Genomic DNA, 144,179 nt, shown 5'->3' with positions numbered 1-144,179 from the left:
CTTATTCAGAAATATTGTTTTGTTAAAACAAAATTTCGAAATAAGGGAAGACCGATATGGACGGCAATATAAAGCAATAAAATTTCAGGCTACCAATAGAAATTATTTTTGGTAAATAATATTTTTGATTCCGTTCGGCAATTTAGTTTTCAAGTTTCCTATACGCTAAGAAGACGCAAAAAAGGACATTGGAAATTTGCCAATATAAAATGTAAGGGTATTTTTTTAAAACACATTTTAAAGACATTCAAAATGTGTTTCATGAATTGAAAATTAATTACTGACATTTTTTTAAATTTTTGTTTCATGTTTAAACTTTTTATTTTAATGTAATGCGAAAGTTCGAATTGTTTCCTTTGTAAAAGTTAAATACATTTTTTACTAGGTAGAAGAGTTACTTATCTTGCCTTTGATAACATTTATTCGTTTTGTATTGATTTTTTCTCCTCTTTTTTGCTTTCTTAGATAGTCTGGAAAATCATCCATTAGGCGAGAAGAAATAAACAAAAAAATAAATTAAAGAATTTAGTGTGAGAGGTCATTTTTACATATAAATTGAATGTACAATAAACTTCCATATTCGATATATTCTAGCATTTTAGGGCAGTTAAGCAAAAAGTGATTTTCTTGAAATATTTTTGTTGATTTTTCTATGGAGAAGTTTTTCTGGAAGTTTAATTTTTTACCCTCATCCCCCCACCCTCCCACAAAAATTAAAATTATTTTCAAAATTTCAATCTTCAGTGGCCACAATACAAATCGTACTAGATTTAAAGAAAATATAATAAAAAAGTTTTACCATTCGATTTTTTATACTACATGAACCTAAACTTTTGTGAGGGGTTGGGTGTGTCGTTAAAAAAGCATATAAATTATTTTTTTTCTATAAAAAATCTTAAGCCATCCATTCCTTGGGCAACATGTGACTAGAGTTGTATGCAAGATGGCGGTCACGAATGGATGTTAAAAATGGAACGGAACGCAAATTTTAACGAAACGAAATTAATAACTCGACTGTCCTCATTTAAATTTATAAAAAAAAAAATTTTCTAAAATGTGTGACTCTCCATTTTTTTAATTTCGCGCTTAAACCGGACAATTACACACACTGATTTCAAACAGCACTGATACAAAATATTTTTTTCTCTTCGAGAGGCTCGACTTCTTAATAAGAACAATATGAAGAAAAAGAAAAAAAAACTACATTGGACTATCCTCCCCTTGATAATGTTTTTGATAAAAATTGGACTTTAACAACAACAAAATCTAAATAAAAAGGTTTTCAAATGTTCTCATTTAAATTTATTATTATATTTGCTTGTGTAGCTAATTTAATTTTAAAATACTTGGTTTACTATGTTTGTGTATCCAGTCTTTATTTACTTATTTACGTGGCCCGTTCATTTAATTTAACAAATTTTTTTCAATAATTTTAATAATGCATCTTTGTTTTGCAAAAATCTTCTTTTTTTAGGACAACTGCATATATATAGGAGTACTGTAATAAGATAAAGGTCTATGACTAATAGCAGCAGTCTAAATTAGACCTTTCATTTTAGTTCCATGAAAATAAATATTTTGAGAGCTTTTTTGGAATTTTGAAAGTTAAGAGGTTATCAAATGCCAGCAAGGAGATGTAGCAAATATTACGACCGCCCCTGGTGGCAAAAAAACAGTTGCTACACGACTGATAAGCAGCCTTTGAAAAAAACAAAACTTTATTCATTTCAAGAAGAGTATCATATCACATTACAGCTCATATTTTTAATATTTGCATACTCCCAGTTGTACTCTATGGAGTGCATAAATTGGACTGCTTCATTGCTGTTAAAAATAGAAGCTTTTGAAAATCATGAAATTCATGATTAACAGCAGACTCATAGTTCACATCCCAATTAAAGAATTTCATCAGATCGCAACTCTTATACCAATCACTCCAATAATCAAGATTTACTAGAACATTTGGTAGCATATCAAAAGGTCTGAAACTAGATTATCTAAGATATACCGAGAAGGGTTAATAAAAGAAAGACTCAAGCAAAGATGAAAGATTTGTTGTAGAGAAGAGTATATATGCATGTTAGTATAGTGAACGAAAATCTGGGAAAAATGGGTAAGAAATCACCTCAGTGATTTTACAATAATCCTTCCCATAATGCACCTTGTCTTCAGACAAATTAAAATGTTATTTAAAATTACACTTTGACAGATCAACTAAAATAATATTTACATCTTCAGCGCTAGAGACCAATGAAAATGTTATTTCGAACTTCAGTGGGACAGACTAACAAAAATGTATTTACAACCTCAGATGGAAAATTGCTATTTCAAACGTAAACATGACAGACTGATGAAAATGTTATTTCAACTTGAGGCTTACAACCCAAGAAAATGCTATTTAAAACTTCAGCAGGACCAACGAAAATGCTATTTCAAAGATCAACAGAAAAAATATACTCCCAAAAATGCTATTTACGTATAAATACAACGAGATAGACCATAAAAAATGCTATTTTAAACTTACAGCGTGACAGACTGACAAAACTGCTATATACACCATTAATTGAGATTGACCTATGAAGATGTTGTTTCAAACTTCCTTAGGACAGACAAAGGAAAATGGTATTTCAAACTACATTTTCACAGACCTACAAAAATACACTACCAAATGTGTCAGACTGGCAGAAAGGACTTTTAATAAAGACACTAGACCATATCTAAAACATTGATATTGAGTGGAACTCAAGCAAAACAATTATTTCTATGAGAAAAGTAGGCTTTTAATATCAATGTCAGAGAAAGAAAAAAATCAACTTTATACGTATAGAGAAAGATGTACAATATATTCATCGATAGAGAATTGTCTCTATAATAAATACAAAATCTGCATGAATTAAAATATAATATTTAAGTGTATTTTATGACCGGACAATGCTGGGTAGCCTACAAGTCTATATATAAATGTGACCTTGTTGCTGTGTGTGTAAAAAGTCTCTACCAAACTCCTCTCTGAATATTTGGTTTACAAACTTGAAATTTAATATACAGAGCATGTGGACCTATAACACACTTTCAATTTGGTCTTTATTCAGCAAAAATTGCTGCTAAGGGGTCAAAATTGAAAACAAAACAGTTGACTTGGCAGATTAAGTCAAATAAAACATTACTCCTGCTGTTACTTTTGCGCATGTGCAAAATTAAACATTCATAGCTCAAAGTAGCTTAATTTTTAACCTTTCGTACCCATATGTCGGTAGCTCACATGGTAACAAGACTGAAGAAATAAGTAATGACTAATGCTGTAGTGCTAACAGTCCTAGTTTCAAATCTAGTGGATGGCACCTAAGTTATTTTTTTATAAGTTTTGAAATCATTAATTATATTGGATAATAATCAATAGAGAATTGGCTCTATAAAAATAAATAATTTTAAGCTCATGTTCTATAATTATATAAAAAATATTAAATATATCAATTTATATGTTTATTAATAAACAGATCCACCGGACCTACATATAAAAAACTTTTTTACCGAACCCATTATATAAACAAAGGAAAATTGCTCCAGGAAAATGCCTAATTCGGATTCGGATCATTACATTGTGATGTGGAAACTCAAAATAGAGTTTGGATCATTTTACCACACTGTTTTCAAAGACATTCACTTCAGATTTTTCCATGCAATTTGGATGTTAATTTTTATATCCTTTTCTTTAACTTCCCTTACTCTATGACTTTTAATTATTTAATCAATTTTTAATTGTGATTTTCCATGTCTCACTGACTTTAGCAAATAAGGTGTAAACCATTATAACTATTTGCTAATATTTTCTCCTCTGAAGAGACGGTAGACATCGAATCCTATAGGATAAGGAGTTAGAATATTTCAAATGTATTCTTTGTCTTACATAGAATAATAAAAATCTTTTGATTTGAAATTTAATCATTTCACGTCATAAATTTTTAAATTCATTGAATGACTAAAATTTGATTTATTTGCTCTATCTTGTATATCGAGCAATTCTTATTTAGATGGGATAATACTTATTGAATATTACTGCCAGTAATATCTTGTAAAACTTATAATCACAGGTTTCCATACCAGCTGATTATTGGATAATTTTATTCTGAAGTATATATATATATATATATATATATATATATATATATATATAGTAGTTTAGTAGAGATTGCTTTGCAGACATATACACAGACAAGGTCAGTTATATATATATATATATGTATATATATAACTGACCTTGTCTGTGTATATGTCTGTATATATATATATATATATATATATATATATATATATATATATATATATAACTGACCTTGTCTGTGTATATGTCTGCAGAACACTCTACTCCTAATCAGTTATATATATATATATATATATATATATATATATATATATATATATATATATATATATATATATATATATATATATAACTGACCTTGTCTGTGTATATGTCTGCGGAACAGTCTCTACTAAACTACTTTGTCAATTTTTGGTTTACAGACTTGAAATTTGATATGTAGAGATTCAGATCTGGAAAAAATTCAATTTGTTTTTTAGCTGGTAAAAATAAATATTTAGGGGTCAAAATTGAAATATTGGAACCTGGCAGGCGTAAGTCAATTTAAAATGCATGTGCAAATATACACTTATATGTTAAACTGTGTTAACTTTTAAAGTTTTGATATCCATCTGTTCTTAGCAGATAACGCTTTTAGCTTGGATTCTAACTGATGGCACCCAAGTTATATTTTTTTTTCCAACTTTTGAACTCACTACTATATTGCCTATGATATAATAATCTATCTGGAATGCTTTCATCAAACTAAACTGAAGCAGATTCTGAAAATTCCCTGGGAGAGCCACACTACCTAGAACGAGCCTCAGTGATCAGCATTGAAACCACCATCATCCTCCTGGGTAGGACACGTCCACAGGATGAATAATTCAATTCTCCCCAAGAAATTGCTATATGGAGAACTGCCCCAGGGTATGAGGCCATGAGGAGTCCCAAAAATGAGGTAGAAAGACCAAGTCAAGTGCACACTGGCTCTAACAAACACTGACCCATCCTCATGGGAGGAAACTGTCAAGGACAGGAAGACGTGGAGAGGTGCAGCAGATCATGGCTCTATGGATTTTGAAGAGAAGAGGAGAGAGAATGAAGAGATTAGGAGGAAAAGAAGAAAAAAGCAACAAGAACAACCCTGTCCCCCTACCCTCCCTTGCGAACACTCTCCATGACTCTTACACCATTAACTCGGACTTAACAGCCATATCGTGTATAAACATCCACCACAAGGATGATAGCTTCTTTCAGTCTCAACAGACGATGGATACCCAGTTTTTTTTGTGTGGCAAGAGTTGCACAATCTCTAACCATGCCTCTCCTGGGTCGGCGTTGTTAAATACCAGTGGCAAATGGAGGTTCCGGACGACTGGAAACAATGCAGAGATAAGCGGAGAGCACATATAGCACCTAGAATTCCCAAATGGTCACCCATTTGATACTAGCCAGGCTTAACATTGCTTAACTTCGGTGATCTGACGAGAAACCAGTGTGTCAACATGATTATGCGATATATAACCCCAAAGATAGGAGACTAGTGACAAATAATGGGACCCAATACTTGGACTCGATATTCTGACATGAGTGGGAGCCACCGCTGTTGCCGCAAAATGAGCTCTAAAGAATTGGTTCTATAATAATAAAAACAAAATCCGTATAAATTAAAATATCATATTTAAGCATATTTTATGACTGGGCTATGGCAGTGGGGGGGAGACTATTATATATATATATATATATATATATATATATATATATATATATATATATATATATATATATATATATATACTAGCAAAAGTACCCGTCATTGACTGGGTTCAAAAACAGCCTACAGAAAATGGACTCTGATTTATGAAAGTATGATAGGTTATGAAAAGGAAGGGTTGTAAAGAGATAGCTTTGAATTTGGGGGTATCAAAACCAAAGCAAAATATGATGAAAGTAAAAATAAAATAGATAAACCCCATAATTTATTATACCATACCTGTTCACACTGAAACACTTATCACAATATTCTGTGGATCTATATTAAAAAACCTTGTTAAACTTTGTGACATATTTCCATTCTATGGAGGTCAGGCGCAAACGAACACCTCATAATTTTATTATACAATATTTCTTCAAACTGAAACATAATTATCAAAGTATACTTACGCAGATAGATATGAAAAGTCTTTATTAAAGTTTGTGCCTATTTTCATTCTATGGAGGCCAGGTGCGAACGCAGACCCCACAATTTTATTATACCATTCCTATTTAAGTTAAAGCATACTTATGAAAGTATTCTTATGTACATCTATATCAAAAACACTTGTAAACGTTTATTTTTTATTTTTTTATTTTTATTTCCATACTTTGTGGACCAGGCGCATACGCAGACCCCACAATTTTAATGAATCATCATCATGCCAGATCAAACATACCCATTCCTGTGTCTCAATATATCTTCTATCATTATATGTGATCAGTTTTCTATAATAGTCAACCATATAGGAGCCTATTCGTGACCAGACACACACACACACAGACGCTCAGCTTTATATTATACTAGCAGAAGTACCCGTCATTGACTGGGTTCAAAAACAGCCTACAGAAAATGGATTGTGATTGATGAAAGTATAAGTTATGAAAAGGAGGGGGTTATAAAGAGATAGGTTTTGATACTCAAAAATTTTACCCTAAGCAAAGTATGATGAAAGTAAAGATAATTTTTGCGAAAATATATTTTTTTATATCAACTTTGTTTCCATTCGTAGCCAAGAGTGACCAACCAAATAATGTTTCCTTACAAAGAGAAAATGTTATATATATAATAATATAAATATACAAGAAATTAATGTTTCCATAGTCAATAAAAGTTACTTTTATGGTAGAAAAGTTCATTGGTTTGTATTTTTAAGTAGTTTGTAAAAAAAATTTTTTTTTTAATTCATGAACCGGCTTAAAAAGAAATCAAAATGGCAGCTACTTTGAAATAGAGAGCCCTGTTTTCAATTTGAAGGAAGGGGACCTGAGCAATCTGTGTTAACAATTTAAGAGAGTTCCGTCAACGTAAGGAATATTTATAAAAATATTTTAATGTTTTCCGTTATTTTGTGCTTGTGAAATATTCGATTATGACATATGTAGTTTATATAAAAATTCATTTAAGTAGTTATCGCCTCAAATTTCGTTTTAATTTCGGTTCGCTGAAATTATTTCAAATAAAGAGCATTAAAACCTATTTCAAAACAAAGAAAAACATGAACTGAACTTTTATTGACTATGGTAACATTTATTTCTTGTATATTTATTTTTTCAGGTAGTCGTTTGTTGGCTTTTCTGCTAAATACTCTTACTAAATAATATCGACGAAATAGCGAAAAACAAAGAAACAAAAACAGTTTTGAAAAATAATGAAGCTTTACTTACTTTGGTAAAATAATCCGAAACAGCAAAATAGGATATTAAAAAAGTAAACACGTAATTACTTTAGTTTTTTAAAGCAAAGAATCGATATAAATATGAATAAGAAGAAAATGGCGCCCTTTTCAAGCAGAACAGCTTAGTTTCAGTTTTACAGTATTGAACGGTGTAGTATTGTGCCGTCTGATTCAGGGTTGTACTATTGTAATGTAAAGAACACGCAGAAAGGGTTGTAATCAGCTGATTTCCTTCTAGTACACTGACAAAAAAAAGCTTAAACAGGTATATAAATAAAAATAAAAAGGTTATGCAAATGTTTTTTAAAAGACACGTAATCACATGAGACGGATTTTTTCCTTCTTTTGCCACGATAACAAGTAACGTTCTTATTTTTTATTATTTATCTATTTATCTATTTTCGAAAGAGTGCCACGTGCAAGTGGAGAAGGAAAAAATAGAGTTATGCAAAATTTGTGTTGAGAACTGTCTAAAGTTCTGAGGTTTTTTGGGTTTTTTTTGGCTTTCACTTTAATGAGAATGTGAATTTATGAGGTGAATTTATTCATCTCAGAAAAATAAATAAATAAATAAAAGCTAACGTGAATTAAGATTAAAGTTAAAGGGTTATTTAAAAAACCTTGTTAAACTTTGTGACATATTTGCATTCTATGAAGGTCAGGCGCGAACGAACACCCTATAATTATAATTTTATTATACCATATTTCTTCAAACTGAAACATAATTATCAAAGTATACTTACACAAATAGATACAAAAAGTCTTTGTTAAAGTTTGTGCCATGTTTCCATGGAGTACAGGCGCGAACGCAAACCCCACAATTTTATTATACCATCCCTATTTAAGTTGAAACATACTTATCAAAGTATTCTTATGTACATTTATATCAAAAACCTTGTAAACGTTTTTTTTTCATTTTTTATTTTCATACTTTGTGGGCCAGGCGCGAATGCAGACCCCACAATTTTTATGAACCCACGTTCTGCCAGATCAAACATACTCATTCCTGATCCTCGATACATCTTCTATCATTATATGTAATCAGTTTTTTAAAATAGTCAACCATATAGGAGCCTATTTGTGACCAGACACACACACATTCAGCTTTATATATATATATATATATATATATATATATATATATATATATATATATATATACCTTATCATATTTAAGCATATTTTATGCCCAGGCAACACTAGGCGTCCTGCTAGTATACAAACGAGTATGAATATATACTTATGGCAAGTAAGATACACAGAAACGTTGTGTTTCATTATCCGAGAAAAGCATCAGGCAAATTACCACAGGATAGTGTCTGTGTAACTTACTTGCCATAAGTATCTTTTCATATTACTACTAAGTTTCACTCACATATTGATCACTGTTAAAATAAATACTGAAAATATTCTTTGCAGGGTTTTCTGTATGTGGAACCCATTACCACGAGACTGCTTTCCTGTTGATTACAACTTCGTTATCGAATGTAAACCAATTCTTGTCATGAACCACCCTATGCAATTAAATGCAGTGTTAGTACTTCCATAGTGTTGGTCATCTTTTAACTGGTTATCATTAAGTCTTATACTCAGGTGGCTGTTCATGTTAATATGCGGTGATCCTGATAGTAATAAGGAAAAATTATCATCATTCACCCTACTCCAAACCTACACATGTACTTCAACTAGTTTTATATGCACAAATGTTCTATTTTTAAACTGGTCGTCTTACACATTTTACATTCATCGATTACCATGACAAATAACACCTTACCTGAGAGCTCATCATTCAAACTCGTTGACTTAACATTCACAGGAAATATTGATTGGAACAAATACATTGAAGACATTGCCAAGACTGCTGCATGAAAGATGGGCTACCTTTATCATGTTAGAAACTTACTCGCACTTGAGAGTATCATATATATATGTTTAAGATCTCTCCACCTCAAGTCTGCTGCAAAGAAAGTGGGCTCTCTCTACCATGCTAGAAAACTACTCACCCGTGACAGCATTCTATATCCCTACAAAGTTATCGTTTGATATGCATGGACTATTGCATCTACCATTTTTAGACAGGGTCCAAAAAAGTCTTCAATCTGAGAGGTGCTGAACTATCAACCAAGCTTCGACCTCTGCCCCATCACCGTAATGTTGCATCCATGAGCCTTTTTTACAAGTACTTTGACGGAATGTGCACTGATGAACTCGACTAACCCGACGAGCAGTAAAATCCCACCCCTTCACTGTTGAGGTCCCTAGATGCTGGAAAGCCTTCTATGCTAATAGTTTCTTCCCTCTGACTGCTAAGTTTTTTAATTCCCTCCATGTTTCCTGTTTCTCTGATTGTATTAACAGGCATAACTTTAAACGTAATGTGAACAGATATCTCGCTGCTCAATCTCCCAATTGTCCCCTGCAGACAAGATTCCAGACAGTAAATCCTTACGTCCAAATGGAAATACGCCTTGTTTAATAAGAGTGAAAAAAAATTATTCTACTTTTAAACTGTTCGTCTAACATACTTTTTTCTACCGGATGGAATACGTTATCCACTTAAACAACTTGAAATTAACTTAATAGTAATTTTTTTTTTTTTTTAGGTTATTTTAATTGCATTTATTTGCATTTCATTAAAAACTGCAGCGTCTGAGGTTGTATTTTAAAGCGAGGTTAGGCAGACCTATTCACAGAGTTGAAACTACCTACCATCTATTACTCCCACCACCACCACTCTATGAGATCTATTACCCCCCCCCCTTTAAACTGATTGGGAGGAGGGACCGAGGCCAGCACAAGAGGGATGGTATCAGCAGAACATTATATGCCTTTTTAGTTTTTGACCCTCTTAAAAATGTTCTAGAAAAAGTTATATTCAGTCGTTTTCAACAGTAAGTCCTTATGGTTGTTAACAGCAACACAATATTGTTTAACAATTTTGACTCCAAAAAAAAAAAATGTTACCGCGAATCTGTGTTTAATTTGGTGAAAACTCAACTGCTCTTTTGAATATAGCTATGATGTAAAATTTGAAAACCTGTGTTTCTTATTAAAATATATTAATTTATTGAATAATTTTTGAAAATTTCATAAAACTAGAAAATTGTCCTATTTTTTAGCAAATTGGATCCGCCATATTATCTTTTGAGGAAAGCGGCCCAGGAACCCTTCCTTGCGTCGGTATTGCTTATTTAAATACACTTTTCTAAAAAGAAAAGAGATAGTTTCCATTTATAATGTAAAAATCCACTTTTTTTAAATAATAATAAGAATAAATATTTTTTAACCATTATCTAGATACATACTTATTTCATCCTTTTAGGGAATCATCAGTGTGGAGGTAACTATTCTGCCGGTCTCACGTTTTGAACAACTAATATCAAATAAAAAAAAAAACGGTGTTGAGATATAAAACCAATAGGATATCTTAAGGAATGTTGAAATTTAAATCCCATAAATAAGTTCGAATTTTCTTGTCTTTGACATCGTTAGCTTATTTATTTATTTATTTATTTTAGAAAATGAACCTTAGGTTTCCTTTCAGCAGCCTTGTAACTCTTGCTTTCCTTATTTTGTCCTTTAGTCCTCACGTTCCATGAGCAATGCTTCTGACAAAGGAGGAAGAATTGTTGTTTTCTGGATCGGAATCTATCCATCTAACGCTAAATGTTGGCTAGGTTTTGCTCTTCAATAGTATTTTTTTAGCTCCTTACGTTGAATGGCTTCATGCCTTGCCTTCAGCGATTTCCATTTGAAAAAGTGTTTCATTTCTGTACATTTTTTAGAACAAGAGAGAGGCCTTAAAATTAATAATTGCAGATTAAATACGCTTGGGAGGTGACAGGTATGGGTCAATATAACAACAGCTGTAAGACTTCCGATGCCGCCTTCTAAAGGAAGAAGATGTTAATTAACTGAATTCCAACTGAAAGACACTATGTATTAGGGTGCGGCTTAGGTAAGTATTGCTTCAGCTGCATGAATCCATCTTTAAAAATCAACTTATATCTTGGAAATGCTGGATATGATGTTCCAACAAAATAAGCCAAGTTTTGCAGCACACATATTTTTACACATGCATGGACAGACGCACACACACATATTACATTGAAAAATTTTTAAATCAAAAGTGGCGTAAATATCATAAAACACAATTACAACTATTCTTCCGATTTATTCGGATTTATGTAGACATGCCCATATTCCTATTATTTTCTTCTAAATTTATTATTTTTCTGATAAGTCAGGGTGGAAAATATTCAAAAATTGACATAATAATTATATGATTGTTTCTGTGCTACGAAACAGGTACTGTCAAGAAATGAGCATTTTAACACGCTGAAAGAAAGAAATGGTAAGATGAACAATATCTGGGTATATTTCATTTATTTGTGGACTATTATTCTCATCTTTATAATTGTTGTTTTATGATGTTTCGGCCATCTATTCCTCTGGCCTCCTTCAGCTGGTTAACCGCAACGGGATACGAATGCTGAATCTCTTAACTGTATCTTCAGTAATTACTGCCTTCCATAGTTGTGGTCATCTCACCACGTTTTGGCCAACTAATCCTCTGGTCAACTTTCGGTAGGATTGAAATCGCTATCTGCAGACAATGCTCACCTGGAACTGTAGAGATACAAAGTCTCTATCCACTGTGCCACAAAGAGCGGTTAAGTTTGGATTTTTTGGTCTAATAAATCCAATTTTTTTTTTTTTTTTTTATCTAACGTTGGGAAACGATAACTATGACGATGAGGATAATAGTCCACAAATAAATAAAATATACAAATTACTCATCTCAGAGTATTCCAATAAATAATATCTTGGAATTTGGATTATAGACTTTTGTCATTTATATATATATATATATATATATATATATATTTGTAGTCATCGACATACAGTCCTCTTTCGTTGTATCACAACTCATCAGTGCCACTAGACTAGCATCTCTCCTAAGCCAAGGATTGAACCTAGGACTGTCGTGTTGACAGTCGGCAGTTCTCCCACTCGACCGTGGAATCGGAGCCTGTAAATAACTCGTCGGAATGTCTATTTAAATAGACACCCACCACCACTTTTATAGTGCTCATATATATATATATATATATATATATATATATATGTATATATATATATATATATATATATAGTACTAGAAGGGAGACCCGACTTTGTCCGGGATTGAATGAGGCTCAACCAATGTTCGACGCTTTTAATACTTTTATTGTCATTGAAATCATTGAAATCCCCAATTTTTTATTCAAATCGATAGATTTCCTTCTCTAGTCGGGGACCCACAAAAGAGCACCAGAAGAAAACTTCACATGCTTCCCTTCATAAACTTATACTACAATACATTGTAGTCTACATTGCACTGTAGAGAGTCTACTGTTGATTTTATAAATCATTTTTATATAATGGCTTGAATTTAAGTTTAAAATGCAAAAGTCAAGTATCATGCTTCCAGTGTGCTCTACACAGAAATATTCATTTTGAACGTGCCTCTGTCCTATGAAAGAATCTACTGTTGATATTATATGTCCGACAACGACCTATCGAAGAACACTCCCAAACTGATAAAGTTTATTTGTGTGAAATTTAAAAAAAAAACTCAACTCAGCCGTTTCGGAGTTCAAACTCACACATGCAGATATACACACGCACACATGCAAAGTACCTTTAACACACACACGCACCCCCCCACACACACACATATATATATAGAGAGAGAGAGAAAGGGAAGTAGAGAGAGAAAGAGTGAGAAGAATAGGAAGAAAATGCGAGAATTAAAATGAAAGGACAATCGTCAAAGAAATTTGTTTGTGTGTGAATTTATACCCTAATGACTCTGAAATGGCTGGACCGATTTTTTTTTGTTGTTGTGTTGAAATTTTACACAAATTCACTATGAATGCAATGAAGGCTATGTGTGTATGTGTGTTCGTCAATCGGAGTCGATTATGACCATAGACAACTAGTTGTGTGTCCGCAAGTGGCTGATCAGTCCAATCCAGGCACGGAAGCCCCTGCCACATGTTGAACTCCAGTGCCTGAAAACGGCCACTTCAGCATCTCGGGCTTTTCGCGCAGCGCGCTTCTCTTTTGCAGATTCAGATCATCTTGCCTCCGCGAGTAGAGAGCCTTCGTGTACCAAGCGGCGCCAGGTTGGCCTGTCGGAAGCACTGCTTTCCCATGAATTCACGTCAATGTTGAAGTCTTTAATATAGGACATCAGAGTGTCTTTGAACCGTTTGCGCTGTCCACCAGCTCTTCTCATTCCGCACCGGAGTTCACCATAGAGCAATTGTTTTGGTATGCGCGAGTCTATCATCTGATACACGTGGCCTACCCAGCGGGTTTGCGCTTTGCAGATCGTAGTGATGACGATTGGGAGCTTGGACCTCTCGAGAACATCAGTGTCTGGGATCTTGTCTTGTCAGCGAATGTTCAAGATGTTCCGAAGACATCGAAGATGGAAGTGGTTTAGTTGTTTTTCGTGACGTCTGTAGAGGACCCACGTTTCACAACCATATAGAAGAGATGCCAGGACCACAGCTTTGTACACTTTGACCTTTGTGTACTGCTGAATTCTCTTCGTTCCCAGACTGTTTTCCTTAGTCTGCCAAAGGAGCTACTGGCCTTGGCAATGCGGTTGGTGATTTCGATGTCGATGTTGGCAGCACGAGAGAGTGTACTGCCAAGGTAGGTGAAATGATCTACTGCTTTCAAGCTCTGATCCCTGCTCACTGAGTCGAAAGCCTTCGTGAGATCAACGAAAGTCATGTAGAGGTCTTGATATTGTTCTTTGCACTTCTCTTGGAGTTGGCGAGCGGCAAATATCATATCGAAAAAAAAATATCATGTCCGAAAACCACAGGCGGTTTAGAAGAACACGGGCTAGTATTTTGCCTGCGATTGAGAGGAGAGAGATACCTCGGTGATTATCACAAAACTGTTTGTTGCCCTTCCTTTTGTAGATGTGAACAATTGTTGCATCTTTGAAGTCTTGAGGTAGAGTTTCGTTTTGCCACAACTCTTGGAACAGTTCTGTTTGTTTGAGGATGAGATAGCGGCCACCAGACTTGAATACTTCGGCTATGATGGCGTCGGAGCCAGGTGCTTTGCCAGTCGACATTTGCCTGGTAGCTGTTACAATCTCCTCCTCTGTGGGTGGGGTGTCGAGGGCATGGTTGATTGGCACTTGAGGTAGTCGTTGAATGGCTTCATCATTGATGTCTGAAGGACGATTCAGGACACTGTCAAAGTGTTCAGCCCATCTCTCGAGGATTTCATTTTTCTTAGTGATGAGTGAACCATCTGCACCGAGCAGGGGAGATGTGTCTGATGTCGTTAGTCCATAGACACACTTCAAGGACTCGTAGAAACGCTTCATGTCGTGCCTATCAGCGTAGCCTTGGATCTCGTCGGCTTTGTTACTGAGCCAGGTGCCAGGTATCTTGCATGATGCACAGTTTTTTCTGGACTTCACTTCGCTTACCACAGTAGGCGTCTTTTCTTGAAGTGGAGTCTGGGTCATTTTGGTGGATCTTGAAGAGCCAGTGCTTCTCTGTTAGCAGATTCTGTATCTCCGCATTATTCTCATCAAACCAGTCTTGATGGTTTCTGGTTTTTGGACCCAGTACCTGGAGAGCAGCGGCGTGGATTGTCTTGCTGAGAGACTCCCAATTGTTGGACTCGAGTTCAGAGAGTTGCCTTGTTAGGCTGGTTTGGAGTTCTTCCTAAACTTCGGGGAGTTTCAGCTTCTTGACATTCATTCGTTTGGCAACTTTTTGAGCTTGTGGTCTTCTTTTGGGCTTTATTTGCAGTCTGATTTTGGCGGTGGTCTGTCCAGCAGTCGGCACCGCACAAAACTTTCGTCACGAGCACATCTTGCTTGTCTTTAATCCTGACAATGAGGTAGCCAATCATGTGCCAATGCTTGGAGCGAGGATGCCTCCATGAAGTTTTGTTTCTGGTTGGAAGACGGAACATTGTGTTGGTTAAGGTCAGTCCATAGGTGGCACAGGTCCTGAGCAGCAGAAGACCATTGCTGTTGCACTTTCCTTTCCCATGATGTCCGATAATACCTGACCACGCTTGGTGATCCTTGCCAACACGGGCATTGAAGTCATCGAGGAGAAGGAGCTTGTCGGTCTGTGGTACAGAGGAGAGGATGGCTTCGAGGTCTTCATAGAATTTGTCTTTGGTTTCTTCGGGGTTGGTCATGGTTGGAGTGTAGGCACTGATGATGGTTGCAAATGTTTTCTTACTCAGCTGGAGCTGTAGCTTGAGAGCCATGAGGCGATCGTTCACGTCTACAGGAATGCTGTTGAGTTTGCCCATAAGATGATTTTTGATGGCGAATCCAACGCCGGCCTCGCGGCGCTCTTCATTGCTACATCCGCTCCAGAAGAATGTGTAACCACTGCCATATTCTATGAGCTGACCAGTGCCGGGCTGCCGCGTCTCGTTGAGAGCAGCTATATCTACCCCATATCGTCCGAGTTCTCTGGCAACTAAGGCCGTTCTCCTTTCTGGCCTTCTGGTCTTCGTCGTGGTTGAAGTTGGATCGAGTAGTGTTCTGACATAATGCCAGAATGAGTTTTTGTTTGTTCTTTTGATTTCGACCGCAAAGAGGGAAGCCCACCAGCCGTGGTAAGCTGGCCAGGTTGCAGTGGAACAGGCCATATTTGGAGCACCTTTTCTAGCTCCGTCCAGGCTAGGAGGCAAGCAGAGCTGATCCTAAAAAGGACTGCTTGGTCGCTCAGGTGGCTGCCGGACTTCGCTGCTGTCCCGAATTCAGAGAAGAACGACCATATGGCCTGAGCCGCCTATGTGCAGGTTCGCAGCTAGCAACTTCCAGTGTTTCCGCACCTGCTACCACTGCTGCTCGCCCATCACCACAGGACTTTTGTAGTTGTCAATGACTAGCGCTAGAAGGAGATTTAAGTGAAGGAGGCTTGCGCAGGACCAACCTCACTCTCACTTCCGAAATAAGCCTCGCCCAGTGGCAGGGCGGAGTTGAGACAGCTGGAGACCTATCCGGATGCAGGAGCTGCCGGAGGGATGCGCACTGCGCTGGCCAACCGCCTGAGGGGCCCCACTCCTGATATTCTGTCTGGGTTTACTCTCGTAGGTGGACTGTCGTCCAGGACTGATGAGCTCCACCTGCCCAGCTGTAACCCAGTGAAGGGGGCTTATGGATACTGCACCTTGCCCAGAGGTGGCCCAGCACAGCAGCAATCAAGAGGTAGTGACATTCTCATCAGACACCAGATCTCCTGATCTGAGTCTTGCTGCTGCATGTAGTTTAGTGTCATACCCAGGAGGCTATAGTGTATTGTGGACTAAGTAATATAAAGCTTTCTTCTGATGCCCCTCGGTAGGTCCCCGACTAGGGCAGGTAATTAATCAATTTGATTGAAAAATGGTCGATTTCACCGATTTCGATTTTGATAATAAAAGCATCGGAAATGTCGAACATTCGTCTCCTCGCTAGTTTGAAAGTGAGTTTATGTTTTGGAAACATGAGGTTCAAGTTATGATCTTTTGTTCTATTTTTTTCACTCAGCTTCAACAAATGTTCTTCAGCATGTTTGGTGTGCTAAATCTACACTTGGTCTAAATTAACTCTTTTATGACTTCATCTTAATACACGCTACTCACAATAATCGAACTTACAACGCAAGCGTATTGGTTGTTTAGCATTCGTCTTATTTTATAATCTATCATTAGGTTCTTTAATGCCAAAAACATTGTAGTTAAATGATATAATTCTATATGATGATGCAGTAAAGTGAAGACTAGGCACTTTACCAGTTAAGTAAAAGAAATAATGCGGGTCTTCACTCGATAGACAAGTAGATTCACTTGTCAACTCTCTATTTCCTCCTCAGAAATGAATCATGCAACTATTTATTTTTTTTATAAATTAACTAACGAATTAATGTTTTATAAGAATAAAGCACTTAATAATATAGTGTACCTTTGACATTTTTTATCTGGTTATCATATTTGTGAAGCTATGTCAGATAGTGATTCCATTAACCAGTATTACTCTTGACAAGGATCGAACTAAGTACAGATTGAAGTGACAGGAAGTTTAGCAAATAAATCAGTTCTTACAAAAATAGCAGGAAAAGACAACCTGAAAGTTAGGGATGAGGTTAAATCACAGATGGTACATTTTCAACCCGTTTCCCAGCCCAGCAAGAACAACACGCATCACTTCTTGATCTGTTTTTGACCACAGTTCCCGATGACTGTGTAACGAATGCCCACAGTCCTCTAGGGAATGCCGATCATGCAGAGGTAATGGTTGAAATCGCCCTAAACTCTAGAGTCAAAACTGAAGAGCCACTGCTCAAAATAACGAGATGTTATAAAAAGGCTGACTGGGAGGTCATCAGGGATCTCATCAGGGATGCTCCATGGCAGAATATTTTTTCACTTCCTGCTGAACATTGCGCAAATGACCACAGGATGGTTCAAAACGGCAATTGAAGCACATGTTCCCACGCTCAAATTTTATAGCAAGCCCCACTCTCCCCAAAAAGGCAGCATGCATACCACAAATTTAACCGACATGTCCAGATCAAACAGACAGAAGTATATAGAAGCCAGAAATAGCTGTAAGAAAGAAATAGCGACAGCTAAGAGAGAATTTACTGAAACCACCAAAAAACGCATCGAAGCACAGAAACTAGGAACCTGTGACTTCTGGAAAATCTACAACAGCGTAGTAAATAATGGGCAATCAACAATTCCCCCACTATCCAACAATCATGAGGTTGTTTGCTCTGCAACTGAGAAGGCTAACATGCTTGCCAGACGGTTTGCCTCCAACTCCACACTGGACCCTGCTAACCACCCCCTCCCTTACTTTCCTTTGCGGATAGACGCCACACTAGACGATCTGAAAATCACCCCTTCTCAGATGCATACTATCATAAGAAATCTTGACACTGCAAAAGCATGTGGACCTGATCTCATCCTGGCTGTGCTATTAAAAAAGTGCGCCGCCGAAGTAGCTCCAGTTCTCTCAAAACTTTACAACAAATGCCTTAATGAATTTTGCTTCCCTGCCTGCTGGAAAACTGCTTCTGTAGTACCAGTTTTCAAGAATTCTGGCAAAAGAACTGACCCAGTAAATTATCGCCCCATTAGCCTCCTCCCACTTTTCGTCAAAATATTTGAGACCATAATTAACCATAATTAACATCACCTTTTTTTTTTTTTTTTACATAGGCATCACCACATTATCAAGGCCAAGAGGCCACTCAAGGATAAGGGTTAAAGAGTGTACAGTAGAAATTGGACAATATAGTAATCATTAGTAATGAAAATTCGGTAAATTTGATAACTTATATGGAACGGCTCATCAAGAACTTATTTACATTAGACTTGAACACAACCATATTGTAGTCAGCCAGAAAGCAGGAAAACGGAGGATAATTCCATAGGCGTGCAGTTCTAAGAAAGAAGCTTTGTTCATGGAATCTATGTTTAGGTTTAGGCACAGATAAAGAGTGAAGGGAATTATTGATAGTGTTTTCAGCTAGACGAGTGTTTCTTGTGAAAGTTTTGCAAGGGGGGACCATAGATTGAAGCTCAGTCGAACACTTTCCATGAAAATAACGATACATCAGAGACAAACTCGCAACATCTCTTCTGTGAGATAGAGGTTGCAGGGAAGAGAAAAGGACATCTCCTACGAGGCTACGAAGTCTATTTTGAACTCTATCAAGGCAGGACAAGTCCTTTCTAGCAGCTCCTGCCCAGATGTGGCAACAGTATTCCATCCTTGGACGTACCTGGCTCTTATATAGATAGAGAATAGCATCAGCAGTGAGATATCTACCGGATCGATAGAAAGATCCCACCATTTTTCCAGCGGCCTTGGCAACAGATTTGATGTACATGTTCCATTTAAGATCAGGAGTAACGGTCAAGCCCAGAAGCTTGTCAAAACTTGAGGCCTCCTGAAGACGAGAGCCATTCATTTCAATTGATGCCAGATGCTTACAGATGCTAAATTTCTTACTGACCAACAATATGGATTTAGGCAAGCCCGTTCCACAGCAGACATCCCAACTGTAATCTCAGAACGTATATACTAGTCACTGGACAAAGCGGGGGAGGGTAGAACGGTAGCTCTAGATATATCTAAGGCTTTTGACAGAGTATGGCATGAGGGTCTTCTCAAGAAATCAGATCATATGGTATCACTGGAAGCATACATAACATAAATCCTTCTTAGATAAGAGAAAAATCCAGGTTGTCTTTGACGGTCATACATCTAAACAATATGATATAAATGTGGGAGGGCCTCAGGGGTCTATCCTTGGACCTCTGTTATTCCTAATATTCAGAAATTACCTCCCTGACAAAATTATTTGTGAGATGGGTATTGTTGTGGAGACGCCCACTAATTAACATAGGTGGGTGAGTGAGATATATAAATGTATCAATCACCAATACCGGGGTAGTTCTGCAACGGCCGCCAAATAGGCAAGACGCCTATGTTGCCTCCAGTAAGACATGCAACACACCACCTGCCGGAATATCTCCAATTGAAGTATATCTGAAGACATGTAAATATGTATATAACTTTTCTGCCTAATATATTATTGTTATATCTTTATTTTCCGTGTTCTTGTTAATTATTTGTGCAGACACAACAGGTATATATGCTGACGACACCACGCTCTATAACTGACACAACAGGAAAACAAATGAACACATATCTAAAGAAATGGCAGAAACACTAGAGGATGACCTCTGATCTGTAGTGGAATGGGAACAAAAATGGATGATCGCATTCAATGCTGTCAAGACTAAACTTGTTTCCTTCAATAATTACAAGAAACCTTCTCTACCACCAATAGCAAAGGTCAAAGACTCTTTATCTGAAAGTACATCTTTTAAACTCCTTGGCGTAACGTTCACAGGAAACATGAGTTGGAACAATTATATTGATAACATTGCCAGAACCGCTGCAAAGAAGGTGGGTTCTCTCTTCCATGCTAGAAAGCTATTAACGCCCGAAAGTATCCTATACCTCTATAAGGCCACCATTCGCCCATGTATGGAGTATTGTTGTCATATTTGGGCTGGTGCATCTGCCACTAGTCTCTCGCTCCTAGACAAGTTTCAAAAGAGAGTCGTCAATCTGATAGGTCCTGAACTGTCATCTAAACTTCAGTCTCTGTCCCATCGACGAAATGTTGCATCCCTCTGTCTGTTCTACAAGTACTTTAACGGTGAATGCTCTGACGAACTGCAAACACTTGTGCCCCCCTCGACGTAAATACCCCCGACAAACATGACAAGCAGCAAAATCTCACTCCTTCACGGTAGAGATCCCTAGATGTAAGAGAGCCTTTTACTCCAGTAGTTTCTTCCCCAGAACCGCTAGACTTTGGAATTCCCTTCCAGGTCCCTGCTTCCCCAACTGTACTGACATGCAGAAGTTCAAGTGTAACATGAACCGACATCTTGCTACCCAACTCCCTACACAGTACCCCTGATGCTTATGTCCCTGATAGTAGTCCCTTATAACAAAGTGGCACTGTGCCTTGTTTGGGGTGAAAATGCAATTAAAAAAAAAAAAAGAAGTCAAAGTAGAGTCAAAACAAAGATATCAGTTAACATGACGCATGACGTCACAGATATCAAAGGTTGACAGAGAAACGAAGGTTTTAGATCAGTGCGTCTATAAACACTGCGTGGGACACATTGCCAATAATGCTGTAATAACTGAGAGGAAAACTTTGATAACCACCAAGAGCGAAATGCGCACCCCATGATCTCTGCTTGCTGTGTCTACCAATTTATTCCTAAATAGTTAACTGCTATTAAATTATTAATTTATTTTTGTGCTTTTTTTCAGTAATTTAATTTTGTCTTTAAACCTTCCGCAAATTACTTTTTTGGGCACTTATTCAGAATACGGACCATACTAAAATAAAAACATTAATATTTAGAAACCGATTCTTATCCCATTTCAAACCAACCTTGTATCTCATTTGTCCCTTGCGTAGAGGCAAGTAAGTGCAAATAATTATATTGTTTCCAACGTGTGGGTCCCGAGTGTTGACATGTAACGACTATGCTACCTTTCTAGAATATATTTAAACTAAAACCTCTGTAAAAATATCACGTATAAAAACATTTAAGAAATAAAAATATTACATTTGTATCCGTTCATTGTGTAACTCAGACAACATTTTCATGTTATTTTAGGAACTTATTTCGTTACGTTTTTTTTTTTTTGTCTTGTTGTCGAGTTATCGTTCCTGATTTCTCATTCCCGATTCTTTATCGTAACGTCACAAAACATAAAGAGCGGTTCTGTTATAATCGACACATTGCGCCACAATGCAATACTTCATTGTAATTTGTAGCAGTCACAGAGAACTATTTTCTCTTGTGAATCAATACCCCCTCTTCTGAGTTCTCCAGCCACAGACTGATCAATCAGCTAACAGGGCGCATTGATTCACCTGCTCCCTAAAAGTCTAGAGGGAACGTCAGCAGTCAGATCCGAACCGCCAGCCTAACAAGATCTATCCTCTTTCATCCCCTGTCCACCGGACATCTCGCTATAGCATTGACAGTCTCAATTTGAGACAACTGCTATCCAGCCAGAGACGACACGGCACTGATTGACCGAATACGACCTTAAAAGAACTTTCTTTTCCTTCTTCCCTTTTAGCAGCCTTACCTGCCAGTTCCTGCTACAAATAAAATACTCTTCATTGTTATTGCTTAAAAGGAAGTTAACTTTAGTCATTGTATGTAATTCACTGTCAGATCTAAGGGATTAGTTCATAAATTGTGCATATGAACTTAATAGATTTCGCAACATGGCTTTCCTCTTACATGGTCTGTTTCACTATTAGAAAATTGGTTTGCAGTACGAGTGAGTCGACCATTAAGCACCATATCTATATTATATTTTCTTAGTTTCTCTGTTCAACTTTTTCTTAACCGATTTGGTTGAAATTTTGTATGGACCTTTGCTATGATAAGGTGCAGCGAACCAAGCATTATAGTATTCTTTCGATAGTTAATAGATATTAGTCACCACAATATCACATTTACTCGAGAATTTTTCTTGGAAAACTGGCTGAAATTTTGTATGGGTTTTGTTATGACAGGGTGCAGCAAACTAAGTATTATGGCATCTTTTCGATGCACAGTTAAGGATTAGTAGGAATTATTATAGATTTAGTATTTAATGCAAAAAATAAGCACAAATCTAACCATATTCACACATCAATTGGCCATAAACCACTAATTCTAAGTCAACGGGTTATAATATTTTCCTGTTTTTAATGGGCAAAACTTGTAGTTTATAACAAATTCTAAACTGTCTAAAAAAAAAACGTAAAAGCTTTTTAGTGTGAATAGATTTTATGATAATGATAATCTTTAGGCGAATTTATTTGAAATGCTTTCACAGATGTTAAAGAGAAATAAGCGGAAATATGTGATTGGCGTGTTTAAAACTGCTTCAAACTGTTTCAAAGTGTTTGCATATGTTGAGAGAAATGTTCCATAACTGATATCATCACGCTCGATCTTCCAAATTGCTTCGTAGAATAAATGGATCTGTCTTCCATGTAATACCTTCTCTCGTCTCAAGTCGTCTTCTATATCTACTATATAAAGTAGAGTAAGTCTGTTTCGTTAGAACTTTATCATTAATATTTTTTATACACACTGCATACTTAATTCTGATTGGCTAGTTATTTTTTGACAAATATCAATCCGTATTCTTTAAAGCTACATTGCTAATCTTTTACAATTTTTGAGATGAGGGTTGATAATTTGTATTATTTGGGTCATTCGAACTGCTGTTCTCATCTTGAGTTTTATTTGCATAACATTTCAGGCGATGTAACTACCGACATATTTTGGATGTATAATATTAATCATCACCTAAAAAAAAAAAAACAATTAGAAACATAATATCAAACTAATACAGAACCGAATTAATACAAAAATAGAAAAGTCCGCAACAACCTATGGCATAATGGATAAAGTACTAAGTATAATTCAGTTCTAAGTGACACTTTTCGAGAGGTTGAAGGTTCTATACTCAGTCCAGATGATATTAAGAATGCAACTGCAAATTACTTAAGACTTCTGCTCGGTCATGGCTGATGAAACAAGAACATACTACCTTTGGGGTTCAAATACCTTATATATGAAGTTTCATGTCTGTAGACCAAAAACTGACAGAGGAGTTTGACAGGCAAATTTTTTAAACAAAACTATAGATGCATAATAAATATATATGGAAAGTGTTTTGTGCCTACTATAAACTTTTAGATCATGTAGAATATCTGCAGAAATATAATTAAACGTAATAATTAACTAAAGATGATCATCCTATAAGAAAACCGAAAAAAAAACTAATAGAGAATTAATTAAAATGAATGTTTATAAGAATATGCAAATTAGCTAGATCTTTTGCTAGCGAATGCAATTCCACGATCCATATATAACAAAGTTGTATTTTCTTTTTAAATAAACAGAAAAAAGGTTCGCCTTTTTTTTGCTTGGCCTTTGGGCCAAGATCTTTTTTTCTGCTATCAAAGTGTAGTATCTGTTCCAGCAGATACTGCAATCAAAGCAATATGTGGGGGTAACCCCACATATCAGACCATTGCTCTTGTGCAATCAGTTTTGGTCAATGTAGGGGATAACCCTTCATACTAATTGTCACTATCCAGTTCCCTCTCAGGGGGAATTGATCCCCCTCCCCTTCACTCTCCACATTAAAAAAACGCATTGTGCCTAATTTGCTCAGTGGGGAAGCAAATAAATAACTAAATAAATAGAAAAAAGGGGGTTTAAATATGAATATGTATACACAAAAAAAAACAACAAAAAAAAACAAATTTATAGATAGATAGATAGATAGATAGATAGATAATATATAAGCATTTTCTGATAAATTTCTATTTTTTTCATACATAAAACTTTGTGTTTTAGGTAGTCGTTGCGATTTGGTGATCCTTCTATTATTTCAATGTTTTATTTTATATTATTTTATTATGCATACTTGATCACATATACGTTATATCAGTTTATTTTATTCCTTCGTTAAACAATAACAGAAGTGACGTGGCGAGCCTGGCAAGTGTTCGACTGAGCTTTAATCTATGACCCCCCTTGCCAAACTTTCACAAAAACACTCGACTAGCTACAACCATTATATACGATTTCTCCCACTCCCCATCTGTGCCTAAATCTAAACGCATGAACACGGGCAAAGCAAACAAAGCTTATCTTCCAGAACTGCCCGCCTGTGGAACACTATTCCGCTGATCTGCTTCTCAGTTGAATACAACATGGTCGCCTTCAAATCCTATGTAAACAAGTTCATGCTGAGTCGCCCCATAAATAATCAAATTCTACCCAATTTACACTATTAAAGATTACTATACTACCACCTTATAGTCATTAACCCTTATCCTCGAGTGGCCTTTAGACCTTGATAAGTGATGACTCCCAAGTAAAAATTTTTTAATTCTTCAATTCATATTAAATGTCGTATGGTCCTTGGCTATAATACACAAAGACGCCCAAAGATGGTCTCTATCAAGGTCAACAACCACGCCACGAAACATCTGGTTCAGTTAACTGGAGTCGACACGATTAAAGCGAAGATATTCAAGAATCAAAGATCCGGGTTTTTTAGGAGAGTCGAGTAATAAAGACACAGATTCGTGCATGGAAAATTGATTCCACACTTTCTCTGACTTTAGATAAACAATAGACGAAATATTCGAGAACCATATAACGTGATTTTTGTTTATCACAACACAATAAAACCAACCAACCAACCACGTAGAAGACAAAACGAATAAACAACATGCTTTCAAAAAAGAAAAAGGAAAAGAGAAAGATGGAAATAAGTTCTCTTGGAACTTATGCAGAATATGGACCATGTTATCGTCGACATATTCCGGGCAGGTTACGTAAACCGCCGGAAGGTGCTGAAACGTTCAGCTATGAAATCACAGCCACCGACAATTGGCAAGCATTATCTTTTATTAATAATTGTTTTACGGTACGAATTTTACTGTAATCAAAAGTTTAATTTAACGAATAAACTAACGGGAGGGGAGCGCCCGGCTTTGCCCGGGTTTTAAATACGCTTCAATATGATATTTTGGGTTTGTATTACTGTACACATAGATTCGAAAAAGTTGTCAAAAAACAAATATAGAACAAATAAATGTTATCAAAGGAAAGATAAGTTACTTTTCTACCTAACTGGATATATTTTTTGTGTTTTTATTCAGTGTAACATGTTTATTCAGCTCGAAAAACATGCAATGTTTACCGATGTATTGGAAAATTCAAAATGGCAGCCGACTGTCTCTCGGAGAGGGTACGTTTGGGAAAAGGTATTATAAATAATAAACTAGACAAAATACTGTTAGAAATTCGCTCAATATATGTTACCGTGACATAAGTTGACATGTATTCGGTTGTTTTCTAACAGTATTTTGTCTAGTTTATTATTTATAATACCTTTTCCCAAACGTACCCTCTCCGAGAGACAGTCGGCTGCCATTTTGAATTTTCCAATACATCGGTAAACATTGCATGTTTTTCGAGCTGAATAAACATGTTACACTGAATAAAAACACGTGAATTATATCCAGTTAGGTAGAAAAGTAACTTATCTTTCCTTTGATAACATTTATTTGTTCTTTATTTGTTTTTTGACAACTTTTTCGAATCTATGTGTACAGTAATACAAACCCGATATTTTAATTTGTCCAGAGTTTGTATATATCATTATAGAGTCGTGATTTCAAAAGTATTAAAAAAAAAAGTATTTGGGTGCGATCAGCTAGAATCGAAACTGTAGCATTCATAGCTGGTGACGTTACCACTGTACCAACGTGACACGCATATAAACCGATTAAAAATTAAAAATAAACTAAGAAAAATGTATAAAATGTATAACGATTTTTACCATTTGACCCGTTTTCGACCCCTTAAAACTATTTTAACTGGCTAAGATCCGTAAAAGAACGGTCTATTTAAACAAAAAAAGAATCCAATCATTAGACGTTCATAGCGCTGCTCTGCGACTTTTAGTTTCGGGGGAGATAGAGTTTGAAAATATGGAGACAAACAGACATATAGCTTTTTATATATTAGATTTATTAATTTAAACAAAAGAAATTTAACTACAAATAACTTTCTTTCTTTATCGAAAATGGTTGAAACAACTTATAGGGAACCGCGAACAATCAAAATATGTCGACTTTTTCGACGACAAGTCTGTATTTCAACCGATCGCCATGGAGACAAGTGGGGTGATAGGCCTGTTGGTACGGGTTTAGGTTCTTCTAAACTACCGACCAGCTTTAATAATTACTAAACGTACAACAAGTATAAACGACAAGAATTTATTAACAAACATGAAAACATGACAACACTGCAATTCAGAACATTAAGGTAAAAAGATTACTCACTTCAATAGTGGGGTTTACGGGAGGAGTGAGGACTGTATTCTAGAGTTGTACTCTGCCTGTCTAACATTGTCTTTTAGGAGAAGAACTTTTTGCGTCCGTGCTTCATGTGTACGGACTCTCCTCTTCTTTTTTCAAGGGACCTCTCTCCTTACCCTACACCGGTAATCCGGTGCTCTTATTTATTCCCCTACAGGCCCATCAACGCACAACTTTCTTAACAGCCTGGAACAGTTAATGTCTCGCCACACCGAGAACCAACTTGAATTGACTCGGCTTTATGAGCGTTTCTCCATTACCACTGTGGAAACGCCTCGAACCTTCTTTCGGTCTGCCAAGACATCAGGCGAAACTTTCTAACACTTGCATGATGGTTTCGAAAAGGGTCGTTTTTATTAATAAATTATTATTCGCCTCCCGATTTCCTTCTCAATTTTATTTTAGTTAACCATTATTTAATATTTTTAGTTAACCATTATTTAATATTTATTGTTACATTTTTGAAATGCAATTGACGTTGGATATTTTCCCATTTTGGATTAATAGTTCTTGCTATTGTTTGTTATTTATTTTTTAGTGTATAAATTTTTTTTTACTGTAATCGAAAGCTTAATTCGTTCAATAAATTACATTTTTAAGGCATAATCTTTAAAAAAAAAAAAAAAAAAAGAATGGCACTTATGCAGAATATGCACCGCATTATTGTCGGTATATACCGGGCAGATTACATAAACCGCCGAAAGGTGTCGAACGAATACTGGCTCTCCTAGACCCAAGAAGGCCAGACAGAGCAAATCCACCAGAAACATGATGATCGCTTTCTTTTGACAGCACGGGCATAATTGAAATGCACGAGGTTCCCACTAGATGGACAAGGAATATTCTGTTGAGGTTTTAAGGGAGTTCATGAAGAGATTCCATTGGAAGAGGTCAGCATTCTTCAAATCAGGTCAATGGCATTCCACCAAGACAATGTACCAGTCCACAACTTCATTCTTATCACAGACTATTTGATCAAGATGGGCATCAAGACAGTTCCTCGCCCTCCCTATCCTCCAAATCTTGTTCCCTGTGACTTTTGGTTATTCCCTAAGCCCAAGGAAAACCTTAGAGTCTGTCGTTATGAGACAATTGAGAGATGAAAGAAGCTGTGACGAGGGTCATAGACATGCTCACACAAGAGAACTTTCATGAGGTCTTCTAGAAATTGTTGGAACGGTACAACAAGTGTGTTGCAGCCAGAGGAGATTACTTTTACAGGCGACTAGAGTTTCATGTGTGCACTATCAATACGAATAAAGTCTGGAAACTTATTTAAGGTACCTTGTACAACTAATTAAAACAGATTGGTTCTTATTTAGAATTCAACCTAATGAAAAACAAAAATTAAAACTACAGAAAAACCTCATGATTACGTACCCGTCACAGAACGACAATTACATAAATTGATCAAGTAGTTTCATTTTTATTAAGAAAATCATTTTTGAACGATTTAAAACGATTAATGTGAAATTAGTAGCATTTACAGGGCTTATCTCACAAGTTTGACTATTATTGTGGACTTATCTGCGCTTGTTTGCTTTCTTTCAAGATGGCGATGCCAGATGGTTCTTTTTTGCTTACTCATAACATTTTAGTTAAGGATAAAATTACTTGATCAATTTACGTGATTTTTGGAATATGACATCTTCGTATTGTGACGGTTACGTACATCATAAAGATATATATATATATATATATATATATATATATATATATATATATATATATATAAGAGCAAACAGTTAATAAAACATGTTAAAATAACACTTTGAAATGAGTTAAAAACATATTTAATCTGAAAAGGAAACACTAGATAAGTGGATAGTCCTTAATCCACGGAGTTTCGAAGAAATACTTTCCTTCTCATCAGTCCTTAATCCGCGGAGTTTCGAAGAAATACTTTCCTTTCTACACATTTTTGTGAATTATTCCATGGATTTCTACCTTTGGATTATTATGGACCATCTTCTTCTAATTACGGGATCTCCTTGGATTTTACAAATGGAAATTCTTTTAACTTTTTTGAAGTTTTACATTTGGATTTTACCGTCACTGGATTTTTTATCTTCCACCAGACTATCCATTCGTGTGTAATCACCTTTTTCTTTACCATATTCTCTCTGCTTCACTCTTTTTTTTTGTTTTCAAGTAAGATCTTTGACTTACTTGTTGTTTCATCAAATACTTCTGCATGCAAAATCCAATCCCGCATTTTGCTAATTCCTACCCTCTGATGAGAAGGAAAGTATTTCTTCGAAACTCCGCGGATTAAGGACTATCCATTTATCTAGTGTTTCCTTTTCAGATTAAATATGTTTTTAACTCATTTCAAAGTGTTATTTTAACATATTTTATTAACTGTTTGCTCATATTATAAGCTCTATTTCCTATTTGGTTTTATCGAGCTTTTTTATTTGGCTGAGATAATTTTATAAATATTAATTCTTTAATATTTATAATTTACTTTAATTTTACCATCTTGGATCATTTTGGTAAATTCAATTGTAATTTTCATTTTATATATATATATATATATATATATATATATATATATATATATATATATATATATATATATATATATATATATATATATATTAGGTTGAATTCGAAATAAGAACCAATTGCGTTTATTCATCTTCAAGAATACATACAACTCATTAAGGATGTTTTCTTGTTTTATGACTCAATAAAAAAAACAAAAAAAACAGATTGATTGTACGAATGAGGTGTGAAAAAAAAAAGCTTGCCAGAAACTGATAGAAACATTTAGTTTTTGTAGAACAACTAAATGAACACAAGGTATTTTGAAATCAGTGCTTTGGGCTCTTTGAAGTGACTGACATCGGGTGGAGGGTGGATCTAATGAAGTTGTCCAGCGGCAAAAAAAAAAAAAATAAAAAAAAACGTGCGGTTTGATCTTTTCTGCAGACGGTAGACTAAGCGAGTAGGTGTGGGCGGTTAACGAGTTTACTGTAAGAAGATGGAATAAAAATTATCACTATTATTTACAAGGTAACTCTAATCAATTTGCTTGGCGAAACAGGTGCAGGTTTAAAAAATAAAATGGCAGACTCGAAGTAAGGCATACTCTTTAAAAAAAAAAGAGAATGGTACTTATGCAGAATACGGACCGTGTTATTGTCGGAATATTCCGGGCAGGTTACGTAACCCGACGGAAAATGCCGTACGAAAACTTTTTTTTTTTTTTTTTTTTTTTTTTTAATTATTATTATTATTATTATTATTATTATTATTATTATTATTAAATAATAATAATAATAATAATAATAATAATAATAATAATAATAATAATAATAATAATAATAATAATAATAATCATCACCATCATCATTATCTTTGTTTCTTTTCCGCGAAAACGCTCGCAAATTTTTAATTTGATCTTCCAGATACTTGCATGTTGATCTTGAGAAGGGTCATTTTATTAAATGGTTGTCCTCGAAATTGCCCCTACCTCTAAATTCCACGTTATACTTTTTTAAAACTTTTTTTCACGTTAATGTCATCGATTATAAACTTAACTTTCAGATTAAAAAAAAAAAATGAAAAATACATTATGACTTTTATCGTCGGGGATTAGTTTTCACTTATAACGTTCTACTAAATTGAACACCCACTTTGTGGCCTTTAAAAAGTAAATTAATAATTTTCTTTTAGTGATCCCAACATTACTAATATGCCATTAAATAGGAAATGCTTTGAAGAATCGATACCAAAAAAAGAAGAAATCGATAAATAACTGCGCATTTTACTAAAAATACGATAATTTCTTTCGGCAATTTCTTGTTAATTCACCTATGGTAGACCAAGCGTGAAATAATTTACTTCTGGTCTGTCACGCCGCCTCTCCTATGCTGAAAAAGCGCTATTTGGTTGGCCAATCAACAGGCACTTATTTTAGCGGGCTGAATATAAAATATCTTATTCTTCCTTTTATTTATTTTTTTAATTTTCTTATCACTTTATTCAAGCTGGGGATGGGGCATCCTACCAGACGCCGAACATTCACCTGCTATCTCATATATTCCAACCGAGATATCTTTTTAAGATTCTAGCCGTCCATTTAAGTGCAGTTGTTTGAATATCTCTTGCACTCGGTTCACCGGATATATTCAACAGTTGGTTTTTGAAATTCCTTTTCATGAGTCCAGTTGAAGATCTTGGCATTTTGTTATCTTTCCCTTTAAGCTTTGTTTAACTTGGCATCATTGAGGATGCTAACTTTTACTAAGGTTGCTTCTTCTTGTCCCATATCACCAAGTCAGGTTTAATAACTGAATGGGATCCCTGGTCAACAAGTAAGGAAATTTCTCCTTAATTTGAAGATGACGACTTAAACCTGAACAATTCAGGCAGTCGTCTACTTTTTGCTGACATTAAAGAATATTTTTTATTATTGTTGGATTTAAGCTGCAAATACAATTAGTTTTGCAAAGACTTTTCTGGTGCAACTACATTATAATAGCGAAATCTTTAATATTGAATTTTAAGGTAAACTAATAGTCTCTACTTAATTGTCATATTATAGTAATGAATATATCCAAAAATTATGAAAAACGATAAAATAGAAAAATTATTAAAGAAAATATTTTTGGATGAAAATTAGCAAATGTTTGGTTAAAAAAAAAACACTAGAGAGTTTCAAGGGAAGTAAATAGGGTGTTATTTTTTACTAAATTGTGCGTTAACAATGATAAATATGAGTTACTTGCCTTGTTTTTAGCATAACTGAGTTACTTCCCTTGTAACTATATATCACGTGTTCTCCCCAGAATATGACGAGAGTTTTTTACAATAAAGTTTGAAAACTTGTGTTTTTTAAATAATGCGGTAATATTTAAGTGCTTCTGACATGCACATTATTGACACAAAAAGTTAGTAGATAGCATTGTTTTTTTTTTTTAATCATGTTTTTCGAATTTTGCTATTATAGGACAGTTGCATCGAATTTTCTGTATTATTGTTTAATTTAATAATTTTAATGCACATATTATTTTTCATCTCTTTTCTACGAAACCCCCGTTTTTTTCACACACCTCTTCAATAAGTTCTGCCCTCATCTAGGAACTGACTCACTTATTTCCGGCAGTGGAAAGACCCTGAAAAACAACGAGAAGCTCATTTCTAGCTTGATCGATTTGAGAGGGTCTAACTAATCACCTAAGTTTTTTTTTATCTTTTTTTACTGTAAATACTACCTGTTTTTTTTTGTGGACATCCCCACACCCCTAAATGATGAAACTGAGTATTTATTCCTATCCCACCTCAAAAACTGTGACATAAGGGTCGGAAAGTTGGATTGAAAAAGTCAGTGCTCCAAAGGAAGAGGCCTCTGACTCTGCAACCCTGTTGGCATTCCCAGCAGGGCGCCTCAGGCGATTAGCACAAATAAAAAACATCAAAATCCAATGATAATGATAAGTAGGAATGCTTAGTGCGAATACGATATTGTGATAATTTGAACATGTTTAAAAGAATAGACCAAAAACATGACGCACGACCTCCATCTTAACCCCACACAATTTGACATTGTGCCACATTCATTGTGTATTTTTTTCCGTAATTTTTGTAAAATTTATTGTAATTATTTATGCACAAATATGATCATCCTTTAGCTCTGTCTTGTGTCTTTTGTACATTTTCTTTCATCATTTTCCGACTTCTGCAAACGACAAATAAACTTGTGGCGTGGTGCCTGCCTTTGTAAGAGGCCATTTTGCACACTTTTAGGTATTGCCAAGAACTACAGCAACATTTAATATAATTTGGGTGACAACTTGTTATGTTTTAGCGAAGGAATAGAATAAAAGATATATATGGCATCAATTGAAATGAATGGCTCTCGTCTTCAGGAGGCCTCAAGTTTTGACAAGCTTCTGGGCTTGACCTTTACTCCTAATCTTAAATGGAATACGTACATCAAATCTGTTGCCAAAGCCGCTGGAAAAATGGTTGGATCCTTCTATCGATCTAGTAGATATCTCACTGCTGATGCAATTCTCTATCTATATAAGAGCCAGATACGTCCAAGGATGGAATACTGTTGCCATATCTGGGCAGGAGCTGCTAGAAAGGACTTGTCCTACCTTGATAGGGTTCAAAATAGACTTCGTGGCCTCGTGGGAGATGTCCTTTTCTTTTCGCTGCAACCTCTATCTCACAGAAGAGATGTTGCAAGTTTGTCTCTGCTTTATCGTTATTTTCATGGAAAGTGTTCGACTGAGCTTCAATTTATGGTCACCCCTCGCCAAACTTTCATAAGAAACACCCATCTAGCAGAAATCACTATCAATAATTTTCTCCCACTCTTTATCTGTGCCTGAACCTAAACGTAGATTCCATGAACAAAGCTTCTTTCTTAGAACTGCACGCCCGTGGAATTGTCTACCATTTTCCTGCTTTCCAGCTGTCTATAATATGGTTGTCTTCAAGTCCAATGTAACAAATTTCTGATGAGCCGTTCCATTTAAGTTAACAAATTTACCGAACTTCCATTACTATCGATTTCTATATTGCCTTTTGACTACTGTACACTCTTTAACCCTTATCCTTGAGTGGCCTATCGGCATTGATAAGAGGTGACGCCTATGTAAAAAAAAAAAATGCACATGGGCATGCATATAAAAATGGAAATAAAACATCGAGAGAATAGAAAGGGTCACCAATTAGCAAGTGCTAATTATAACATAAGTAGAGTTATGTGAATGAAAAATTTTTAAAAATTAAATTTTATAACAAAACATTTTTATACAAGAGATAAGAATATAAAAATTACTTTCAATCATGAAAATGTTCATTTATGTAAACACATGTTTAGTAAAAAGAGTTTAGAAAGTCAAAATGTTCATAGGGTGAATAACATGTGCATGTAAGTAATATATATATACGAGTATTTGTCAGAGTGGCATTGTGTGAGTATGTGCGTTGGTTTACCTTGTTTTTTGTTACTGTGAGTATATCTGTAAATAGCAATTCTTTTCTGTTTACCTGACTCTTGTTAGTGCGTAAGAATACATGTGCAAGATGAAGAAAGCTGATATGTGAGTCATTGAGTCCTTTTCTTTGCGACTTGCCTACCCTGGCCAAAGACACAGAGAGAGGGGTAGCAATGTTATTCGGTGCTTTCAGGTGTAGGTGGATGATATTATCTGTTTCTCGTGACTGTTTATTTTAGTGAACTGAACAAAGAAGGTAACTAATTCAAGCCATTTGCTTTTTTGCATTCATCGGAATCACTTTGTGATTCCACTATAAACCACTTTCTTGCCAAATCACTTTTAAAACTAGAAAATACATGTTGCATATTTTGCTTGTATATGTTATGGCCGAACATATACTATACTACTTTCCAAAAGAGGACCATATACTTCCATATATTTTTGCAACTACAATTGATTCTTTATAACAGAGGTCTCCAAACTATGGTCCACGGACCAGATCCAGACCCTCAAAGTCTTTAATCTGGCTTGTGGAGTTCTTATGAATCTGTAAAAATAATTAGGAAAAACAATGTTCAGAAAATGATTTAAAAAAAATGAGGTTTTTGAGAACCAGTTTCACTAAAAGGCAAAGCTAATACGCAAAACAGTATAAAACATGTCCAGATCATTATTTTTTTATTTTAGCCCGTGTAGCTCTAAAAAGCTAGCAATATGATCCCCACTCTTATTCAAAAACTTTGGAGATTTATGACAAATTTCATTCATGGTGGCACTTTTTGCTTCTAGAAATTCCAGTAATCCTTTATGAAGTCATACTGCTTTTGAGAACCAATAAATGGAAAGATGATATCATAACAAACGAACACATACTACACAAGTTCTACGAAGGAGAAGGTAATGCCTGGGCGAGTGGTAGTTTATTTACTTCCTTCCCACCAAAGGAAGACGTGACACAAGGTCGGAAAGTGGAGAAGAGTCAAGCCAGCACCTGTAAAAAAGGAGCACTCTTGCTTAGCAAAAATTCCTAGGGCATCTCGTGTCAGCATTCTTTAGTCAGTGTGCCTCAGGCAACAAACAATGAACTTACCCCTCCTGAAAGCCAGGAGACATGGCCTGCGAAGGTAGACCTCCTAGGTACTACTCGGGACTGATACCTCAGTCCAACAGATAAAAGACCACAGAACTGACACAGAACCTGTTAGGTCGATTGCTGAGAATGAATTTTCTACCAGTATTTAATGAATGAATTACAATCTGAGACGTTATATATTAACTATCATATACTATATACTACTATATATATTACGTCATATATTAACTATCATATACTATATACTACTATATACATTACGTTATATATTTACTATCATATACTATATACTACTATATATTACGTTATATATTTACTATCATATACTATATACTACTATATATATTACGTTATATATTAACTATCATATACTATATACTACTATATATATTACGTCATATATTAACTATCATATACTATATACTACTATATATATTACGTTATATATTAACTATCATATACTATATACTACTATATATATTACGTTATATATTAACTATCATATACTATATACTACTATATATATTACGTCATATATTAACTATCATATACTATATACTACTATATATATTACGTCATATATTAACTATCATATGCTATATACTACTATATATATTACGTCATATATTAACTATCATATACTATATATTACGTTATATTTTTACTATTTGCCTGTTTAAATTCTTTAAAAGTTATTGCAAATTTAGAATGTTCACAAAGTAATTTATTAATTTATTTTTCAGCTATTAAAAAATCAACGAAATGGCAATCCTGTTTACGAGGACAAATGAATGATTTAAATTCGTAAATAAACTATATTTAAGTAGGATTTGTGAAAAACATTTAAACCAAGAAAAAACTTTTAAACCAAAAAAAAAACTTTTAAACCAAAAAAAAAACTTTTAAACCAAGAAAAAAGTCATAGTATGGTAATTTTCGTAAAAAATATTTTTTATACAAAGAAAAGATATTGAAAGAACTTGTTAGGTAATTGCCGGGCAACGCCGGGTAGAAAGCGTTTATTCAGTTAACTATCTATCTATCTATCTATCTAATTGTTTATCTATCTAGCAAATCAAATAATAGTTGAATCGTGGGAAATGATAAGTTGAGTAAGCATTGCAGGTGCACAAAGGGTCAAAGGGTCAAAGGGTAATGATGTGACAGGTATCAAACTGGGTGACCCTTGAGTATGCAAACGGGGACCGGATTTGACATCTCAAGGGTTTTGGTTTGAAGAAGCCAGGCTAATTTTAGTGAGTTGATTTTTTAAGACACCAAAGAGAAAAGATTGGTTCAAACAATTCTCCCCATAAGGGGGCGACGGTTTCCAAACCACAAGCCAAAGATCGCCATTCACTCCAGTTCTGCTGTGACAAAATCCCTGGGAGTATAATAAAAAATATATAAAAAACACTCATTTGCCTTGGGTTCCTGTTTTGAGAGCGTCATTGTTACAACAGGTTCCAGGTTCCAGCTCTCTCAACGATGATCGACGAATCTCCCAGAGGTACCAGCAGAAGACAGGTATGTCGTCAATGTTTCATTGTATTACATACGTTCTCTCTCTCTCACTCTCTCTCTCTCTCTCTCTCTCTCTCTCTCACACACACACACACACACACACACACACACACACACACACACACACACACACACACACACTCAGAGACTAGACGAATCACAGCCCATAAAAAAGAGTTAAAGAAGACCGTTAAATGAACCGTTAACTAAAAGATATAAATGTTAGATGATTTAAACTCCTTGGCCTAACGTTCACAGGAAACATGAGTTGGAACAATTACATTGAAAACATTGCCAGGACAGCTGCGAGGAAGGTAGGTTCTCTCTACCGTGCTAGAAAGCTATTAACACCTGAAAGTATCCTATACCTCTATAAGGCCACCATTCGCCCATGTGTGGAGTATTGTTGTCATATTTGGGCTGGTGCATCTACCACTAGTCTCAAGGTTCGAAACAGAGTCGCCAATCTGATAGGTCCTGAACTGTCAGCTAAACTTCAGCCTCTGTCACATCGACGAAATGTTGCATTCCTCTGCCTGTTCTACAAGTACTTTGACGGTGAGTGCTCTGACGAATTGCAAGAACTTGTGCCCCCTCGACGTAAATACCCCCGACAAACCCGACAAGCAGCTAAATCCCACCCCTTCTACTCCAGTAGTTTCTTCCCCAGAACCGCTAGACTTTGGAATTCCCTTCCGGGTCCCTGCTTCCCCGACTGTACTGACATGCAGAAGTTCAAGTGCAACGTGAATCGACATCTTACTGCTCAACTTCCTACACAGTACCCCTGATGTTTATGTCCCTGATAGTAGCCCCCTTCAACAAAGTGGCAATGTGCCTTGTCTGGGGTGAAAATATAAAAAAAATTTTTTTTTTTAAATTGTTAAAAATTTAATTAATTATTATCGATCTATCTGTCTATCTGTCTATCTATCTATTTATCTATCTATTCAATGATATTCTTAAAATAGTTTATATTGAGAGTTATTTACTGTTTATTTTTAATTGGTTACATCACCAGAACTGAGGTCAAGAAGTCGAAAGGTTTAGTCAGTCGAGAGTTGGTGTTTGTTTGTTTTTTTGTTTGTTTTTTGATAAAATTCAATGATTGTCATTGGAAATTGAAATGTCTGTCCTAACTCAATGAAATTTCTGATCGCTTTAACCAATTTCCTTGACTTGTTTAATTTTACGCAATATTTAATTTGCAATTGCTAGTTGTCATCTGCTGCTATCTGATTGGCTAAATGTTTCAACATCTTCCAGTTGCTTTTTTTTTTTACAACAGATTTACCACTTATCAAGGCCCAGAGGCCACTCGAGGATAAGGGTTAAAGATTGTACAGTAGTCAATGGGACGATATCGTAGTAATCGTTAGTAGTGGAAATTTGGTAAATTGGATTACTTAAGGGAAACGGCTCATCAAGAATTTGTTTACGTTGGACTTGAAGACGACCATATTGTAGTCAGATGGAAAGCATGCAAACAAAAGAGAGTTGTTTATAGAAGATGCCGATGAAACATTGGTTCCAGCATGAGCTATAAACTGCAGAAATACCAATTTTTAAGCTACCCTCTTCACGCAAGCAAGGAAGTACTACCTGGGAGGTTTCACATCCTAGAACCGAATTGGATCATACCTCATTCTAACATAAACGGGTCTGAATTTTTATTTTTAGGTGATAGCTTAATATGTTTCATAGTAGAAGTCGTCAGAGATGACCTAAGTCATTTTTTTAAATGAATTGTGGCTAAGGACATTACTGTATTGCGAATAACACAGCACATTAACAAATGAAACTTGACTAGTCAGAAATAAGACATTTGCTTTGTCAACTTAAACACTATTTGATTCTTACTGTGAAAATTCGACCAGGTAATTTTATATGCTAGTTGTGTGTATATGTATTTTAACTTGTGTTTCTTCATTTAAATTGATTGATAGTTCCACCTGTCAAGGTACGCATCTCATACAATAATGAGCACAATAATGAGCATATCAGCCTGAGAAAGCAAAGCAAATGAAGCAGGAGGCAGAGCATGCATATTGAAAAGGTCAGAACATAAGCCTATCCTTTTTTTCCTCAGGAAACTGTAACTGCTGCATTAGTAACTGAAAGTATGGAAGCCTATAATGGCTATGTTCTATCTGATTCTGTTAAAGAAAGAAACAATCATATCCTAATTAGTCGTTTTTTTTTTGCTGATCAGTCAAAATTTTTTCAGATATAGAAGGCCGTCTGGCATTGCCCGGTTGTAAGATATGCTTAAATATATTTTAATGCATGCAGATTTTGTATTTATTATAATAGAACCAATTCTCTTTGGATTATTATGTTGTACCCAATATACAGTAGTAATCCTACCCCTGACATGATCCAGTCATAAAATATGCTCAAACGTATTTCAATTCATGCAGATTTTGTATTTATTGTATTAGAGCCAATACTCCATTAATTATTATGTTGTACCCAATATATAGTAGTGCTCACCCAGTATGACCTGGTTGTAAAATACGCTTAAAAATTTTAATTTATGCAGGATTCATATTTATTATTATAGAGCCAATTCTCTATTGATGTGTACCCAATATATAGTAGTGATTTCAAAAGTTTAAAAAATATGACAAGGGTTCCATCAGCTAGATTCAAAACCAAAACACATTGAGTTCCAGCCTTAATCATAAAGTTTTAAACGTTTGCTATGTTAAAATTGGAGACGGTGACAAACAAATTAAGGATTAGTATAATAATAGATTTTATTTACTATTTTGAAAGAGGTTTGGGGGTTTCTTTCAAGGGTTCTAGTTTGGGGGTAAAGTTTTTTGGGGAGAGCCAGTTTTAGAGAAATATTTTTTATGAAAACTCTTTTTAATATTTATCCTTATCTTCATAGTTATTGTTTCGGGGCCCATGGCGTAGTAGATAGAAGAATTGAATCTCTACAGTTCCAGGTGAGCATTGTCTGAAGATAGTGGTTTCAATCCTACCCAAAGCAGGCCAAAGGATTAGTTGGCCAAAACATGGTGAGACAACAACTATGGAAGGCAGTAATTTTTGAAGATACAGTTAAAAGATTCAGCATTCCTATTCTATTGCGGTTTACCACCCAATGAAGGAATAGTTGGCTGAAACGTTGTGAAATAAAAACTATGAAGATGAGGATAACAGTCCACAAGTAAATAGACAAATATAAAAATGACTCATCTCAAGGGATTCCAATAATAAAATAATTCTTTTTAAGTTTATACTTAAATGTGAGAGAGCGAGAGAAATATCATATTATTGTTGTAAGTATTAGGGTTTATTGTTTATTGAATCCCTGAAACAGAAAATACTTAACAAATACAAATAGCACACAATGACTGACTAGGCTGAACCCAATTACATAAATACATATTGATTACAATGTTGACAAACGTGAAAGCAAGCAGCAACACTAAAAAAGCGGTACTCACTTTCATAGTGGCTCTACCGTGAGCAATAAGTAATATCGTTCATTCTAGAGTCTTGAAATGGGCCGTTCATTTGACATGTTTACTTGACCGCAGTTGGCTGCCACATCACCACTGCAACTTCTGAGAGATGAACAGCTGGTTGTGTTAATGGAATAAACTATGAACGAATTGTGTGAATTGAAGAACATTCCACACTATGTTTAAATGATGCCATAGTTGTTACAGGATAAACACTAAAATTCATGGGGTGAAGATCAAAATTCACAGGTTGAAGATCAAAATTGACAGGGTGAAGATCAAAATTCACAGGATGAAGTTCAAAATTCATGGGGAGTAGATCAAAATTCATGGGTTGAAGATCAAGAAGACAGAAAAATAAAGCAAATACACAGAACTTTCCAAAGAAATTAAAGGAATAAGAAAAAAGTTTGTCTGTGAAACGGATATATTAGTTTGAAACACTTGAGTGGTTTTGGTTACATAATCCAGTGATATTATCTTGTAAGTTGCATTAATGAACAGTTCTTCATAGTCTGGTAATATACTTGTGGGGATTTATGAATAAAATAATAAAACGCGCAACTGATGCGAAGTCGTTGTTACATACAAAGTGTGCAAAAGCGTCTGTAAATATCGGCTCCATGCATCCTTCTGGTCAGAAAAAGATAGTCAAAAATTAATCTGGCTAATAAGAATAAAATAAGATATGGACAACCAACATGTTGTTCAAACCAGTGGGGAGAGATAAATAGCCAAGGTTTTGTAAACCAAACTGGAGAGAAGAAAAAAAAGACGAAAAGGAAGCAAGAGAAAGATACAGCTTCAAGGGAGAAAATAAATCTGCCTTCAAAGCTAAAAGCCAACAACCATTTTTCTGCTAACGACTGCAACAATACTACTAAAAACAGAAGAGAAGATATCCCCCCTGCAAAAAAAGAAGGAATAACTACATTCATAAATATTTGTTTTTCAATACCTTCCTTTTTTTCCCCCTTCCAAGTGTTGACAGGTAACGACTACATTACAATATCTCAGAAGTTGCAGTGGTGATGTGGCAGCCAAAGATTCTTCTCTTGATAAGTGGTGACTCATTAGTACATAGCAAGAAAAAAAGAATGAAAAATCTGCTTTTCAATAAGTTAACTGGATGAAGATCAAAGTTTATGGGATGAAGATCAAAGTTTATGGGATGAAGATCAAAGTTTATGGGATGAAGATCAAAGTTTATGGGGTGAAGATCAAAGTTTATGGGATGAAGATCAAAGTTTATGGGGTGAAGATCAAAGTTCATGGGATGAAGATAAAGGTTTATAGAATGAAGCTCAAAGTTTATGGCGTGAAGATGAAAGTTCATGAGATGAAGATCAAAGTTCATGGGGTGAAGATCAAAGTTTATGGGATGAAGATCAAAGTTTATGGGATGAAGATCAAAGTTTATGGGATGAAGATCAAAGTTTATGGGGTGAAGATCAAAGTTTATAGAATGAAGCACAAAGTTTATGGGATGAAGATCAAAGTTTATGGGGTGAAGATCAAAGTTCATGGGATGAAGATAAAGGTTTATAGAATGAAGCTCAAAGTTTATGGCGTGAAGATCAAAGTTCATGGGTGAAGATGAAAGTTCATGAGATGAAGATCAAAGTTCATGGGGTGAAGATCAATAAGATAGAAAAACGAAGTAAATACACAGAACTTTCCAGAGAACTGAAAGGAATATGGAAGATGAAAAAGTCGATACGGTACCAATAATCGTAGGAGCACTAGGGACAGTTCTGAAAAAAAAAATTGGAAAGAAGGTTTATGAGAAATTGTGACGAGAGGAAACTAAGAGTATAACAATGAACAGTAATGATTGAAATAGATTAAATCCTAAGAAAAATCTACAAATGTGGAAACCAATCAACGTAAATTACAAATGCTGATCAACCGCATGGAAGTTACAATAAAAATTTAAAAAAACATAGAAAGAACATTATCACACGAACTCACATTATTGGCCAAGCTCCAACTTCTGTCCCATTGCTGCAATATCACATCCCTGTGCCTATTTAACAAGTACTTTAACGGAATGTGCTCTGATGAACTGATAACACTTGTCCCCCCTCCTGACGTACATACCCCCAACTAACCCAACAAACAGCAAAATCACACCCCTTTACTGTTGAGTTCCCTAGATGCTGGAAATCGTCCTACTCTGAGAGTTTTTTTTCTCTCAGACTGTTGAACTTTGGAATTCCCTCTATGTTTCTTGCTTCCCTGACTGTACTAAACTACAGAAGTTTAAATGTAATGTGAACAGATATATCTATATATATCACTACTAAACTCTAAACTCTCCTCAGTCCCATGTTAGACACAATCCCAAATAGTAGCTTCTCTACGTTTCAAGTGGCAATATGTCTTGTTTGGGGTAAAGAAGAGTAAAAAAACAAAAAAATTTATAATACTCTTCAATGTTCTTTCTAGTTATTTGGGTCAATCTATATATCTATAAAAGTGAAAGTGTCTGTCTGTGTACATTTCCCTACATCATATCTCTGTCAATTTTCAGTCTACAGACTCGAAATTTGATATACAGGGTACTGAGATTTGGGAAAATCGATGTGATCGGTTTTCGGACAGAAATTTGGTTATTAAGGGGTCAAAATTCAACGATTTGACTTTTGAGAACTCTACCAAACTCCTCCGCCAATTTTGGGTATAAATAATTGAAATTTTAGATATAGGTTCCTTGGATATGGATCTAACTTTATAACTTGATTTGAGCCCAAAACAATGAATGTTAAGGGGTCATAATAGGGGTAAAATTTAAAATATATTGACTGCTGCGATCTCTACCAAATTACTCAGACAGTTTCTGGTCTAAACATTTGAAATTTTACATAAAGGGTATCCATAGATAGGGCAAACTTTTTAATCGGTTTGGGTCGAAAATTTGAGCTACCAATATATAAATGTATGTATGTATGTATGTCTGCCTAAAACTTTCGACAGAGGTGATGGATTTTCACAAGATCAGTATCGTTTTGAAGTTCGATCTTTCAGACGATAAATACCGAAAAATTGGCTAAAAACATTAATTTCTTCACCTTAAACTGGGCACTTTTCTACAGGAAGGGGGTCGCTTTTTTGCCGATATTTTTGAAAGTCATCCCCTCTTTTTGATTGTCTAGCCTTAATTTAAACCTATGTCACTTCCGGTTTCGTGGTGGTCGTAACAGCAAAGACGTCACGCTTTTTCCTCATTCTTTTCCTTCTTTGTGGTATGGGTTCGAGCCTGCCTTCCTTCTACCTTTTTTTTTTTTTTTTTTTGCTCAACATACACCTCCAAACACCCGAGCAACGCCGGGCTGAAATGCTAATTTTAAATAAATATTAAAAAAGAAAATGTGTTTACATTTCTTTTTACATATTTGATTACAGACAGTCTGGTGCATGCTAATTAACATTTTTCATTGTAATTCTTTTTAAATCTATCAAAATGACAGATTGTAGTATAGACAGTATTGGAATATAAATTTACAAAACGAACATGTGTTTCCCTTTTTGACATCCATAATATAAATCTAACCTGTCTGTTTAAATGTATGTATGTATGTATGTATGTTTAAATGTCTGCCTAAAACTTTCGACAGAAGCGACAGATTTTCATGAGATTGAACTCATTTTGAAGCTCGACCCTTCGGACGACAAATATCAAAAAATAAGCCAAAAACATTAATTTCTTCACCCTCAACTGGGCACTTTTCTACAGGGAGGGGTCGCTTTTTTCGCCGATATTTTCGAAAGTCAACTCCCTCTTTTCGATTGACTAGCCTTAATTTAAACATTCGTTATGTCCGGTTTAGCGATGGGCGCAACAGCAAAGACGTCAGTTTTTTTGGGGGGGGGGGTCACATTCTTTTCCTCCTTCGCGATACGGGTTCGAACCTTTTTGTTTTATTTTTGCTCAACACACACCTCCAAACACCGGGACAATGCTGTACACACAGACTAGTATTCTAATAAAGACAGACTTCCATCATCATCATCACCATCATCATCATCACCACCACCACCACCACCACTATCACCATCATCATCAGCAGCAGCAGAAGCAAAAGCGATTTAACATCCATTTTACATGCTGGCATTTATTAGATGACTTTTAGAAATCGACTTCCAAACTAGCCAATCTCTGCGCAGGTCTCTATTTATCCTTCTTCATCTCAAGTTCATCTTTATCACTACCTCCTTGTCTTCCTTGATCTTTCCCTGTCTTTAAGACCCATATTACACATCCATCGTATTATCCTCACATACTTTCTCTCTATGCAACGCATGTCCTCAACACTCACTGATCAGGTTTCATTTTCATACTTTATCACACTGCATACACACGCTTGATAAGCTTTTATCTGCTGACATCTTTACAAAAAATAGAAACAAATTGGATGTTAATAAAAAAGGAACGCTAAGATTGAAACTAAATAAAACGTTTGTTATTGACTATCAAGAATTGTTCGAAAGGCACTAAGAATAGGGATCGCATTAAATACAACTTTTTTTAAACATTTATTTTGCAAAATTTAAAAACTGATTTGATCACAGTTAATAAATAATTTTGTAAAATGTATTTTCAGTAATTTAATGAAGTTGTTTTACAGATCTAGGATTTGTGATCCATGCGATGAAAAAAAAAAAAGAGCTGAACTTTACTGCTCTAAAAGACTACTTTACCTCTTTCAGCAATTATGGATGGCTGTCAGTGAGTTCCCTGGAAGTAACAAAGAATGACGCCCCCACCTCTGTTTCTTCTTCCTCTGTCCAGTAGATCCTCCAGCACCAACTATCTTTGCCTAAAGATAAACTGCTTGTAAACTTTTGACAACCAAAAAACTTTCTTGCTTAATTCTTTTTTTTTTTTATTCCGACACTGTTTGGAGATCCCTTTCTGGAGAGTTCCAATTTGGAAGGAAGATTTTTAGGAAGAGCCAATTTCAGGGAAACATATTTAGTAAAGCATTTTTTTAAGTTTATAAGTTTATAATCAAATGTGAGACTGAGAGAAAAAAAAATGTGTAAATTCACAAAAGAAGCATTTTATACAAGTTTAAAAATGGAAGTTTACATCAAAAAAATATAGAATGTTTGTTTATATTTTTAGAGTTCTTGTAGAAAGAGAGGGATTCATTAGCTGAAATATCGAAGAAGTCTGAATCCATAATTTAATGAATTATCCACGGGTCTGAAAAATCATAATCAAAACTTCTCCACTTATAAAAATTACATTTGATTAAAAGTTATTAATAAGAGCTAATGTTCATTTGTTTTTATTGTAGAAAGAAAGTTCAGTGAGAAAATTTAGGCAGTGGCAAGTGAAGTGTATGTACAAGACAACTGGTTGATTGGTTGTTTTTGTTTTACGGCATATCAACCCTTCCCAGGTTATTTAATGCCGAATCCGGTGATTTTGAAGAAAATTTTTTTAATAGAATGTATTTGTTTTTTGCAAGTCGGTTTCTATTTAACCCATAGTTGGGACCCTAACAGGTACTACCACTCCGGGTCAGAGAGAACCTGGGAGCAATGGCAATTAAAAGGTGGCTCCACACTCCCCAAAGCCCGCAAGCTGGGGCCTCACCATCGGATAGAGTTTAAGGTCATATCCAGAACCACAAGACAACTGGAAACAAATGCCAAGATAAGCAAGAGCACATACAGTGCCTAGAATTCCCAAATGGTCACCCATCTGGTACTAACCAAGCTTAACGTTGTTTAACTTCGGTGATCTGAGGAGAACCGGTGTGCCAAGGCGATTATGCCGTATATATATATATATATATATATATATATATATATATATATATATATGTAAGTTAATTAATGCATTTTATATAACTTTTTTTTGACAAAGGAGTCACTACATATCAAGGCCTGGAGGCTACTTGAGGATAAGGGTTAATGTGTGTACGGTATTAATTGGAACAATAGCATAGTAATCATTGCTATTGGAAATTTGGTATAATTAGAATATTTAAGAGAACAGTTCAATTAGAACTTGTTTACGTTGGACTTGAAGACAATAATATTGTAGTTAGCTGAAAAGCAGGCCAACAGAACAGAGTTCCAAAGGTGAGCAGTTCTAAGAAAGAAAATTTGTTCATGAAATCCACGTTTAGGTTTAGGCTCCGGTAGAGAGTGGGGGAAAGTTTTGATAGTGATTTTGGCTAGATGAGTGTTTTTTGTGAAAGTTTGAGAAAGCATGAAGATTTTTAAGTTAAAAAAAAATACTACTTCATGATCGAAAACTATTTAATGATAAGAGTTATACGGATAGATTACGACCCAGAAAATAGCAGTTCTTCCCCCTTTATCAGAAAACATTGCTCATAGAATGTGAGGACAAAGGGACAAAATAAGGAAAACAAGTGTTACTACGCTGCCAAAAGTAAACTCTTGTTACTAAATTATCTCTACTATTATATAAAAGGAAGTTTATGTGTGTGTGGGGGGGTTCATTCCTTATGGACTTCTAAACGGCTGGGCTGATTTTTTAAAAATATCACACAAATATATTTATGTGCCTGACGCTGTTCTTAGATATGTTTTGTATCAGAATGTCTTCAATAAGCATTGCTAATCGATAATCGAAATAATCTGATGAAAGAAAGAACAGGCGATTGCGACTAAATCACAATTGCACTTGATAAGTTTTATTACGACACAAGCAGAAAGACCCCAATAAAATCAACAATCCGTTCTTTGATATGACAGGGGCGCATTCGAAATGAATGCTTCTGTTTAGAGCAGTAATGTTCAACTTTTTTTATACCATAGATCACAAATCCTTGGGGTATGTTCTGTAGACAACTTAATTAAATTACTGAAAAATATATTTCACAAAATCATTTTTTATTAACTGTGATCAAATCAGTTTTTAAATTTTGCAAAATATTGTACTTAATGGGATCCCTACTCTTGGTGCCTTTTAATCAATTATTGATAGACAATAACAAACGTCTTATTTAGTTTCAATCTTAGCGTCCCTCTTTCATTAACGTCCAATTTGTTTCTTTTTTTTATAAAGATGTCAGCAACAACTGAAAATCCAACTCCTACTAGCGAAGTTGTTGGAAAGGATAAAATGCTGGACTCAACTAAGTCATAAATTTATAAATTTGTTGGTTTTATTTCAATATATCAGAAAACTTCTTCATCTTTAACTCTTCTGGACAACTTTGAATTTTCTTTTAAATCCAAAAGTTCTTCAACTACATCAGGTTCTATAGTATTTTCAGGTTCAAAATTTGTTAAATCTTGCAACCACAGTGGATAAGTTGTGTTGATGAGTTCCTCATATCTTCTGTCAAAATCTTTCTTCAGGCTTTCCAGATGTTCAGCACCATTTATGACACATTTTGGACTTGAGTTGATGTTTTTTAAATTTTTGTTTTCCAGTATTTCAACTTATTTATAAAACCTTTAATATTTTGTGAACATCACTGGTTTAGAGCATGATTGAACTATGATGCTTGACTTTTGCATTTTAAACTTTAATTCAAGCCATTATATAAAAATAATTTCATAAAATCAACAGTAGGTTCTCTACAGTGCAATGTAGACTACAATGCATTGTGGACTAAGTCGCGATGGAGAGACATGTAAAGCCTCCTCTCAGTGCACCGCGTTGCATCCCCAACTAGAGCAGACAATTAATTGATTTGATTGAAAAATGAGTGAGTTGACTGATTTCGATGACAGTAAAATATGGGAGGGTGAAACATTTGTTGATCCTCATTCAATCCCAGACAATGACGGGTCTCCCTGCTAGTACTTTGTATTTGCTAGATTTAATGAATCATACTTTTTTCCGCAATCTGATTTACTTTTGAAAGATTGCTTTAATAAAGCCTTTTTAAACAATCAGTTCAATTCCAATAGAGTTGGCTTTTTTTTTAACATAAAATAAGCACTGACTCTCATAGACGAAAGCTCATTTTCATTCCTAACAACACTTTTGTTGTTTTCTGTCAAAAACAAACAGCAACATATGGAAGTTTTACTACTTCTCACCAGCCAAGCTAAAATCAGATAACATCTGCTGAAATCTATAAATACAATTCTAATTTTATGAAAATCTGTTAATATCTAGAAAAAAAAAAATGTGCTTCATTTCTTCTTTCACATGCCTAACATCAGGTAGAATTTCCATTAGTGGAGCTTCTTTGGAACACATTACCACGAGATTGCTTCCCTACTAATTGCAACTTGGTCACCTTCAAAGCCATTGTCAACAAATTCTTATCATGGACAGCCTTATATCATTTATTTCCACTCCTATAATGTTCCCGAGCTTTCAGCTGGCAATTATTCCTCTAGTGAGTCTTAGTAGTGACCTCAGTAGTAAAAAAGAAGTAATATTTAAAGCTTTACAGAAGTGTTTTACTTTATTTAATGCTGCATTATGGTTGAGAATATTTTGTTTGGATCATTACAAATATGGTTTGTTTGTTTGTTTTTGTTTGTTTGTTTTTGCTTTTGTTTTACGGCATATCAACCCTTTTCACGTTATTTAATACCGAAGCCAGTGATTTTGAAGAACAAGTTTTTAATAGAGTATATTTGTTTTTTGCAAGTCGATTTCTATTCAACCCATAGTTAGGACCCTAATTGGCACTACCACTCCAAGTCTGAGTGGACTTGGGAGCAATGGCAATTAAAGGTGGCTTCACACTCCTCAAAGCCCACAAGCTGGGGCTTCACCATAGGATATAGTTTAAGGTCATATCCAAGACCTACAAATATGGCCTGCATGTCTTGTAGCAGAAATTTCATTAACACATCTAGTAGTAACAGTAATAGTTATAGTGCCAACGGTGTGTATAGATCGTCTGTCTCTCTCTTTATTTCTTTTTTTATTTAATAACAGATCAATTGTATGTCTGCTTCTCTTTGTGCAGCTGATCTTTCTCCCTCGCTATATTTTTCTATGTTTAAAAAGAATGTGTCCGATATAGCATCTGACTTAACTGATTGATTAAACATCAGCATAGGCAAATAAAACCCGCTAAAAAATTCCGCCATTGCACACAGAAACCACTACTTCAATTGCTTTAAGAGTAATAGATGATTTGCCACTAAAGTCGCCCATAGAACCACCAGCAATAATTGCAAATGGATTATAGAAAATGCAAGAGAATATATATTCAATCCATCAAGTTGTAGTAGAAGAACAGAGGCTTGGCTCACACACACACACACACACACACACACACACACACACACATATATATATATATATATATATATATATATATATATATATATATATATATATATATATATATGTGTGCATGTCCTCTATCACAACGATCATTAATGGACCTGAGGTGATTTGATTTCATCAGCATCTGATTAAAGCCAAACTCTGCCAAAACTTTTGCAGCAAACTTAACCCTATGCAATCAGGACCACCTACCTCCAGGATTTCCTTCCAAGACCGAAAATAATCTGAGTGACATTCACATATCTTCTTGATATTGCCACACTCATCAAGAACCTTGATGCCAGCTAAGCAACTGATCCTGACAATGTTCCAGTTATAATACTCAAAAAGCTGCAACCGGAACAAGCACATATTCCTGCAAAGCTGTTCAACCGATGCTTAAAGAAGGAATGCTTCTCAACACCTTGGAAAACCTCATTAGTTTATCCAGCATTTAAAAATACTGGAAATTGGTCTTGTACATTTCAGTACAGATCAATTAGTCTTCTGTATGTCATGGGTAAGTTGTGGAATCTGTGTTAAATAGAGAAATTGTCTACCACCTCAGCAAAAAACACCTCAGTGACAAGCAATATGGTTTCCGCCTTAAGATATGTACAGCTTATGTACTGACAGTAATTTCACATAGGATCAATGAATCTATTGACAGTGGTTTCCTCTCAAGAGCAATTGTCATATCAAGAGCATTTGATAGGGTTTGTCATAAAGGTCTACTTTACAAGACTTCCAGCTACAGAATATTTTGAAATATCTTATCAAATTTGTTCTCTCTGATAGGTTTTTGCAAGTAGTCATTGATGGACAGAAGGTCGAAACTCAAAGCATGAATACTGGCATAACTCAAGGATCCACCCTGGGCTCAACTCTCTTCCTTATTTTTATCAATAATCTCCCAAATCATATTCGAAGTTCATTTGTCATATACGCAGACAACACTGCTATCTATGACAACACTTCAAAGGCCAACAACGCCCAAGATCTCTCTGAGTCTCTCTACTCAGATCTTAAGCACGTGATGTAATGGGGTAAAAAGTGTCTGTGTAATTTTAACGCATCAAAAACAAAACCTCTCTTTTTTCACCATAAATGTGCTGATCCCCACTTGGCCTCAATCGATATGAATGGCTCTCCTCTTAATGAAGCTCTTTGTTTTGACAAGCTTCTGGGTCTAACTTTCTGTCCTGAAATGAAAGACTTACATCAAATCTGTTGCCAAGGTTTCTACTACTCCAAAAGGGATCTCTTGATGCAATCCTTTACCTTTATAAGAACCAGATACATTCTAAAATGGAGTACTGTTACTACATCTGGGCAGGAGCATCCTATCCTGCCTTGACAGAGTTCAAAACTGGCTTTGAAACCTAATAGATGATGCCCTTTTCTCTTCCCTGCAAGCTTTTTCCCAGGTTTCACTGTGTTTGTTTGTGGAGTAGCCTGTTTATGTGTAATTAAATGCTTCAATAGTCCAGCTGTGTTGCATTTCTTCAAACAGACCACACAAAAAAATGTCCTCAGGTCGAGGTTTCCACTTGCTTGCATGTGATTTTTTGTGGTTGGTGTAAGCAGAGAGGAATATCTGATATATACAAACATTCATGTATATTGACAGACATGGCTTCCTTCAGGCTTGACAGACTATGGATACCCACTGTAAGGGTGCCTGTTCATGAAAATTTTATGGCAAGAGTTGCACAATCTCCAACCACACCTATCCTGAGTCGACATTGTTGAATACCAGTGGCAAGTGGAGGTTCGGGACGACTGGAAACAATGCCGAGATAAGCGGAAAGCACATACAGCGCCTAGCCTTCCCAAATGGTCACCCATCTGGTACTAGCCAGGCTCAACGTTGCTTAACTTCGATGATCTGATGAGAACCGGTGTGTCAACGTGATTGTGCCATACATTCATGCATACACACAGACAAATGGCTTTTATTTTATAGGTAATGTTTTGATCCATCAATATACAAGCTATTCTTTTTTTTTACTTATTTTATCGTTAAATGAACAAAAGAGAATATAGATGAAAACATCTTGTGCATTCAATTTTTTTTTTTCATTTCATTCTACACCATTCAAACGTTCTATGCCGTATTGTTACACTAAGCTTAACCATCTTTATGTCAATTAAATATCGCTACTTCCGCCGTAAATGCTAAAAGGTTGTAAATAATAATCATATAATTGAATGACTAATAAAAATGAGTTCAAATAAGCATCCATTTGTTCTTGTGAAATAAAGTAGTAGTAGTAGTAGGAGTAGTAGTAGTAGTAGTAGTAGTAGCAGCAGCTTAATCAGCTCGTCTTATCGCAATGAGCAAAACGGGTGGCATTAAACCATCCTTATGACAGGATACTAGTCTGTCACTGGCTATACTTCTCAACATAAGTGAGTAAATAGCGAATTATTTGGAGACACAAATGAATCTTAATACTTTACTATAGCCTATACAATTTAGGATAGAAATTACTTTCGAATTGACATTTTAAAGGCTGCAAAATCTCCTTTTTTATGGAAATCGTTCCAGACAAGGCGTGAAGCCACTTAATATAATGAGTTAATAAGAACGATAGATGATTATCGCAAAGACAGGAGATGCTTATTGGGCTTATTGTTCTTGTAAAAGACCAAGGTTAAAAATAGGAGGAAAACAATCAGAAGGAAGAGAGTTTTACAAGGGTGCAGTTCTTGGAAAAAAGCTACTGGAATAGGAAGTTGTATTACAATGAGATATCAAAACGACAAATTGATGGAGACCACTAGACAAATGAGTTGAAACAAAGGAAGCAAGGAACAGATCAGACAATTCTAAAGAATATATGCTATCATAGTAATTATAGAAGAGATTGAGACTAGCAACATCATGTCTGTGAGAGAGAAGTTTTTAATCAATTTTTTCCTAATCAATTTTGAGTTTAAATGTTCCAACAAAAAATATGCAATGCAAATTATATTTAAGATTTTCTTCTTCTTCTTCTTCTTCTTCTTCTTCTTCTTCTTCTTCTTCTTCTTCTTCTTCATTAACCCTCTCCCCCCTGTAACTTATAGACGCTAGGAGGAGGTGGATGAGGGCCAATCATACAAAGGAAACAGAAGGCTTGATCACTGCTTCATACAAGTAAATAGATTTTAAGTAGTAATTCTGAAACTATCAGCAACTCAAAATTGTACTTGTATACTCGTTGTGTGTTGCCATCTCAGTCAACGTGATTGAATTCCTCCTTGGTATATTCCCAACAGAAGCTGAACTCTACAATGAGCGATAGAGCACAAAACCAGTGAATAATCTAATCTATAAAAATACTTCCAAAGAAAATAAGTTACATTTCAATAAAAACATTTTATGCAATGTTTTCTTTTTATATTTTCATTTATCCTTGCTTCCATTCTACAATATAAACATTTCATTCTGAATGGCCGTTTCCTCTTCTTTAACATTATTCCATGTTGTTACGATGAAAAAATTCTAATTTGATTTAATTTCTTTGTGAATATAATTATTACTGCTTCAATATTTTTCACATCCATCTTTCTTATCTGCCACAAATGTCAATTACCAATTGAAGCCATTCTTTCTACTAACAGCAAGTTTTGCAATTATTAAAAACAAATGGTAATACTGATACATTTTTACGTTTATTAATACTTAATTAATACTAAATAATTTATTAATACTAAATAACCGTTTAAAAGTTCTTGTTTTTATTCACATAGAAACGAAACAAAAGGTTTGATCACTGCTTCATATTATTCAATATTAGTTTTTGGGTGAAATCAGCAGTGACTCAAAATTGCACTTGTATATTCCCATCTCAAATATTAAATTCCTCCCTTGGTATATTTTTTTATAAGTTGGTATATTTTCAACAGAAGTTGGACTCCAAAGTGGGCGACTGAGCATAAAAACGAGAGAATAATTGTATCTTCCTTTTTTGATGAAAAAATAAATTTTAATAAAACATAAAAGGGCAGGTGGAACTCTCTTGGTAGGCAATCACCTCGTGCTAATATCTTGATAGATGCACTGTTCCCCATCACCTCATGTTGTTAGCGCCAGGAAGAGCATTTGGCCTTTAAAAATCTTACCTTAAGGAAATGACTTCCAATCAGTTTCATTTCTGATAACATCTTACACAATTTTTTTTTTTATCAGATATTTGCGTTTGTAATTTTTAATATTTCAATTTTTCTTATTTTCACATCTTTACTTAGATTGTGTTGAATTGACTCCATCACGAGTCAAGGCAGTCCGTCCAGTCAGAAACACAGTACCGGATCGAGAGAGCCAAGATGGAAGTGAAGCTCCTGCCGAACTCCGTTGCTGAAAAGGTAAAAACCTTTCATGTGGGGTGGCATTTGTGGCGTACACAATAAGGATTGAATGGTGTATAATGCAACAGGAAGGAGATTTTTCCAATTATCAATCAAACATCTATTATTTGATGCAGCCAATTGAATGGTCTTCCAAATAATGCCATTACATCTTTCGCATTGCCCTTAGGTTTGTAGGGAGTTGTCCAACTTATAACTACTCTTCATTCCTGAGAAATTATTGAAGCTACTCTGACATGAAAGAAGCCCCTCGGTCTGAATGTATACAGGCAGGAACTTCAGAAACAGTGAATAGTGAACAGAGGCATTGTATAATTGCAGTAGCTCATATGTCTGAGCAAGGGAAGGCAAAAGGAAACCGTGAATATTCATCAACAACAGTTAATATATATCGGTTCCTTTCTTTGCTTGATAGCAGTCCTTTAAAATCAAGATTGAGTCTTTCAAACAGTTGTGTTGCTTTTATTAAAACGCCAGTTTTGGGTTTGTAAAACCGAGGCTTTTTCAGCACACGTTCGGCAGGAATTTGTAATTCTTTTTACCTTCTCCACTGAGAAAGGCAAGTTTCTACACCTCACAGCATGAACCATTTGAATAATGCCCAGGTGACAGAGATTGTTATGTAGTGTTTGAAGTTCGTCCCTGCTTGATGCCGTACAGCATACCCTTGACAGTGTATCAGCTGTTCTCGGTAGTTGAAGTCAAAAGAGATAGTTCTATTTTCTCATTCTTTAATTGCTTGTGGTATAAGAGTTGAACATAAAAGCAACAGAAATAAGTTTAAAGTGGTGCCATTCTCTTAATGCCTCGACTATGATGTAGGCTTCATTTTCAATTGCGGGGTGTCGTCATTCAGCCCATGATAGGGCCCTTGAAAAAAAAGGCTACAGGATGATCAGCTTGTCTCAAAGAAGCAGCAATAGCACAGTCTAACGCATCCGTTTCAACAACCAGAGGAATATTTTGGTCTATTGTTGTAATTGCTGATTTCGCAATATCCTTTTTCAGTTCCTCGAATGCCTCGACGGCTTGACGGCACAGAGGAAACATCTCTACTTATGTTAATGGATGTATCTTTTCTGAGAACAATGCAATCCATTGGGAAGGGAAGGCCGATTGTGAGTAACAGGCATCTGGAGTAAAGGTTTCAATCGATCTGCATACAGTGCTATAAAACCTTTGCTTATGGTATACCCCAGTAAGTTTATTTTGTCCAGTCCAAACAAACATTTGTCGTTTTTTAGGATAAGGTTATATTTGTCGACGGTGGACATGAAACATCTGAAATTTTTGCCATGTTCCTTTTTATTATGGAAACATACTGTGACATTGTCAATGTATGTAAATGTGCCTTCCGGTTTCTCATTTGTTATGATTTGGTCAACTATCCTTTGGAAGCTGGCTATCCCATTCATAATAAAAGGAATCCTGCGAAATTGGAATTGTCGACCGTTCGCCTTAAAAGCTGTGTATAGCTTGTCTCTAGGTCTAATAGCGATTTGATGGTACATGCTTTTAAAGTTCAGAGTGCTAAACATACACTATTTGGCTATTTTGCCTATTATTTCATCTATCCTGGGTAGTGAGAATGCGTCCAAAAGAGTAAATCTATTAATGGTTTGGGAGAAATCTATAACCATTCTCTTTTTATGGTTTTCAGAAGTGGTTATAACTACCTGAGTCCTCCAGGCTAGGCTCAATTATACCCTCCTTGGGTAATCTTTTTATCGCAAAGTCAATTAATTTTTTATTATAAGAAAAGCGTCTGCTTCTCACTGCTATAGGTTTTCAGTTTTCAGTTAGGTTTTCAAAAAGTGACGAATACTGGATTCTTGCTGTTGCCAATCCACAAATTTTCAATGCATTGAACTGCCAAACAGAATTTCAATCTGTGAGTGTTGCTGCAAAAATCGTGTCCCAGTATTATTTCGCAACAAAGGTTTTTCATTACGGATAATTTAGTGATTTTACAGGAGACGTCATTAAATAGTAAGTCTACCAAACAATAACCAATTACTTGTGCAAACAATGGTGTGTTTGCCATTGTTACTCTGCTGGGGGAGGGGACAAAATACAATTTGTTGGTTTTTACCAAGCTTTCATTGATAAATTTTTCTGAGTTCCCGGTATCAAGCAGTGCATTCATAAATCTCCCGTTATTTTTCACAATAGTTTTTCAAAGGCAGTCAGTGGAGGCAGCTAAAGTTGCAGATGTATTTTGACGAATGACTTTGTATAGGGTTTTAGAAGACTTGCATACCTTTGAAAAATGGCCAAGTTTTCCACATTTATGACAACGCGTATCTCTGGCAGGGCATGAAACTCGTAGGTGTTTAGAAAAGTCACAAAAATAGCAGGTGTCCTTTTTTAAAGCAGTAGTGACCGATTGTTCTTGAAGCTTCTTTGGACTATCATCATGAGGTGGGGGGCAGTAGGAACAGGTGGGTTTAGCGCAGCGCCCATGGTGCCTGACTGTAAATAAGAGCCACACTGCTGTATAGCACATTCAAAGGTATAGGCTTGCTTGTAAGCTGTTCTAAGTTTAAGGGTCTTATTCTCAAGAAAACGTTGTCTTACGTGAGCATTATGTAAGCCGTCAATAAAGGCATCCAAAATGTGTTGCTCAGGCTTCTAATGCTGTCATTGGGTAGAAGTTGCAATCTTTGCCCAGTGTCTGAAGGCTCTTAAAGAAAATGGTCCAATGTTTTGACTAATTCTTGTTCGCGTCGCAAGTAGGTGTCTAGAAAATATCTCATTTTTGGGCTTTATGTATGTAGTGTTCAGTACATTGATTGCTTCTTCGTAGGTAACACAATCCGAGTTTATTTCGTTGACTGTCTGAGACAGCTAGTTGGTTAGGAGTGCACGCTTATTGATGGGACATCTCGGTCTTTCTGAATGTAGAACCTCGGTGAAATTTGTAAATGTCTCCCGCCAATGTTTCCAGCACTTGCCGGCTGAATCGCTTTCTGAATCTGTTGTAAATCACTCTGGTCGCATAAATTGTTCTATTCTTAATTGAATAAATTGTAATGAAAACAAGACAAGATATTCCGTTTAGTAATCTTTTATTCAATTAAAAATCTTACTACTCGTCTACTTGACAAGTGGAAATGTACAGCTTTTATTGCTTAGATTATCAGGAGGAGATAATCCATATTCACAACAGTACAAATTCCGAGAATACTCTGAAGACACCATTAAATCAAAGATTTCCAGCCTTTGAATGTCAGCTACTCGTAGGGGTCAGATTTTTCATCTGTACAGAAGAATCATACAAACTGGTAGATGCAGCATCTTCACTTTAAGTACATTTATTTCTGCTTTGAAATTTTGTTTCCAATGCCTATTCTTTTTTTTTTTAATTGCCAGTTTTATGTAAACTTTATTCTTAGCTGACCACTGTTCTTGCACCATCCTGGTAGTGGTGTTGGTGCCATTGCTTTGTGAATCAGGTCAGCTAGTGGACGACCAAAGGCATGCCCAAACCATCAGAGCCTCCTGATAAGAAGTACTTTTCTCAAGTCTAGGAAGCTTACATGGTGCTTGAATTTTAGCTTTGGGATTTAGTCAAAAGTTGGTACAAATAATGTCGCTTTTTTCACGTTCAACTTCAAAAGATCATAACTCCTTTCATAATTCACTTTATTAATCGAAATAAGAACCATTAGAATTGACACATTTTTGCCAACGAGAAACAAGTTTATTTATCCCATTAGGATAGAAAACCGGAGTTCTGAAAGCAATGAAGTCATTGAAGGCTGATTCGGTATCATCTCGGTTTTTAAAGCATTTTTCGTGCAGGAAGTTGTCAAGATGCTTGAAAAAGTGATAATCGGGGGGGGGGGGAGTCTGGTGAATATGGCGGATGAAGCAGCCCAATTCGTTCAGCTTCTGCAGGGTCAGTTGAGCAACATGAGGGCGAGCGTTGTCATGACAGAGAATTGGTCCCTTCATATTGACCAATCTCGGGCAGATATGTTGGAGCTTCTGGTGCATTTCATCAATTTCTCAGCAGTACTTCACCGCAATCGTTTCACCTGGATTCAAGAAGCTGTGATGGATGATACCAACCGCAGACCACCAAACAGTCACCATAACCGTTTTTTGGTGGAATTTCGGCTTCGTGAAGTGTTGTGGAGCTTCTCCAGTATCCAACCACTCTGCCGAACATTGCTGGTTGTCATAAAGGATCTACTTCTCATCACACGTCACAATCTGCTCAATAAATGGGTCACTTTTGTTGCGCAGAAGGAGCGTAGAAGACACCTCAAAATGACGATGTTGATTTTCCTATTTGCTTTAAATGGCAAACAACCGTTGAGTGGTCGACCTTGAGTTCAACAGCAACTTCTCATGTGGTTTTGCACTTAAGGCTTTCAAATGTTCATTATCAACCGCAGTCGGCCGACCACAACCATCTTCGAGGCTCTCATCACCATTGCGAAATTTCTTGAACCACCATTGTGTCACTTGTTTGTTAGTGGTTCCTGGGCCAAATGCATCATTGATATCACAAGTAGTCTCGGCAGCTTTTTTGCCTAGTTTGAACTGGAACAAGAAAATCGTGCAGATTTTAATTTTATCCATGCTGTCAAAAAGCCTGCAAAAAAATGAATGAAGAGATTGAGAACATAAATAACACAATGCAATAAAGCAAAAAACGTGTTTAAAAATAATGTTTAGCATGGCTATATGTATATATATATATATATATATATATATATATATATATATATATCAATGAATTAATTCAAAAATCATATATAAAAGTAACATATGTGATAAAACAATATTGTTTTTTACACCAACCAAATACGAATCCAGAGAATGCCCTGAAGATATCACCAATTGAAGACTTCCAGCCTTTGAATGTCAGCTACTCGTAGGGGCCAAGTTTCATATCCATACAGAAGGATCATATGAACAAGAGCCTGGTTGATGTGGAATTTGGTTGCAACATCTTTACTCTAAGTATATTTATTTCCCCTCTGAAATTTTGTTTTGAAAGCCTATTAACTAAAAGGTAGCTTCTTTTTTAAATTTTCAATTTTATTCAATGTGAAAATTTATGTTGAAATATCTATCTGAATATTGATTGGCCCATTCAGAAAACTGTTAGTGTTCACTTATGGGTCAGGAGAGTGAAGTTTAATTTTGGGTCAAGTCAGACCAATGACTAAAAAAAAAATGGTACTTGATGCTCTCTTGCTAAATTCAGCATTATAAGGTAAACATCAAGGACAGGTGGAGTAATCCTTGGAAAAGAGTAGTGCTCTTTCCTACACCTCAATGAAAAAGGAATCTTCAGGTAGCCAAAGATAATAGCATTTCTTGGAGCTGGCACTAATCTAAAAAAATAATCGATTTTCCGTATCAAAGATCAAACAGTTAAAATTACATTTTGTTGATAAAAAAAAATGTTGAATCTGGGCCAAACAATGAGTCAATAGTTTTACATACAAATTTATTATTGACTGGTTTTGCTTTTTATGTATTTGCCATTGAATGGTTGCACTTGTATTGTTAGACTAGACCCTTCGGGCCTAAATAGGCCTAGAGAGTTTGTCTAACATATCTATATATCTATAAAAGTGAACGTGTCTGTCTGTCTGTGTGTCTGTGTGTCTGTCTGTCTGTGTACATTTCCCTACGTAATAACTCTGTCAATTTTTAGTCTATAGACTCGAAATTTGAAATACTGGGTACTGAGATTTGGGAAAATCGATGTGACAGGTGTCAGCCAGAAATTTGGCTGTTAAGGGGTCAAATTTAAACGATTTGACCTTTAAGAACTCTACCAAACTCCTCCGACAATTTTGGGTCTACACCTTTGAAATTTTAGATATAGGTTCAATGGACATGGATCTAACGTAATAACTTGATTTGAGGCTAAAACAATAAATTTTCAGGGGTCATAATAGGGGTCAAAGTTTAAAAAATTACCCCCTTTTTTTTTTGGCTCAGCATACACCTCTAAACACCCGGGCAACGCCGGGCACCCATGCTAGTATATATATATATATATATATATATATATATATATATATACATATATCCCCAGAAACAGTTGAGCAACGCTGATGAGAGTTAATGAAACTCGAAACACGTGTGTACGTAGATTACTGTTTTAAAAATAATAAAAAAATAAATTAAAAAATATTATATATATATATTAAAAAATATTATGTATATATTATATATATATTAAAAAAATATTATATATATATATAATGCTCCCTAGCTTGGGTTGAGCATATTGGGAAGTGATATACAAACTGCCATTAGCATATTAAGCGATACACTTTGTGTAAAAAAACCGAGCTAAGGCATTTTGGCGATGCCAAAACATCGTTAATTCATTACCCGCACAGCACACACACACACACACACACACACACACACACACACACACACGTGTGTGTGTATACATATATATATATATATATATATATATATAGGGTGCCCATAAAGTTTGCCTACATAATCTACACGATGCTTACACAAAGTCTGGCTACATTATGTAGCCAGAGTGTATATATATATATATATATATATATATATATATATATATATATATATATATATATATATATATATATAAGAGAAAAGACATTAAAACTATAAGCTGAAATTTACAATCAAATTTATTGTTTAACTGAATACTCCCAAAAACAATTTACAAAGTCCTTATTCCGCGGAGTTTCAAAGAATGCTATTCTTGTTATTCTTCTCATCAGAAGACAGAAAGAAATCAACAAATTATATTTGTAGCAATGCTAGAATTCGCTGGTTAAGACATTAAATGAAACCGAAATTTATTATAGTCATAAATTGTAAAAATATACATATCCTTTAAAAACGAGGGAAAAAATGTAGGAAATGTAAAAAATAATAAAAACAAACCAGGTATAATCATCACCACCGAGAGAGTAGGCCAGTGAACATGACAGCATAACGTCACTTCCTGATCAACTTGTAGGAATAGAAAGTTTCCGGTGTTCAACCATGTGGTCACGCTAACAGGCATAAAAAATATAGCTGTGTTACCGAATATCCATGTATGTTCTAAAGAGAAAGAACAATTTTCCATTTGGATAATAATTATTATAATTGCACATTGGGATAATTTTAATCTGATAAAATATAGTAAGCGAACTCGTTTTTTAACTTTTATTTCAATTGAAGAAAGTCGAATATTTCATTTTATTTTTTTTTTTTTTTACTGCAAAACAAACAATTTTTATATAATATTTTTCAGTCCGTTCTTTTAATAATAAATAAAACTTTTCACTGAGTATTTCCAAATATTTTAAAGTTAGCATTTTTCACAACAGTTTTAAAAAATTTTTTTTAACGATCAATAAATTTTCAATATTTTAGCACTGGGCATTATTTATTTCTTTGAAATATATTTAAAACTTCAAGTTTTTGTTTTTTATAACATTTTTACTGTAAATAATTTACATGACTGGAACGGGAAATGAAATAGGAAACTTTTTATTCTCTCCCGAGATATACGAACAACACAAATTAATTAAAAATTCAGGGTTCGTTTTACTATACACATAGATTAAAAAAAGTTGTTAAAAAACAAATATATAACAAATAAATATTATCAAAGGCAAGATAAGTGATTTTTCTACCAAACTGGATAATTCTTTAGTGTTTTTATTTAATGTAAAGTGTTTATTCAACTCAAAAATCATAGTGTTTACCGATGTATTTGAAAAATGCAAATGGCGGCATGCTCGCTATTGAACACGTTAAGTTTGGGAAAATGAGTTTAAACAAAAAAATTATACAAAATACTGTTAGAAACTCACTCAATATATGTTACCGTGACATAAGCGGATATATATTTGGTAGGTTTCTAACAGTATTTTGTATAATTTGTTTGTTTGAACTCATTTTCCCAAACTTACTGAGTACAATAGCGAGCATGCCGACATTTTTCTTTTTAAAATATATTGATAAATATTGTATAATTTTCGAAGCGATTACACGTTTTAAAGTGAGTAAAATCACTAAAAACCTTCCCAGATAGGTAGAAGAGTAACTTATCTTGCCTTTGATAACATTTATTTGGTATATATTTGATTTTTTTAACACTTTTTCGAATCTATGTGTATAGTAATACAAACCCAAAATTCATTAACTAATCAGTTTTAATTAGTTTTGATATGAACTAAAAATAAAGAATATGTTAAATAAAAATAAATATTTTCTTGTTTTATCTTATAAATAGATGTTGTTTGTACCGTGCTGAAATATTATTTAGAAAGCTATTTTTAACGGAGGGGGTGGGCGCTTTCTAACAATTCTGCACTTTCACCTAACAATTTAATGAAAAAAAAAGAGGGTTGTTTTGTTTCGGCTCTATATATTTGAAAAAGACAAACGGCGGCGAGCTCGCCGTTGAATACGTCAAGTTTGGGAAAATAAGTTCAAACTGAAAAAACTATACAAAATACTGTTAAAAACTCACTCAATATATGTTACCGTGACATAGGCTGACATATATTGAGTGTGTTTCTAATATTATTTTGTAATACAAACCCTTAAATTTTTATGGTATCTTTTTTTTGGGGGGGGGGGTGCTATACACAGATTCTAAAAACTATACAAAATAGTTACATTAAGTAAGAACACTAAAAACATCCAGTTAGATAGAAAAGTAACTTATCTTGCCTTTGATAACATTTATTTGTTATAAATGGGCATAGAAGAACAGAAAACCAAAACTTTAAATATAATTTCTGTATTTAAAATAATAGTTATTTAAATATTTCAACATATAATCTTGTGGGGAAAATCCAGCTTCCCAATAAGGGGTATTCTGGATAGGAACAAAAATAATATCAGTCATGAAAGATTTCTCCTCCACCGACCAAGGACAGAAAAGGTAAAATGTAGCATCAAAACAGATACTACACTGTAATCTTATTCCAAAGGCCAAAAAATATTTGTGGTTAATGTTTCTTTAATTGGTTGTTACCTAAATTCATAATTCAGTTTTATCAGTATTAAATTGTATCTTGCTTTAAAATTACTTAATTTTACATATATAATATTTATATTTTATATTGAATAAAGTTCAGTTTCAGTATTAATCGAACTTTGTTTCTTTTTCTTTTTAAAAATGTTTTATTGCTCTTTTTCAAATGGCCCTCATATAGTACTGACAGTCTGACAAATCTTACCTACATTGCTTGCAGACATTTTTCAGTTAACAGGCCTTCTTCTTACTCTCGGTGGCCGTGGTATAGCATTGAAGCTTCCATGGAGATTCTTTTAAACGTAATCCGAAAGGCAAAAATAATTCTTTAGACAGAATCAAATCCAAATTGTTTTTGCAGATAGGGCAGTAGTCCAAAGATAGGCTGATCCCCAGTTTAGTGGATTCGAGAAATAAGATGAGCAGAAAAACAACATATCATCTCCCATCGTTGGCTTAATTAGAAAAAAAAGCTTGAGCTTTTTTTGGGGGAGGGGGGGGGATTAAAAAATCTATATATAAATACTGGTATTTATATTATATATATTATTTGCTTATATCAGGTAAACACTGCATCTTTTTTTATATCATTATATATATACATATATAATGAAATAAAATATATATAAATATCTATATATAAATACTGGTATTTATATTATATATATTATTTGCTTATATCAGGTAAACACTGCATCTTTTTTATTTCATTATATATATATATATATATATATGACGTTTTAACGAGGAAGAGGTCTCTACTTACTAGTAACTGGCTGACCAAAACATGCTCATGAATGTGTACTGGCATATTAATGCTTATGTAAAATAAATAAAAAGTATATACATATATTAGTGATGGGGTAATTCTAATTTCCGATTCCAAAACGATTCCTTAAAAAGAATTGTTGAACTTAATTTTATATTGTTGGCACTAAAGATGGAATGAAGAATATTTATTAATTTCAAAAAGAGCAAAAATTGCATCATATTCCTTTCAAATTTCGGACGCTCAGAGAATCTCACTCATTGTCTTCCACAACACTATATACACTTTGAATGCTAGCGGGTTTAATTTATTCTGAAATAGAACAAAGACATCCTTTTCACATCACATATACACAAGTATATCTTCAAAAATTGTACTGGTATTTTATTTTATTCAAATTAATCATCCTGGAGAAGTCTTCAAATAATGACGAAACATTGATGAATATATAAATTGGTTTGCCCTTTTTTCATCTGTTCATCACGTCAGATTATTACTTCCATAATTTTTATCATATATATATATATATATATATTCTACTATTATATAAAAGGAACTGTGTGTGCGTGTGTGCGTGTGTGTGTGTGTGTGTGTGTGTGTGTGTTATGAAATTTTACACAAAGGTACTTTTTGTGCCTGGCAGCGTTCTTAGATAGGTTTTTTCCTCGATATCTTTGATAAGTATCAATAATCAAAATAATCTAATGAATGAAGGAACAAGCAATTTTGACCAAAGTTAACACCTTACACAGCCTAACATCAAAGTGCATTTGAGAAGGTGTATTACCACATAAACCGAAAGGTCCAACATATAAAATCAACACTAGGTTTTCTGATATGACAGGGATGTATCTGAAGTGAATGTTTCTGTTTAAAGCGCAATTGCACCATGATACTTAGCATTTTCATTTTAAACTTAAATTCAAGCAATTATCACTACACAAGCAATAAGGCCAGGTATATAAAATCAATAGTAGGTTCTTTGATATGATAGGGGCGCATTGAGAATGAATATTTCTGTTTAAAGCACAATTGTAGTATGACGAGATCCCTGGCGACACCAGATGATATTGCTTTTCAAATTGAGGAAGAGAAGATGGGAGAGGATGGGGTATGGTTGGGGGGGGGGGGCATGCTGACACTTGGTCAAGGAAAAACATGTTTATGAGATTCCTGTCCCCCAGAGAAGAAATATAAAATATTTCAATGGGAAATAAATAGTTATCGCTTATCACATCAGTGCCGGGGTGGGGTTTTTAAGAGAAAGACAAACGAGAATCGACATCTATCAACAACGAAAAGGTTGTTTTTAAAATCTCTGTTGAGCGAGATGAAGAATTGGGGGGAGCGGTCGCCACCAGGCATTGTTCGACCTGGGGTGACTAATAACTCCTAATTACATGATAAGTTAACACCTCAGTGCAATGAGGGTTAAAAATTGGTATAGGTAAAGCCGAGAGGAGGAGTAGAAATTAGGGAAACAGAGAGAGGGAGGAAATTCAAAAGAAGAAAAAGGGAGTACAAATTAATAGGGAACGAAGAGAAAGAGAGAAAGGGAAGAGGAAAGAAAGAATAACTCCAGAAAGGTGGAAGGAGAATTTCTGATTTGATAAAAAGATTGGCTTTTTAGAGTTAGAGTCCTTTTTACTGGCTGGCATTCGAGGCGTCCACATCGCTCTCACCCCGCCTGGGGGGGGGGGGTGAAACCTCATAAGAGCTAAGTTGGAAAGCTCTTGTTCTTAGCTGGGAAATTAATTAGAGGACCTTAACCTGCATCATGAAGCTTGGATCAAAGAACTCGACTATAAACAAGTGTAAAACGATTTATGAATAATTATTTTGTTACGTTATATAAAAATGTCCCAGAGTTTTCCTTTCTTTCTCGATTGCCGGCCTGAATGAAGATGCAGTTTATTTCAGGTATGCCCTGACGCCAGATGATGAAGGAGACAGACTGGATCCAGCACGAAGCCAGAGTGACGACCGAAATCGACAATGTTGCCACACGGACTTAGGGTCATGCACATTTCGCGTGCCCTGAGCAGCAGAAGGATATTTTCCAGTGACCAGCGAGAGTCTGGTCACCCTTGAGGGGTCCACCACTAGACAAGTAAGAATGTAGCCCTGCTGGGTTGCATCTATGGTCCTGTGAGCTGGGAGCGACGAACACGGCCAGAAGTACATCACAAGTATGCTCCTGTGAACCAGGATAGCGACGGATGCGGCCCGGCCCTCGGACAGAGAGGGTGTTAGGGTTATAGTAGCATTATACTTTACTTTTACATTTTAACCTTAAATTCAATCCTTTGTATGTAAAAAATAATTTTATAAAATCAACAATAGGTTCTCTACAGTGGAATGTAGACTGCATTGTATTGTGGACTAAGTCATTGTGGGGAGGCATGCGAATCTTCCTCCTGATGCACCACGATAATCATCGATTTCATTAAAGAATGGGCAATTTCATGGATTACTTATGACAATATGGGAGTATGAAACATTCACTGATCATCATTCAATCCCGGGTAACGTCGGGTCTTCTTGCTAGAATGCTTGTTCCCAGAATTTGTAAAAGCAATAAAAATATCATTAGTATAAAATATTAAAAATTCTTTTTTCCTTTGGTAGATGGATATAGTATCATTTCGGTGGTATCTATTTTAATGGTAATGCTTATAAAAAAAACATGTTTAAACCAGAGTTAGGAATTATTCTCAACCGTAGGCATTATTGCAGGTGATGACATACAGAAAGAAAAGCATAAAGTATGACGTCACATTCGCATACAAGAACGGCTCTATGAGAGGAAAGTTAGACACAAAGCTAGTTTTTAATGAAGAGTAAAATCTAGCTAGCCAAAAAGGGGTACTGTGGATTAATCATACAATCATCATATTCGGTTCACCATCCGTTTTAAGTGACTGGCATGTGTTAGACTGCTTTTAGCAATCTACTTCTTGTAATAAGTGTAAAGTGGAAAATGTGTCCTTCCAGCTTGTTGTTGAGCTCAACACAAAAAGCAAATGGCGGCTCCCATGTCTCTGCTATATACAGTATGCGTTCAATAAGTTTCCAGACTTTTTTGTACAAGCATTTAAAATTGTCATAGACTATTGAAAATTCAGTATGTTAATGCTATACATCTTATGAGATGACTGATTAATTTTTATAATTTCAGGTTCAAATGAACAGCTACAGCAGGAATTGGAATACACCCTATTAAAGCCTGATTGTCACAGCTGGTGAATTTCAAAAATGCAATCTAGACGTGAGGACCCTTTAGAAGAACGATATGCAATAAACTTGAAAAAAAAATGCTGCAGAAACGTATGGAATGCTTCAAATTGCTTTTGGACAATCTTGCAGGAATCAAGCACCAGTTTTTGAGTGGCATAAGAGATTCAAGGAAAGCAGGGAGTCTGTGAGAGATACTTAGAGGTGTGAGAGGAGTAAGGAAGTCAGAACACCAGAGTTGATTGGCCAAATAAAGAATTTCATGGATAAGAACCATCGAACCATCATGTGTCTATAGAGACAATAAGTGCACAGTTTGATATCAGTGTGGGAATTGTACACACAAAGAAACTGAAGATGCAGAAGATTTGTGTAAAGTTTGTCTGAAGGATGCTTAGAGAAAAGCACAGACTATTTGACCAAGATGGGCATTAAGACAGTTCCTCATCCTCCCTATAGTCTAGACCTTGTTCATTGGGACTTTTGATTATTCCCTAAGATCAAAAAAAACCTTAGAGGCTGTCGTTATGAGACAGTTGAGGAGATGAAAGAGGCTTTGATGAGCGTCATTGATATACTCACACAAAAAGACTTCCATGGGGCCTTCCAGAAGTTGTTGGAATGATTCAACAAGTGCATTGCAGCCGGAGGAGATTACTTTGAAAGGGACTAGAGTTTCATGTGTGTACTATCAATAAAAGTGCCCACACGAAAGAAGTCTGGAAACTTTTTGAAAGTACCTCACATATAGCCATTAGGGGAGATCACCACTGATTACTTCCTGTTTTCAGGGGAGATCATCCATAGTTACTTCCTGTTGTCAAGAACAGACAACTCTTATACCTATACACTTCAAAAACAATGTGATATGTCATAGTGAATGTGACGTAATAAAAGATGAATGGTAGATACTCAAAACAATGTGACGTCATAAAGAATGAATGGTAAATACCATAAGTAATGTGACGTCATAAAGAATGAATGGTGGATACTAAAAGCAGTGTGATGTCATAAAGAATGAATTATTAATTTTAAAAGCTATGAATATTTTTTTTTTTTTTTTTTTTAAAGCAGATTAATGTCTGGCTGCTGTTTTATTAATGTCAACGTAAAAAAAAACAAAAAAAAAAAACAACTAAATATTTAATGATACAATAGGCGAAATTGCGATAAATATTTTTTTTTAAATCTATTAAAATAATTTTATCAAAAATTGTAATCCATTACAATGCATTTCGATTTACGAAAACAAAGCAGCATCGGCTGCTCATTTTGCACGTACCTGATTTAAAAACTGTCTCGAATAGAAATTCACTTAAACTGACTTTAAAATTTAAAGTAAAATCTCATGTATTAATTGATTGAAAGTTTTGTAATTCGTATTTATAGCTTTAGAACAATTTGGTTCAAGTAATGTTTTGATGACAAAAGTCCTATTTTAATAGGCAAAAACAACAAAATATACGGTTTAATTAAAAAAAAGAAAAAGAAAACGAAAGAAAAACAGGTGCTTGCTTATCAAAATAGAGTTGACAGATCGAGTTTGTTTTTTTTTAAATATGTTGTTTTAAGCAAAAGCAACAATATTTACTTAATGGTCATGTCGAAAATAGTGATATATTAAAGAAAAAAAAAACGAAAATTCATAGAGTAGAAAATTATTCATAGTTAAAAATAATTTTTACGGAAAAATGGAGGAAATGGCGTTTTCCATAGATGTGAACATCTTGAAGATTGCGAATACAGAGGACATGCCTATTGCCTCTCCCTTTCGCCACTGTAATAGCCGACGCTTTGTTTTAGTCGGTAGCGAGTCTTTTTTCCCCCCCTTTTTTTTTTTACTAGCAGTTGTTCTACTCAATGAATTTTCGTAATTTTTTGATATATTACTATTTTCGACATGACAATTATGTAAGTACTGTTGTTTTGGCTTAAAACAGCATATTTAAAATTTTAAACTGTCGACTATCTTAACAAGCACTGAATAACAAAAGTAAAAAAAAAAAAAACCCGGCCAACGCCGGATTAGATACACCTAGTAATTGAATTCAAACGAATGTATATTTAATACTATTAATAATTAAACATTTAAAAGAATAACCTCAGTCAGCTCCTCCGAATCTTAAGAGATTTGTTTAAAAACATGGAAACCAACTTAGTAGTAGGTAAGTCGTGCATGCTTAGCTATTTTGTTCGGTCTGAGGAGGAGGAGGAGGAGGAGGCAGCGCAAGTACCACCATCGTTCCAAGCATTACCTACTCACCTTCACCTCACCTCCTCATTCGGAGAAGGTGGTGGTGATGGAGGTGAGTCCCGATCGCACCCCTTCCTCTCTCCACCGCTGAATACCGACGGGTACGATCGAGGGAAAAAATTCTTCTCATCCAGAATGTCCCCGTTTTTAGGATGAGAAGAGGACAGATGAAACATGTTTAATCTTGTTTGCAATCGAGGAGGGGGTGGGGCAAATAAGTTGACTTGCTTCGTGAGTTCGACTTGAACATCTTTTAACTTAACACTGTTTATGTTGTCGGGAACTGTTTCGTTGTTCATAGTCAGAGTTAGTTTAAAGAATTTAAAAATATTTAACCCCTTAGAAAAATATGTTTTGGCAAACGTTGAGATTAGTGCAGGAGGGGATAGATTGCGATAAAATAATTGTGCATATACAATGATTAAAAGAAGTTTTTATGTTGTTGTTTTTTTTGTTTGTTTTTTAGATTATAACATGATTATCCTTTTAGAATTGTCATGCCATGCCACCATCTTGGAAATACGCTGATTATACTAGCATACTTTCTCATCTATTCGCAGAATATACATTGAATTATTTATTATTTAATATTAATCGAATATTTATTAAAGTCAAAAATAAAATAATGGAAAAGTAAAACGATTAAAAAAAAAAATGTAAACAATATTTGGAATTATTTTTCTTTCTCCACCCGGATACAATCGCCGTTGCCCGGCAACGCCGGTTATATCCGGGTAATTGTATTATAAAAATTAGATATCTTATAGATAGTCTGTTCTAATGACTATAGTATTAATTGTGGAAAAATGATCTTATATCCTGGGCAAGATTTGCCCACAAACATTATTTTTTTAATACTTAAAATCACTTTAGTATAAATAAATAAAAAAAAAAGGTGCTAATGCACTTACTGATCCGCGCTATTTTTTAAATCGTATTTCCAAGTTTAATTAAAGTTTTATGGTTTTTTTTTATTCAAGTGTAAGGTTAAAGTATAGAATAGGTACAAAACATCCTCCCCTCCCATGTTAACGGATCAATAAGTGCATGCATGAGTACCATAAAAAATATTAAGTATTAAATATATTAAGAAGCAAGCTTAAATTGTATACAAGACATTTGAATACAACAAGTCGATCGGGGAAAAAGAAACATGGCCGAATCAAGAAAATAAGGGTGTAACTTAAATTTTTACCCCTTTCTTTTTTAGGATGTCTTTTTTTTTTTTTTTTTTAATAGTATTGGACCGTGTAAGCTACTTGCAATTATGCATAATTATTAAAAAGAAAAGAAAAACATTTTCCCCCCGTATTAAAAAAACTAAAAAAACTGACCTAGTATTTTACCCCCCCCCTCCCATGGGGCCAGGGGGCATTCACTTATTAAAGGAGTTAATAAAGTCACAAGTGCTTTCTTATTTAGATTTTATTTAAAGTATGTTTCTTTTTTGTTTTTGTTTTTTAAATACTTTTAATTTATATTAGAATAAAATATGTAACGTTTAAAATATTTTCTTTCTAATTTTGTATTTTTACGAATAAATTATCTCAACTGACTCTGGTAATTTTAAGTGTAGACACACAATAAGTATGAATATTGTTTATTAAACAAAATGCTTAGACAGACATTAAACTTAATGTAGTGCATCTATTTTAATTTGATAAAATATAAATCGTAGTTCATTTTTATTTCCAAGAAAACGCAACATTTCTAGTATCTCTTTATTAAAATATACATCTTCGTGTCGTCTATTTTCGGTAAAATTCGGCGATTTACGCCATGGCGTATCAAAAGCATTACCAACATGTACAGACATGGTAGAAAAAAAGGAAACTATTAGAAGTAGAATTATTGGCTAAAATAAAAAATACAAAATACAAAATAACAAAGAAAAGACAAAAAAAATATGTGAAAGAAAAACAGACACGTACAATAAAACAAGCAAACAAATAAATTAATTACGACTTGAGAGAAAGATATATAGATTGAGAGAGGGGTATGGAAAGATACCTTAGTGTGTCACAGAGGGGGATAGAAAGATACTTAGTGAGAGAGAGGGAGGAGAGTAACTCGCAAGTGGAGAGAAATAGTATTAAATCTTATGTGGTAGGAGGTGATGATAAAATAGAGAGAGAGGGAGAAAGAGTAAAAGGCAAAGGAGTGTCATAAGCGCCATATTGAAAGAGAAAAGTGGAAAACGCAAGTTAATGTTCTCGCGTTTGTTCACGGCCAAAAAATACATAGATATTGGCGAATCGGACATAATTTTTATTTCAACATTTTCTTTTTTTAAAGTCCATTTACCATAAGAAGCGACAATGAGTGATAAAGAAAACAAGGTAAGTCCATGCTTAGAAAAATATTTAAAAATTCAATGCTTTTCTCGATGTTCAACTACAAAACATTTTGAACGTAGACATCGGAGAAAAAAAAAACGATTCGTTTGATTTTAATCTTTTGCGGATCTATAAAAACTCATTAAAATATCTTTGGATCTTAATTATTCCACTAAAATTAAATTAAAAGAAAACTAACTTCATAATTTTAAGATATTTCCCTAGTTTGTTTTTTTTTTCCCTACGAATCTGTATTCCATTATTCAAAGTCCCATATTTTAGTCTTAAGTGTTTTTGTTTTATTTTTAAATGTCTAATTGAAGATTTATCAAAAAAAATTCTATGAAACATTTAAAAAAATGTCTATTCTCTAATATTCACTCAATTTTTTTCCGCCGTCTAAAAATGATATTCGTTAAAATCTGTAAATATCGAGACTTGTTCATGACGAGAAACAAGCGCCATTCTGTGATGTGACATTTTAAATTTTACTAACATCCTCCCGTTTTATTTCCCTGTTTTTAATTCGGTTTTATTTGTAAATTATAAATCCCTTAAAATATTATTCGGGATATTTTCAATTTGAAAAAATTCTATCGTTTTCATATTTTGTTTTTTGAATTTTATTTAAAATATATTCTCGTGCTTATGTACTTGTTACCGTGCCATTTTTTTTTTTTTTTTTTAATCATAATTTCAAGTTTATATTAAATTTTTACTGTATCTTTTTCTATTACTTATGGATATTTATGTATCTTTTTTATATGGTAAAAAGTACAGAATTACAAAACGCCCCTTCCCATGTTAAGAATGGACTTCTAAATAACATTTCAGTACGGTAACATAAGTACAAAACTTGATACTTATGCTATTTTGGTGATAATGCACTTACTGATCCGCGCTATTTTTTAAAATCATATTTCCCAGTTTAATTAAAGTTTTATGATATTTTTTTTTATTCAATTGTAAGTATAGAATAGGTACAAAACACCCTCCCCATGTTAAGAATGGCTTTTTAAATAACGTTATTTCAGCACAGATCACTCTCTGCATGAGTACGCTTTTGTATCTAACTGGATAATTGTTTAGTGTTTTTATTCAATGTAACATGTTTATTCAATTCGAAAAACAGTGTTTGCCGATGTATTAGAAAATTAAAAATGGCGCCCGAATCTCTTTTACACGGTAAGTTTGGGAAAAGGAGTTAAAAATAAAAAAAATATGCAAAATATTGTTAAAAAACAGCCAATGTTACGGTAACATATGTTGAGCGAGTTTCTAATAGTATTTTGTATATTTTTTATTTATAACACCTTTTCCCAAACTTAACGTGTAAAAGAGTCGGGCGCCATTTAAAATTTTCCAATACATCGGTAAACATTGTATATTTTTCGAGCTGAATAAACATGGTACATTAAATAAAAACGCAAAAAATGTATCCAGTTAGGTAGAAAAGTAACTTATCTTGCCTTTGATAACATTTATTTGTTCTATATTTGTTTTTTGACAACTTTTTCGAATCTGTGTGTACAGTAAACCCAACGGATTTCTATACTGTTTATTTTCGCTGAATTAACATTATTGCAAACGCCATTCTTAACATGGGATGGGTATTTAACTATTTTGTGCTTCCACGTAACAATTTAATAATAAAGATATCGTGAAACTTGAATTTAACCTGAAAAAAAATATTTAAAAATAGCGCGGTAACAAAAATAAGCAAAAAAAGAAATTTCTGTACAAAGTTTTTAAAAATTAATGTAAATTTATTGTACGTTTTTTGTTTTTTTTTTTAATCTATATTCTCATGCTAATATATGTAACAATTTGTAATATTTAAATTGTTCAACTTTGGATTTCGTTGTCGTCGCACGTGGTCGATTTTTTTTTTTTTCTCCTTATCCCGCCATCATCTCCATCTTCAATTCCTATTCTCATCCGAGCAAATTCGGATAAAAATAAGTCGTTTCAGCAAAATTTACATGAAATAGAAAAAGTCTATTTAATCAACCCCCCTCCCCCCCTATATTTCTAAGTGCCATTTTACTTTTCGCTTGCTTCTTACGTAACTTCATATTATAATACTCTATTATTAAAAAAAGGTATTTTTTAGATTAGGTCCACCTCCACAATTTTCTTTTAAATGACGACTTAAATAAGTTTTCGACTATGCTGAATACGAAAATCGCATTGAAATTTTGTAGAAATAAGTAGTTATCGAGATATAAAAAGTTGTTTTATACATTGCATTCTTTCGCGGCTATCTTTGTTACGCGCGTAGATTTGTTTATGGCGCGCACGCGCGTAAAATATGGCCAGTAAAGAATACAATGCATAAAACAACTTTTTATATCTCGATAACTACTTATTTCTGCAAAATTTCAATGCGATTTCCGTATTCAGCATAGTCGAAAACCTTTAAAAGTAGTCATACCCAAGGGAGGAAGTGTAACATTCTCAGATTTTGGATAAACCTTCTGGTTGCGTCACAAAAGGGATCAAAATGGCGAAAAATAGCATTTTCCGGGACATAGAATCTTTTCCGACGATTATTAGATTTTGCTGAAAATTACCCAGCATTCCCGTTGAATTTACCATATGAACATTCATGGATCCGAGGAACAACGAACTAACATTCCGACAATAGGAATTCATACTAAAGTCTCCAGGCGTGTGGAAGCAAATCGGACAATACCAGAACCAAAAAACTTGCATTTTTTTACTTGTGAATAAATTTTGAGTTTCAAATGTATGACTTTTGCGTTTGTGGATTCTTTTGCTTCTGCCAGGAGGAAATTGGGATGTGAGAATTTCTTACAGATTTAATATTTGGAAAACTACTTGTTTTTCGTCTAATTTAAAATTGTCGCCAATACACACTGTGACAAGGCAGTTTGGTACGCGAGTGCACATTTAACAGCCTTCGTTTATGCTCGCCGTAGCGTTAGGTGTGTCAGAAATTTCGTGAAAAATATTGAATAATTCCACCCCGTCTTTCTAAGCTTGAAAAATGTAATTCAAGCCCTAATTTTTTCTTTTCAATTAAAGGAGCAAGGACCAAGATTTGATAACATTTATTTGTTATATATTTGTTTTTTGACAACTTTTTCGCATCTGTGTGTACAGTAATACAAACCCCAAATACCTTTACTAAATAAATTGCAAGAATTTATTTTTGCTTTTTATATAAAGCATCGTAATTTATAAAAATAAAATTAAATCATTTTTACAGGAACCTTACGAAAAAAGCCCCTGAAGTCTGTATTAATGAAATCGATATAACTCGAAAAATTAATTTCTCGAACTACCAATATTATTGAATTAAGCATTTCACAAAAAAATTGCAAACATTTTATTTTTTTTTGCACTTACATTTTTAACGTAATCTTTACATGTAAGATTCTAATACTTCCATTGCACGCAAGGACATATCATCAACGTAAAAATGTTCACATAATCTTGGAAAATAAAGTAAAAAAAAAAAAAAAATCGAAAAACAGGAACATAGAGAAATAATTTAATTAAAAGATGGCAAAAATTATACGAACGTTCCATATCGGTAAGTACGGATATGCGCAGAGTTGAAAAGAAAACAAGTCTGTTTTGCCCACCCTCCTCCTATTTTCAACTACCCGCTTGTTTGTGTTTATGAATTTTAAATTTTAACGTAAGTCTGTATTTTTTTAGTGTGTAATTTTTTCAATGATTGTAAATTGTTTTCTTAACCAATTGTAAATTTGTATTAATATTAATAAATAATGGTACTTTTTTTCTTTTTTTTTTTTTTTCCAAAGAATAAATTGTCAGTAGTATGAATTTAATTAAATTATATGGATTTTTTAATGAAGGAAGGACTAAAAAAGTCACTCGGTTATTCCACAATGTTAAAGACATAAATTATGTCTAATTTGTCCTTCCATACATATTTGAATATTGCCGCCATTGTTTTTTAGATCAAATCAACAAGTCTCGTTCCAACCAGTGATTTTTGGATATTTATTACTTTTTTAGCAAAAGTTAATGAATGAATTAATTCAATAAATGTACTTATCTTAAGACTTTAACTTAAAATACTTAACTCTGAAATAATTCCAAAAAATTTATATTTTCCTTACCAGAAAAATGTAAACGCGATTTTTGTCATAATGAATTTTTACGTGAAATCCAGGATTTTTCAGATTTTAAAATTATTCCATGTCTTTTTTATTTCACTTTTTGGTACTGGTCGCGATTAGAGTTCCCTGCCGAACACCCTAAAAAAACACTGACTTCTCCCTTAGTTGCCATAGTAACTAAACGATCATGAATTTTTATCGACTTTGTTTTACTGTTTATGAATATTGAAATAAAAGACATTACTACACATTTATTAATAATCTCACTTTTAATCACTTTTATCGACTTTTTCTTTTTTTTAAATAGCATTTTCTTTTTAAATGACGACGTTTTTACTGTTTATGAATATTAAAAGAAAAATAATTACTAAACATTTATTAATAAAAAAAATCGGTGCTAGTGCACTTATGATCCGCGCTATATTTTAAATCGTATTTCTAAGCTTAATTAAAATTTAATGTTTTTTTATTCAATTGTAAGGTTTGTAGTTATTAACTCTTTTTCTTTTTATTAAACAAAAATAGAACTTTTATAATGAAATTATATTATGGACTGTTTTTCAAACATCGAAATTTTAAAATTAAAGTTTTATTTAAAAAAAAAAAAAAAAAAGGTGTTTTCACTGTTTTTTCGGTATGTTTTTAGTTTACCGACACCCCGGCAATCACCTCCTAATTTGTCGACTTTTTGAGGTTTTCGGATACGCTGAGAACGAATATCGCATTTATTTTTGCGCAAATGCGCAATTATCTATATTTGAAGACCTTCAGTATCCAACGTAGTCACTATTGTTTTTGCTGGTGGCCATCTTGTTTCCCATTTAGGAAAAAACGCCCAAAACAGCCAAACGGAGCCAAAACATGGCCCCCCCAAAACATTTTTCGGCTTCAATACCGAAATGAGACCTCCACCCCACCCTTCCAGATATTTTTCCGCTTCCCGATATAAAAACGGACAGTTTTTTTTTTTTTTTTTTTTTTTTTCACTTTCTTGATTACATTAATTTTTTTACCCTCCTACAAAAATACGCGCACGCGCGTAGTCACTTGCCGTTTCACAAGGTGCATGAATACATGGCGGACATTTTAAATGACAAGAAATAATTTTCATAAAATAAAGTTTTCACTTCATTTGAGAGTAAAAATATTGCTGTCAGTAAGCCACAACACACCTGCCTCCGCCCCTCCATGGAAAAACGGTTAGTTAAACAGCAGAAGCACCTGTTAAAGTACAGAAGTTCTATATTTGAATACCCCCCCCCCTAAAAAAAAAGTACGAAAAACATAAAATATGCTTTTGTAAACAGCTCGTGAAAACTTACTAACAGCAATATTTTGGTAATCTCCAAAAATACCGTTAGGGCTTACAACATGGCCGCCAGAAGAGTCACGTGATCCGGTTGATCCAAAACATGAATCGTGCAAATGGAAAACGCAGCCTTGAAGGCAAACTTTGACAAAAAATCACAATTTGTTTGTATTTAATTTTTTGTTGATATAATGTTATAAAAATAGGCAAAAAAAAACAAACAAACTGTGATTGTTTCTCAACAAAAAATTAAATGACCGTTCTAAATAAATTATTTATGATATTGAAAAACTGTTTTTGTACTTAATTATTATGCTTGTTTGTCAAAGTTTGCTTTAAATTTGCGTTTTCCGGTTTCGTAATAAGGCGATTCATGTTTTGGATCAACCGGATCACGTGACTCTTCTGGCGGCCATGTTGTAAGCCCTAACGGTATTTTTGGAGATTACCAATATTTTTACTATTAAATGAAGTGAAAACTTTATTTTATGAAAAATATTTCTTGTCATTTAAAATGTCCGCCATGTATTCATGCACCTTGTGAAACGTCAAGTGACTACGCGCGTGCGCGCATTTTAGTGAAAAAATTAATGTAATCAAGAAAATGAGAAAAAAGATTGTCCGTTTTTATATCGGGAAGCGGAAAAATATCCGGAAGGGTCGGGGTCTCATTTCGGTATTAAAGCCGAAAAATGTTTTGGGGGCTATATTTTGGCTCCGTTTGGCTGTTTTTGGCGTTTTTTCCTAAATAGGAAACAAGATGGCCGCCAGCAAAAACAATAGTGACCACGTTGGATACTGAAGGTCTTCAACTATAGATAACTGCGCATTTGCGCAAAAAAATAAATGCGATATTCGTTCTCAGCGTATCCGAAAACCTATAAAAGTCGACAAATTAGAGGTGATTGCCGAAGTGTCGGTAAACTAAAAAAATACCAAAAAAAAAAAAAAACAGTCCATTAAGTTCAAATAAAGACTGTTTAAATAAAACTTATATATAATAATAAAAAAAGTTCATTCTATACGGTTTTGGCCATCCGTAGATAAAAATGTCTGACGTCACTTCCGTCAAATGGCTTTGTAAACAAAGGAAGACCAATCTACACCATTACCGTAAGAAAATTTTGGCCTCATTGTAACAACTCCAAAATTTGCTCAATTTTCTGCTTCGACACCGCTTACGTGAGACGACTTTTCCCCCGGACTCAGAACGGGGCGGGGCGTCGGGACCCTATCCATACAGGTTAGGTTAACCCCAAATGCTTGTAAAAGTGAGGAATTAAATGATTTAGTTACTAAGTTAACGTAAGTAAGTAAATAAAAACTGTTACGTCCGCATGCGTTAGCCAGTCTTACCTAAAAGGAGCAACTATTAAATAAAAATTAATGGCCATCTGGAACTCAACGCCCTAGGAGTATAAAATATAATTTAAAAAAAAAAAAAAACCATGAAACATTTACAGGTTTAAGATTTTTTTTTGTACAGAAAGATTGTATAAAAATTTAGTTTGCACGCATTTTTAGAAAAGGAAGAGTTATCGACCTCTGTTCTTTGGCTGATAAGCGACATCGGCGGTTCTTGAAACTAAATTCGTCTCGTGTCACCGACATACAGAAAGAAGTGCAGATATTTTATTTATATATATACTAGCATAGGTGTCCGGGTGTTTGGAGGTATATGCTAAGCAAAAAAAAAAAAGCGGTCAATTTTTTAAACTATGACCCCTTAAAATTTATTGTTTTGGGCTCAACTTAAATTAAGTTAAATCCATGTCCAAGGAACCTATATCTAAAATTTCAAGTGTTTAGACCCAAAATTGTCAGGAGTTTGGTAGTTCTCAAAGGTCAAATCGTTGAACTTTGACCTCTTAATCGCCAAATTTCTGGGCGAAGACAGATTACGTCGATTTTCCCAAATCTCAGTATCCTGTATATCAAATTTCAAGTCTTTAGACTTAAAATTGACAGTTGTTTACTAGCGAGGGGTGCCCGGCGTTGCCCGGATGTTTGGAGGTGTGTGGGGGGAGGGTTAAAAAAAAAAAGTAAGTATGAGAATCGAACCCGAACCGTGCGACGTTAACCATTGCCCCCACCGCGACATGCTTACGGAAACACGTTTGAATTTATTTAATTACTTGGATTTAGCAGGTGCCCGTTTTAATGAGTTAATGAGGTCAAGTTTGACTGCGGGATTTCATTTACTGCTGAACCCCCCCCCCCCCCCCCCAAGATGTTATAGGAAAAAGACTAACCCACATGCGGCGAGCGACAAATATTGAATATTTATTTTCCCAAAATCAAGCAAATTAAATAGACAGAGCTTCATTGATAACTGTGAGATATTACGATTTATATGTGATATAAAGTTTTAAAAAGTTGTGAACCGACCAACTGCTTCTCTGAAAGAAGCCTTTTGTAGACACACAGAAAAAGCGAACACACATACATATATTTTCGCTTTTATATTTATAGATGGAAATGTACACACACACACACACACACACACACACCAAGTTCTCTCTGATTCTCTCTCCTCTGATCTTGAGCATGTGATGCAATGGGGAAAGAGGTGGCTGGTTATTTTAATTTTAATGCCTCTAAAACTAAGCTTCTATCTTAACATCATCAATGCTCTGATCTCCATCTAGCATGAATTGAAATGAATGGCTCTAGTCTTGAGGAAGCGTCATGTTTTGACAAGCTTCTAGGTTTGACCTTTATTTCTGATCTAAGATGGAACATGTACATCAAATCCGTTGCCAAAGCTGCTGGAAAAATGGTGGGATTGTTTTACCGTTCCAGTATATGTCTCACTACTGATGCAATTTTCTACCTGTATAAGAGCCAAGTATGTCTAAGGATAGAGTACTGTTGCCTCATCTGGGCAGGAACTGCTAGAAGGACTTATCCTGCCTTGATAAGTACAAAACAGACTTTGTAGCCTAGTGGAGGATGCCCTTTACTCTTCTCTGCAACCTCTTTCTCATAGAAGAGACTTTGTGAGCTTGTCTCTGCTTTATCATTATTTTCATGACAAGTGCTCGTTTAAGCTTCAATCTGGCCTGACTTTCACAAAAAAATAAACTCGTCTAGTTAAAACCACTACCAATAATTCCCCCCCATTCTTCATCTGTGCCTACACCTAAACATAGATTCCATGAACAAAGCTTCTTTCTTAGAACTGCATGCCTATAGAAGTCTTCCATTTTCCTGTTTTCTAATTGACTACAATATGAGTCTTAAAGCCCAACATGAACAAGTTCTGGATAAGCCACCCCCTTAAGAAATCCAAATTTCCACTACTAACGATTACATTTCTTTTGACCACTGTACTCTCCTTGACCCTTATCCTCGAGTGGCCTCTGAACCTTGATAAGAGGTGACTCCTTTGTAACAAAATAAAAAAACACTTGTGTGCTACCACGGAGAATTGAAACCAAAATGTTTAGCTTACGATTTGAAGACATGTTTGCAAGGCTAAAAATTAATACATGAACCAATAGCTATTATGTTATGCATACATATTCGTAATGCCATCGTTCGACCATCACCTGGGGAAATTTTATTTTATTTTATTTTTTATCTATTTTTTTTTTTACAGTGATCACCACTTATCAAGGCCCGGAAGCCACTCAGGGATAAGGGTTATTGCAAGTACATTACGTTAGTGTGGAGATTTGATGAAGTGTTTACTAAAGGGGGCGGTTGATTAGGAATTTGTTAACGTTGGACTTGAAGACATCCAAGTTGTAGTCCGGTGGGAAGCAGGCAGACGGAACAGTTCCACAGGCGTGCAGTTCTAAGAAAGAAGCTTTGTTCATGGAATCCACGTTTTGATTTAGGCACAGATATAGTGGGGGAGATTTTTCACAGTGGATTCAGCTAGACGGGTGTTTTTCGTGAAAGATTGGCGAGGGAGGACCAGAGATTTTCACTTTTGCACCGATTTCCTCCGGCTAAAACCCAAATGTCAAGTTTTGCATAGGTTCAAATGCTCTACATATTAAGTTTCATATCTGTAGACCAAAAACTGACTGGAATTTAGTACGCGAAATTTTTTTAAACAAGTGTGTGTGTATATATGTATGCATACATAAATATATATAGAAAGAGGTTTGTGTTTGCTATAACCTTTTTATGCAAATATTATGCAAGTATAAATCATGTAGAATCTATATTATGATAGCGTATGTGTTTTCTGTGTCACAGTTACATCTGGGTCGTTTGTTATGCACTTCTATTTCTTGTCAAATAATTTTATCACAAATTCTTCCTAAGTTTTGATTTCAGTTTTGATTATAACTGAAGGAAAAATAAAAAAAAAAAAGCTTATATATATATGTTTTTATTTCGTTTTTGATTCACGCTAATGCACCCAAGTCATATGGAAATTTTTTGTTTTTTAAATCACAACTTTATAAAAATCAATATATTACATATGAATCGGTCCACTGTAGAATTTCCACAGGTCCTGCTAGTTTATATATTAATACGATAATGTATTTTCTGTGTCACACTTACATCCGGGTTGTTTATGTACTTCCATTTCTTTTAATAAGTAATTTTACCAAGAATTCTTCATAAGTTTGGTTTCGGTTTCAATTATAGCTGATGGAACTCAAGTTGTTTAATTTTTCGGTTCCCCCCCCCCCCCCCCCCCGATTTATCGGAGAGGGGCCTATGTTTTCAGTGGCATCCGTTAGTCCGTCCAATTTTATTCTATTCTCTTTTCACGCACACCCCGTGTGTTTATAAATAATTTTACTAAGAATTCTTCATAATTTTGGTTTCGATTTCAATTATATCTGATGGCACTTGAGTAATTTTTCTTTTTTTATTTTTTTTTTTCTATAAATAATTTTACCAAAAATTCCTCATAAGTTTTGGTTTCGATTTTGATTATAGCTAATGGCACTCCAATAATCTATTTTGTTTCTTTTTTCCAAGAATTCTTCATAAAGTCTTGGTCTTGGTTTCGATTTTAGCTGATAGCACATTGGTATTTTTTTTTTATTTTTATTTTTTTTTTTAATAATTTTAACAAGAATTCTTCACAAGTTTCGATTATATCTGAAGGAACTAAATATAAATCTCACTTGTCTGTTTAAATGTATGTTTGTATGTCTGCCTAAAACTAAGAGAGGCAACAGATTTTCACGAGATCGGTATCCTTTTGAAGCTCTACTTTTCGGACAACAAATATCGAGAGCTTTTTTTTTCTTTTTTTTTTTTTTTTTTTTTTTTTGCTGAACCAACACCTTTACACACACTTCCACTTTCTTTTCTACCTTCGCATCACAGGTTCGAGACTGACTGCCTACTACAACACACCTTTAAACACTCGAGCAATGTCGGGCACCTAGGCTAGTATGTAAAATATATATATATATATATGCGAGATAAGACACAGAATAAAATCCGATGAAAAATCCTGATAGATATTACTAGAGGTAATACTTTCAAGGTGATCCTAGCCAAAAAGGAAAAGCTCAATATTTAAGAATAGAGCAATATATAAATTTAGTTAAAATTAAATTCTGAAAATCAAAATATAGACACATATATTCGAGTTAATTTGTTTGACAAAAGGAATATATAGAAGGGGTTATATTAATTTCCTTAATCCATGGATTTTCAATAATGGCTCATATCAGAGGAAAATATTTTATTTTTGAAATCACAACTTTATAATATATAAAAATCGATAGAACATTAACTTTATAATATATACGAAATCTGCAAAAATTAAAATGTCATATTTTTCACTGTTTTATTTCTTTTGAACTGTAAACAAAATTTTTAATTTTATTTTAGAGAAGCCGATCTCCATCAAGAGAATCCAAAGTGTCTGAGAAATCTCATCAGTCTGGATCTCATAAAACTGAAGCTTCACGATCTTACTCGAGGTCACCAACTCCAAAATCTGCCGCTTCCCAAAGGTCAGCCTCTAGGTCTCGGTCACGCTCAAGGTCAAGGTCCCGTTCACCGTCCAGGTCAAGATCAAGGTCTCGATCCCGATCAAAGCGAAGACATAGACGATCTTACAGTCGATCTCGGTAAGTATCTTTATCCCTTGTATTATCAAAACCATTTAAAGATTTTTTTTTTGCTGTCACAATTGTTTGCATCTTCATAGTTTAATGAGGAATTTATTGGTTACGAAAATTATGCAAAATGAACTCTTGACAATGAGGCCTCCAGAATCACATGATACTAAGCGCTACTTTTAAAATAAGTCAGAAAATGGGTTCAAAGTTTCATGACTTTGTAACTCATGTATCTCAGGAACTAATAGATATTCATTTAGGTTTTGTTTTAAAATGAAGTATAACATTTAAGCTATCACAGCATGTCGTGTTCATTTCAACACTGATGTTGGTGTCAACATAATCCATGAATACATTGCGATCATCCTATGAAGTTGAATTTTCTTCCGTGTCTTCAATAACTTTAGTCTAGAACACCAGAGATAAAAGGTGTGCTAGGAATACAAACCGGGGTAGTCTTCATAAACATTGAATTTTGACTGTCAAATGCATTCTGTATCCTCTGACATGTGTTCTGTCCAGTGAAGAGTTTGGAGAATGCAGTTTTTTTTTTTTTTTTTTTACACGGTGGTCACCACTTATCAAGGCCCGGAAGCCATTCAGGGATAAGGGTTATTGCAAATACAGTTATATATATAATCCGTTTTCCCTATATATGGTGTTTGGTACCGTATGATTCTGGGGGTCTCATAAGGGGATTACATAAATTAAAGATTAGTGTTAAAATGCTTAATTTAATTTCTTTTTTCAGCATTGTCAAGAACTATTTAAAAAGTAAAAATCTTTTATTTACATTATCATTGGTGGGGGAGGGGGCATTTAAATAAGATTTTCATTTTTATGACATTGAATCCACATGCAGGCCATTACTACTGTCTCTAGTCTTAAGCCCCCAAATTCTTTGATAATACTGTTTGGTTCTACTTTTGTGGTGCAGCTGAATTTGTTCTCTAGTGTCACAGTGCCCCACACCAACAGACGTCGAATGGGTTGCAGTCGGGACAGATTAAGTGTGGTTGACAACTGAGTTTGGGTTTTGTTGCCATACAAATGGCTTACTTGATTGATCAACATACCGTAACCCTGGATCAGTCTTCAGCCTTAGGCCCTTACAGAATAAGTTGTGTGGCCTGGTGTACATGAATTATAGTTTACTTGAAATAGTTTTTGTGGCATTAAAGTTAACTTGAGTTAGTCAAAAAGTTTACTTATAAAAGAAAAACTTTTAAAACTTAAGCCAGAAATTTTTTCTTAAATATAAGGAATTTCTCGTGTAATATTTAGTAAGGCAATTATTTTTACGGAGCCATAGATGCGGTTTATTATTCTTTTAAAACAAATTTGTACAAGTCTGCCACTTCAGTTCATTATGTCTTAACTCTATCCATTTAATTAATGTTAATGCAGTGTTCACATCTCTCTCTTGAAATAAAACATGAGTTCTGGGTTTGCAGTTGTTTAAAGTTTTGGTAAATAATAAAAATAGGATGTTAAATTTAATTTTATTTGAAAAACGGAATTCTATGGTACTATTCTGTTAATGCATTTGAAAAACTAAACCCATATAAATAGTTAAGTATTAGACGAGAAAAGTTTGTACAAATAAAAATGTGTTCAATTTTATGTTTTCAAGTCATGATTAAAGATTTGATTAAAGATCTGCCTCCTCTGATGCCAGCAGATTCTGTGGCTTCTGCTACATGGAGAAATCTTACATTGAAAACCTTTAAATCACTTCCAAAACTTGGACTTGAATATCATTTTTCATAAAATATATAAATATATGTAAGCTATTTGTAAAATAGCTTGGAATAATATTGAACACACAAAAATGAAACCTTATGAAAAATCTCTACTGGCTAACGAAAAACATTGGCTATGAATGATATAAAGTGTCAGATAATCCTTTGCAAAAGACTTAAAATGATTATGCAAAAACAAGTTAGCATTGTATAACACTAATATTTTATTTCTTTATTTTTTCTTTTTTCAATCACCGTTTAATCTAGACATTCCAGGAAACTTGAGTCTGTGTCGTACAACATAAATTTATTTATGTAGCACCTGTAGATCGTAGTTCTCTTAAACATTGCAACCTATTTTGCTTAAATTGAATCTTCCTTACACCTTCATGTGCACTGTTATGTTCTAGCCATGTTAAATGTAAGCATGGATCGATTTCCATTAAACAAAAAATTTTGTTTTTAGAGATTCTTTGTTTTAGAGGTTAGTTGGGAGAGAAGAGCTAATAAATTATGGTAAAATTTTATGGTCCAGCAAAACTGGAATCAATGCTGTTGAAAAATCTTTATATTTTTCTAAGCAGAAATAAAAATGTTTTTCTTTTTTATATTTGCAACTTTTTCTTTTTTATATAAACTATGAAATTTTTGTAAATGTTTTTAAAATTCTTCCTGTTCTCTTTAATTATTCATCTGTCAAATACAATTAGTGTTCACTATTGTGTAACATTTGTAATAAGTGAAGAGTAAAGGTGTTTTAATCTGACACACAACTGATTCAAGTTGCTGAATTAGCACCCAACGTTTTTCATTTGTGGGTAAATTTCTTCTTGCTTTGTACATTTTTTTTTATAATTATTTTAAACCTTCCTGATTTTCTGTATCATAGCATTGATTTTAATGTTTTATCAACCAGTCTTCAACTATTTGCTTGTTTTTGTTTTTAATAAAATTCGAAAGTTACTGTTTCCCTTTTTAAATAATTGTAATGGCTTGCTGTTTTACACTACAACAAATTATATCCATTTGTCATATTAAAAATTTTATCTTATCACTTGATAAAAGAAAAATTATAGGGTGAAAAGGTTAAATATGAGCAAACATTTTCTTTGGATTTCCCCCCCCCCCTTTTCATTTTGCTCCACTTTTTTTTTTATTTTTTAGAAACTTATGTGTAAATTTTGTCCAACATATGTGTTTTGTTGTTGATTGGGGTAGGTCGGTGGGTTCATTTACTCAATGTTTAAAATTTATTCAGCTAAATTAATATTAATTGCACAAGCTGTGATTAAGTTGTCAATTCTACTGGTATCTTTTAGATCTAGGAGTAGAGGCCGTAGATATTATTCTCGCTCCCGATCAAGGAGTCCTTATTCACAAGGCAGGCGTAGATAGTAAGTATTTTTTTTTTTTTTTTTTCTTTTATAAACTTAAAAGAAAAAATATTTTTCATTTAAAGAAATTTTCTTCCGGTTTTTAGGTTTTTTTAAAAATTTTATTTGTTTCATTTCAATTAGTACCTTACTTAAATTGACCTTAGAGTTTAATTCGGATTTTTCTAATTCTACCTCGCTTTTCTTTTTGTTTTTATTTTGTTTGTTTGTTTTTTTCCTAAATTTTATTTTTACCTAGTTAAAATTTCCTTTTATTTGTAATTTTTTCCTTTTTTCCTTTACTCCCCCTCAGCTCCAGGAGTAGGAGGTAAGTTTACTTTTATATTATAAACTAAAAACTATTTAATCCATTAAAAGATAACTTTCAACTACATTAAAGATGTTAAAGCAATGTTTTTCATTTTTAGTTAACTTTTTTTTAGACTATTTCAATATTGAATAATAGATTCTCAGTGATATTATGATAATTATAAAAGAAGCTTGCATGATTTCAGTATATTCATGTTTGTCTCATACTGAATATTCAGATAAGTTCTCTCTCTCTCCTCTCTCTCTTGCTGTAGCCGATCCTATAGCCGTGGGCGGTATTCTCCCTATTATTACAGAGATGGTTATAATGACAGACGAAGAGGATACTACAGAACACATAGCAAATCTCCAATGTCTAACAGACATAGACTTGGCGGGGGCGGTGGAAGCAGGGTAAGTTAAGATTTTTGTTACTCAATATGATTAATCAATGATTTTTTTAATTTTTTTTTTAATCCTATTTTATCTTTTTAACTCGTTCTGTAAATAGCTTATACTTGAATTCTTTAAATAACTTTGATAAATATAAGTATTTTATTGAGAAACAAATACCATTTTAAAAATTTAGTTCTTATTGCATTTATTTTTATGATTCAGTTTTTTATTCCTCCTAAAATTCACTAAGCACATTTTAGTTTTGTGTGAAAATTTTATTGTACTTCTAAAAAAAAAAAAAAAAAAAAAACTGTAAAGTTGGCCTTATTTTGCCTCCTGTTTTCATCTTGTGTATTATCACATCTCGGTCAATGTAACCTCCGACCTTCGTCTTGTCAAATATGAATCTTTCTGAACTCTAGAATAAAATGCGAATTCCTTAAGACTTGTACCTGGTCATGGTTGATAGAATGAGAGCATGCTATCCCCATTGATTAAATGAGTTCTGTTGAAAATTTCATACAGGTTCACGAGTTTGACAAAAATTCCAAATTTGGATAAGATATATCTGAATGTTAGAAGTTACATTGGCTGAAACAATAAGAGATGAAAATGTTGGCTTAAATAATACAAGTTCAAAATCCTTATCTAAAAAATTTGGAAACCTTTCTGCAAAGTTTTTTTTTTTTTTTTTTTTTTTTTGCTGCCTTCATTGTTACAAAATTTTCTTGACTAAAAGTAATTTTTATTTAACTTGTTACATACTGTTGTAATAAAATTAATGATTGTAAGCCTGAATACTAAATTTTTATATTTTATTATCTTAAATGTTTAATTATCTTTTAATTGTAATAGCATAAAATAACAATCTTTAAATCTGCCAGATTGCATTATTATTTGTAAAAAAGTAACCATTTTAATCTGATTTTCTTTCATGCTCCTGGGACATTTGTAATGAATTGGAACCATTTTTATTTAACTTTATTTAAAAAGGAAAAAGACTCCCAAGCAAAATCGTATATGCTCAATTCTCAATTTTTGGACTACAGGCTTAAATTTGATAGAGGGAGTCCTAGCTGTTGATGTGTGTACCAATCAACCAACCCTTAAATGAATGAATCCATGCACCCTTGGGTCATATGGTGAGGAATACAGCTGTACAATATAATCAATAAAGAATTGGATTTATGATAAATACTAAATATGAATTAAATACCCTACTTAAGCATATTTTACGGATAGGCAGCCTGCTAGCACATTGATTTCTTAAAATATTCCCAAGTACCAAAGTTTTAGTTTTAAATTTATCTCCAAAATTGGTGGGGAGGGGTAAAGATTGCGGTATTTTTCTTGATTGTTAGGACATTTCTTAAACTATTAATACGTTTTAGTATGAAATAGTTTGAGTGTGTCTCTTCAAAATTGTTCATCACTATTTTACTGACTTTTTTTCTTTTCTTTTTTTTCAGCTCAGAGATCAGGTAAGCAGTCTTTTTATTATGAAACAAGAATGATTGATTTAAAGATGACAAAAAGCTTGTGTGGCTTTTGGGGCTAATTTTGATAGTTGCAAATAACATACACCAAGAAAGATTTATTTTCCAACTGCATCAATGCTGTTAACTTCAAAAATTAGGTTCTGAATTACTTTTTTATCTGTTTAAAATTCAATCTTGTCCTTTTAAATTGATTTATAATGTGCTCTAAGCTTTATTACTAGTGTGTGTGGTCGGCCCGAGGTGAGGGTGTTAATGAAAACCAGAATAAGCGAAGTAAAAAAAGGCAAAAAAGAAAACGGAAAAACGAACGTTAATTCTTTTTAAAATCTGAAAAAATACCCCCCCCCCCTCCCCCCCCCCAAAAAAAAGGAAACATCTCACACTACGATTCGAACCGAAAACGTTTAGATAATGACCCAACGCTCTAACCAACTGAGCTAACATGACGTACATGAAATTGTGTCAGTTCTTCAAATATTTAAACTAAATCAGGTTATGACGTCGTCTGACGCATGCGTAGAACCGATCTCGTCATTGGGGGACGGTTTTTGTCTGATATGAGAGGAGTTTGTCCCCACATTGATTGAAGCTGATTGTTTCTGGTCGTTTCCCGGCGCGATGCCGAGAACACATCTGTTTGAATTTTTAGTTTCACTTTATTTATACTAAAAAGCAGGACAAACAGTTGACAGTGAAATAGCGCGAATCTCATAAGTCGATGTAAATAAATGTAGAGGCGACCTGCGTTCCCAAATCGTAGATATTATTATCTAGAGGCTATATAAACAGTTGTAAGTGATCGTAACGACCCCCCGAGCGTGTGCGAAAGAAGCCTTTGCGAGACATACACGAAATGGTCACACACATTTTGCTTTTTATATATAGACTAGCGAGGGGTACCCGGCGTTGCCTGGGTGTTTGTAGGTGTGTGCGGAAACTCGGGGGGGGGGGGGTAAAAGTAAGTATGAGGATCGAACCCGAACCGTTAAGGCAAAGTTGTAAATTAAAGTGTGAAAAAAAAAAAGTGCGACGTTAACCATTGTCCCACCGCGACATGTTAACGGAAACACGTTTGAATTTATTTAATTGCTTGGATTTAGCAGGTGCCCGTTTTAATGAGTTAATGAGGTCAAGTTTGACTGCGGGATAGTACCTTGCCCCCCCCCCCCCCCCCCAAAAAAAAAAAATGTTATAGGAAAAAGACTAACCCACATACGGCGATTGACAAATGTTGAATATTTATCTTTCCGAAATCAAGCAAATTAAATAGACAGGCGAACTTCGTTGTTAACTGAGATTTTATGATTTGTGATATAAAAAGTTGTGAAGCGACCGACCGCTTCTCTGAAAACAGCCTTTTGTTGACATACAGAAAAAGGGAACATACATGCATTTTCGCTTTCATATATATATAGACTAGCGTTAAAGCCTTTGCGATACCTAGACAAAATGGTCACCCACATTTTGCCTTTTCTATATATATATAGATTATACTTAAAAATTCTCAAGAGATGGGTAAATTGCATGGCCTACCCCCTTTTTCAATATATATTAGTGACCTGGCAAGGCCTCGGGAGGCAACCACACCAGCCATACTGAAGCTGGCTTGCAGGACACTATATTTACAAATGTAGACAAATTTGGGCATATTTTATTGATTCAAAAAAATGCGTTCTTTAGATACACACACACACACACACAATCATCTTTTTGGCAATTTTACAAGTTCCAAATCTTAGCGACTATTGATCAGAATTTAAGAAATAAAGGCTGGCTTATGTGGTGGGCTATATATATGACATTTGCCCTTAAGGTCGCACATTAAGGGTATTATCCAGAGCCTATTTTTGGCACATTCTGCAGCCATAAAATGTTTCATAGTCATTTGTTTTCTTAGTTTTGTGTATGAATGACAAAATCTGATATTTCCCCAAAATTTCTGGTCTTGATCGAGGAAAGACTAAAACTTACAATGGTTTTAAATGATCTGAAATAACAGCAAGGGGAGGTTTGATTCCAAATATTTCTCATATGTTATATATCCCCTCTTTGGGTTTTCATACATAAAGTAAATTTCACAATGTATAAAGAGTATTTTATACTGGAAATATTCATAATCATACCTCATTTCCAAAAGAGGGTAAATATAACAGAACTATGTGGAATAGTTTCTCCTTGCTGTTATTTCAGATCATTTGAAACCCTAGCAAGTTTTAGTCTCCCCCCTCCAAGGCCAAAAGTATATTACCAACATAAACTAAAAAACAATATTTCTTCAAAAGTGCTCAATATTTGTGTAGAGCTATTATATATAGTTAGGAGTTTATGCAGATCGACCAACATTTCTATATTCTTTATGTATCGAGACTGAGAAACTAGGTAAATAAATGTGGAAGGAATAGGATGGTTAAGAAATTAATATAAATTGTTAAAATAAAAGGTGGATTAAGTAATTAATATTTAACTTGAAAGTTTTTTTTTAAGTAAAAATAGGATAGCAATTATTGCAATAAATATACTGCTTCGCTTATCCTAGAGCCCTGTTATATTGTTGCATATTCTTATAGCAAATAATCCTAAGGCTTGTTTAGATAAAAAGAATTGGTTCAAAAGCCTTTTAAAAAAAATATTTAAATGTTGTCGATCGAGGCAAAAAAGGCGATGAATAGTGTAGTTTTGGAAAATTTTAAATCCTATTAAAAATAGAAAGTTTTATATTCTGCTTTTCATGTGATAAAATTCAGGCTTTTATTTTTTGGGGGAAAAAAATGCTCAAGAATAATGGATTTTAATTTTTAAAGTTTTTAAAAAAAAATTTTTTTTGCCATACCTAGTTTAAGCACTTTTTCATCTATATTTAATTACTAAATTGGGTAATCTTTATTCCAATTTGTGTATGTGTAAGGGAAAAAAGGGGATTGTTAGAAACTTTCTTACATTTTGAATTCCTGTTTAAGTTTTCTGGTGTCTTCAATCACTGCTATGCTTTTTACATTGGTTCTCATCAGCAGTCAATTGCACCTATGCCAAAGTAAAAAAAAAAAAAAAAAAGTCCTGGGTCAAATAATGCAAAAGTACATTTTTCTTTCTCTCCTAACAATTGAAAATACATCTTTTACATTGATTTCGCTCACTAATAATAGCATGGCATTGTGCTTAATTAGCATAAAACATGCAAGTTTTCGTGTGCTACTGTTAATAAGGATTATTTCTCAATCTCAATGAATCTCTTTAGAAAACTAAACTAAGATCAATGCGCCCCACCCCACCTGTTTTTACTGTAAAAATATCTACGGTTGATTGGAGCAAAATTTGATTATAGTCTTTGTGCATTTTTAACTTCCAAATTACTAGGGGTCTTCACTACCTTACCAGTGAAAAGCCCATACATAGAGGCTCATGAAACTTTGGCGTTGAGGCGCCTAAAACTTGCAATACAATATTACACCAAACTTGCCACATAGCTTACATATTGAAAAAATTATCACTGAAGCCCAAATAATCTCTAAGGGTGAATTATTTTGAATTAGTTTCTAACCCAGTATTACTCTAACAAACCATCCCAGGAGCAAAACAAACCCTGTCACCTTCCAGGAAGAAATCCTCCTTACCCAACAAAATTACCCAGAACATGTATACATTAATACTGATGGGTCCAAAATAGGTGACAGCATGGGATGTGCTGCCATCCAGAACAAAACCAAATCCCCAAAACACTTTATAATGCAGAAGCTGCAACATTCTAAAAAAAATTATCATTTTCTCAGATTCCAACTCCACACTTTTCTCATAAAAAATCAAAATATAAGCAATGCACTTATAAACAAAGTATTAAATAAATCAATCTTATTATTAATGAGTATAAACTTTATTTTTGGTTGGATAGCTAGCCACACTGGCATCAGGAGAAATGAAAAACACATTCACTAACTAAAGTAATTATGAAGCAATCTGATCTGAAAATTCCATACAGATTTCCAACAAACCATTAACAAATACATTTCCACTAAATGACAGAAAGCATGGACCAACTGCCACAATAAGTTACACTACATATCCCTACCATGAAATAATGGAAACTGGGATATAGGGAGCAGAAAAAAGGAGTAGATAGGCTCTGTCTATCGCCCGGCTTCCATACTCCTTCTTTGCCTATTAGTCAAGCGCAGAGACACTATCTCAGTGATTCGACAGAAACACCCAGCAGTAGATCTTGTTTCCTGGCTAGGGCAATGAACGCCGTTCTTCCCCATTCCCAGCATGCCCCACCCCTATAACTGAACATTTGGGAGTGCTTGAGTATAAGATATGCCTGAGCGGTTAGATTGGGTTGACCTTCTTCTAAAGGGTTGAGGGTACCGGATTGACAGTTCCTGGCTGCTGTTCCCGACTGGTAGTACAGGAGCCCTAACTCTTTGGTAGCGCTTAGAGCGGCTGCTCCATCAACAGTTGAATAATATCGGGTTGTTTGCAGTGCCATGACGCGCATGGAAAGGGACCCTGCACTCATCCCCGGTGGGCTTTCCTGAGGCCACAATCCTAATTGGAGAAAGGTCAGCTGATGGTCTACTTGTGATGCATGTCTGAAGCTCCGCATAACCTCTTGTTTAGCTCCCCCTTACCGAAACTCTTAAAAAAAAAAATATGACGACAGTACAATCTAAAAATAAGCTTAAACCAGGATTAGGGACAAACAAATTCAACTTGCCTCCTCCCTTGAGGCTCTCATTCACAAATATCCGTGGGCTTAGAACTAACTTAGCTGATGTTGAAGCATTTCTCTTAACAAATACCCCGGATATCTTAGCACTAAGTGAGACTAACCTACACTCCTCCATTCCCTCTAACCACTTTAACATGCCTGGATATCTCCCACTCTGCCGTAAGGACTCTGACAGACATATGCACGGACTTGGAGTTTACATTCGTAATACCCTTCCCTTGACTAGAGAAACAAACCTAGAAACAGATGATCAAGCCTTTATGTGCTTTAGACTAAACGTGCAACACAGTATTAGCTACTATTATTTTCTCTACCGCTCTCCCTCGACTCAGGACTGCTCCATAATAAACAAAGTATCTGACAGTATAGACACGGCACTGTCCCTCGACACTAGCGCACAAATACATGTGTTTGGTGACTTTAATGTCCACCACAAAAACTGGCTTGGATTCTCTACTCACACAGATGCAGCGGGCAGCACAACCCATAGCTTCGCTATATCTCACTCCCTATCACAAATTGTTACGTTTCCAACCCGTTTCCCTGACCAGGAAGAACAACACGCATCACTTCTAGATCTGTTTTTGACCACAGTTCCCGATGACTGCATAGCGAAGGCCCACAGCGCACTCGGGAACGCTGATCATGCAGTGATAATGGTTGAAATCGCCCTAAACTCTAGTCCCAAAACTGAAGAGCCAGTGCTCAAAACAACGAGATATTATAATAAGGCTGACTGGGAAGCCATCAGGGAACTAATTAGAGATGCTCCATGGAAAAATATTTTCTCTCTCCCTGCTGAACAGTGTGCAAACGAGACCACTGACTGGTTCAAAACTGCAATCGAAGCGCATGTTCCCATGCGGAAATTTTATAGTAAGCCCCACTCTCCCCAATGGTTTACGTCGACTTGTGCAACTGCCATTACTCAAAAGCAGCATGCATACCGTAGGTTTAACCGACATAAGTCCAGTTCAAACAGACTGAAGTATATAGAAGCTAGAAATAACGTTAAGAAAGAAATAGCGACAGCTAAGAGAGAATTTACGGAAACCACTAAAAAGCGCATCGAAGCACAAAAACTAGGAACTCGAGACTTCTGGAAAATCTACAACAGTGTAGTAAATAATGGGCAATCAACAATTCCCCCACTAACCAACAATCACGAGGTTGTCTCCTCAGCAACCGACAAGGCTAACATGCTTGCCAGTCGGTTTGCCTCAAACTCCACACTGGACCCTTCCAACCACCCCCTACCTGACTTTCCTATGCGGACAGACGCCACACTAGACGATCTGAAAACCACCCCTGCTCAGGTGCATGCTATCATAAAAAACCTTGACACCTCAAAAGCATGTGGACCCGATCTTATCCCAGCTGTGCTATTAAAAAAGTGCTCAGCCGAAGTAGCTCCAGTTCTCTCCAAACTCTACAACAAATGTCTTAATGAAGCTTGCTTTCCGGGCTGTTGGAAAACTGCTTCTGTTGTACCAGTATTCAAGAATTCTGGCGAAAGGACAGACCCATCAAATTATCGCCCCATTAGCCTCCTCCCACTTTTTGCCAAAATATTTGAGACCATAATTAACCATGCTCTAGTCCATCATCTTACAGATGCTAAACTACTGACTGACAAACAATATGGATTTAGACAAGCCCGTTCCACAGCAGACATCCTCACCGTGATCTCTGAACGTATATACCAATCACTGGACAAAGCGGGGGAAGGCAGAGCGGTAGCTCTAGATATATCTAAGGCTTTTGACAGGGTATGGCATGAGGGTCTCCTCAGGAAGATTAGATCTTACGGTATCACTGGTAGAATACTTAACATAATTAAATCCTTCTTAGATAAGAGAAAAATCCAGGTAGTCCTCGACGGTCGCACATCTAAACAATATGATATAAATGCGGGAGTGCCCCAGGGTTCTATCCTTGGACCTCTATTGTTCCTGATATTCATAAATGACCTCCCCGACAACATTGCCTCTGAGATGGGTATATATGCTGATGACACTACACTCTATGGCAGACACGACAGGAAGACGAATGAACACATTTCTAAAGAAATGGCAGAAACACTAGAGGAAGACCTCCAATCTGTAGTGGAATGGGGACAAAAGTGGTTGGTCGCGTTCAATGCTGCCAAGACTAAACTAGTTTCATTCAATAATTACAAGAAACCCTCTCTACCACCAATAGCAATGGCCAACGACCCTTTATCTGAGAGTCCATCTTTCAAACTCCTTGGCCTAACGTTCACAGGAAACATGAGTTGGAACAATTACATTGAAGGTATTGCCAGGGCCGCTGCAAGAAAGGTAGGCTCTCTCTACCGTGCTAGAAAACTACTAACACCCGAAAGTATCCTGTACCTCTATAAGGCCACCATTCGCCCATGTATGGAGTATTGCTGCCACATCTGGGCTGGTGCATCTGCTACTAGTCTCTCGCTCCTTGACAAGGTTCAAAAGAGTCGCAAATCTGATAGGCCCTGAACTGGCATCTAAGCTTCAGCCTCTGTCCCATCGACGAAATGTTGCATCCCTCTGCCTGTTCTACAAGTATTTTAGTGGTGAATGCTCTGATGAACTGCAATCACTTGTGCCCCCACGACGCGAGCACCCTCGACAAACCCGACAGGCTACTAGATCCCACCCCCACACTGTAGAGGTCCCTAGATGTAAAAGATCTTTTTACTCCAATAGTTTCTTCCCCAGAACCGCAAGACTCTGGAATTCCATTCCAGGTCCCTGCTTCCCCAACAGTACTGACGTGCAGAAGTTCAAGTGTAACGTGAACCGACACCTTGCTGCCCAAATCCCTACATAGTACCCCAGTAGTTGTTGCCCCTGATAGTAGCCCCCTACACCAAAGTAGCAATTTGCCTTGTTTGGGGTGAAAATGTAATAAAAAAATAAAATAAAATAAAAATAAAAAAAAAGAAAAATAATACACTCTCACCTGAAAGATCTCCCTTTATGTTATACCGTTTCAAAAGCTTATGTCCATTAAGCACATACTAATAAAATGTAAAGATTTTGAAATAAAATTTCAGTTCTGAGTAAACAACATAGAAAAACTTCAGCACTGTACAAATATTAAATTTCCTTAAAAAAAAAAACAAGTGAACTGTACTGGAAAATATAACTCTTCCTATTCTACAAGACAAAAGAGTTTCATAAACTGGAACTGAATTTATAATCTTCTCATCTTGTATTTACCTCATAATAAATATAACGCCAGTGATTTGTTGCCCTGGCATAAACCAAATTGCATTTCATATATGCTGATTTTAAAAGCAAAAGAAAAAAGTTTTTAATTATAAAACAAACTTTGACCTTTAAATTATGCTAGAGTGATTGATGAGACTGTTAAACACCAAACAGAAATGTTTTTATTTTATTCAGTTTACTGGAAAAGCATACATTTTTAATATAACTTAGTTTATTTTTATATAATAACATCAATATTTTGTATATAAAGAATTGCATTAATAGTATTTTAAATTATGTATAATTCATTTGATTTTAGAAATCTTCAGTAAATAACTGCTTCCCTTTCCTTAGGAGTCTTTCCCCCCAAACCATCTTAAAATATTTAATTATTAATATTAAAAGGTTTATTTTAACTTAATTTCAGGATAATCCAGAACCTTCAAGATGTCTTGGTGTGTTTGGCTTGAGTTTATATACACAAGAAAGGGATCTTAGAGAAGTTTTCACCAAATATGGTCCCGTTGAAGATGTCCAAGTTGTATATGACAGACAAGTAATTGACTTTTTTATATATATATATAAATTTCTGTTTATAAAAGAAATGTCATAAGCTGAAAAATTTTTTCACTTAATTTTAATCTTAATTCACTCCATAAAACTCTTTCTGATCAGAAAATTCAAGTTATTAAACCTATTCTTGCTTTATATTTCAGACAAGTAGATCTCGTGGCTTTGCATTTGTGTATTTCCGAGCAACCCATGATGCAATGGAGGTGAGTTTTTCTTCACATAATCAAATTAAAAAAAGAAATCCAGAATTGCAAACATGCAAGTTGGTTTAATAACTGCTTGTAATGTCTAATTTTTCCAACTATTTACCCTAGACTAATTTCCTATTTGTATCAAATGATTTATGCTTGAAAATTCATTACTGTACACCTTGTAAAGTCTTGTAATAATTTTTGTAATTAACCTTTATATGGACTAAATATATTAATAACTAGATTTTTTAATAAAATTTCTAGTTTTTGCACACTTCTGGGCCAAAGACCTGGGAATTTGGTTGAAAACACAGTCTCAAGTTTTGCAGCTGAATCTCATTGGTTGGCATTTATACTTGAATCATTTGAAAAGTATTGAAAACTACAAAATCATGTGAAATTATCAATCCTTCCAATCAGGTTTTAAAACCTGTGTAGATTGTAGAATTTGAAAAAAAAAAAAAAAAATTTTTTTTTTTAATTTTACTTTACTTTATATTTTATCAAATTAACATTTTTCTCTTTTACAGGCTAAAGACAGATGTAATGGCATAGAAGTTGATGGTAGGCGTATTCGGGTCGATTATTCAATAACTGAGAGGGCCCATACTCCAACTCCTGGAATTTATCTTGGAAAGCCAACATCGTAAGTTATGGAATCTTTGATAAATTTATTTTCTATTTCACTTTACATTAATATCCTAAATTAAATATACCATTTTCTTCCAAATCTGTTAATCTTAATGTTTTGAACGATTTGATATTCCATTGAAGGCAAAAAAGATTACTACATAAACTTTGACAGAATTTTCTTTTTCTTTTATTACAGAGAAGGCAGAAGCAAACGTTCTCCTTCCCCCTATTATCGACGTAGTAGCAGTCGATATTCGCGATCACGTTCCAGATCTTATTCTCCACGTGAGTAAAATTCATGTATATATTCTTTTCCCCATTTTATTGTGGCACTACAGCTGAAGTAAGTCTACCCTCTTGCTGTGTGTTTCGTTATTAGATTTTCTAAATGGTTCTGCACAATTAGGAAAATTTGAGTTCTCTTTAATATCATTTCAAATTTTAGTTCAGTAATTTCACCAGATCTTTCTGGCCGGGTGCATTTATCTAAATAATAACCAGTTGTCATGTTTTTAATTTTAAGATCAGCTTTTTGTAAAATGAGGATTTCCCCCCCCCCCCCCCCCCCCCCCCCAAAAAAAATCCTCACATTTAAATTATTAAGACTAGATATTAAAAATATATTTAGCATTAATATTGTGGATTTTACAAGTTTATATTTCTAGTATCAAATTGTAGCAAAGAGCATATAAATGAGAAAAATAACCAGGTAGACTGGTATTTCCTTTGACAGACATTTGATTTCTTTTCATTCAGACAAATACAACTAGAATGGTATTGATGTGATAGTTAAACTAGAGATAATCTCCTCATGGCTAGAATAGTAAATTAATAGCTTGTATTTGTATATTCTACTGTCCATTGTGTGCTCGTTTTTGTTGCTCATAAAATTTCAACCATGATTAGACAACTGCATATATCTCGCTGAAGCTGCGACTATCGCTAAATTGAATCGTATGATCCGAGAATTTTTTTTCTTTAAATTGCCTAAATTCTATCCTAATTAGATTTTACAAACTTCCTTCCCCTTGATATCTAGTTTAATAGTTCCCATATGCATACATTTAATTCCAACCCTTTTCTTTCTCTTCCACACTCATTTCTATTGCTCCTCAATTCTCATTTTTCTTATCTTTGTCCGTGTATATAAGATAGCAATATACTATCGGGGAAATGTTTTTTGTCCGTTTTTATCTTCACTATGATACAGATCTAAGATGTGTCTATATATCAATTTTCAGTGGTTGAAAACTGAATTTGTATTTTTTATGATATTTAATCTGGGTTTCAATATTTGTGTAGTTCTCAGTTCTAAGGTTTCATAAAATTGACCCCACAACCACTTTTCAAATATTTATCATTCGCATGAAATTTTAACAATAGATATTAGACACAAATTATACAAGATTTTTAAGAATCTGGTAGGTGGGATTAAGCCTCTAATGCTGGATATTCTTACATTTATTTTTTTAAGTAACTATGCATTACAATTTGGTAGGATTTAATTGATCATTTTCTTTCCAATCATGCACTTTATGCTTTATTTTAACTCTCTCTCTCTGCTTTATATTTCCACTTTTTCTCAGAAACTACTGGAACAATTTGGCTTAAATTTATCATGCACCTTTATTAGGTGTAGTGAACTAAGTATTATGGTAACTATTCCATATACAGTTTGATAAGAATTAGTAGTTAACGCAAAAATTACTAATTTAACCATTAATTTTGTATAAAGTACTCCTAAGTTAATTAGCTAAAAATTCCCCATTTTTTAACAAAAAGTCTAGTCTATATTTTTCAAAAAAAAATCTATTCGCTTGTAGATTAATTGTCCTTATTCACATAGATGGAATGACTTTGTGCCACAAGAGTAAAATAAATGGTTCTGATTGACTAGTAAAATGAGGGAATTTCAAATAGAAACTAAGATTTTATTTTATTATTCCTATTAAAAAATATAATTTTCAATATTTGTCAGTTTGCAGGGTAAATAAAATATTTCAGTCTCATTAGTGGCCAGAAGTAACCAATGAGTGCAGTTATCATAAACTTAAAAAATTGATCTAGGACTTCCAGGAAAATATGCAATTACGCGTACCTTTGCTAAAATCTATTGTGTATTAAAAACAACCATAGGTGCAAAGATAGACAGATTAAGGCTTTTTGTATGAAGAATAATAGTACTCTTGCTTTTGTAAATTTTTTGCAGCATGCTAATATTTTCTAGATATATACATTTGGATATAACAATTAAGTTCTGAGGAGTTTTTTTTTTTTTTTTTTTAAACTTCGTATTTAAAATGTAATAAGTGTACTCCAGCAGTTTTTCTATGATATATCATCAAAAGGACTCTTGTGTATAGCGTTCAAGTTCGATTGTTGGGTCATTTTTACTAATTAATTCTCTTGGAAAAGTTAAAAATCCATATATCCTCCTTCCAGCTATGGGTAAATAGTAAGGTAGTCTAAGCTCTTGAGCTTCACTTGGGCAACTAATCTAGAAGGAAAACTAAAATAACATCACAGGATTTGCACAGTCCTTGAAATTTTACTTTTGCCTTGAAAAGGCCTTATTTTTTACCTTGAAAAGGCCCTGAAAATTGTATTCTTTATGTACAGTAAAAATTTGTGTTTATTAAAAAATTCAAAATACATCGTTCTGAAATTGCATAGTATTATTGATACAAGAGTTACGTCCCCTTATCACAAAATAGCTTCATAACAATTGTTCCTTGCGTGGACAGGACTCTCCAATAGCGAATTTCTTTCTCTTCCCAAATGACAGCTGTTTAGGTTGGAAATTTAAAAGCTGTAAAAAGTTCATATTTGAGATGAAAAGCATTTAAAACTACTTTTAAAACACCAAAAAATTATGCATGTAGATTACAAAGTAACTTTTATGGGCTATGGTAATATTTGTTCTTTGAATTGCTGTGGATTATAAAACAAACCTCAAATTTTGCTTTAAAAAGTCTTTAAAAATGGACATAAAATATCTGTATGAACCCTGCATCAGTCTTTGTTTATTCTAGCATTGTTTTAAGTCTTTAACAATAGCAATGTTGTTTCAGAAGAGATTGAGTTGAAGATTGCACAATCCTTCGTTTACTTATTATTGTTGTATCCATCATCTGTTGGCGACTATGAAAGTAACATGTGCATGAATAAAGTGTTGCGACAATTGGGAATCTGAAAAATATTTCTGATTCCAAAAAACAATTTTTATTTTTTTCTTTACGATAATAAAATGATCAATTATTTATTACAAGATTGTTTATTTATAATATAAGGCCATTATAAAACAGCAGGTTAGGATTTTTTTTAATCTCTCCCCCCCCCCCCCCCCCCCCAAAAAAAAAAAAATTAAGTTAAACAAATTAAATTGTTGTTTTTTTTTTTTTTTTTTTTTTTTTCAAGCCTTTTGAAATGTTCAAATTTCTTTTGGTACCTATTTGTTAAACATGATCACTGAATGCACAGTTTAGTATAAGACGCTTTCTTCCCTAGTGCCACTCTGATCTTTATTTCAGAGAATATATAAACAGTGACTAAACCATGCATTGTATTTATTTTTCTCAGTTTAAAATTTTTTAAATCTTATACTTATTTTCTTTTGAAATTAAATTCCTTTTAAATTTATGGCGAATTTAAAAATTTGATTGCTAAAATTCTCTAAAAACTAGTTTTACTAAATTTAAGTGCAAATGGCACAACAAAAAATATAGATGAAAATCTTGCAGAGTTTATCAAAATCTTGGATACAATACATGGAGAAAACTTTTAGAAATTTGTCAAATTTAAAAAAAAAAAAAAGTCTGCATTTAAAAGTACCCCTCTAACAACACACACTCACGAAAATGATTTTATTTTTTTAGGCAATTGTGTGTGAACACACTGAAAAAAATTTCAGAATTTAGAGTAATTAGTTAAAATGATCTCCCCCATTCTGAGGCTATTAACTAAATTTTATAGCATTAACCCTAAGTCTGCTAAGCAGTAAATTTAATTTTCGTATTACCACCCACAGTTGGTAAGTAGTGAGAAGTCATGTTTTTTATTACTTTATACTAACAGTTTGGTTAGGAACATTAACATGATCCTAATTTATATTTGAAAAAAAAAAAAGTTGCATGTTCTTATTTTGGGGTGAAATATTTTGAGGTGTATATAGCTTTAAATGGGAGCTAAGACCCCCCACCTAAATTTTTGAGTAGATTAACATTTCATAAAGTTATTTAGAGAATTTAAAAACAATGCTATCTTTTTCATTATCATTTTCATTATCGTTTTACTGGTCCTAAAATCTATTTTTGATATTTATTCCAAAGTTGCTGAATTTTCCCAAATTCAATAAAATTAAAATATTTTTTCAATTATTAATGAACTAATACAAATCTGCTTTAAAAATATCTCTATATTTGTGAGCAAAAATATGCTCACATTACACTGAGGTTTTACAATAATTTGGGGGGGGATAAAATCTAAAAATATTCAAACATTTAAAAGAATAATCAGAATTGTGAATTTAGAACAGAATTGCTAAATTTATCAGAATCATCCCATCACTAATATGTATTAAATAACGGGTTTTTCTTTTTCTATAACCACTTCAAAAAACTTCCATAAACATACATACATACACACATATATGCACAATATCTGGGCAGTGGCTTTTAATTTTCAAGATATTTTCAAATAAACCTTGGATCTCAGAATTGTTGCATTCATTCCATTTGTGTGAATTGAATTCAAGTTTGTTGGCTTAGCCAAATTCTTCTCTTTAGCTGTGTTGCTGCAGAGTTATTACATGATTCTTTTGTTTCCCTTTTTTCCTCAGGTCACTATTGAGATGAGCCTACAGTAAAACTGCAGTTCTTCAATTAATGTACATAGTAATGGTGTAGTCATTCATTTGTGCCTGTCAAGATTTCTCAAGCCAATTTAAAGAATACAAAAAAAAAAAAAAAACTGAATCATCCACAACTTCTCATGTTTACTTTCCCTTTTTTTCTAGTAAAAAAACTGAACATCTTGTAGCAGTAGTTATCTGTGCTTTTTTATTTGACTACACTGTTCACAACTTCAATAAAGACATTGGGAATACCTGTTTTTATATTGTTGTTTTGTAATCTCTGAATCCAGGCTAATTACGAGCCTGCAGAGCTGTCCAACATATTAACACTACTTATTCTTGTATTGTATAAAGGTATTGAAGAAAGAAATGAAATGGGCTGGTGAAGAAAGAACTCAGAAATCAAATGGGGATTGAAGAAAGAATGAAGGCAAATCGGAATAGGCTGAATGAAAATCGTGGAAGCTAAGAAAATGAGAAAAAAAATTGAAGATAAATCGGTGGCTTAAGAGAGAGAGCAGGGAATGTGAAATATGGGTTTGATATGCGAACATAGAAGAGTCTTTAGCAGAGTGTAAAGAAGCCGCAAGACCAATTGGAATGAACGGGTAACATTTTTATTCCTGTTTTCCTTTATTTGACCCCTCACCGACAAATTGACGACAACTTGACTGAAAGATCATTTTGCTTGACTTGAACTGTCTTTTAAGCAATTTCTTTGTAAATTTATCATTCCACAAATTACCTTTCGAATAAGAAAAAATAAATGGTAATATTTCATTATTTAATGGTGAAAGCTTGCCAACATGCAAAAATTCGTAATTGTAAAATCTGTTCATGAATTTTAAAAAGCTATTTTGGCTTTCTTTTTAGCAAGTGATCTTTTTGATTTTCTTTACAAAAGTGTAAAAAGAATTTAAGCTAAAATAGTTGTCAATCATCAATGCTACATGCCAACAATTCGCTAAAACTTAAGAACTTTAATATGCAAATATTTTACTAAATATTTTTTATCTTAGAAATATTCTTGTTCTATTTACTAAAAACACTAGCTTAGATTTTTTTCTATAACACATGGCATTTAACCTGATAAGTTTTTCTTAGAATATTTTTCATATACTGATATTGGTCATTCTTAGCATTTTAATAGCAATTTTTTTCCCCCATATAAAACTGTCTCCTCATTAAACCAATTACATTTGGTGGCGTGTCAGATTTTTTTTTTTATGGCATTTCAGAAAACTGTCCAGGGGAGGGGTTAATGTACGTGTGTGTATACTGCTTAAATTCCACAAGTTTGGTAAACAACAAGTTTGTAAATTGCAAACTCTAAAAAGCCAGCATAAAAAAATGTAAACTTTTTTTTTTTTTTTTTTTTTTTTTTTTTGTTCCTCATCAATATTTACCATGCAAGTCTCTGAATTTCTGAAATGACCTGACTCAAATGTTCAACAGTAAAGTGATTGAGGTGACCTGGAGTTTTTCTCTTTTTGTGTGCCTTAAGTTTCAACTGATCAAAAGAACAAGAATACTAGAGTTGAAGTTTTTCTTCAGATCAACACATCAGTGTTACATGCTTGTTGGAGAGACCTTGAATATAAAATTACTATCATCGAAACCCAGATAATTTGTTTTATACTTCATTTTATTTCAACTAAAGGATATTTTTCAAATGTTTTCTATCAATTTCCAACTTAGTAATCTTAGTCTTAAAGTTAGTTTTCATTAAAAAAAAAAATGCAACTGTGTAGATTCTTTATTGTCTGTAAAATTTTATTGCCTGTAATCTTTTTGCAGCAGCAAGTACAGTGTATGAAACTTTTTGCTGAAGACGTAAAATCTTATTGAAGATGCATCACTCTAGAGTTTGCCTTTGTCATTGTACCCATGAAAACCGAATACATCAATGCCACTTTGGCATTTACTTGGCAAGTTTAAGTGCAACAGAAGTGATTAGTTAGATTTCCTGTCATTTCTAATCTTAATTTAGCAATTATTCAAATCTATTTGAAGTTCTGGCTGTTGCAGATCTCATTTTTAAATTTTGGAGAAGTAATTATAAATGTAGAATTTTGATGTTTGTTAACTGCATGCTAATTCTAAATAAGTTTAACCTTTAGTAATTTTTAAATGATTTAAAAAAAAAAAAAAGTGCAAACGTCAAACATTCATCATTCATTTCAATATTTTGTTTCCTCCCTCTTTCTTTTTTTTTCTCTCTCTCTCTCTCTCTTACCCACTCGCTACTTGGTAGAATTGAAATATAAAGAAACTTCTTTCTAACCAAATTTCAATTGAAGCCCAACCTCAATACATAAAAATGGAAAGAATTCATCTGAATGGGGAAACTATCAGGTACTTCTTTGAAGGTATAGCTATTTAAAAAAGAAAAATAAAAAAAATCAACCAGCAAAATTTAAGTCATCCTAGCAAGGTAAGTTATGGTGTTTTATTATCTATGAAGTTTTGCGTACCCTTTCCATGATTATCATGAACGGATTTACTCAAAACATTCTCCAGATGTCGAAGCTACAAAAGAAAAATTTCCGGCCACCAGTTGTACTACTCTGCAGTTTCAGTGATTCAGAAGATGCTCCTCACCCTTCTCCTTTTTTTCTTATTTTAATGCAAATAAAGATTTAAAAATAACTGTCCCTCTCATTTCCCAACTTGAGATGTTATTGATGAAATTTGAATAAAAGAAAAAAGAAATACTTAAGGCTTTTGTTGTGGGCATGTGCATTTGTCGTGTATAATCAGTTATCACACCACTAATAAATCTGCATGTATATTTTGTCATCTCTTCTATTAAAAAAAATGCTAGTATATTCTCTTTTGCACAGGTTTTCCTCTATTTCTTGTCAAAATGGAAACAAAACATTTAGATGTTCTACATTAGCATTAGAATGTTACGATAAAGATTATTAAAGTTGAAAGATATTTGGGCTTTTTTTTTTTTTTTTTTTACTGAAAGAAGGAAAGGTAGTTATTTGCCAACCCATTTTATACAAGGTTTTAAGTGTATAACTTTTTTCTAACTTTAGATAATAATGTCACAACTTAACAATTTCATGTTAATATTATACTAGTTTATGAAACTTTGAAACTTGACAAATTAAGTTATGCTTTGTATGAAAGAGAATGCAGTTTCATATTAGAATTTTTTAAATTTCTACTTTATCTTAGAATATACAATTATTTAAATTCTTTTAAAAATGCATTCTGATTTTCTAAATCAGATCAGCACCAGACAAAGGTCATTAATGAAAAAAAATTAGGAAAATTTATATAAATATTTCTGGAAAAAGAAAAAAAAACGCCTAACAAAAATTAATGCGCTTCTACGCTATTAAAATTAGAATAAAATGTAGCCGATAAATGAGTTTTCGGATCTAAAAAAAAAAAAATTCTAGTAAATTACAGTATTAGCTTGCAAATTATGCAGTCAAAATTACCTGAACATTACTTTAAAAAACAAAAAAAAAACTTTAATCATGTTAGCATGTGAAAAATTGCACCCATCTTGTTTTATAAAATAATTCAAAACAGAAAATTACCTCCCTTTTGAACTCTCCTGTGTCTTACATATTGAAATACAATTGTTTTCTTGCAATTTTATTTTCTGTTTGCTTTAATAAGTAAATTTCTACTTCATCAATTTTCGTAAATTTTCAGATATAATCATCTTAAAAATACAAGGAATACGTAGATACCATTGTTTTCATGTGAAATTCAGTTTTACGATTTCCAAAATTTCATTTTAATAGTGTAGAAGTGTCAAAATTAGTTTTCTTCAGGCAATGTCAAAATACTTGAAAGTGAATGGATGAAATTGTGTATGTTTGAAAGTGTACCATAAACGAACAACACACAAATAGTTTCAAGCATATGCATTTTACATACGTACATATGTGGTTATAATCACATGTTCATGAGGCATGAAATAGTTGATTGAGACAATGTTGTCCTTTTGAAGTTGTGCTCGCTTAATGTTGGTCAGTTTAATTTGTTCTCAGTTTGTCTTCTATTCAATCAGAAATGTGATTGGGTTTTGATTGTATTTTTGCAGTCATAGTACCCAAATTCTGCTGGGTGAATCAGGAAAACATTAGCAGCCTTCTTGTATTTGAAAACCTTGTCACTGATGTTAAAACCTCATTGGTAACGTGAAAGAACATTCTTAACAGCACGTTTGGGGTAATCTCATTTAACTGAATTAATAAAATCTTCATTTAATCTCTTTTCTCTTGTTCAGGACTTAAACATTTTCTTATTCTTCACTTCTTGCTGTTCAGGGGTCAGCAGTTCCCAAATTTCACTCTGCTATCCTGTCCAATCATTTGCTGCTAAGCTGTTTGATTTACAAACCTTACTGCAATTTATGACTTCTATCCTTTGCAATAATTTCTCCAGGAGAATGGACATTCTGCATGGCCATACTAGTGTGTAATTGATTTATTCTTATGTTTAGTAAATGTAGTGCTGTTAGTAAATCCTGATATGTTGGGTTTGGTCAGATTTCACATTGCATATTCGTCTTTCATGGATGTATTTTAATAGACTGAAACCCATGTGCTTGTGTATTTGAATCCTTCTCTTTAAAAGCAATTATGTCACTAGTGGTTTGTAATTTTGTTTAATTTAAAAAAAAAAGAATTTGATTAGGCAATCACAATTTTATTAACTGTAGAATCAATTAGCTTTTCAGAGGCATTTAAAAAAAATTACAATCCTTGAAAATCTATTAAATGGCCTAAATGAACAAATATTTTGTGATTTAATGTTTATAAAATTTATGCACAAAGCTGTAACTCGTGAAATTATTCTTCTAGTGTTATATAAAACTATCCAAAGAAACTAATTGACTTTGAGGCAATAGCATGTTTTTAGACAGGCCTTAGATTTGATGACGTGTTAAATATTAAAAAATAAAACTCCTTCTGATTGACTATGAATTATTTAAAACACATTGCTGAACTGGGTGAAAATTAAAACGTTTAAATTGAGATCAAATGTTTAAAAACGTTGACGTACCAAAAATGTTGACAGGGTTTCAACTTGTGACATATTGCCAAAGCATAGTGCATCTATAATTATCAATCTGGCTTTGTAAATGTAGAATTAAATTGGAGATAACCTTCCAAAACTCAAACTTTGGTTGACTAACAAATGTTAATGGAAGTGTTTCAACCAATCTGAAAAACCTGGGGTTTTCATTTATTCGTGATTAAGGTCCAGTTTATGGCCACTAGAGAATGCAGAAAATCTCCATATATTTGACAAATTGAAAGCAATCCATCTATTATATTTTAAAACTCGAATACTCTTGCTTAAGCATTGAAACCTTCCATCCGGTCGTAAAAATTCTACAAATGTGCTAGTAAATAAAAGGAAACCCATGAAATTTTTCTTTATCAAATTTTTTTGCATTTCAAATAAAACTGTAAATCCCTTTTGCGTTTTTCTATTAGCATCTTACAAATTTATTTGTATTTTTCATTGCAAGTTGAGATCGTTTTCAAACAAAACAAACGTTTACGACTTAGTCTTCTAAGCTTAAAATTACTCAGATCAGCTTGCCCAGTTGTTAAAAATGTATTTAAAAAAAAAACCAAAAAAAAACTACTTAACTGTCAACACATAACATCCAATTTTTAAAACCGAAAATAATAAAAATTGTTTTTAGCATCCCAAATTTTAAAAATGATTTTCATTGTAAGTTGGAATCGTTTTCAAACTAACAAAGCAGCAAATTTTGTTCTAATGTAAAAAAGAAAACTAAATTTACATTTTTAAAAAATATTTTCTTACCCATGTGCATGATTAAAACTAATGATAAAAATTTAGAACTTAAAAATAAAATAAAGAAATTGTACATATTTTTATTTTTTTACATCCCAAATTAAATATTTACAATTATTTTATTTGTATTTTTCATTGGAAGTTAAAATCGTTTTAAACAAAACAAATACGGGTAAATTTTTACTTGGTTTCCACCTTAACATTTTCCTTTTAAAATTATTCGTTTTCAGCATATCTGAATTTTCCACAAATAAGTAGTTTTCCGGATATTAAGCAATGTAATTTTTTATGTAAAAAGTGGTGTCCATTGTACATGCAAGCACACATTTTTTTTAATTCCCCCCCACCTCCCCCATATATACTGATCCAACAGATCAAGGGTAGTCTAGTACTTATTAAATGTTGAAGAAAAAAAAAATTATTAGTATTTTTACAATCTTAAATCCTTGCAATCAGATTTTGAATTTAGGATTGTTTAAACTGCTCGATGCAAAATAGATTCTGGACAAAGTTAATTTCTTATACATCTTTGGCTGAATGATTATATAACACAATTTAAAGGTATCATTGAAAGCCTTCAATGTTGCTGTCATCAGATAACTTAAAATAAAACCAAGTGGCAAGTTTCTGTTTATGATAGTGCCTGCTATTATGAAAGTGATAGGAAAACTGCAAAGAAATGCAGCCACAGACAGGAGACGTTATTTCCATGGGAAGTGCTCGGCTGAGCTCCAATCTCTGGTGCCCCTCCCCAATCTTTCACGAAAAAACACCCATCTAGTTGAAACCACTGTCAGTAATTTTTACCACTCTTTATCCGTGCCTAACGTAGATGCACGCCTATGCAACTCTCTTCCGGTTTCCCACCTGACTACAACTTGATGTCTCAAGTCCAACATAAACAAGTTCCTGATTAATTGCCTCCTTAAGGAAGACACTTTATCAGATCTCCATTACTAGCGATATTGTCTCATTGATTACTGTACATGCAATAACCCGTATCCCTGAGTGGATTCCAGGCCTTGATAAGTGGTAACTTCCATGTAAAAAAAAAAAAAAAAAAAAAAAAAAAACACTTATATGTCCAGTTTTGGCCGTGTCACATTTGCAACCAACTAAAATACTTCTCTCTCTCTCGCTCTCTCTCTCTCTCATCAAACTTCACCATTTGCTGAGCTGCAGGGATTCCATTTTTCATTTAATTTATAAACCGTTTTGTCCTTTTTTTTTTTTTTTCTATCGATGTTTAAATAGGTTTAGCAGCTCAATCTTATTGTGCCACATCGTTCTAATAAGTGTCTTGTGAACAACCTTGATGAGATATAAATGGTATTTAATTTAAGACATGTTCTCTCAGTGAAGTTCTCGGTCAACTGGTAATTTTAAAATCTCAATCTGCTGTCACTAATAAGATATACACCTCTGAATCTATTAGAGAATATCAATTACGGTTTAATGAGAAGTCTGCCCAAACAAAAAGCAGAAATAAAGGAGTTGGTGAATTAAAGATTTATTGATAAGGATGTTTATCTGGAAGGAAATGTAGACACACACAAAGCCCAGAAGGAGGCTAAACAATTAATTTTCCAAATATACTATGGACAGATGACTGAATGCCGGTTTCCATGGAATCAAAAGAATCTATAAAGTTACCGAAGCAGTATCTGATCCAGTTAGCTAATTTTGAAGGATTGTTGCAGATGGCTGTTGATGAAATCGACATCAAGATGATCAGCTTTGACAAAGATTTTATAACTTGTGAATTGTTACATGAGTAAAGGGAAACCACTCTTGAGTGAAAGTTGATGCATCAGCTTTTAAATTTTTACTTTATTTATTTTTTTTTTTTACAAGGGAATCACCACTTATCAAGACCTGAAGCCTACTCAAGAATAATGATCAGTTGTGGTGAGAAGTGGTATTTCTGGTGATGACTCAACAAGAATTTGTTTACATTGTATTTTAATATTGTAAGTAACTGGAAAGCAGTTCTAGGAAAGCTTTGTTCATGGAATTTTAGCATAGATTTAGAGCAGTGGATGTAGCTAGACGTGTGCTTATGAAGTTTTGCAGGGGGTGGGGACCAAAGATTGGAGCTCAGTCGAACATTTGTCATGAAAATGATACAGTAAAAATAGATGTGCAGCATCTCTTTGAGAAACTTAGCACATTTATCCATTGTGCTGTGGATCTACGTTTGGACAAAACATGGTTTGAATCAAAGATTTTAGAACATAAGACTAACTTTGCTTTACATATTAGACATTCAAACAGGTCTCTTCATCTTGTTATTGTCATGATTATTTTTTTATGTTTGTCCTCAGATTTACCTCAGCTATCCTGTGGTAAACCCTGGGGATACTCTGAATTCTATTCTCCAGATATTTATACCTCTATATTTCCATTTTAAAGGTTAAAAATTTCACATCAGTCAAAACGTCTGAATCTCTATAACAATATTCAAGATGAGTGAATGAGAATAATTGAGTAGCAGATAAGCATGTAATGTAGTTTGGTTTTATGCACATGCTCCCTTTGGTAAACTGGATAAGCATCTATGGTCAAAAAAGGGCATCAGGCTGGCCATACAATGTAAGATGTACAAACCTACATCTTATATTGAGACCACATTAAAAAGCTGGAGGCAGTGCAACAATGCCACTTCAATAGAATAATGAAAATCAAGTGGAATGATTTTTGCGAAAGTTGAAGTCCTAAAAAGAGCACATATGGAAAACATAGAAGCAGTGCTTGCAACCACGCAACTGCGTTGGACTTGTCATGTAAGAATGGCGGATGACTGAATCCCGAAAAAGCTCCTCAATGGAGAGCTAGTGGATGGGCAAAAATTCTGGTCCAAAGTAATAGTTGTCACACACCACCTAAAGGAAATAGGCATTGATATCCCAAAGTGATCAACGGAATTGATACAGCAGTTTACACAAAGGGAAGATAGTAATTGAGAATATAAGAGCGGTTGCAGCCCAGCAGACACAATCCCAGCTGCTTTGCATGTTCTACCTGTGGAAAGACATTCTACATTAGAGCTCCAACACCAAGAGATAATGGCACCATTGTCAGCCGTGCTGCTTCTTATGTAAGGGAAAAAAAAAACGTTTTAGTAAATCAAGTTTATTTTGAGTATTTTTTTTTTTTTTTTTTTTTTTCAAAACAAATGATTAGAATTTAGTAAACTTGCTGATGTACAGGAAATTGTATTGGGTACTTGTGCATCTATGTTACCGCGCTGAAATATTAATCCATTTCTTGGAGCCCTTCATATGTGAACATTCGTGCATTATCGCATTTTGAATTCACCAGCTGACTTCATTGTCAATGCGGTTGTTGTTCCTGATCATGCTTCCCAGGTATTTAAATGTTGAAACCACTTTTAATTCTTTGTCATTTAGCTTAATGGATGGCTTACATAGGTACAACTTATCAGGTGCTGGCTGGTACATCAATTCAGTTTTTCTCATGTTAATCTGCAGTCTGATGTTTGTGCAGTATGTGAGGAGCAGTTTACCATCCTCTGTATGTTTTTTACAGTGATCACCACTTATCAAGGCCCGGAAGCCACTCAGGGATAAGGGTTATTGCAAGTACATTACGTTAGTGTGGAGATTTGATGAAGTGTTTACTTAAGGGGGCGGTTGATTAGGAATTTGTTAACATTGGACTTGAAGACATCCAAGTTGTAGTCCGGTGGGAAGCAGGCAGACAGAACAGAGTTCCACAGGCGTGCAGTTCTAAGAATGTTCATGGAATCCACGTTTTGATTTAGGCACAGATATAGAGTGGGGGAAATTTTTCACAGTGGATTCAGCTAGACGGGTGTTTTTCGTAAAAGATTGGCGAGGGAGGAACAGAGATTGGAGTTCAGACGAGCACCTGCCATGAAAATAACGATAAAAGAAAGATAGGCTCGCAACGTCTCTTCTATGGGAGAGAGGTTGCAGGGTAGAGAAAAGGGCATCCCCCACTAAACCACGAAGTCTATTTTGTACTCTGTCAAGGCATGATAGGCTGTTTTTAGCAGCTCCTGCCCAGATATGGCAACAGTATTCCATCCTTGGACGTACTTTGCTTTTATATAGATAGAGAATTGCATCAGTAGTGAGATATCTTCTAGAGCGGTAGAAGGATCCCACCATCTTTCCAGCGACCTTGGCAACAGACTTGATGTATGTGTATTTTTCTTCATGCACCACCAGGGCAGTATTATCTGTGAATAATAACATGATCAGTTCTTTGGTCTTCGTCCTCAGACCAGAGCTGAGATCTTGCTTAGTTTCATTTCTCTTTGTTAGCTGTGGTCGGGTTGCTTAGCTTGCATTTCAGTACATGATTTCTTTCATCGATGTTCTTTTGATTTCATGGTCATTCTCATTGAACCAGTCAGCATTTGGTCTTATGGTATAGACAAGTACCTCTGCAGCTGACTCGAAAGTTGCTTTGCTCAGCGCTACATTTTGTCAGGATTCTTCTTTTTCCATGCATATCCTTAAGGCTGCGGCCATTTCTTCCAGTTCCCTCAATTTTTTTTTTATCTTTCAGAGTGCGATGTTCAACTTCTTTTTACATAGGGTTTTTCTTCTGCGGTATATTGGCATAATATCAAACTTAAAGGAAGAGCATATGATGTAGTGGTCAGTGTAATAACCGGGGTACCTTATTGCTTTTGTGTCATTTGCCTACTGTAGGTCTTCATGTCTGACAATAATATAGTCTTAACTCATTATTTTAAGGGAGTTAACTATTTTACTAAAAATTGTAAGAAAAAATTTTCTTTCAATTATTTTAGTTAATTTAACAAAATTTTATAAAATTTAATAACACAAATGTAAAATGCAACAATATTGTAATTTTCCTTAAAACATTCAAGTAACTAAGAATTTTTTTTAACTACTGTAGTAAAATAGAGTTACCTCCCTCAGAACAATGAATTAAAGAGTCTGAATTGCTAAAAAAAATCATTCTTTAATCTGATACAAAATACTTAAAATTAAATTAGGTATTATCAGCTCATCTTAATGAAGCATGTGTCTCACTCGCAACACAGACATTAACGCAACTCCTGTTCAACGTTCGTTTTTCTTTCTGGGATTGACATCGCAACATCAAATAACCAACCCAAGGGGAGACAATTTCTAACAGAACAATGATTCTAATAATTGTCATATTGTATGGATATGAACTTTCTACTGTTGACATTGGTTTCCCTGATATTTTTTAGTCAGAATTTTCAAAAGACATTGGGTACTTATGGAAGGGACCACGTGAAGGTTGCCAACATCTTAAGTGAAAGTGATTTTTCTGGATTGAAATGGATTAGAACCTGGAACATCCAGATCATCAGTCCGTGTCATTAATCACTTGACGACCATCATCTCCAAATGGTTCAAATGGCAAACAACTAACTGAACTACAAAAAAATGTTAAAAAATGAAATACAAAAAAATGTTAAAAAATGAAATGCAAAAAAATGTTAAAAAATGAAATACAAAAAAATGTTAAAAAATGAAATACAAAAAAAAATGTTAAAAAATGAGATACAAAAAAATGTTAAAAAATGAAATAAAAATGTTAAATGAAATACAAAAAAAATGTTAAAAAATAAAATACAAAAAGTTAAAAACTGAAAAACAAAAAAATGTTAAATAAAATACAAAAAAAAATGTTAAAAAATGAAATACAAAAAAATGTTAAAAAATGAAATACAAAAATAATGTTAAAAATGAAATATAAAAAAAAAAAAATGAAATACAAGAAAAATGTTAAAAATGAAATACAAAAATGTTAATAAATAAAAAAAATAAATGTTAAAAAATGAAAAAAAAATTTTAAAAACTGAAATATAAAAATAAATGTTAAAAAATGAAATGCAAAAAAAATGTTAAAAAACGAAAAACAAAAAAATGCTTAAAAATGAAAAGCAAAAAAATTAAAGAAAAATGAAAACAAAAATTTTAAAAACTGAAATAGAAAAAAAAATATTAAAAAATGAAATACAAAAAAATATTAAAAAATGAAATACAAAAAAATGTTAAAAAATGAAATACAAAAAAAAAATTTTTTAAATAAAATACAAAAAAATGAAATACAAGGAAAATGTTAAAAAATGAAATACAAAAATGTTAAAAAGTGAAATACAAAAAAATGTAAAAAAATAAAATACAAAAAATGTTAAATGAAAAACAAAAAAAATGTTAAAAACTGAAATATAAAAATAAATGTTAGAAACTGAAATACAAAAAAATAAAAAATGAAATACAAAAAATAATGGTAAAAAATGAAATACAAAAAAATGTTAAAAAATGAAATAGAAAAAAATTTAAAAAATGAAATAGAAAATAATGTTAAGAAATGAAATAAAAAATGGTAAAAACTGAAATACAAAAAAGAATGTTAAAAACTGAAATACAAAAAAGAATGTTAAAAAATGAAATACAAAAAAGAATGGTAAAAAATGAGATAAAAAAAATGTTAAAAAAAACAAGTCCACCGACCTGCTCCACGAAACCCAAATCCTCAATCATGACAAACCCCATCCACCAACGTAGACCCCTACTACCAGGTCTCCTTCTCCAACATCAGGGGTCTACGTTCCAACCTTCCAGAGGTTGAAACACAATTACAGGAGACAAAACCGGACATATTCTTTCTAAGTGAAACTGGCATAGGGCCAACCACTTCTCTAGACGAATTCATAATTAAAGGATACCCCAACTTAACATCTAAATCTGACCCCCAAGATCGCCATGGGCATGGAATATGTGTCTACATCAAAGATGGCTTTCCATGTGGTAGGGATATCTCCAGAGAAGACCCTAATTTACCTTATATGTGCTTTCGGGTTGCACTAGCTTACACCACTGCATTTATATTTGCCCTCTATCGCCCCCACAACAGTGGGGTTACTATCTTTAAGAGCATATCTGAGAAAATTGACCACATCCTGTCTGCTCATCCTTCGGCTAACATTCACATTTGCGGTGACTTCAATGTCCATAATGTGGAATGGCTGACCCACTCAAATAAAACCAATGACGAGAGGAGGTTTTGTCATGATTTTGCCATTGCCTATGACCTCACTCAGATGGTTCATGAACCCACCCATGTGCCCGATACACCTGGTCAATATGCAAGCCTTCTAGACCTTTTCCTCACAACTTCCCCTGAGCTGTGTTCATGTTCCGTTCTATCTCCTCTGGGATCCTCTGACCACTCTGTTGTAGCAGTTAAGATAAAAATGAAATGTAATAAGTCTTCAGACGTACCTCTCCACCGTACTGTATATCGATACTCTATGGCTGACTGGGATAGCTTCCTTACATTCATATCGGACCTACCTCTGCATTCCATGTTTAAAAGGATAGACCGATTCATACCATCTAAAAAATTCCAACAAAAACCTAACAGCCAGCCATGGTTCTCCCCTGAATGTGCTGCTGCCATCGCGCACAGAAATCACTTTTTTCATAGCTACCAACGTAATAGATGTACTGAGATTAAAGCTACTTTCAGGACTGCCAGCAACCACTGTAAAAGAGTAATAAAACATGCAAGAGAGCTATATGCTTAGTCTGTTAAATCCAAAATAGCTGAGCAGCAGCTTGGTTCCCACCAGTTTTGGCAAATAGCAAACAGGATCTTGAACAGAAGTGTGCGTTCTATCCCAACTATCATCAATGGACCTGAGGTCATCTTGTCAGCATCAGACAAGGCCAGACTATTTGCCAAGAATTTTGCAGCTAATTCTACTCTATGCGACAATGACCATCAACTCCCTGTATTTCCTCCTATAACAGACAACACGCTATGCAACATACAAATATCTGTGCATGAGGTCGCCAAGCTAATCAAGAACCTTGATTCCAGTAAAGCAACTGGCCCTGATGGCATTCCAGTTATTGTGCTGAAAAAGCTCCAACCAGAACTTGCCCCCATACTTACCAAACTGTTTAAGCGTTGCCTTAAGGAGAAGTGCTTTCCAACACCCTGGAAAACCTCATCAGTATGCCCTGTATTTAAGAATTCAGGTGAAAAGTCATCTCCCTCTCAATTCTCCCACTATCAAACAATCATGAGGTTGCTTGCACGGCAACTGACAAAGCTAATCTGCTTGCCAGTCGGTTTGCCTCAAACTCCACACTGAACTTGGTACACCACTCACTCCCTGATTTTCCTCTGCGAACAGACGCCACATTAGACGATTTGAAAATCACCCCTTCTCAGGTACATGCTATTATAAAAAACCTAGACACCTCAAAAGCATGTGGACCAGATCTCATCCCGGCTGTGCTATTAAAAAAATGCTCTGCCGAGGTTGCTCCAGTTCTCTCCAAACTTTACAATAAATGCCTTAACGAATCTTGTTTCCCCGACTGCTGGAAAACCGCTTCTGTGGTACCAGTCTTCAAGAATTCTGGTGAAAGAACTGACCCACTAAATTATCGCCCCATTAGCCTCCTCCCGCTTCTCGCCAAAATATTTGAGTCCTTAGTTAATCAAGCCCTAGTCCAGCACCTAACGGCTGCTAAAATCCTGACTGACAAACAATATGGATTCAGGCAAGCCCGTTCAACAGCAGATATCTTAACTAGTTTCTGAACGTATATACCGTTCATTGGATAAAAAAGGGGAGGGTAGAGCGGTGGCCCTTGATATGTCTAAGGCTTTTGACAGGGTATGGCACGATGGTCTTCTAAGGAAAATTAGATCATATGGAATCACTGGAAGAATTCATAATGTAATTAAATCCTTCTTAAGTAATAGAAAAATCAAAGTTGTCCTCGATCGTCGTACATCCAAACAATATAACATAAATGCGGGAGTACCTCAGGGGTCTATCCTTGGACCTCTATTATTCCTGATATTCATAAATGACCTCCCTGATAAAATTGTTTCAGAGATGGGTATATTTGCCGATGACACCACTCTCTATAACAGATATGAGGGGAAAACAAATGAACACATATCCAAGGAAATGGCAGAAACTCTAGAGGATGACCTCCAATCCGTAGTGGAATGGGGACAAAAATGGATGGTCACATTCAATGCTGCTAAGACTAAACTTGTTTCCTTCAATAACTACAAGAAACCTTCTCTACCACCAATAGCAATGGCCAAGAACACATTGCCCGAAAGTACTTCTTTTAAACTCCTCGGCGCTAACGTTTACAGGGAATATGAACTGGAATAGATACATTGAGAGCATTGCCAAGGCTGCTGCAAGGAAGGTTGGCTCCCTCTACCGTGCTAGAAAACTACTTACGCCTGACAGTATCCTATACCTCTATAAGGCAACCATTCGCCCACGTATGGAGTACTGTTGTCACATCTGGGCTGGTGCATCTGCTGCTTGTCTCTCGCTCCTGGACAGGGTTCAAAAGAGAGTCACCAACCTGATAGGTCCTGAACTGTCATCTAGGCTTCAGCCTTTGTCCCATCAACGAGATGTTGCATCCCTCTGCCTGTTCTACAAATACTTTAATGGTGAATGCTCTGACGAACTGCAAACACTTGTACCTCCCCGACGTAACTACCCCTGACAAACCCGACAAGCTACTAAGTCTCATCCCTTTACAGTAGAGATCCCTAGGTGCAAGAAAGCCTTTTACTCCAATAGTTTCTTCCCCAGAACTGTGGGTCTTTGGAACTCCCTTCCGGGATTCTGCTTTCCCAACTGCAATGATATGCAGAAGTTCAAGTGTAATGTTAACAAACATCTTTCTACTCATCTCCCTTCATAATGACCCCGCTAATTAAGTCCCTAATAGTAGACCCCTGCTTCAAAGTGGCACTGTGCCTTGTTTGGGGTGAAAATTGAATAAAAAAAAAAAAAATTTTTTTAAAGTACAAACCAATAAGTCTCCTGTGTGTCATGAGTAAGTTGTTGGAATCCATATTAAATAAAGAAGTAGTCAACCACCTCAACAGAAACAACCTTCTTAGTGACATGCAATATGGTTTCCGCTCTGCAAGATCTACAGCAGATGTGCTAATGGTTATATTAAATAGAATTAGTGAATCTCTTGACAAAGGTTTCCTTTCCAGGGCAATTGCTCTTGACATATCGAAGACCTTCGATAAGGTATGGCATAAGGGCCTACTTCACAAGATTTCCAGCTACGGTATTACTGGAAATGTTTTCTCAATCATTAAATCATTTCTCTCTGATAGGTTCATAAGAGTAGTGGTTGATGGGGAGAAATCAGAGGCCCACAGTATTAATGCTGGAATCCCCCAGGGGTCCATCAATGATCTCCCAAAACACATACTTAAATCATTTGTTGACATCTATGCTGATGACACGACCATCTATGGCAACACATCAAAGGTCGTAAATGACAAAGTTCTCTCTAATTCTCTCTCCTCTGAACTTGAGCATGTGGTACAATGGGGGAAGAGGTGGCTGGTCACTTTTAATGCATTCAAAACCAAGCTTCTATCTTTACATCATCAACGCTCTGATCCCCATCTGGCATCAATTGAAATGGATGGCTCTCGTCTTGGAGAGGCTCCATTTTTTGACAAGCTTTTGGGTTTGACCTTTACTCCTGATCTGTGCCTAAATCGAAACGTAGATTCCATGAGCAGAGCTTCTTTCTCAGAAGTGCACGACTGTCGAACTCTCTTCCGTTTGCCTGTTTCCCACCTGACTACAACTTGGATGTCTTCAAGTCCAACATAACAAACTTTTAAATGAAAAACAAAAAATGAAAAACAAAAAATGAAAAACAAAAAAAATGTTAAAAAATGAAATACGAAAAAAAAGTTAAAAAATGAAAAACAAAAAGAATGTTAAAAACTGTCCAACATAAACAAACTCCTGACAAACCACCCCCTTAAGTAAGACACTCTATCAAATCTCCAATACTAATGATTACTACAATATTATCTCATTGATTACTGTACATGCAATAACCCTTATCCCTGAGTGGCCTCCGGGCCTTGATAAGTGGTGACCTCCATGTAAAAAAAATGTTAAAAAATGAAATACAAAAATGTAAAACAATAAAATACAAAAAAATTTTTAAAAATGGAAAAAAAAAATGTTTAAAACTAAAATATAAAAAAAATGTTAAAATATGAAATAAAGAAATGTTAAAAAATAAAAAACAAAAAAGTTAAAAAATGAAATACAAAAAAATGTAAAAAATAAAAAACAAAAAAATGTTAAAAAATAAAAACAAAATAAATGTTAAAAAATAAAAAAACAAAAAAAAATGCTAAAAAATGAAAAATAAAAAAAAAATTTTAAATGGAAACAAAAAATGTTAAAAACTGAAATGCAAAAAAAAATATATTAAAAAATGAAATACGAAAAAAAAATGTTAAAAAATGAAAAACAAAAAAATGTTTAAAAATGAAAAACAAAAAATGTTAAAAAATGAAATAGAAAAAAATGTTAAAAAATGAAATAGAAAAAATATTAAATCTAAAAAAAATGTTAAAAAAATGAAAAATAAAAAAATGTTAAAAATGTAAAAACAAAAAAATGTTAAAAAATGAAATAAAAATGTTAAAAAATAAAATACAAAAAAGTGTTTAAAAAATGAAATACAAAAAAATGTTAAAAAATGAAAAACAAAAAATGTTAAAAAATGAAATAAAAATTTTTTTTAAAAATGGAAACAGAAAAAATTTTAAAAATGAAATACAAAAAAAATGTTAAAAATTAAAAAACAAAAAAATGTTAAATAAAACAAAATAAATGTTAAAAAATAAAAACAAACAAAATGTTAAAAATTAAATACAAAAAATAATGTTAAAAAATGAAAAACAAAAAAAAATGTTAAAACAAAGAAATACAAAAAAATGTTAAAAAATGAAAAAAAAATTTTTTTTTAATGAAATACAAAAAAATGTTAAAAATGAAATACAAAAATATGTAAAAAAAATGAAACACAGGAAAAATGTTAAAAAATGAAATACGAAAACACAATGTTAAAAACGAAAAACAAAAAATGTTAAAAAATGAAAAACAAAAAAGGACAAAAATGAAAAACAAAAAAAAATGTTTAAAAATGAAAAACAAAAAAATGTTAAAAAATGAAATACAAAAAAATGCTAAAAAATATTTTTAAAAAATGTTAAAAAAATGAAAAATAAAAAAAATGTTAAAAAATGTAAAAAACACAAGAAATGTTAAAAAATGAAATAAAAAATGTTAAAAAATAAAATAAAAAAAGTAAAAAAATGAAATAAACATTTTTTTTTTAAAAATGGAAACAAAAAAATGTTAAAAACTGAAATGCAAAAAATATATTAAAAAATGAAATACGAAAAAAAATGTTAAAAAATGAAAAACAAAAAAATGTTAAAAAATGAAAAGCAAAAAAAATGTTAAAAAATGAAAAACAAAATAAAGTTAAAAAATGAAAAACAAAAAAATGTTAAAAAGTGAAATACGAAAAAAATGTTAAAAAATGAAAAACAAAAAAAATGTTAACAACTTATATTTTTTATACGTATTAAAAAATGTTTAAAAATGAAAAACAAAAAAATGTTAAAAAATGAAAAACAAAATAATGTTAAAAACTGAAATATAAAAAAATGTTAAAAAATGGAAAACAAAAAAAGGAAAAAAATGAAAAACAAAATGTTAAAAAATGAAATTGAAAAAATGTTAAAAATGAAATACAAAAAAAATGTTAAAAAATAAAAAACAAAAACATGTTAAAAAATAAAAAACAAAAAAATGTTAAATAAAAACAAAATGAATGTTAAAAAATAAAAACAAACAAAATGTTAAAAATGAAATACAAAAAATAGCGTTAAAAAATGAAATACAAAAAATGTTAAAACAGTGAAATACAAAAAAATGTTAAAAAATGAAAAAAAAATTTTTTAAATGAATTACAAAAAAACGTTAAAAATGAAATACAAAAAATAGCGTTAAAAAATGAAATACAAAAAAATGTTAAAACAATGAAATACAAAAAATGTTAAAAAAATGAAAAAAAATTTTTTAAAAAATGAAATACAAAAAAATGTTAAAAATGAAATACAAAAATATGTTAAAAAATGAAACAAGAAAAATGTTAAAAAATGAAATACGAAAACACAATGTTAAAAAATGAAATACAAAAATATGTTAAAAAGTGTAATACAAGAAAATGTTAAAAAATAAAATACAGTAAATGTTAAAAAATGAAATACAAAAAAAATGTTAAAAACTGAAATATAAAAATAGATGTTAAAAACTGAAATACAAAAAAATGTTAAAAACTGAAATACAAAAAAATGTTAAAAACTGAAATATAAAAATAAATGTTAAAAACTGAAATACAAAAAAAATGGTAAAAACTAAAATATAAAAAATGTTAAATGAAAAACAAAAAAAAATGAAATACAAAAAAAAATGAAATACAAAAAAATGTTAAAAAATGAAAACAAAAAGTGTTAAAAACTGAAAACAAAAAATATTAAAAAATGAAATACAAAAAAATGTTAAAAAATGAAAAACAAAACAATTTTTAAAAATGAAAAACAAAAAAGGTTAAAAAATAAAAAAATATTAAAAAATGAAAAACAGAAAAAAATGTTAAAAAATAAAATTTAAAAAAAGTTAAAAATGAAATACAAGAAAAATGTTAATACATGAAATACGAAAAAAAAATGTTAAAAAAAGAAATACAAAAATGTTAAAGTGAAATACAAAAAAATGTTAAATGAAAAAACGAAAAAAAATGTTAAAAACCGAAATATAAAAATAAATGTTAATATCTGAAATACAAAAAAATGTTAAAAAATGAAAAACAAAAAAAAATGTTAAAAAATGAAAAGCAAAAAAATGCTAAAAAATGAAAAGCAAAAAAAAAGGTTAAAAAATGAAAACAAAAAATGTTAAAAAATGAAAACAAAAAAATGTTAAAAAATGAAAAACAAAAAAAAAATGTTAAAAAATGAAAAACAAAAAAAAAATGTTAAAAAATGAAAAACAAAAAAATGTTAAAAAATGAAAAACAAAAAAAAGGTGAAAAAATGAAAAAAAAGACAAAAATGAAAAAAAATGTTTGAAAATGAAAAAAAAAAGATGTTAAAAAATGAAATACAAAAAATGTTAAAAAATGAAATAGAAAAAAATGTTAAAAAATGAAATAGAAAAAAATGTTAAAAAATGAAAAAAAAATCTTAAAAAATAAAAAACAAAAAAATGTTAAAAAATGAAAAACAAAAAAATGTTAAAAAATGAAATACAAAAGAAACGTTAAAAAATAATATACAAAAATATGTTAAAAAATTAAAAAGCAAAAGAAAAAACGTTTCAATTGTTTTTTTTTTTGTATATAGGCATAACCACTTATGAAGGCCTAGGGACCACTCGAGGATAAGGATTAAGAGTGTACAGTAGTCAATTAGACAATATAGTAATCGTTAGTAATGGAAATTAGTTAAATTTGTTAATTTAAGTCGAACGGCTCATTGCGAAAGAAAGATTTACAATCTTTCTTTCGCAATTCAGCAAATATTCATCGAAAGGACAAAAAAAGTTAATGAAGCTTTTTAGAAATTATTTTTTATAAAAGAATGTATAACAATTTAGTGGAAATAAAGAATTAAACAGTTACTAAAAATAAAGATATATTTGTGTATATTGTTCAGCTGCAATGCAATTTACGGGAGACCAAACCAGGCCTATTCTTTCTAAGGGAAACTGGCATTCGACCAACTATTTCCCTAGATGAGTTCGTTATTAAAGGATATTCAAACTTAACATCCAAATCTTACCCCCAAGATGGGCATAGAATATGTGCCTACATTAGAGACGGCTTTCCATGTGGTAGGGACATCCTAAGAGAAGAGACTAAATTGCCCTACAATGTGCTTTCGGATTGCACTTGCTGACACCACTGCATTTATATTTGCCCTCTATCGCCCCCATAACAGCAGAGTTACTATCTTTAAGAGCATATCTGTGAAAATTGACCATATCCTGTCTGCTCATCCTTCAGCTAACATTCACGTTTGTGGAGACTTCAATGTTCACAATGTGGAATGGTTAGCCCACTTAACCCACTTAAACAAGACAGATGATCCATGGAGGTTCTGTCATGATTTCTCCATTGCTTTTGACCTCACTGAGATTGTTTACAAACCCACCCGTGTGCCCGACACTGATGATCAATATGCAATTCTCCCAGACCTTTTTCTCACAACTTGCCCTGAGCTATGTTCATCTTCCATTCTCTCTCTACCGGGATCTTCTAACCACTCGGTTGTCTCCGTTAAGATAAAAACACAATGTTATAAGTCCTCCGACATACCTCTCCATTGTACAGTATATCGATACTCTACGGCTGACTGGGATAGCTTTCATACAGTTACATCAGATCTACCTTTCCATTCCATTTTTAAAAAGAATGTGTTTTCCATAGGATCACACCTGATGGAATGGTTAATTGTAGGTATAGACCACTTCAAAAAATTCCAGCAAAAACCTAACAACCAACCGTGATTCTCTCCAGAATATGCTGCCATTGCGCACAGAAACCACTATTTCCATTGCTTCCAACATAATAGATGTACTAAGACTAAAACCGTCTTCAGGACTGCCAGCAACCACTGTAAAAAAGTAACAAAGAACATGAGAGAGTTGTATGGTCAGTCCGTCAAGTCCAAATAACAAACAGGGTCCTAGACAGAAGCGTGTGCTCTATCCCAACTATCATCAATGGAGCTGAGGTAATTTTATCAACATCAGACAGCCAAACTCTTTACCAAGAACTTTGCAGTTAATTCTACCCTATGCAACCAAGGCCGTAAACACCCCCATATTTCCTCCTGTTTGAAAACATGCTATGCGACATACAAATATCTGTGCGTGATGTTGCCAAGCTAATCAAAAGCCTTGATTCCAGTAAAGCTGACGGCATTCCAATTATAGTGCTGAAAAAGCTTCAACCAGAACTAGCTCCCATACTTACAAAGCTGTTTAAGTGTTGTCTTAAGGAGAATTCTTTCCAAACACCCTGGAAAACATCATCAGTATGTTCCGTTTTTAAACATTCAGGTGATCGGTCATCTCCCTCTCAGCACAGACCAATCAGTCTCCTGTGCATCATGAAGAAGTTGCTGGAATCTGCAACAATAGTAAAAATAACCTCCTCAGTGACATGCAATATGGTTTTTATTCTGTTAGATTTACAGCAAATGTGCTACCAGTTATATCTCATAGGATTAGCGAATCTCTCAATGGAGGTTTCCTTTCTAGGGCAATTGCCCTTGACATATAAAAGGCCTTTGATAGGACATGGCATAAAAGTCTCATCCACAAAATCTCCAGCTACAGTATATCTGTAAAAGTCTCTTTAATCATTAAATCATTTCTCTCTGATTCATAAGTGGTTGATGGGTAGAAATCAGAAGCTCACAGTATTAATGCTGGAGTCATCAGATGTTCATCCTGAGCCCAATTCTCTTCCTGATCTATATCAATGATCTCCCAAATCACATCCTTAGATCATTCATAAACATTTATGCTGATGACACTACCATCTATGGCAACACTTCAACGGCTGTAAACGACAAAGTTCTCTCTGATTCTCTCCTCTGATCATGATCATGTGGTGCAATGGGGAAAGAGGTGGCTGGTTAATTTTAATGCATGTAAAACTAAGCTTCTATCTTTACCTCATCAACACTCTAATCCTCGTCTGGCACCAATTGAAATGAATGGCTCTTGTCTTGGGGAGGCTTTATGTTTTGACAAGCTTCTAGGTCTGACCTTTCCTACTGATTTGAGATGGACACATACATCAAATGCATTGCCAAGGCTGCTGGAAAAATGGTGGGATTGTTCTACCGCTTCAGTAGATATCTTACTCCCGATGCAATTGTCTACCTGTATAAGAGCCAAGTACGTCCAAGGATGAGTACTGTTGTCTCATCTGGGCAGGAGCTGCTAGAAACAGTTTATTCTTCCTTGACAGAGTTCAAAATAGACTTTGTAGCCTAGTGGGGAATGCCCTTTTCTCTTCTCTGCAGCCTCTTTCTCACGGAAGAGACGTTACAAGCCTGTCTCTGCTTTATCATTATCTTCACGGCATGTACTCGTCTGAGCTCCAATCTATATCCTGACTTTTACGAAAAACACTCGTTTAGTTGAAAACCCTATCAATAATTTCCCCCACTCGTTATCTGTGTCTAAACCTAAATGTAAATTTCATGGACAAAGCTTCTTTCTTAGAACTGCACGCCTGTGGAATTCTGTTCCGTTTTCTGCTTTCAAGCTAACTACAATATGGGCATCTTCAAGTCCAATGTGAACAAATTCTTGATGAACCACCCCCTTAAGGAACTCAATTTACCAAATGTCCATTACTAACGATTACTACATGTTCCCTTTGATTACTGTACACTAGGTACCTCCACGGTGATGTGTAAAACGTCAGTATTACACATATTAATAATGACGTCATCATTTTGTGTGTTTATGTTAATTTCTATGGATAAGCGTTTGTGTTATAATTATTAATGGAGTAAGGTTTTTTTTTTTTTTTGCTATGGATAAAAAAATAATAATAAATTTACCTTTTGTAAAACAAATACATTTTTATTAACGAACTACACAGACTAGAGTTAATAAAATAAAATTAATTTTAACGTTTTCTGTTGACACGTATTTAAAGATAATGTTCCTTACAAGCTTCCGTACATTTTTGAAAAAAAGCGCCAAACATAAGGACCACCCTCTATCAATTTAAATAATAAAATCAAAACGAGTTTTTTTTAAGGTTATATATATATATATATAAAAATTACTATTTTGTAATTATTTGATCTTTTCAGCTTTAAAAAATCTTGAAACTTTTATCAACCCACATTTATTTTGCTTAGTTTTCGGACCATGAAATATAGGGGCAGGGGGTAGAACACCTAAAAAATATATTTCCGCAAATATATTTAACAAAACCTACTTTTAATATGTAAGTTTATTTAATAATGATTGAATATCGAAAATTTCAGGAAAATATGATTATTTGATTTTTACTAGATTTTTAAAACATGGGTGTGCGAACGGCTTAAAAAACGTCACTACATAGGAACGTTGTTTTAAAGCGTCGATAATGTAAACACGATTTTTGTCTCACATTTTGATTATTTTTGTAAAAAATTAAAAAAAAATATTAGCAGTTTATTTGAAGCTTTTTCTTGGTAAAAAAGTAGGATGATAATATTAAATTACAATTACATTGTGTTACATATGGGGGGGGGGGTTAAAACTGTGGTGCGCATTGGCGGTACCTACTGTACACTCATTAATCCTTATCCTCGAGTGGCCTCTGGGCCTTGATAAGTGGTGATTCCTTTGTAAAAAAAAAAAAACAAACAAACAAAAATCAAAACTAGAGAAATAGTCAACCACCTCAGCAGAAATAACCTACTTAGTGACACGCAATATAGTTTCTGTTCTGCAAGATCTACCGCAGATGTGCTAACGGTTATATCTCATAGGATTAGTGAATCTCTTGATAAAGGCTTCCTTTCCAGGGCAATTGCTCTTGACATATCAAACCCTTCGACAAAGTATGGCATAAAAACTTACTTCACAAGATCTCCAGCTACAGTATAACTGGAAATATTCTCTCTATCATTAAATCATTTCTCTCTAATAGGCTCATAAGAGTAGTGGTTGATGGACAAAAATCAGAAGCCTGCAGTATTAATGCTGGATTCCCTCAAGGGTCCATCCTTGGCCCAACTCTCTTCCTGATCTACATCAATGATCTCCCTAAACACATACTTAAATCATTTGTTGACATCTATGCTGATGACACGACCATCTACGGCAACACATCAAAGGCTGTAAATGACAAAGCTCTCTCTGATTCTCTCTCCTCTGATATCTGGGCAGGAGCTGCTAAAAACAGCCTATCCTGCCTTGACAGAGTACAAAATAGACGTAGTGGCTTAGTGGGGGATGCCCTTTTCTCTTCCCTGCAACCTCTCTCCCACAGAAGAGACGTTGCAAGCCTATCTTTGTTTTATCGTTATTTCCATGGCAGGTGCTCGTCTGAACTCCAATCTCTGGTCCCCCCTCGCCAATCTTTCACGAAAAACACCGGTCTAGCTGAATCCACTGTCAATAATTTTCCCCACTCTTTATCTATGCCTACATCAAAACATAGATTCCATGAACAAAGCTTCTTTCTTAGAACTGCACGCCTATGGAACTCTGTTCTGTTTGCCTGCTTCCCTCCTGACTGCAACTTGAATGTCTTCAAGTCCAACGTAAACAAATTCCTGATGAACCGCCCCCTTAAGTAGACACTCTAAAATATCCACACTAATGTACTGTACTTACAATAACCCTTATCCATGAGTGGCTTCCGGGCCTTAATAAGTTGTGACCACCTTGTAAAAAAAAACAAAAAACAACAACACATTGAAATTCTTCCACCTTTGTCAAAAACATCAATCATGGAATGTGAGTACTAAAATTACAAAATAAGGAAGCGAAAGTTACAAGTCTGTCAAAAGGTTGACTTCCTACGTAGTGCGAAAGTCATGGGAGCTGTGCTGTTTTCTGGATTTCTGTTTTGGCATATTCTCACATTCGATAGAAATCAAAATGGATGTGAGGCATCAGTTATTTATTTCGTATGAATCAGATGATTATTGTTGGCATTCGTTTTCCTGATATCTTTCTAGTTAGAATTCTTCCTAAAAAGACATCAGGCATTTAGCCCTCTGTTTAATTTGTAATTATGCTGTTTTATTTTTGCAAAAAAACAAAAAAACACACAAAATATAAAATTGACATTTCAGTAGTGGAGCTGAATGTAATACTCACATTAAAACTAACCTCATCCTTGTAGTGACGCAGATAAATAGGAATCTTTACATGGTCTGGTGCATCTACAACTCGTCTTGCACTCTTGAACAAGGTCTAAAAAAAAAAAGTGAATAACTCTAATCTAAAAGGTCCCGCACTATCATCGAAGCTCCAACTTCTGTCCCATCACCACAATATCGCATCCCTGTTTGTTTTACAAGTATTTTACTGGAATGTGCTCTGATGAACTCATAGCAGTTGTCCCCCCTCGACCTGCATACCTCTGACTCACCCAACAAGCAGCAAAAGACCATCTTTTCACTGATGTCGAAAAGCCTTCTGAGCGAAACTGGAATAGCGCCGACCACTTTCCTAGATGAGTTCATAATTAACGGATACTCTAATTTAACAGCTCTGTGCCTAAATCAAAACGTGGATTCCATGAACAAAGCTTCTTTCTTAGAACTGCACGCCTGTGGAACTCTGTTCTGTCTGCCTGCTTCCCACCTGACTACAACTTGGATGTGTTCAAATCCAACGTTAACAAATTCCTAATGAACCGCCCCCTTAAGTAAACACTTCATCAAATCTCCACACTAACGTAATGTACTTGCAATAACCCTTATCCCTGAGTGGCTTCCGGGCCTTGATAAGTGGTGATCACTGTGTAAAAAAAAAGAAAAAAAAAAGCCTTCTACTCTAATAGTTTCTTCCCTCGATCTGCTAGACTTTGGAATTCCTTCCCTGTTTCCCTGACTCTACTAACATGCAGAAGTTTAAAAATATAATGTGAACAGACATCTCGCTGCTCAACTCCCCACAGTCTCCTGTTAGAAACGGTCCCAAATAGTAGTTGCTTACGTTTCAAGTTGCAATACATCTTGTTTTGGGGACAAAAAAAAATTAAAATTAATTTTAAAAAACAAACAAAAAAAACCTGACAAATAAAATCTTATTCATAAATACTTTTTATGTAAAGTTGGTTTTAACCTTTTAGTAATCAAAATAATTTTTTTGGGGAAAAAAAATTAAATTACGGCTTAAAAAAATGATGATTCTCCATATTGACCCTCATATGTAATACTAATGATCAAAAGAAAACAAAGAAAATAGCACAAAATTTTATTATGTACTTACCTGTTAGGGTAAAAAAGAAGACAGTACACCAGAAATTAGGTAAATTCATTCAGTGCTTTTTGTTTTAAAATATTAAATTAAATTTTCCCAGTCGGCGGTCATTTTCTGCCTAATTAAGGTCAATGGTCAGCGGACAGAACTCAATGGACAAGTAAATAAAGATAAATTACTTGAAACCGCTTGAAGATACGAAGGGACTTATTTCAAACACAAACAAAACATATGCTGGTTAAAAATGGAAGAAAACACACCTGGCAGACGAGAAGGGCAAATAACTCTGTCATACAATCAGAGTTATCCCCCTTTGACCAATAATTTTGTAATTTTCGTAATTGAATTCACAATTCAACCTAATTAAAATAAACAAAAATATACAAAATCCCTCCGACATGCGTATTCGCCACGGAACAAAAATGTCGTATTCCAAAAATCACGTAAATTCATCAAGTATTTTTTTTTTCTGTATAGAAATATTTTTTATGATTTTTAGCGTTTAATAGTATCGTAGCAAGTGTCAGAAATTTCGTGAAAATAGTGAATAATTCCACCCCATCTTTCCAAGCTTATAACTCCTCGAAAAATGTAATTCAAGCCCTAATTTTTTTTTCAATTAAAGGAGCAAGGACCAAGGTTTTATTAAAAAAAAAACAAAAAAAAACAATGTGTTTTTTTTAAAAAAAAAGGTTTTAAACTTCGGACTTTACAGGTAAATTTCTAAAAAAGCGATTTTTTTTTTGTTTTAAATTTGAATATATTATTTACTGACCTTTTCTCTTCAAATTGTGATATATAAAACTATTCAAACTAAATTAATTATTTACTTTTTAATAGACATTTCAAAATGAGAGGCGTGAATTATTCGACCCCCTGTCTTTTCAAGCTTATAACTCCTCGAAAAATGTAATTCAAGCCCTAATTATTTTTTCAATTAAAGGAGCAAGGACCAAGGTTTCATTAAAAAAAAAAAAAAAAAGACAAAAAAAGACAAAAAAAAACCAATGTGTTCTTATAAAATAAGGTTTTAAACTTCGGACTTTACAGGTAAATTTCTAAAAAAGCGATTTTTTTTTTTGTTTTAAATTTGAATATATTATTTACTGACCTTTTCTCTTCAATGTGTGATATATAAAACTATTCAAACTAAATTAATTATTTACTTTTTAATAGACATTTCAAAATGGGTGACACTTGGGGGGGGGGCGTGAATTTAAAAAAAAAACGTTTGTCTAAAATATTATATTCGGTTTATTGGAAAGAACATAAAATTTCACATTGACCCTAAAAATATCGTAAAAATAGAATCAATAGAAAAATTTTGATAGATTTTTAAAGTTTAAAAATTGAAAAATATTGAGTTCGGAAAATTCATTACTGTTTTTAAAAAAAAAAAAAAAATATTTCTATTACTTTTAAAACAACTGTAATAGTTTATTTTGGAAGTATAATCCATAAAGAAAATAAATAACCCACTTTTAACAGAGAAATTACGAGATTTTTATATTGTATTCGCAGTTTCGTGTTAGGGGTGTCAAAAATTTAAAAGGCTGATTTTGATATCGGTAGTTTGAACTGAATTGTCTTCCTTTATTTATTAAAGATGGCGGGCCGAGAACACCGTCTTCTCTTCCTCATAAAATTTGATTTTCTTAGTAAAATAGAAATAAAAAAATACTTGATCAATTTAGCTGATTTTGGGGTATTTTTTTAGTTTACCGACACACACTTATGCATACATTGATACAAACACACTCATGCACACACACATACATAAACTAAAACACACACAAACATACACAAAAACACACTTACACACACATTGATGCATGCACACTCACACACACAAATACACACAAGCAAACTCACATGCGCACACTCACTCACACATTGATACACACACACTCATGCACGCACAACAATCACATACCACACAAACACACACACACTCACACACAAACTCACAAACACTTACACAAACACACGCTCACACACAGAAACACACACATGCAAAGTTCCTTTTATATAATAGTAAAGCTAAAACTGTTTAAATGTTTTGTATTTGATGATTGCACTACATTGTGTTCATTGTGTGGCGTTTCATTTGCTATCTTAGCATGAAGCGCAGGCAAATTTGTTAAATAAATATTTTAGATAAATTTGTTCGGTAAATTTGTTAAATAAATTTGTTCGGTAAATTTGTTAAATAAATGTTAGGTAAATATTTTAGATAAATTTGTTAGGTAAATTTGTAAAATAAATATGTTAGGTAAATTTGTTAAATAAATGTTAGGTAAATATTTTAGATAGATATGTTAGGTAAATTTGTTAAATAAATATATTAGGTAAATTTGTTAAATAAATATATTAGGTAAATTTGTTAAATAAATATATTAGGTAAATTTGTTAAATAAATATATTAGGTAAATTTGTTAAATAAATATGTTAGGTAAATATTTTAAAAAACTTTGTTAGGTAAATTTGTTAAATAAATATGTTAGGTAAATATTTTAGATAGATATGTTAGGTAAATTTGTTAAATAAATATATTAGGTAAATTTGTTAAATAAATATGTTAGGTAAATATTTTTTAAAAATTCGTTAGGTAAATTTGTTAAATAAATATGTTAGGTAAATATTTTAGATAGATATGTTAGGTAAATTTGTTAAATAAATATATTAGGTAAATTTGTTAAATAAACATATTAGGTAAATTTGTTAAATAAATATGTTAGGTAAATATTTTCAAAACATTTGTTAGGTAAATTTGTTAAATAAATATGTTAGGTAAATATTTTAGATAAATTTGTTCGGTATATTTGTTAAATAAATGTTAGGTAAATATTTTAGATAAATGTGTTAGGCAAATTTGTTAAATAAATATATTAGGTAAATTTGTTAAATAAATATGTTAGGTAAATATTTTAGATAGATATGTTAGGTAAATTTGTTAAATAAATATATTAGGTAAATTTGTTAAATAAATATGTTAGGTAAATATTTAAAAAAAATTCGTTAGGTAAATTTGTTAAATAAATATGTTAGGTAAATATTTTAGATAGATATGTTAGGTAAATTTGTTAAATAAATATATTAGGTAAATTTGTTAAATAAACATATTAGGTAAATTTGTTAAATAAATATGTTAGGTAAATATTTTCAAAACATTTGTTAAGTAAATTTCTTAAATAAATATGTTAGGTAAATATTTTAGATAAATTTGTTCGGTATATTTGTTAAATAAATGTTAGGTAAATATTTTAGATAAATGTGTTAGGCAAATTTGTTAAATAAATATGTTAGGTAAATTTGTTAAATAAATTTGTTAGGTAAATTTGTTAAATAAATATGTTAGGTAAATATTTTAGATAAATTTGTTCGGTAAATTTGTTAAATAAATGTTAGGTAAATATTTTAGATAAATATGTTAGGTAAATTTGTTAAATAAATATGTTAGGTAAATTTGTTAAATAAATATATTAGGTAAATTTGTTAAATAAATATATTAGGTAAATTTGTTAAATAAATATGTTAGGTAAATTTGTTAAATAAATATATTAGGTAAATTTGTTAAATAAATATATTAGCTAAATTTGTTAAATAAATATGTTAGGTAAATTTGTTAAATAAATATATTAGGTAAATTTGTTAAATAAATATGTTAGGTAAATTTGTTAAATAAATATATTAGGTAAATTTGTTAAATAAATATATTAGGTAAATTTGTTAAATAAATATGTTAGGTAAATATTTTAAATAAATTTGTTCGGTAAATTTGTTAAATAAATATATTAGCTAAATTTGTTAAATAAATATGTTAGGTAAATTTGTTAAATAAATATATTAGGTAAATTTGTTAAATAAATATGTTAGGTAAATTTGTTAAATAAATATGTTAGGTAAATATTTTAAATAAATTTGTTCGGTAAATTTGTTAAATAAATGTTAGGTAAATATTTTAGATAAATATGTTAGGTAAATTTGTTAAATAAATATGTTAGGTAAATTTGTTAAATAAATATATTAGGTAAATTTGTTAAATAAATATGTTAGGTAAATTTGTTAAATAAATTTGTTAGGTAAATTTGTTAAATGAATATGTTAGGTAAATATTTTAGATAAATTTGTTCGGTAAATTTGTTAAATAAATATGTTAGGTAAATATTTTAGATAAATGTGTTAGGCAAATTTGTTAAATAAATATGTTAGGTAAATTTGTTAAATAAATATGTAAGGTAAATATTTTCTTCATAAGTTTTGGTTTCGGTTTCGATTCAAGCTAATGCCCCCAAGTCATGTGGATATATATTTTCTAATTTTTGAAATCCAAACTTTATATAAGAATAGATTGAAATTGATTCTATAATAATTTATACGATATCTGCATAAGTTAAAATATCCTATTTAAGCGTATTTTATGACTGGGCTATTCCGGGCGTCCCTGAGGCATTAGATAAATTCTCATGCAGTTTTAACAAAAGAGCTACAGTAATATCAGGATGTCTCCTTTTACGCTGAACATCCACAGAATGCCAACATCAATCTATTACATATGAATCAGTCCGCTGTGGAATTTCCATAGGTCCTGCTATTTTATATAATATATATATATATACATACAGGGTGCCCCCCCCCAAAAAAACAGGCCCCATGTACACTTTATGTGATATCTCCATTATTTATTCACCGATTACCCTTACCTTACAGGACATGGCAGAACCAATGACCGTGAGTAAACCAGTGAGATCTAGGACAAAGAATACACTGTGTTAAATTTTACTACAAGACAGGCTCGTTTAAGAAAACCCAGGACAGTTTCATGCGTCAGTTCAAATGTGAAAAGGCTCCACCCAAAAGCAGAATTCAGAACTGGGTGGACCACTTCGAGAAGTATGGAACCGTGGAGAACCTCAACGTTGCCAGAGAGAACCGTCCAAGCCACTCGGGACATCCCAAGAAGCAAACAGCCGAGCTGGTCAAAAGAGTGAGAGAATCTCTCCAGCAGAGTCTAAAACGCTCTGTGCGTAAGCGAAGTCAGTCCCTCGGTATGTCCCGTGAGACTTGCAGGAGAGTGCTAGTGAACGATATCAGAGCTTACCCATACAGAATACAGACGCTGCAGACCCTTACAGCCTCAGACAAGAAGCAGAGTCAAGATGCTACACCAAGTTTCCTTTGGACCTCAAATAAAGCCCACTTTCATCTTGATGGAAAGGTGAACTCCAAGACAAATGTCTTCTGGGGATCCTCCAGACCCAATGAAGTAGCCACCAAGTGTAGGCTGCAATCTCGGGCAGAGGCATCATCGGACCAATCTTCAAAGAATCTGGCGCAGCAGTGACAGTCACCAAGGAGCGGTATGTGGGGTTCCTCAAAACCTTCAAGAGTGAGCTCCAGACCATCTACCTGTCGCTCATGAGCAAGTTCTGGTTCCAGTAGGACGGATCAAGTTCTCACACCTCAAACCTGTCCCTAGATTGGCTGAAACAGAACTTCGGAGGCCAAGTGATCAGTCTCAAGACTGATTTTGAGTGGGAACCCCATAGCCCGGAGCCAAGCCCCCCAGATTTTTTTCTTTGGGGCTATCTTAAGAACAGAGTCTACACAGGGAAACCCAGAATCATCACGGAATTCAAGGAAGCCATCAGAGAGGAGATGAGAGCCATTACCAATTCGGTCTGTAAGAACGTCATGGACAACTTCGTGCTGTGCCTCAAGAAATGCACGAAGCTAGATGGAGACCATCTAGAACATATGCTGCAGAATGGAGAAAAAAAGTCCAAAGACCCTAGTGTTTTGATGTGATGTTTTGAATATAATAAACTAGTTGTGACTAAAGTTTCATTTCATTCAGACAAAACACGAAGAAACGGGGCCTAATTAGAGTTGGGGCCCGTTTTTTTGGGTCACCCTATATATAATTAGACATAATCTTTAAATTGGATTATGTATTCAAATCAAAATTTAAATATTTAATTTTCGGCTGACGAGATATATCGTTTTTTTGTTTTTATATTTTGTCGCCGAGGTAAAATAAAACATGATTCCCACAATATAGTAGGTGTTTCGAACTGAGCGAAAGTCTACTAATGTACCCTCCCCTTTAAAACTTGCAGAGACTTTACTGGCTAGAGATTTCATCAAGTCTATTTTTAGACCGGATTGTGAAGCAGAGAGGAAGAGGGGGGGAACCGGAAGTAGTATCGCTTCTCCTTTCTAACTGGACACTAGCGAAAATCGCTCTTTTCGGTTTGGGTCGCCAACCTGTTAAGAGGTCTCTCTCCTCGTGGGAGGAGAGGGGTGGACTTCTTCCCCTAATGCGAAAAAGAGATATGGATACACGAGACGTGGACGACGCAACCATCTTCTCCAGTCATCCGAGAGAATGCGATTAATTTACTTTCTCACAAAAGAGACAACGACTTTTTTCCCATCATGCGAAGGAGATGCAGATGTACTGACACGGACGATGTGATCCCTTATCTCTCATGAAAGAGACAGAATATGTGAATTTGCTGCTGCTGTTATTATTATTATTATTATTATTATTATTATTATTATTATTATTATTATTCGACAAAGAGAAAAATACTTGGGTTTTTGCTTTCCCGTACATTCCCTTATACCCCTAGATAGTCTTTTGGATTTTGGATGCGACTTCGTTTGTCGCATGTGATTTTATTTTTGGTTAGAAATAAAAAAGAAAAGAAAGACTACTGCTGTTTAGTTACAAAAAGAACACAAAATAATCCGACTCACATGTGAGTTTTTTTCAACTTGAAATAATTTACGTGAGCGAAATAGCAATTAATTGCCTAAGCACATCTTTCAATCATGTAAATTATAAATAGCCTTTCAGGACAAAAGCCAATTAACAAAAAATTGTTTTAACATAAAGTACAGAAATGATGGGTTCACAGAGGCGGCTTCCTCACTTCTACTGATTATAACGACTCTATTCATAGAATCAGAAAGAGTCCATGCATTGATGGAATAGGTAGATTAGCATAACAATACGTTTTTTACAAGGAAATCACCACTTATCAAGGCCTGAAGGCAATTCGAGGATAAGGGTTAATGAATGTAAGGTGGTAGTGTAGTAATTATTAATGGTGTAGATTGGGTAGAATTTAGATTATTTAAGGGGACGGCTCAACAAGAACTTGTTTACATTGAACTTGAAGGCTACCATATTATAGTTCACCGGGAAGCAGGTCAGTGGAACAGTGTTCCACAGACAGGCAGTTCTAGGAAATAAGTACCAAGAAAAAGACTAAAATTATCTGCTATAATTGTGGATGACCCAACCACAAAAGTTTCCAATGTCGATATAAACGCTCTAAAATGGACTCCGTAAAAAACGTTGAGAACTTTGAGGAAGAACATACATTTCTATTCATATGTAACTTAAACTGTAAATCTGATTTTATTAATTTTGATTCAAACTTTAATCCTCAAAGTCATGTTGTCGAACTTGCCGACGGTAGTCAAATAAATGATATAGTCTTGAAAAGAGACGATGCTAAAATATCCCTAAAAAATAATAAAGGCGAAATCTGTAACTGTATTCTAAAAAAATGCTCTGTTCATACCTACATTTAAGCAAGACATATTTTCCGTGCAGGCTGCAATTAAACAAGGTGCGAATATACAATTTGGTCAAAATACATCAAAATTGATATACCCCAATGGAACTATATTTGACATTAAAGAAAATGGCCGACTATATTATTTAAAAAGTATGGTTCCCTCAAAAACTGCCTGTCACGACTTGGAAACCTGGCATAAAATTCTAGGACACTGCAATACAGCTGATATTAAAAAAATTACCAAATGTAGTCGAAGGCATGAAAATAATACCTTCAGACGATCTCCCAAATTGTGATGTGTGTGCACAGGGGAAAATGACAAAAGATATAAGCCGAACGCCAGACAAAAAAGCTACGAAAATTCTCTCACTTGTGCATTGTGACTTAGCAAGTCTGATCAGCCCGATGAGGAGAAACAATCTAAGGTACGTTTTGAACTTCATAATATTGCTGGAGTTATTATTGTCCCGGGCACAACGTTAAACTGCGACTATTTCTACCTTACTAACCAAATTAACCAACTAATACCTAACATAATGTTTCCAGTTTTTTTTTTTTACAAAAAAAAAAAAAAAAGACCACTTGTTAAAACCCTTTTGTAAACTTCCTATTTGTCAAATAGTTCTTTTTGTATCTCTTTGTGTATATTTGTGAATTTTTGTGCATATATTTATATGTATTTGAAAAGTATTCTATTTGTATGTTTATATATATTTGAAAAGTGTTTATTTTTATATGTATCAAAAAAAAAAAAAAATGGCTTCTTTTTGCACACATTATACCAATATATTAATAATTCTTTTTGACCAATGAGAATAAAGACAAATTCCCCCAAAACCAGAAGAAGAAAAAAAAGAAAAAAAAACAATTATTTTATTGGTTTATTTTTCTTTGTTCATTTATTTTTTTTTAATTTATTTATTTTTCTTTCCTTTTTCTCAAGTGAAACCAAAATTGAATCCAAAAGGATTTTTTCATTATATCAAAAAAGGGTGTGTGTAAAATGTTTTCAACCCATAACAGGGGAGGTAGTTATATATTTGCCGCCCACCTTGGCAAAATGTGGCACAAGGCCGGAAAGTGGGTATCCAGCAGGCTCCCCTAAAGGAGAGGCATTCCTGCAATTATAAAAATTGCCTGAGTAACCCCGTCGGCATTCCCCGGTAGGGGCGCCTCAGGCAGTAAGCAATGAACTTACTCCACCGGAAAGCCCAGTGGCAAGGCCTGGGCGGGTGGACCTCCTAGGTATTACCCAGGCGGCGTACCTCAGTCCAACAGGTGCTGAGCCGGTCCCCTGCCCCTCACCTGTTGGGCTGAGTGTCAAGTGACAAATCCTTAACGAGTACTACTACCCTGTCTCCCTGCAGCCGAAGCCGCTAGGAGACCTTCGCCATCAGACAAACTAATGGGGGTAGCTATTATTTGGTGTCCACCACACCAAAATGTGGCACAAGGCCGGAAGGTGGAAATAGGCAAGCTCCCCTAAAGGAGGGGCACTCTTGCCTCATCAAAAATTGCCTGGCCACTCCCGTCGGCATTCCCCGGTAGGGGCGCCTCAGGCGACAAGCAATTAACTTGCCCCACCAGAAAGCCCGGTGGCAAGGCCTGGGAGGGTGGACCTCCTAGGTATTACCCAGGCGGTGTACCTCAGTCCGACAGGTGCTGGGCCGGTTCCCAGCCCCTCACCTGTTGGGCTGAGTGACAAGTGACGAATCCTTGACGTGTACTACCCTGTCTCCCTGCAGCCAAAGCCACTAGGAGACACATCCCCATCAGAGGAACTAATGGGGGTATGAGACGAATGGATTCGCCAATCATTTTTATAACCACCGGCTGTGCTAAACAACCAATCAAAACGTTTCAAACTTAGTATAAAAATTGTTGAATTTTGGATTCAATCAGTTCGCTGTTTACTACATTACGGACACCGCATTTAATTCTTGGCCGCCATCTTGGTTACTGATCTGAACTACGCCGCCATCTTTTTTCAACACAATGTTTCAAAACTTAACAAAATCTTTGTTCATGGAAGCTGTGTTTAGATTTAGACATAGATAGAGAGTGGGGGAAATCGTTGATAGTGGTTGTAGCTAGGTGAGTTACTGATTCATTAAATTAATTTTCTTCTTTTTCTAAAGCTTCAGTGTTTTTCACTTTGTTTTAGACAAAAACATTTTTTTAAGACCACCACAGTTCATAGGTCATATCCATTTCTTACTGAAAATCAGACTTTTCATGATAAAAAAAATAATCAGTAGTCAAGGATGAGCTGAAAGCTTTCTTTCCATTGGCTACTACACCAAGATGTAGGGCAAGGAGGTACTTTTTTCCCTGGATTGCTTCACTTACCTTTAATCCTCACCTTTTAATGGTGAGTATTTAGCAAGGAATCATCAAATTCTACTTTTTTGAGTCTTACGTCTCTTGACTGGAGATTACCCCCCTCCTCCGTTTCATGGCTAATCAACAAATACTCTTTCAGCTTTTCACAGTTGTTATTTCTAACAAATATAAGGTTTTAACAATTTTGTCCCTTAGTTTTGGACGATATATATATATATATATATATATATATATATATATAGTTAAAATTGTACAGAAGGTCAGAAAAACATTGGTACCGTCGGTTTCAAGCCTAACATAAGGGGGACCAGTTAATGATAAATCGTAAATAATGTTAGGCTCTCGTCAGCCATGTTGTTTTCTCTCAAGCACTTTGTTGGAATTATTTCCCAAAAAACAGTAAACAAATATATATATATATATATATATATATATATATATATATATATATATATATATATACTTTAGAATAAGTATATATATATATATATACTTTAGAATAAGTATATATATATATATATATATACTTATTCTAAAGTATATATATATATATACTTTAGAATAAGTATATATATATATATATATATATATATATATATATATATATATATATATATATATATATATATATACTTTAGAATAATGTAATGCAATAGATCTACTAGTATGGAAATCCAGTTATTATTGGTCTTACAAAATATTATTGGCTGTAATATTTTAGAAAGACATTATATATATATATATATATATATATATATATATGTGATGATTGCAACGTCTTGTCAGACGAGTGCCACTCCCTCAGACACTTAAAGTCCATGAGCCCAAAAATGACTTCCATTGCCACAGGACCATTTTAATAGACAAATGCCTGAGGGAGTATCTATACACAGATGATGTTACAGAGTCTTAGCTTTGTACGACAGCTAAGTTTCTCTCTCGGTTCAAAATGTTGAGATCCAGCAACAAGCAAGAGCAAGATAGCCAGCAACAAGTTAAACTGCAGACCAGCTTAATGCGGGTACTGGTCTCCTGCTTTACGGTTTTTTAAATCAGAGATTTGCTTCTCCTAGAAAGGTTGCCTTCACCACGGCTTACGAGAGCCCTCTCCACCCCAACACATACATACATACACACAAACACGCACTGTGCTAGTTGGCCGTTGACCCTGAAAAAGTGTTCATTCGCCCTTTGGAAGGTCTTGTTTTTAATTGTTCAGGGAGACTAGCCACCCTCCTCACCAAACAAGTCTGGTGGGGAACCAGTTTAGTCATATATATATATATATATATATATATATATATATATATATATATATATATATATACATGTCAGGTCATATCATATGCTACTGGTACCATGTAACCCAGTACTACCTGTGTCATGGTCGGTAGTTCTGGGTTACATTGTACCAGTAGCATATGACATGACCTGACATATATATATATATATATATATATAGTGTTATAATGGAATAATTCCAGCAGGAAATCCGGGTATGAGAGGTCAATGTAATTTCCGTGTTATATTTTTATATATATATATATATATATATATATGATTAGTTTTTTTGGAAAAAGAATTCCAGCAGAGTGCTCAATTAAAAGGAAAATCCAAATTTTAAGAGCGTACTTATATTTTGTGTACAGAAAGTTGTTAGTTGAGACAGGTCATTGGTACTGTCGGTTTCAAGCCCGATAATAAGGCCCGTTTAAGGTATCCTTATCGAGCTCTCTTCAGCCAATATTCGTCTATCTTATAACCGGAAGTGTCTTCCGGTTATAAGATAGACGAATATTGGCTGAAGAGAGCTCGATAAGGATACCTTAAACGGGCCTTATTATCGGGCTTGAAACCGACGGTACCAATGACCTGTCTCAACTAACAACTTTCTGTACACAAAATATATATATATATATATATAGTTGTCCACATACAATACTGTTTCGCTGTTTCACAGCTCATCAGTGCAGCTAGAAAATAGTCACGCTGCAAATATAAAAGGAGATTGAAGGCTTTCCCCCTAAATATATACGAGAAAAGTTCAAGATGACGAAATTGATAAAGAATTGGTGAAAGATCCCTTTACCTCACTTTCACCAAAGACTTTCACTTCGGAATTTACCATACAATTTGGTTGTGAAATTCAATATCCTTTTCATTTTGAACCAATATATAATTTCCCTTATTCTATGATATTTAAAAACTTTACAAGCTTTAAATTATGATTTTCTATGTTTATTGTATTTAGCAAATAAGGTATAAACCATTATATTATTTTCTGATATTTTCTCCTTTGAGGAGATGGGTAGACATCGAAAACCTATAGGTTAAGCAGATATACTTATTGAACTGTTTTATTTGTCTTGCATATAATAAAAATTCTAGAGTTGAAATTTAACCATTTCACATCATAGAATTTAAATTACTAAATTATGATATATATATATATATATATATATATATATATATATATATATATATAGAGAGAGAGAGAGAGAGAGGGAGAGAGAGAGAGGGGGGCAAGTATTGGATACATGTTAATTCCTGTGATAACTCTAGTTTACAAATTTTGCCTGATATTTGGTAATATCTCGTAAAGTGGTTTTAGTTGTACGTGGAAGGAAAATTAAAAACTTATGGTTGAATTATAAATGTTTTTTTGATCAAGGCCCAAAATTACTCTATGCAAAAATATTGAATACGTGATACTTTTTTCAAATTTCCAATCGAAACTTTGTGACTTTATAAATATTCAAATTTTCGATAATATTGGAATATTTTCTCTGACCAATCAGAGAAGCACACTATTGTTTACAAGATTGTATTATAAATCATCTGACCTTTTGATATGCACTCTGCAATTCAATGATTCAAAATGGCAAAAACTAAAGAATTATCCAGTAATATGCGAGATAGAATCCTTGAATGTCACAAAGGAGGACAAGGTTACCAAAAAATTAGCAAAGAAATGAATCCAACACTAAGTGCAGTAAGAAATATCAGAAATATAAAAGATATGGCGCCGGTACAGCATCAATGCCTCCGTTCAATCTCAAGCAACCCTAACCTGTAAAGGAAGCTGTGCATACAATTGTGAATCAAGGGTTGCGCAATCCTCAACCACACCTCTCTGCACTGTTTGAATCGAATGGCAAGAAGTTCAGAACGACTGGAAGCAATGCCGAGATAAGCAGAGATCACATACAGCACCTGGAATTCCCAAATGGTCACCCATTTTAGTAATGACCAGGCTCACATTGCTTAACTTTGGTGATCTGACGGGAATCGGTGTATCAAACATGATTGTACCGCTACAGCAAACCTTCCAAGAAATGGAAGACTGAGTACTTTCAGATGAATCAGCAGAAATGTACCAAAATAAATAAACCTTCATTACAGTAGAACCCCGGGATACGGCATGAAAAATTAGTGATAAAATACAGCATAGTATATAATACACATGTATATAATCAAATAATATTATGAATAACACCGTAAGGCGGGAAAAAATACCTTAACCAGGGGCCGGAAAAACATCGTATTCCACATCGTAACCTGAAAAAAGAAACGTATCCTAGGGTCACCGTATCCAGGGGTTCTACTGTACTCGTTTTGAAATTAAAACTGATCTTGAAGATGCTGGAATTAATGTAACGATACCATTAGCAGGTGCAGGTCTCTATATTGTGCAGGCTTTCATTCAATATCACCAAGAACAGTGCCTTTACTGAAAACCAAACATGTCAAAGATCGATTAAAGTTTGCAGAAAGTTATGAAAAGAAAAGTTCTGAAAAACGAAAGAAAGAAGAATTAGAAGAAAAAAATGATGATGATGATGATGATGATGATGTGTTATTTATTACCAAAGACTTGCGATAAATATAAAATACTCTTTAAGTCAAAACATTTAAATCAAAATTGTTTCTGCTTACAAAAAATATCCTTTTAAATAATGAATCAAAATGTTAACTTACTCATAACTCAGTCATACGCCCATAAAATGGTTTTGTCCGCCATGTTTGGCACACGAGTTCTAAGTTTGCTACATCTGTTGTTGTTTTTTTGTTTTTGTTTAGAATTCATAGAGATTTTGTTTTACAAAATATTTTTTGTCAGTATTCATATTTATTTTCTCTTTTTAAACGCAAAATATTTTTGTTTCTTTATTCCATTTAAAAAAAAAAGTCAAACATTTTCTCGGTATATTAGTTACAGTCGGGTATTTTGGAAATTTGAATTGCAGTTTTTTTTTTGTTTTTTTTTTTTCAAAATACAAATTGCTGACGTTTTTGTCTGCAACACAAAATCTGCCAAAAAGAATCTGTCGAACGAATGAATGACAACAATTCTTCGACGCGCAACACGACAGTTAAAAATTGCTTTTCTTTTACGGCAATGGTAAACACGAAACATGTGGCATCGTCCATGAATGGAAGAATTAAGAGGAAAGAGACAACATATTAAAAAAAAATGTAAATGTCTAAAAATAATTTGATTTACCCTCCCTCCCCCCCCCCAAAAAAAAAATCATGATGTTTCATCCTTTAATTTCTGTTAAAATGTCTTTCATCAATTTTTTTCTTTATTTTCCTTTTTTCTTTAATCTTTTTTTGTTGTTTGTGGGAGAGGGGTATTATTAATATTTTCAATTATAAGCATACACATAAAATACCAAAAGTTGAATAACTGTGGAAATGAATTTGTCCTACCCCCTCCCGGTCAGATAATACTGGACAACGCCTGGTCAGGTCAGCTAGTAAATTATATTATAATTATACTATAATAGTAAATTATACTATAATTATACTATAATAGTAAATTATACTACAATTATACTATAATAGTAAATTATACTATAATTATACTATAATAGTAAATTATACTATAATTATACTATAATAGTAAATTATACTATAATTATACTATAATAGTAAATTATACTATAATTATACTATAATAGTAAATTATACTATAATTATACTATAATAGTAAATTATATTATAATTATACTATAATAGTAAATTATACAATTCTAATAATTGTTTAGTTGAACTTCGTTTTTAGTTGTTTGTTGTAGCATAGTTCGTTAAATTTTTTAAAAACTTTTTTCATCTTAAACAAGGAATATTGCTACTTGGAACATAAGGGCTACTATTTGGAATCTGATCTAATAGAGGACTGTGGGGAGTTAGGCAGCGAGATTTCTGTTCACATTACATTTAAGCTTCTTCTGGTTAGTACAGTCAAGGAA

General features: G+C 33.6%; 2 protein-coding genes and 1 pseudogene across 11 annotated transcripts; 2 read left to right on the top strand and 1 right to left on the bottom strand.

Annotated features, from left to right (window-relative positions):
* Positions 1-51,160: 51,160 nt before the first annotated feature.
* LOC145291861 (5S ribosomal RNA) lies at positions 51,161-51,277 on the bottom strand (annotated as a pseudogene).
* A 19,840-nt stretch (positions 51,278-71,117) lies between these two features.
* Positions 71,118-103,088, top strand: LOC145291165 (transformer-2 protein homolog beta-like). 10 transcript variants are annotated; one of them, XM_080136698.1, is made up of 11 exons: positions 71,118-71,299; positions 82,535-82,776; positions 85,829-85,903; positions 86,196-86,210; positions 86,509-86,605; positions 88,057-88,068; positions 96,452-96,580; positions 96,741-96,800; positions 97,319-97,434; positions 97,618-97,706; positions 102,628-103,088. In XM_080136698.1, exons 1-11 carry the CDS (start codon positions 71,279-71,281, stop codon positions 102,657-102,659), a joined length of 888 nt encoding a protein of 295 aa, XP_079992824.1. In that variant the 5' UTR covers positions 71,118-71,278; the 3' UTR covers positions 102,660-103,088. The 10 variants fall into 10 exon arrangements, with proteins under 10 accessions (XP_079992824.1, XP_079992821.1, XP_079992825.1 ...); XM_080136695.1 differs by having other exon boundaries at positions 86,467-86,605; XM_080136699.1 differs by lacking the exon at positions 102,628-103,088 and adding an exon at positions 102,259-102,534.
* Positions 102,745-134,455, top strand: LOC145291167 (uncharacterized). Its single transcript, XM_080136706.1, has 2 exons — positions 102,745-102,881; positions 133,700-134,455. The coding sequence occupies exon 2, from the start codon at positions 133,812-133,814 to the stop codon at positions 134,331-134,333; it is 522 nt and encodes a 173-aa protein (XP_079992832.1). The 5' UTR covers positions 102,745-102,881; positions 133,700-133,811; the 3' UTR covers positions 134,334-134,455.
* Positions 134,456-144,179: the final 9,724 nt, after the last annotated feature.

This window comes from Euprymna scolopes, chromosome 12 (assembly GCF_053919585.1).
Source record: "Euprymna scolopes isolate OS-2025 chromosome 12, ASM5391958v1, whole genome shotgun sequence".
Classification (NCBI taxonomy): Eukaryota; Metazoa; Mollusca; class Cephalopoda; order Sepiida; family Sepiolidae; genus Euprymna; species Euprymna scolopes.
This window is presented reverse-complemented; position numbering and strand designations above follow the sequence as displayed.

What these genes read in the sequence shown, in the direction of transcription:
- LOC145291165 (XM_080136695.1), top strand. Translation starts at nt 71,279, where the DNA reads ATGAGTGATAAAGAAAACAAG. An exon ending in TGAGTGATAAAGAAAACAAG is followed by an intron (nt 71,300 to 82,534) that starts GTAAGTCCATGC and finishes ATTTTATTTTAG; the next exon opens with AGAAGCCGATCTCCATCAAG. An exon ending in CGATCTTACAGTCGATCTCG is followed by an intron (nt 82,777 to 85,828) that starts GTAAGTATCTTT and finishes GGTATCTTTTAG; the next exon opens with ATCTAGGAGTAGAGGCCGTA.
- LOC145291167 (XM_080136706.1), top strand. Translation starts at nt 133,812, where the DNA reads ATGCGTCAGTTCAAATGTGAAAAGGCTCCACCCAAAAGCAGAATTCAG.